Genomic DNA, 122,748 nt, shown 5'->3' with positions numbered 1-122,748 from the left:
TTTCGAGATGTGCACGTCACGCTACGCTGTAGGGTCCGGCGTAGACGCAGAGGACTCTGCGGTGGTACGCCATCGATTTGACGCACAACCATAAAAAGGCCTTAACCATAAAGTCATGACGTGTTTATGACATGTTCATGACATTGTCATGTCACTCTTATGTAGATACCTTCAAGTAAAGTGTAACCTAAAGTTGTTCTATATTTAAGTGTTGCTGGAGTTTTGACCTCTTAATACTTCTTTCCCCTCTCCATGCACCTTAGACTTAGATAAAGTTGTGTCAGAAACCCCCACTCTGCATCTACATTTTCCGAAAACCAAGATGAAAGATTATAAAAGTATTAAATATGTTTAAATTCCAAACTCAATTTGAGACGTCTGGAGGGGAAATGTAAATGAGAACAACCCACATGTGTGCGTCTGTTTCTTTGCCCATTCTGTTGATATTGTTACCATCTGTATAAAACGTTGAATGAAAAAATGTTGGACTGCCACACTAGAATTTATGAGGGATTGACGGTTTGAATCTCAGACCTTTTGAATAAATCAGAACAGAGAAAATGAATGATGTCAGGAATAAAAACATCAGCCTCAGTCTGAGGTGATCCACAGGGTTTTTGTTTTTCTTTGCCAGTTGACCTGGATTTTGCATTTATATCACCACCATGTGTGTATGAATCCTTGCACACAGGCAGCTCCAGGTCACTGGCTTTTATTTTGTAGGGTATTTTAGCCTTTAAAGAGTAATTATTCCACAGAGGCGACATTGTGCTTTCTTGGTCAGTTTCACCACTTCCTCTCCGCCTCTCTCTGAAGTTTTTGATTTGGGACAAATGTATGTCTGCCATAAGCAATTTCTTCCACTCTTGGATATGTTGAAAAGTGTCTCTTCAGGCTACTGTGTATGTGCAGTCTGAGTGTGAGGAACATTTTGCCAAAGCGTTTCAGAAGCTCCCCTTTCAGAGTTCATGACTTTTTGGAAATACCACAATCTTGCCACAGTTTAGTTTACAAAGAGTGCCAGGGCTTCAGTTTGGAAATCCACTGTAATCTCACTTACACTTGTGTAAGTGACTGTTGCATGCAGTCACAGTTGATGTGTTGGCAGGCGGAGGTCCTGTGCTGTAATTTGATTTGCGAGCAGTGCAGACAGTGGCAGCCAGCGCAGGCTTTAGATCAGCACAGGTTTGTGGCCCGGCCCGGCCCGGCCCGGCTAGACATCAAAGGGGATTGAACCGACCTCCCACTGGGAGGCTAATCTGGGATTAGCCTGCTGCGTTCGTGACCTGGGACCACAAGGTAGTGAGAGGGAGGTGGTTGGGGAGATGGGGACAAACATTAAAAAAAGAAAGCTGAATTTTAGCCAAACAAACATTTCTGAAGAGGACATCAGGTTGAGTCTAACCTTCCGTAACCAGGAGGAGCCAAAGGATCTTTATGTCATAGGTCAACAGTTATGTTTACAGTCAGTGGTTCTCAGCTAAATGCATTGTGTGTGTGCCAGTTGAACACCAGATACAAACCAATTTATTAAAACGTTGCTCTATAGCACTGCTGGTGGTCAAAAACTCCACTGTGCATATTTAAGGAGAACTCTGATTGGTGTTTGAGTTTCACACGAGGTATGAATATAGTCAGTCTTCAAAACATCATAGAACACAGTCTGAAATTGAATCAACACCTTTCTGACATTAGGTTTTTCATTAGCATTGTATTTATTGAAGGGCTGTTGTTTTGTATTTTGCTGTGCAGACTTTGCTATTATTGTGTAATGCTTAAACAGTCTATTCATTTGCAGTCAATAGACAAAAAGTCAATCAACTAGAAACATCTATCAACAACATTTTTAACATCTCTTTTATATCATTGTAAATGAATTAATCATCTCTTGACTCTTGGTCAGAACAAGCAATATGAAGACATCAGACTGACACAGAGTAAGTCATTAAAGCTCCCATATTATGCTCATTTTCATAATTGTATTTTAAGGTTGTACCAGAATAGGTTTACATGGTTTAATTTTCAGAAAACACCATATTTTTGTTGAACTGCACAGCTCTCTCTCACTGCTGCAGCTCCTCTTTTCACCTTGGGTTCAGGTCTCTGTTTTAGCTACAGAGTGAGACATCTTTTCTTCTGTACTGTCTTTGATTGCACTGCACAAGCGCAGTAGCTCAGATGTAGATCATGTCAGCTAGCTCCATAGACAGTAAAATAAAGGTTGTTTCTCCAACTTCGTTCATTTACAAAGCAGGATTAGCTGGGAGACTTCTAAATGAGGGCGCACATGTAAGTAGTTCTTTTGTAGATTTTGGTAAACTTGTGTGTTGTAGCAGTGCTTTGCTATTGAGAACGAGGTTGCGGTTAGCCAGCTCGTTTCGGCTAGTGACGTAGAAAGCCGTGCAGATTTTGAACAGCTCACCCGGAGACTGAAGATAGGACACATTCAGAAACCCGTATATCAGTCAAAACAGCATGGATGTTTTTTTTTCCTCCATTTTTGCATGTGTGTGGAAGCACCAGAGACAGAAAATAACACCCTAAATCCCAGAAAAGGTGATTTTTTTTCATAATATGGGCACTTTAATGGACAGTTTAATGAATAATGAAAATAATCACTATTTGCAGCCACATTTGTATTTTTGCAAGGTTACTGTATTGCATTTCGGTATCCAGATGTAGCTTTTATCATGTTCTGTACATGCAGATCAGATTATTACTTGATCAATTATTCTCTAAGAAGGCTCAGTTGCATACAGTAAATATATTGACTTATACATTGCTTATTTCCTGCTTTGTACTCAGGGGTTCAGTTCACTGTGTCATTGCTGCCTTGGTGTTGTCAAAGGTTCTGTGCCAATAGCCTCACACTGGATGTTGTGTACAGTCAGCCCACAGCTTCTGCTAAACACAGGGAAAAGTTAAAACAGGACATCCTGCTCTGTCAGATAATGATACAAACGCTTAGCGTTCTTCTTCTGATACCTTCATGCTTTACACCTGAGTAATATAACTAATATTTAACAGTTCAATAATTTAAAAAACTATGCCCAATTTGAAGAAAATGAACTAAAACCTGCTCTCCTAAAATTCCTGCATATAAAGTGAACCCAGGTATGTACCATCTCATAAAGTTTCCTTAAAAAATGTTTTTGAGAGTAGAATTATCTCTATCTATCTATCTCTATTTTCTTTGTTTGCATGCTGTCATTCTGCAAACAACCTTTTCAAACAAACTTCTTTTGTAAATATTCCCTGAGCAGAGAGAAACTGGCAGCAGCAGCACTCTGTCTGATGCCACTGGGGTTTTGAACTAGAACCAGTTGGACCAATACATCTGCTGGACTGGCCTTCACTTTGCAAACTCAGTATTTACTTACTTAATCACCATTCATGCTGCATGAGATGAGGTACATCCATATGGTTTTAATTTGGTTTATTTGTTTGAGTAAATGTTCCAAAACAGGAGAAACAGATGTGTGAAAAATGTGTATCTTCAAGGTGTCGACTTTTTCATTTCATTTCATTTATTTTTATTTCGAACAAAACAAAAAACACATATAATATATCCATCCATCCATCCATCCATCTTCGTCCGCTTATCCGGTGTCGGGTCGCGGGGGGAGCAGCTCCAGCAGGGGACCCCAAACTTCCCTTTCCCGAGCAACATTAACCAGCTCCGACTGGGGGATCCCGAGGCGTTCCCAGGCCAGGTTGGAGATATAATCCCTCCACCTAGTCCTGGGTCTTCCCCGAGGCCTCCTCCCAGCTGGACGTGCCTGGAACACCTCCCTAGGGAGGCGCCCAGGGGGCATCCTTACCAGATGCCCCAACCACCTCAGCTGGCTCCTTTCGACGCAAAGGAGCAGCGGCTCTACTCCGAGCTCCTCACGGATGAGTGAGCTTCTCACCCTATCTCTAAGGGAGACGCCAGCCACCCTCCTGAGGAAACCCATTTCGGCCGCTTGTACCCTGGATCTCGTTCTTTCGGTCATGACCCAGCCTTCATGACCATAGGTGAGGGTAGGAACCAAAACTGACCGGTAGATCGAGAGCTTTGCCTTCTGGCTCAGCTCTCTTTTCGTCACAACGGTGCGATAGATTGAATGTAATACCGCACCCGCTGCGCCGATTCTCCGACCAATCTCCCGCTCCATTGTCCCCTCACTCGCGAACAAAACCCCAAGGTACTTGAACTCCTTCACTTGGGGTAAGGACTCATTCCCTACCCGGAGAAGGCATTCCATCGGTTTCCTGCTGAGAACCATGGCCTCAGATTTAGAGGTGCTGATCCTCATCCCAACCGCTTCACACTCGGTTGCAAACCGATCCAGTGAGTGCTGAAGGTCGCAGGCCGATGATGCCATCAGGACCACATCATCTGCAAAGAGCAGCAATGAGATCCCCAGCCCACCGAACTGCAACCCCTCCCCACCCCGACTACGCCTCGATATCCTGTCCATAAATATTACAAACAGGATTGGTGACAAAGCGCAGCCCTGGCGGAGGCCAACCCTCACCTGAAACGAGTCCGACTTATAATATAGTATGTCATAAAAATTCATAATATAGTATGTCATTAAAAAGTCATAGTATAGTATGTCAGAAAAAAGTAAAAAAAAGTCATAGCATAGTAAAGTCAAAGTCAAGTTTATTTCATCCATAAAAATGGAAATTACAGTGCTAACACCCGCCTAATACAATACAATAAATACAATGTAATACAATACATAAATACAATACAAAATTTATAAAAATGTACCTTTAAAGTGCTTGTTGTGCTGTCTGATAGCCTGAGGTATAAAAGAGAGAGCATACCGTTTAGTTCGTGTCACGGGAGGCCTTAGCCTACCACTGCGTTCCATAACTCTACCAGTCAGATTATCATAAAGAGGGTGACCCGGTTCCCTCGTTATTTTCTGTGTCATTTTTGCCAGACGATCATCATATACTTGATCCACTGTATTTACAGTTTTTTCCGATTGCTAAACGACAGTGGGCACAACTGGAGTCACATGTGCAAAACTCAAACTACAGTCTGCACTACCAACAGTCACCTGAGCTAAACAGTTCACATCACCTGCAAAACAGGCTCAGTGCAGCCAAACACTATGCACAATCCTCACTGAGATAACACACACTGTCACTCAGAACACACTAAGAGTAAAAACACTAGCATCAAACACCAATACAGAAATTACAAACTTTCTCATCTTTACAGTTTGAACAATTTGAGTGACTTGACACTACTCAATAGTTTATTTAAGGAAAAGATATAGATTGTATAATATACCAATTTTACGTAAGGTAAACAAGAATAATGAAAATCAGCAGTTTTCTTCAATATAGAATTTTATCTCTAGTAATTTATGGAATTACTGGGAAAAAAAACTAAAGGTACATACGTAACAGTAACAAAGAATGGTGTGACTAATTCTGCCTCTCTCCAGCATCATGTGGCAAGTTTTCTTCATCACATTAGATGTCTGCATCATCTCTAAATACTAACAAATGTGGTGTTTCTATTGCTTTCACCTCCATTACTTTCTGAAAAACAGTAAGAATGCAGTTTTACTATTGTAAAGATATAGTGTTTTTCACTTTTTTTTATAGCTGTGTACTAACCTCAGACATCTTACCTGGACATAATGGTATCTTTGCTCTTTTACCTGTTTCTCTCAAACGGTACAGTGCATAATTGTTTCATTCTTAATTGGTGTTTGTATACAAAAAAGGCTTTCTGAGCTTTCTCTATATAAATACCATATATGTTCACTAACTACTCTAAAACAAGACACCTACTTAGGCTTTCAGCTAAAATTGCAATCAGCAGTGTTTGATAGGCACCAGACTGGAATCTATTCTGTTTTGAATGTGTGGTTTACAGTTTTGACAGCAGTGTGTTAGCATTTGAACAAAGTGCTGTAAATCTACAGTGTTGTGCACGTTGTGGTTAAAGTCAGGGGATAAGTGTGTAGAGTTTTGAAAACTGTGTTCAAGCAATGAAAAACGAACTAGAGTTTGGTCCACATGAACTGCTGCTGTGCAGACTGTAGTTAGAGTTTTGCACATGTGACTCCAGTTGTGCCAACTGTCGTTTAGCAATCGAAAAAAACTGTAACTCTCCTACCATTTTTCCAGCTCTTTTAGTCACTCTATCAATCCTGGCCTTCTCGGTTATCCCAGCATTCCCCCCCCCCCAACCCACCACACAGTAGCTCCAAACACTACATATCACTGACATAAAAAACTTTCTCACCACATCTGTATTCACCTTAAAGGACTGCAACTTCCTCATACAGTATACCCGTGGACTTAATTTTTTCATCAGTAAGTCAACATGATCCAACCATGTTAGCCTATCATTAAAAACAATGCCCAAATACTTGTATGTGTTCACTCTTTCTATTACTGACTTATTAGTATGTCATTAAAAAGTCATAGTATAGTATGTCAAAAAAAGTCAGAAAAGTCAAAGTATAGTATGTCACAAAAAAGTCAGAAAAATCATAGTATAGTATGTCATAAAAAAGTCAGAAAAGTCATAGTATAGTACGTCATAAAAAAGTCATAGTATAATATGTCATTAAAATGTCGTTAAAAAGTCACAGTATAGTATGTCATTAAAAAGTCATAGTATAGTATGTCATAAAAAAGTCAGAAAAGTCATAGTATAGTATGTCATAAAAAAGTCATAAAAAGTCATAGTATAGAATGTCAGAAAAAAGTCAGAAAAAGTCATAGTATAGTATGTCAGAAAAAGTCATAGTATAGTATGTCATAAAAAAGTCATAGTATAGTATGTCACAAAAAAGTCAGAAAAGTCATAGTATAGTATGTCATAAAAAAGTCATAGTATAGTATGTCACAAAAAAGTCAGAAAAGTCATAGTATAGTATGTCATAAAAAAGTAATAAAAAGTCATAGTATAGTATGTCATAAAAAAGTCATAGTATAGTATGTCACAAAAAAGTCAGAAAAGTCATAGTATAGTATGTCATAAAAAAGTAATAAAAAGTCATAGTATCGTATGTCATAAAAAGTCATAATATAGTATGTCATAAAAAAGTCATAAAAAGTCATAGTATAGTATGTCAGAAAAAAGTCAGAAAAAGTCATAGTATAGTATGTCAGAAAAAAGTCAGAAAAAGTCATAGTATAGTATGTCAGAAAAAGTCATAGTATAGGTTGTCATAAAAAAGTCATAGTATAGTATGTCACAAAAAAGTCAGAAAAGTCATAGTATAGTATGTCATTAAAATGTCGTTAAAAAGTCACAGTAAGTATGTCATTAAAAAGTCATAGTATAGTATGTCACAAAAAAGTCTGAAAAGTCATAGTATAGTATGTCATAAAAAAGTCATAAAAAGTCATAGTATCGTATGTCATAAAAAGTCATAATATAGTATGTCATAAAAAAGTCATAAAAAGTCATAGTATAGTATGTCAGAAAAAAGTCATAAAAAGTCATAGTATAGTATGTCAGAAAAAAGTCATAAAAAGTCATAGTATAGTATGTCATAAAAAGTCATAGTATAGTATGTCAGAAAAAAGTCATAAAAAGTCATAATATAGTATGTCAGAAAAAAGTTATAGTATGTCATAGAATGTCATTAGAAACCATAGTATAGTCTTTCATAAAAACATCAGAAAAAGTCACAGTATAGTATGTCATAATGATGTCATAAAAAGTCATAGTATAGTTTGTCATAATAATGTCATAAATAGTCATAGTATAGTTTGTCATAATAACGTCATAAAAAGTAATTGTATAGTATGTCATAAAAAAAGTGATGAAGAATCATAGTATAGTATGTCATTAAAAAGTCATAGTATAGTATATCATTAAAAAGTCATAATATAGTATACCATAAAAAATAATAAAAAGTTTCATAGTATAGTATGATATAAGTAGGTCAATAAAAAAACTCATAGTATGTCATAGAAAATTTGAAGAAGAAAGTCTATGACAGCCCCTCTGTTGTAGCTTTGCTGCTGATATGTGTCTCTCTCTTCAGGGCTGCAGAGTCATCAGCAACATGGGACACACCTGGGTCCTGGTGAGCCCCACGCCTACACGACGAAGCAGTATACCATCTTTGCTATGTTTTGTTTTGGTTTTAACAACACCCGTACACATCACATTTTCACTCACAACACTACTGACATTACTACTACAGATTTCTCCCATCCATTTGTTCATTTTGTTTTGACAAATATTTGGTAAATAATAAATTATTGTGCTAGTATACCTGTGTGTCTCCCATTTGTTGGTCCAGCCTAAGAGCTGGGCTGTGTCAAAAAAAGTCATAAAAAGTCAAAGTATAGTATGTCATTAAAAAGTTCTTGTATAGTATGCCATAAAAAGTCATTGTATAGTATACAATAAAAACATAATAAATGTCATTGTATGCCATACAAATATACGTCATAATAAACGTCATAATAAATGTCATTGTTTCAAGTTATTTAATGTTATGTGCACAATAATTATGGAGAAGCAGTCATTGACAATCTTAGATCTTGGGCTTCTTTCAACAATGCTCATTAAATATGTGTAAAAAGAAAATCACAAAAGTAAAAGAAATGGCAATCTAAGATATAAAATAGTAAAAAGTTAATATAACAAAATTACATAATACATATATATTTGTGGTAGGCTGAAGGGATTGGGGTCCCTGATAATCCTGTTGGCCTTCTTCTTACACGGTTGGGTGTAGTGGCCCTGCATGGGAGCTCCATCCTGGTGATGTGCTGAGCAGTTTTAATCCCCCTCCGTAGAGCCTTATGGTTGAGAGAGTGGTGCAACTGCCATACCAGGTGGTGATACTCTCGATGGTGTACCTGGAGCATTATACATCCATGACCTGGAATCCATGTTGAACATCCTCAGCCTGTGAGGAAGAAGAGCAGTTGTTTCGCTGTCTTGATGATGGTGTCTGTGTGGTGAGACCAGCTCAGGTCCTCACAAGAAACAATAAAAGTGTCATACTATAATATGCCATAAAAAGTTATACAAAGTCATAGTATAATATGTCATAAAAATGTCATAGAAATATCATATTATATTATGTCATAAGAAATGTCATGAAAAAGTCATAGTATAGTATGTCATAAAAAGTCTTAAATAAGTCAGTGTATTATGTCATAAAAAGTCATCAAAAAGTCATACTATAGGAAGTTATAAAAAACATAATAAAAAAGTCATAGTATAGTATGTCATAACAATTTCATTTAAAAAGGCATACTATAGTTTGTCATAAAATATCATAAAAAGTCATAGTATAGTATGTCATAACAATTTCATTTAAAAAGGCATACTATAGTTTGTCATAAAATATCATAAAAAGTCATAGTATAGTATTTCATGAAAAGTCATAAAAATATATTATAGTATGTTATAAGAAATGTCACAAAGTCATAAAACGTCATAGTATAGTATGTCTTAAAAAGTCATAAAAAAGTAATAGTATAAAATGTCGTAAAAAAGTCATTGTATAGTATGTAATAAATATGACATAAAAAGTCACAGTATAGTGTCATAAAAATGTCATAAAAAGTAAGTCATAGTATGCCATAAAAAGTCATAAAAAACTCATATTTAATATCATATATATTTTAATCATCCACAATCCATGTCAATACCATTACTTTCAATAGCTTAATTTCATACGCTACTTGGCTAATACGTCAAACCATGTTTCTCTGACAAGCGTCTGTGAGGTTAGGAATAACAACTTGTAAAAGTCTACCGGTTGCATGGAATTACATTCTGTCATCAATGCTAGTGCTGCGACAATTCAGCACTTCAATGTGGAAGTGAGATGGAAAAGATATTTATATGTGTGAACTTTTCTTGTGCGGCCCTCAATCATTTGCTGGCTCCCTAAACTGGCACTCAGTCATCAAAACTTTGAGAACCCCTGCATTAAAATGAACAAAAAGTTAAGTTGCACAAAGTGACGCAAACTGAGCCTGGCAGCTTCTAAATGGCAGATTCCTCACAGCCCTTCAGAGTCCTCTTAGCAACAGACAAAACCAGTCTCCATTCAAATTCTGCACACACTCTCATCTGCTCTTATGGCTCCATCAGACACTCAGATCATCCTTTCACTGGAGTGACTCGAGGACAGAGAGCACTGAGGCACGACATGTTCTCTGTCGTACACGATCAGTGCAGGAGAGCAGGAACTATCAGGGCTTTATGACCTCCAACCGTAATATTAGTAATATTTCACTGTAAAGTCAGTTTGGATAAGTGCTCAGCTGAATTCCTCGAATATTTACCCGGCAAAATATGTATACCTCCACCTGCTTTTTCCACTAATTAAATAACCAGGTGAAACTATATTCTGTAACACTTAAAGGTATCTACATAAGAGTGACATGACACTGTCATGAACACATAACACTGTTATGACACAGTCATGACACATGAACCCTAACCCTAACCATAACCATAACTTGTCATGACAAAAACCGAAGGACACTTACGAAAAGAAGCGTTATGTCATAAACGTTTATGACTTGTTTATAATGTTTATGACACGTTCATGACAGTGTCATGTCACTCTTATGTAGATACCTTCAAGTGTAACCCTATATTCTCCTATTTAATTAATTTGTTAAAATGTCATTAATTAATCTTTCTTTATTTTTACTGGCTTATATTGGTAAGAAGGTAGGAAATATCACAGCTGTTTTTAAGTAATTTGAGACAAGCCAAATAACAAGTTTCACAAGTCAAAATTGCTACTAAAATGTCTTTAAAAAAGGTTGAAATTAAAAAAGGTCTTAATACTGACCATTAGAATGATTTGGCTTTCGAACACTTTCCTTTTCTGCATTGTTGTAATTTTTAGTTTCTTTGATGCATAGTCTTTATAATTACTGTAAATAGTCACGCTGTCTGACACGGTTTTATCTTATTATTGCCCTTTTTTATTATTCCAAGAATTTATCTGGTCAAAACTTATGAAACTAATGATTTTGCTTTTAAGTTATTTTGGAAATCAAATTTTAGAGGTCTCAAGTCTCACCGCAATCAAAGTTCAGGTCAGGCCTTAAATCTTCATTTAGGGGTGTGAGATATGGATTAAATATATTGTATGACTGTAAATCTAATTTTAAATAGCAATATCAATATATGACAGCAAATACGTAGTATAGGATAGCGTTACGGCCTCCATTTAAAGGAACAAACCGAGGCTCAAAAGGGATTGGATGCAACATATTAAAAAGGATGCCAGACACAATGTTAACTTATTAACCAACAAGCTTTATTAAATAAAGAATATTCCCAAAAGTAACAAACAAGGAAAAACAAAAGGGACTGGAGACCCCGGCCAAAAAGAACAAAAGATGAGAAGCTGGACCAACCTCGCAGTGGGCCTTCGCTCCCCGCGTCTCCCCCTAAACTACCTAAAGAGGGTAAACTAATCCTAGAACAAACAAAAAAGACAAATAACTGAGCTACTGGTAACCTCCACCCCAAACTAACATAATAAACTAAAATAATAAATGTACATGGAGGTTGGGAAAACACAAACCTGCTGGTTGTGGATAACAAAAAAAAGATGAGGGTTAAAAAATCCAATATTGCCATTAATAACCAATAATTGATTTCCACCATTGTCAACAGTGGGCTAATACACCCAGAAATATAAATTAGAAAATGTACACACGTATAGTATAAATGGTGTAGCCACACTCAACAACAAGTCGAGGCATGCTGACGTCTTTAAATTTGTCTGTGTCCTGGGTTGCATGTCTGCCCCTCCCTTTCTCACCTAGCTGTACTGTCAAAAATTAAAGGCCAAAAAAGAATCTTTAAAAATAAATGTAACTTGAGTCAAAGGTCTATACAGATCTGATTACAAAAACAGACCATGTAAATATTTCACTCTACACAGCAACAAGAGTACTGCTGTGTTTTTGGCTCCATAGTTGAAATTGAAACTAGAAAGGTCTTGAACATTTTAGCAGTCCATCAAAAAGTTTTCTAGACAATGTTAAACTTCCATATTCCGCACATTGATAGCTGTGTTGTAATTCTGATTGTTAACTTGTGGGTTTTAATCCATAATATACTATATATATATATATATATATATATATATATATATATATATATATATATATATACACACACACACTTTAGCGGACAGTAACAATCTGGCATATCACCCATGAGATGAGTGAAATACAATGTGTGTTTTAAGCAGGGACTTGAACACGTGTGTGTTTGTGTGTGCGTGTGCGTGTTTGCACAATATAAACAAATATGCTCGTTTTTCAGCTAAACAGAGGAAAACAGCCCCAGGCTCAGGAAACAGACACCACTGTGTGTGTTCTGCATTGCTATACTTGTGAGGAAACAGATGTCCTCATAGGCAAATATTAAAAATAAAACGCAAATCATCCAAAGTAAGGGCATTGATGCAGTTTTAACTGTTAAAATTAAAGTTATATTTTGGGAGTAGACAAAGAAAACGCCAGTAATCATGAATATCAGTGCTAATGTGTTCATACTTTATGAATGCGTGTGTGTGTGTGTGTGTGCGTGTGTGTGTGTGTGTGTGTGTGTGTGTGTGTGTAGCAGTCAGTCACAACAGCCTGTTAAAAAGCAGCAGTGTGTTTTATGAGCAGTTGAACTACCTGTTGGATCGGTGTTGGTTTCTGTCGAGCTCGTTGTGCAGACTGTTCCCACAATCACAGTGTTTTCACTCCAGGCTCTTTGGCAGGATCCCTCATCCCCTCTCTCTCTTTCTTCCACCGTCTTCAGTCTCTTCACAGTTCAGGATTTCTTTCCTGTCCTGTAAAATGAGAAACCGAAGCCCCCCTCACTCTCTCGCTCCACTTTTTCAGTCTGATTTTAAGATGTTTTTGTTCCTCTACAGCACAATTTATACAACAAAAACAACAAATATCTAATACTCAACCTACTTTGAACAACTTTATCTGGTTGAGTCGGCCTAAATGAATTCAGTCTTAGAGTAGAACATTTGGTCAAACTACCTCAGACTTTTGTACCCAATTTCCCCTCAACTTTGCCTCTTTTATATTGGCTCATATGAAATACTTTATTTTACATCTCACATCAACTAAAAACTATATACTGGCCTGTTTTCTCTGCTTTGATAGATGTTTGGCAGCTCAAGAAAGAAGTGATGGTTTCTTTGGTTCTGAAGGACTGACCGCGAAATCTTACCCTTGAGATGAACTTTTAAACTCCTTTAACTCCACCTTAGCTGCTTGAAATATCCCTGAATCATATCACAGAGAATACATACTGCATACCTCCACCTGGGCTAAAATATCCTCTGAATTCCCATTTAAACATTTAAGATGTTTGATTTAGTTTTTCTTTTCTTTTTTGTGGCGCTCAGCCACAAGACGACTGATTTCTACTGAAGATGTAGTTCCTCAAAAACAGGTCAAAAATACATCATTTTTTCAATTATCCTATAACAGCGTTACTCAAATGGGAATAAATAGTGCATTTGTTGGGGACTATTTTCAGCAGCAGATTAGTACACATGTAGGGCTGTAGTGAGTACTAGAGCACTAGAAAATGCTTGTCAGCAGGATAAATCCATTGTTACTTTTAATCTCTTCATAGAATTTCTCAACAGTAGGAAAAATACAGAACATCTTTTTGAGGTGTAAAGCTCCAACCGACTGCTGAGATCACATCTTTTTTTTTTATTTACAAAGAGTGATCACAGTGAAAAGGGGACAATGTAATGACATCAGCTGTCATTTGTTTAGCCCATGATGCCATTCAGCTCAGTCGGCTCACATGTCTACCTTCCCCTGCCTCCCTCCCTCCCTCTACTAGTGGAAATGTTCCACGTTTGTCCCCTGGAAGTTCCTGGATGGTGGCAGCTGATTCCGGCAGCATCTATTGTAATCCCTTTGCGTCCTTACATCTTTTATAGTCCCGTTAACGGATAAGCATCCAGCTCCGCTCCCTGCGGACAGACATACATGTAAACAAAACCTGAAAACAAAAGCGCACTGTCCCCCAACAGCCCCTACTCTATCTACACCATTGTATAACTCAGCTTCCTCTGTTTATCTGGACCCCGGACGTACGGTAGCCTCAAAGCACACTCAAAAGTCATTTTAACTTATAATAACAATATCTTTATTTCTGTAAACATGGCGGATATATTGGCAACAACACACAAACACCTTCACATTCCGTACAGTAAGTTAAAATAGCTTCATAGATACAAAAAGGGAGAATGACACATGGTGAGGGGAAGCGTATGAGGAAATAGGGGCAGGGGCAGTTTGTCCAGGAGAAACAAGATCAGCACAGAGCTTCAGGCAGATTCTTCTTCAGTCTCAGTCCAACACTGATCCGAGTTCAGCCGGAAGACCCTCCGCCTGCCTCCACTGTGCGTTACGTAGCTTGAACCATTTCTGGAGGACACAAATAAACAAAAAGGGAGACAAAAATTACAAACACACCCATGGCAGGTGTTAGAAACGGGTGACAGGAGGTTTTTGTTCAGAGACCAACTGAAAACAGGAGAGCGATGAGGTGACTGTTCCGGCTGACAAGATACAGTCATGACATAAATATTCCTGAGAAGTTACACAGGTGGAGTTATTGTATTGTTAGGAATGATATGAACAACTATTTTTAGTTTTTAGTTTTCTTTTTTTCTGTGACCAGAGCACAATCAATACCGAAACCCCAAATATGAAATCTATGATTAAAAGACACTAACTGTAGCAATGTTTGCTTTCTGACTTTCATTACAGTATCGTTCATAATCACATTCCAGTCACATTTCTTGGTACATGTAAGAGTGGTCACTGACTCATGCACACACAGCAGTGACCCTGAGGCTGAAGTTGTATCAGGGAAACCTCAAAAGACAAATGTTTCCATCCAATTATAACAGACCACTCCACCAATAACTGCTCTGCTGAGACTCTGGCCAGATGATGACTGCGCCGAGCGCCTCGACACGCACCCGTGACCTGGCACGTAGCTGTATTGCAGTTTGTGTTGTCAAGGGATACACAACAATGCTGACATCATCACAATACCGGCAAGGGGAATAAGGAGGGATTCGGGACGGCGGCCTTAAGACACGAGAGCCTGGCTGGCTTTGTGAGACGTGCGCGTCTGGCAGGACGGATGGTTTCCAAATTTTGCACTAAAAACACATGAGATTCCCATTTGGAGTCTTCTGGGTTTTCACTTAAGACTAAATCAATTCGATAACTGCTCTCTGAACTTGGCTGTTCATGTGTGTTTTGGGATTTCTTATCCGTGTAGCTCATTTATATGATGCAGGACATCAGTTTGGGGGGAAATGTTACTACAGTTTATCATTACGTATTTCTCAATTAAAGAAGATTCAGTCCATAAAGATTTAGTTTTAAAAAAGGCAATTTTCTCTCCCAGGTTTTGAATGGAATTTATTTTGCACTTTGTTTTGTTTCGGATCCTTTTTAAAAGCGCAAAATGATCTTTGAATGTCTTGTAAAAGCATTAAGCCACTTTACAACAGTAATACGATTTATAATGCTGCTGACACATACAATGGTACTAGTGTCATTTTTTTTTCAAATTGGCTAGCCCTGGGTTACACAACAAAGTCTTTCAAACTTGACTCTACCTTTCTGACTTCAGCACTGAAAAGGAGTTCAAACTTGTAAATGCTGTTAATAGGAAACGGGGTGTGTTTCTTCAGCTAAACCTTCACCAATGAGAGCTTTGTTAACACTCTACAGGGCCCCCCCCTGTGGGTGTGGTGGCTGAAGGAAGAAAAAGAAAAAAAAACTACATCAGCTGAAAATGAAGTCAGGTCTTTTGATGAGGGGCCAGACCTTTACCTCACCCTGGACCAGGCTTCCCCTGTCAGGTTGGCCTGGCACCTCCCACCTTTTGTATACGATGAATGGAAACAGTCACTAACACTGGAAGAGGAATTAGGACGCAGTGCAGTTTCAGTTGATAGCATTTTTCATAGCTGCTCTGCAAACAGAGAAAGCTGCATCATAAACCTCAGTGGATGGAGCCAAATAATGTAACACCACTGCTGTTCTAATGAAGATGGGGCTTGGCAGCAATTGTCGTTAGGCGAATAAATAAGTGGGTATCTTTTTTTATCATGTACTAAATTCCCTATTTGTTTTGCTGAGCTGTAGCAGAGTGATACGTCCTGATAGCTGCATGTAAGGTTTGTTGCCGGAAAGAAAACACAGGCTATACATTTTCACACAACCACCACGATGAAGGTACCCACTCCAACTGCTGAGGCCTCATTAGCTACTTGGCTTCGGCTAACTTTAGAATGAATTTTTGCAAATAGAGGACTGGATTTTACACAGCGTAGTTATTTTAGAGGGGGGCCATTTTACAGAAAGTATGGTTACAAATGAATACAACTACCAGTAACCCTTTCAATGTAAATATATGGGCATGGGAGTATCATATCGAGAAAGATTTTAAATTTTAAATTTTTTGAGATTTGATTATAAAAATCAGACCCCATCCTTTACAGGGGTACTATACACTAACAATGTTAAACACAGATATTAGTTTACTTGTCATGAGAAGTACTCAAATGACATCACACTATTGAACAGTAGGATCCAGGGTTTTTGGAGCTTGATTAATACTTGGGCTTAAAGTGCTCATATTATGCTCATTTTCAGGTTCATAATTGTATTTAGAGGTTATATCAGAATAGGTTTACATGGTTTAATTTTCTAAAAACACCATATTTTTGTTTTACTGCACATTGCTGCAGCTCCTCTTTTCACCCTGTGTTGAGCTCTCCGTTTTAGCTACAGAGGGAGGCATCTCACTTCTGTTCCATCTTTGTTGGGAGTCGCACATGCTCAGTAGCTAGGTAAGGACTACTAGCCAGTCAGAAGCAGAGTATGAGGGCGTGCCACGCTAGCAGCTAGGCGAGCATTATAACGTGTGTTACAAAGTGACGCACGTTCATCACTGAAGTAAAGGCTGGACTACAATAGAGCTGTTTGGAGCAGTTTGTGAACAGTGTTTTCTCTGGTTTTTCAACAACTCAACCTTTTCTTATCACTAAACAACAGTTTTGATGCCTTCCAGTCAGGTTTTCGACCACACCACAGCACTGAGACAGCTCTTGTTAAAGTCTTTAATGACATCCACTTAAACACAGATAGTGGCAAAATTTCAGTCTTAGTATTACTTGATCTCAGCGCTGCATTTGATACGGTAGACCATGACATATTGCTTGACCGATTGGAAAACTGGGTTGGTCTTTCTGGCTCAGTACTAAAGTGGTTTGAATCCTATTTAAAGAATAGGGACTACTTTGTGTCTATAGGTAATTATACATCTGAGCATACAAATATGACGTGCGGAGTTCCCCAAGGCTCAGTTCTGGGGCCTCTTCTGTTCAACATCTACATGCTTCCACTCTCTCAGATTATGGAAAACAACAAAATAAGTTATCATAGTTATGCGGATGACACACAAATACAACAATTAAATATGTGCATTGAACAGATTAATGATTGGATGTGCCAGAACTTTCTTAAATTAAATGAAGAAAAAACGGAGGTGGTTGTTTTTGGAGCAAAAGAGGAACGATTGAAAGTCAGCGCTCAGCTTCAAACGACAATGTTAAAAACAACAGACAAAGCAAGAAATCTTGGTGTAGTCATGGACTCAGACCTAAATTTTAAAAGCCACATTAACATAATTAAAAAATCAGCCTATTATCACCTTAAAAATATATCAAGGGTTAAAGGGCTTATGTCTCAGCAGGATCTGGAAAAACTTGTCCATGCTTTTATCTTCAGTAGACTTGACTACTGTAACGGTGTCTTTACAGGTCTCCCTAAAAAATCAATCAGACAGCTGCAGCTGATTCAAAACGCTGCTGCTCGAGTCCTCACTAAAACCAAGAAAGTGGATCACATCACTCCAGTACTCTCTACACTGGCTTCCAGTGCCTCAAAGAATTGATTTCAAAATACTTTTACTGGTTTATAAATCACTAAACGGTTTAGGGCCAAAATACATTTCTGATCTGTTACTACATTATGACCCACCCAGACCTCTCAGGTCGTCTGGGACGGGTCTACTTGTTGTCCCCAGAGTCAGAACTAAACAGGGGGAAGCAGCGTTCAGTTTTTATGCTCCACATATCTGGAACAAACTCCCAGAAACCTGTAGGTCCACTGCAACTCTCAGTTCTTTTAAATCTAAGCTAAAGACCTATCTTTTTGATGTTGCTTTTCTTTAAATAATCTATTTTATTAACTTTAATTTCTTATACTGCACTGTAACTTTTATTATTATACTGCACTATCAATTTTATTCTTGTCTTTTAATGTTTTTAAGTTGTTTATTATTGTTTTTTAATTGTTTTCTAATTGCTCTTTAATGTTTTATGTAAAGCACTTTGAATTGCCCTGTTGCTGAAATGTGCTATATAAATAAAGCTGCCTTGCGTTGCCTTGGAAGATGGTAAGTCCCTTTGGGGTGGACTTTGGGCTTTTTCACTTTGTAAACCTATAACGTGCACAAAAAGGAAAGGGAAACAGCCAAAAAGCATAATATGAGCACTTTAAAAGTCATGATATCATAACCTCTACTCTGTCTTTTTTTAATTGTTTTTTATCCGTCTCTCATGTTACCCTACCTTATGGAAATGTACTACTAATTCATGAATTGAATGAATATGTATGGGGGTAGGAGACGTTTGCATGTTTCTTTTATAGTTGTATGTACAGCTGGAATCCCTACACAGGATGTGTTTTGTCGCTACTTTAAAGTCTTTCATCTTACACACATCTGACACAGGGGCGATTCTAGGATCAGACCTTTAGGGGGGGCTCAGCCCCTAATGAGAATGTGACACGGATACAGTGCAGTGCAAAAAAACAACAACTTCTAAATCAGTAATTTCATAAGCCGATAATCTCTGAGCTAGCTACTGAACAACAACGTCAACGTTTTTTGACACTACGATGGAACTAAACCTGACACTTCACAAGTCACAGTAATAACGACCTATTTGATGTTCTAACATTTAGCAATTTTAGTTGCTTACGTTTCAGTTTGATTTCTAATCTGCACCTTGAAATTACCAACTTCTTCTCTGGGGACTACGATTAAACTTCACAACCGCACTCCTGCTCTCCCTCTGACAGATTAGAGCAAGACAAACCAACATTCAAAGGCGGGAGTCTGGCACAACCTCCGCCGATTGGTCAACACTACATTTCTGTTAACCCTTTCCTTGACTGGGTTACAGGTGCATAGCATTGGCGACAGCCACACAGGATATTAAACCTGTTTCAAGCTCTTTGAACCTGTAATTGTTTGTCCTCTGTCACTAACAGACAAGCTTGCAAACTCTAACTTGAAGCACTAAAATGTATTATTATAATTTTTAGGGGGGCTAAGATTAAATTTAGGGGGCCTAAGATGAATGAGCCCCCCTAAAAAGGATCTAAAATCGGCAATGATCTGACAGACAGGCTTTAAATCAGTGCAGCTGACTATACCGGCCGCCTAACCGCTTGCGTTTCACTCACTCTTTATGCATATAACTGCAACCCAAAGCATATTTTCAGGCTTCAAGTATTTTCTTCCGACATGTATAACTACAGGGATTTTGCAACGCAGCCGGCATAGACAAGATATAAAAACCTGCATACAAAATACTTCATCTGATGCTGTTGCAGGTTTTCAGTGCCTGTGTAACTGACTTTAGCCCTGAGCAATCTACAGGAACTTGTTTCTGGAGTCAAAGTGGAAAAACAAGTTGCAATCATGAGTCAGACGTACACAAGTTATTGACTGGTGAGATGTGGGCACTGTTAGAGCTAATTATGTAAATAACACACGTTCCATGGCATGTGAGATGTGAACATGTCTGCCAGCTTCTCCTGAACAAACAGGAGCAGATATTTGCCTATGATGTTACGTCAACTCAAATGACATAATTTACATGTAGGGTTTTTCCTCCTAGTGAATACAGCTAAGCAAATAGTCATGTTGTTCCTCTGCCAAAATCCTGAACAGGAATACCAACCGACAATTATTATTCAAAAATGAGACATTCACCATTTACCCTCATTATGGGCGACGACTTGGAGGGCTTTTACAATGATCTATCTATCTATCTATCTATCTATCTATCTATCTATCTATCTATCTATCGGAGGAATGCTACTGGAGGTACCTGCAGAACTCCAGTGCACTTCCAACATGTTGTTATCGGCGCGGTGAAGCTTCACATCTGGCTCATGATGTGACAGTTGCAGAGACTTTACAGTGAGACATTCCTCAGATAGAGGGATGGTGGGAGTGTTCACATGTGGGAGAGGGGTAGTGGAGATTAAATACCTAAGTAACAATGTGATGGTTTATGTAATTGTCAGTTGTTGTGTGTAGTGGCCCATTCCTGCTGGAGTGGATGTTATGTTGATTTGATTAATTGATAGACAGATCATTTTGACATCACATCGGGCTCCAAGATAAATAAAAAAAAGTTTAAATGTCATATAGATGAAACGATTAATTAAAAAAAAAAAAAATCTGCAGTTTAATTGATTATGAAAATATTTGGTAGTTGCAGCCCTAATAAGCTTTGACTTTGGATTCTCCACATCCTACAAGGAAAAACAAAACTGATCAAAATTTAAATATATATTTTCCTCAAAGCCGGACGTGTTTCATGCTTTATGTTTGGAGTCTGAGCATGTTTTGCTGATGAAGATGTGGTTGAAAGCTCTGGAAAAAAAGACAGTGAGCAGACCTTGAGTGAAGAATATTTTGGGTCAAGAGTGTACTTTCACGTGTTTTGTAATCTGTTTGCCAATCAAATCTGTACCTCGCAACTATCACTTATCTTCATCGACTGTTAATCTGCCAATGAATTGATTTGTTTGGTCTACAAAATGTCCATCCCAATGTCCCAAAGCCCAAGGTGATGTATTTACATTTTTTGTCTGTCCAGAACTCAAATCAGTTGCCATCACAAAAGACAAAGAAATGCAAAAAGAAATCCTCCTATTTGAGAAGCTAAAACCAGTAAATATTTAGGGCATTTTCTTTGCTTGAAAGTTTCCATAAACTATTAATTGATGATCAAAATAATTGACTGGTCAATTAATTGAGTTCCTGCTACATATTATGAGCTTAACAAACACTTAACCACATGTGTTTTAAGTTATTTTCTCTCATAGTACATCAAAAGCAGCTGAGATGAAGAAAAAACAAAAGAAACATGTTGACCGACCAAATATGAAAGCAGCAGAAACACGAGCAGCGATAGTGACCACAAAAGAATGAACCCCGAGCTGAAACAGCGGCAGAAAACTCGACTCGGACATGACTTCATCAGGAAAAACAACAATCAATGGAGCGTCGCTGCTGCCTCCTCTGTGGTCAGTGTTACTGTTTACACTCAAATGAGGATTATTTCATCAGACTGTTACATTTGAACAGATATGTTAGCCAGGATCCCACTGAGCACCGTCCACAGACCTGCCCCATTCACTGCTAGTGAGGCAGCTCCAGGTTCAATGTCACAGATGTAAAGGCTTGTTTTGCTTTTAGAAAAAATATGGTGTTTTTTTTTTTAAATTAAACCATGTAAACTTATTATGATATAACCTCTTAATACAATTATGAACCTAAAAATTAGCATAATATGAGCACTTTAAGTAAAACCTCTCAAATTTGTAGAGATGCAAAGTAACAACATACATTAACTAAAGTACTGTAGTTCAGTACAGTCTTGAGGCACTTCACTCAAGTATTTTTTTGGCAACATTACATATGTTCCAGTATATTTCATATTACTCCTCTGCTAGTTACTTTGCAGATTAAAGTCATAAAAGATGATGTATTGCTTTAGATTAAACTACTCATTGGTTATTCATATATAGTTCCACTTCACCGGAATCTGCATTACTGCGCTTACAAAAGGGCACATCAACAATTTAACACACTGACAGGGAATTTGTCATTTTGTATTTTAAGTGTGTTGCTCTACTAAGACAGAGAGTCACTGTCTATGGGAATAAGTGATATTAATAATAATAATTTTATTTATTCATGACACAAATGGAACGTCCATAGTACATTAAAAGCAAATAGGCTACAAGTCCCTAAAAGACTATAAGGGCTACCACAGAGAATGCTTAAATCACCCTAAAAATATAAATGATTCCATAAGAAATCACAAGTAATTGGGCTACAAACTAATCTTACTTTGAAGCATCAGACATGGTATCAGTCTCTATAAAAATATTACAACGGTCTATTGGAGTCTAGGCTGTTCAATGATCTCAATATTTCAATAATAACAATAATATAAATATATATAATAATAATTAAAGAGAGGTGCCAGTTCACCTCCTGGGCACTGCCAAGGTGCCCCCCACCCCCACCCCAACTGCTCGGGCGCCTGTCCCGTAGTCGCAGTGCATGAATAGGACCTGAGCATATGTGTGTATTTCAGGCCTGTGTGTAGTGTGTTCTAACAGCAGAGTAAAACAATTTTTTATTTCCCCCCTGGGGATCAATAAAGTATAAATTATTATAATAAATTAAATGATGCATAGGTTTAGGCTACCATTTGCTCAGGACAACATAATAAATACATTTCAGCATAACACCCTACAGATCTAGACTTTTACAAAAAGGAGGCATTGGAAACACAAGAGAGAAAGAGAGAGAGAGAGAGAGAGAGAGAGAGAGAGAGAGAGAGAGAGAGAGAGAGAGACATGTTATGTTACTCACTTGTGTTTCCTCCTCTGACAGCCCGCACTCCGCAGCGATCAACATGAGCGTCGTCCCGTCCGGATACTTGCTGACTTTTTTGAAACTGTCCTCCAGCACTTTGATCTGTTCCTCCGACAGCTTCATACACTCCATCGCTTTAGAAGTCATATTCGTGTTTTCCCCTTCTGCTCTCCGGTCTTTTATGAAACCGTTTCGAACTTCAGCCCTGGTTGGTTGGGAGCTCCGGAGCGAGATGTGCGCACAGCTGGACGCGCAGAGGAGAAGAGAGGCAGCGCGCTGCGGAGATGGAGAGGCGTAGAGCGGCGGGGGCACTCTGGCAGTTCGGCGGGAGTGTGCGAATGAAGTGGAGGCAGTGTGTGTGTGTGTGTGTGTGTGTGTGTGTGTTGGTGGGTGTGCATGTGTGGAGCTTTTACTACTGTCAACAGAGGCTACGTCATGAGGCCATTCCCACCAGCAGATCCCTCCCATAAAAAAAACACAACTGCCCCAAACGACATTCCTTAAAGGAAAATTATGTGAATATTTGGCCATGGCATCACCACAGCAACAATCAGGAACCAATTAACTTCACTGGCCTGCAATGTTATCACAAGTGAAGTATTGTTACTGGAAACCAGCTACTGATGTACTGTTCAAGAGATATTAAAGGATACTTTAAAATAAATATATTATATTATTATATTACATAACGTATGGTAAAGCAAAACAGTCAAATTAAAGCCAGTATGCGGAAGGTTTCTTCTGTTCTGCCACTGCGGGGAGCCAAAGTTGAAACGTTTCTAAATCCTAGTTGTGTTATAGGCTATTTGTATGTTGCCACTTGGAATTCATGTGAAACTAATTTTAACGAGCTACTGAAGTCATAAACCAATATTTAAAGGAGCAGTTTACCATTTTGGAAAATAGGCCTATAGCTATTTGCTTGCTGAGAGTTAGCCTAAAGATTCTAAGCAAGGGGGAGACAGCTAGTCTCCAAAAATTAAAAAATCTGTCAACGCCTCTAAAGGCTCTGACACACCAACCCGTCGGCCGACCTATGGCAGAAAAGGCAGTCGGACTGACTGCCTCCCGGAGTTGGTCAAAAAAGTGCCTCGGAACACCAAGAGGACGCCAACTTGAGCGTACGTTCTGCGTGTGCACGAGACGTAATACGTCTCCATAACAGCAGGCGGCGCTAATCTGTATTGTCGCCCAAAAATGAAAACCGGCAGCTGGACGAACGCGTCACGTGGGTCTGGCTGCTCCCGGAGAATAATAATGGCGGCTCATTTGGAATACAATCTCATATTTTATGAAGATAGTTCACCGAAACATGTTTCTGAAAACATTTTAAGCGAGAAACAGGCCGGGCAGTTGCTGAATCTGTCTTCATTTCAGATCGACAAAGGTCAGTTTAAAAGATATTCGTCAGATTTGGAGAGGCGTTAGTCAGGCTCATCCCGCTCATCATTTCCGGGTTAACGCTCCACCAATCAGATTGGCCATTGAGTCCTACTACCCGCCTTCCGATTCAACATGTCAAAATGAAGGCCGACGGCTCCTCTGACTGACGACGGCACGGAACACACCGAACAGACTCGAGTGCCTGACCTCGCCAGACTGTCCGACGGACGATAATCGGGTTGGTGCGTCAGGGCCTTAAAAGCTCACTAATCAACACTTTTTACTAAGCTGTGGTCGGACAAGCCCTGTTTGAGCTAACAGTTAATTACAACACGTAAGTCCTTCTAAAACCACAAAATTGCCATTTTTACCTATCTTTTTGTGTACATGTTTAACAACCCAAGATAAGGCGTGTTATTAAGTGAGATTTTGAGATGTTGGTAGGCTGATTTTTTTTACTTTGGACAAAGCCACGCTAGCGGTTTACACCTGCTTCCAGTTTGTATGGTTCCAGTATGGTTCCTATATTACATTTAGAATAATTTCGATTTTTAAATAAGAACAAGGCTACCAGACTAAGACAAGATCAATCTCAATCTTAAATATACTCCTAAAGCAATGAAGAATATTAAGAAATGTACCGTAACGCAAACTAAAAGTTGCCTGAAGACATAAATCATTAAATTATTCAGTTATTAAATACAACAGGCATTGTTTGGGTAAAAAAAGGAATATTACAGTGATTTTTTTCAGCTTAATCTCTCTGTGTATGTTCATAAGTCTTATCCACTCGTTACTGAACATGTTGTCAGTTGTCTGACTCGAGGATACAATGGGAGGCACCTGTTCAAGCATGACTACAAAGATAAGATACTCCTTTTAAATCATAAACCTCCTCACTTGCTCATACACACACAAACACACACACACACACACCCTTGAAATACTTTTCTCCCTAGAATGTCATTATGCAATTTTCACTGTGCTGTGCTGTAATGAGTGGAATATTTACAGGACTGAGGCTCACTTTGATCAGATAAATGCAGACTGTTCTGGTCAGTCTGCCGCAAAGGAAACATCCTGACCAAGCATGATGAATTTCACATGGTAGAAACAGTAAATATGGGCCTGATAATGCTCCTCAACACATACACACAGTTCCTTTTGATGCTATCTTTGGATTTTGATTAGACTGATAATTATGTGGTACTCTCACTGAAAGCTCAACATGAGCGACTGCAAAACTTGCTGGGTGATTTCCTCTTGCCTGGATTTTGGTGGCAAATAATATCTCGCCTACACAAATCTCACCGGTAATACAGACAGCAAGCTAAGGCTAGTCAAATCTATATTTGGCTTTATTTAATCCTTTAATGCAGTCATATTTGCACTATTGTGTAAAATCTACTGTATTTGACATGTAAGCTTGGTCTTTGTGGGTGTTTTGAAGCACGTTTAACATGTTTGAAACGGTTTTGTTTTTCGGGTTTTCTCCTTAAGTTTGATTGAAAATCTTGTTTCAGTGCAGGACTGTTCCTTTTAACAGGTTTGTGGGATTGTTTATTTGTAATGAAAACGTAAATTGAGCCAGTTTCAGGAAATGACCCCAAAATGCAAACATTTATAGGGAGACGGATGTTGCTGGTATCTGATAACCAACAGGTCCTCAGGCATGAAAAGCTGAGAGGAACAAAATAAAGGGTGACACCAAAAAAGAAGAAGGAATCTAAATGAGCATTTTACCACCCTCTGCTCTGTTCGCAGGACACTAGTACTATGTGAACTTTGAAGGACTGCTGGTACTTGGAAAAGCATGCTAATGGATAAGAATATGATTGTAGGCATCAAAAATGTAGTGAATTTTTAATAACATTAATTTAACTCTCTTATTGGTCATATTCAAAACAAACACCCTGGCATGAAAATAATCAGTTACACTTTACTTGAAGGTATCTACATAAGAGTGACATGACACTGTCATGAATGTGTCATAAACATTATAAACAAGTCATAAACGTCTATGACATAACGCTTCTGTCATTAAGTGTCATTCGGTTTTTGTCATGACAAGTTATGATTAGGGTTAGGGTTAGGGTTCCTGTGTCATGACAGAGTCATGTCACTCGTATGTAGATACCTTCAAGTAAAGTGTTACCAAATAATCTCCCTACATTTAAATCCATCAGAGTCTAACAGCGTAATAAATCCCTGAAAACCTTTCCAAAATGATCTAAAAGGGTCTATCAATCATCAATTAAGAGGTTTACGAAATCTCACTTTAAATATATGAAATTTAACTTTTTTAACAAACAGCAGACCAAACAAAATGAACTGTAAGCGTGTGATCGCACCAGTACAAACCGGGGCAAAACATACAACAGTTTATGTATAATTATTACTGGTTTTCTATGTTTGATTTTCAATGGAACAACACAAAATACTAAACGGTTCAGCAGCAAAAACGGTGCCAGATGTCAGACAATCCACAAGCACGTGAACACAGAAATAAATACTGTAGGCAGCTCAGATGATCACCAAAATGAAATCATCTGATGCTTTGGCCAACCGCCAAGTGTCCCAATTTTAGGTATTTGAAGGAGGGACAACTTGTGTAGTCTCACACTAGAGAGACATGTGGAAATTGTTTCTAACACAGAGGATGATTGTTGTCCTTGTCTAGCAACACAGCATATGGTGATTCTGCTGATAACAAGCTGTCAGTTTATGACGGACAGACAAACGTCCCGTACGTACAGCTAACACTGCTACCGATGGTCCAGGTCCCATTCAATGATAAGAAAGGTAAATCCTATCCGATCCAAAGTTCACCCTGAGGGCCTGATGGGAAACGTGACCATATGGGCTCTCATTTGTAAATGATTTCACTGTTTGAACAAGTCGTTAAATGTTGATTTTAGAACCAGTGTGGCTCCCAGTGTGATCAATTCCACCTGTTGCAGGACTACCTGAACGTATCCAAAAGTAATTTAAAATAAAAGGGAAAGACAATAAGACATGAGGGGAATGTGCATGTTTAAAAAGCAAAGGGTGAGAAAAAGTAAAAATATTTTACGTTTTGTCATTTATTAGGTTTTGTATTCTACCTTTTATTTTGGTTTACTATTTTGTTCTGTTTTCCATTGTAATGTTACGTATGGGGTAATCTTTTTTTTGTGTGCCTAATTGTGTAATTACTTACAGACCAAAATATATTTCACATCAAACTGTCAAATTGAATCTTTAAAAATGAATCTTAGAGAGAAACACCATGATAACAGTGAGTGGCTGTGAATCCACCACCAGAGTAAAAATATCACAGGTCATGACCCTTTATTTCCAGCCAGCTGCAGGAAATAGTACAAATCAATTGTGAGCCAATGTTTCTCTGCTCTGATGGTCAGCAGCCTCATTATCGCCTGTACGTTAGAGAAATACATTGGTAACGCTGAAATTAGGCTTCTGCAGATACATTTTCAGGACAGTACAACCACAAGTGGTCTTCTAGCAGAGCATAGGAAACTAAAATCCTCTTCAATAATAATTTTGTCCATTTTGATATTGTCCCGTTTTTTTTTTGTTTTTTTTTTTAAATGTTGATGAATCCAAATTCTTTCACGTTTGTTTTACTGATGCAGTGGTTCGTTTACACTGTCACTGGGGTGGAGCCGATTTCCATTTCCTGAATTCTTTTCAGTTTTCAGTTACATTGTGGTTTGCTTAACACAACACAAGTATTAAAGAAACAACGGTATCTGATCAGATATATCCTGGACAACAATCAGCAAATGTTTAGATGAGGATGTGACTTGCTAGCCGGGCTCCGCCCTCCTACGTACTTATGCTCAATTTTCATTTCCCTTTAGTACTACGTACATCTGGGTTCGCGGTATAGTTTTTCTCCATCCAAATTTTTGGCGGTCCAATCAGCGAACAGAGGGAGTGGCTAAGAACGATGACGTTGAGGCCGTGCGCAAAACCGAATAATAATAATAAATACACTGCCGAATATCCAGAAGTTAAAGCCAGAGAAAGAACAATCTTTGCTGAGTTTTGTTGGTGGCCCTGATGTTGGCCCTCCTCCCCACGGGGTTGGGGAAAGTTTGATTTTCCAGCTCGCTCCGTTAGTGGTGAAGGAGTTGGCTAAGGCTAACGCTATCCAATAGAATAGAAATCATCAGGAAAACAAATAAAACAAAAAATAACATACAACACAAACAGTGATGCAATGAAAATACCACAAAATGTCAAAAATGACTTCACATCACTAGCACAAATGAGTAGAAATGTTCCGATAGCGATCGGTATCGGAAAGTACTGGAGTTTATGCACTGGTCCGAAACCACGTCATTTATCTGAAGAAAATCTACTTTAAAGATGTTTATTTATGTTCTGTTTCTGATATGACTGACTGTCAAACTGAATAATAAAATAAAGTTATATGGCGTTCACTGTTTGTGTTTGTTCATGTTTCACAAAAAGTTTAACCCGAGCCAGGCCGAAAAAACAAAGATAGAAATCCTATCACATCCATACAGGGATAGTAGTATACAGTTGTTAAAACATAATCAAATATTTGACACACTGGTATCGAATCAGTTGCGTATGGGCCGATACGCAAATGCAGGTATTGGAATCGGTATCGGGAAGGAAAAATGGTATCGGACCATCTCTATAAATTAGTGGGAAAATATTTCTAAATCACCTTCCTTCTGAACAAACAGAGTAAGTATATTTCAAACACTGGTACACTGCTGTGGAATAAACTATCCTCAACAACTTTAAAATGCTTTAATGATACTTTATCTGCAGGACAGTTTGCTCTTTGCATCTTCCAGCTACCATATCTTTCTAACACAATCTACTCCTTAGTGACAGTATTCCCAGCGACAGTGAGTAGTCTCAATCCCAAACTGTCCAGATAAGTCGGAAACACTCTGCACTGTTTTTAGAACAGTCCGGTCTTCACTCAGTAACTTGGTCGTAAATAAGAAACACTCTATAGGTTGAGTCCACTTTGTTCTGTATCTTTCTCCACTTTGTCGACACCTTCAGACAGACGTTAGCTGTGTCCCGCATACTGCCATTTGACCGATGAAGGTCTAGTACGGAAACGTTGCCAGCTATTCAATTCATCTTTGCAAGCTAGACAGTGTGCTGGAGTTTCTTTGCAGCTCTATCTGGTTCAAAAGCAGCCCCCTGTTCCCTCAGGATGTGATTTCTGTTGGGAAAATAAAACAGCCCTGAGGTAATCGCACTCGTGACAAAGTCTGAATCACGAGGATCCCGTGTGGCGTTCCTGCAGCGAGACATGAGATCATCTCCTCAGAGTCTGTAGGTGAGACGGATTATTGCGCCAAGCAGGCACATAGTAAAGTGTTGTTTTTACACATAATTACAGGTACACGTGTCAAAAGTCCCGTCACGAACGCTCATCACCGCGGCCCCTGTGATTTCTCAGAGCCAGACTCGCGACTCGGATACAGATGTTCGGTCACCTACACAGCTGTTGACTTCTGAGTCAGAGAACGATGTCATGATATCAGATGGAACTGCATTAGCACATACAATTCTGTATGTCCTGATCTTTTGCACATCCCTCAACATTTTTGCACATCCTGCACTAATCCCCACAGCCTCTTTTTTCTTAATGTTAAATAGTTAAATGTATGCGTTTTTTGTTTCTGTATTCATTGTTAGTTTATTTCATATCGATATTTAAAGCTGTATTCTGATACAATCTACCTCTGGATCTTCCTGCAAGAAAAAAAAAGAAAAAAAAAAGACTTTAAACTGTTTTTAAAAAGTATTGCTGCCAATATAAACTGCCAATATGATAGTTCTAAAATCATTCCATTGCATAATTGTTGGTATTATTATATCAACATAATTCTTTGGGCATTAATAGATGAATATATAGTGATGATAACTAGGTCGATCCAAGGTGATACTGTTACTACTGATACTCGGAATAATTATTCTAATTAAAGCACAATAACAGTTCAGGGCATTGACATTTTTCCATCTGGGTGAGGTTAAAGGTTTAAAGTGCTCATATTATGCTATTTTTAGGTTCATAATTGTATTTAGAGGTTGTAACAGAATAGGTCCATGGAGAATCTGAGATGCACGGTAGTTTACTATTAATACATCTGTGTCCTATGGGAAACGGGGGAAACAGATCTCTGGTCCGTCTCACCAGCCGCGTCCTCCCTCCTCACCATTTAACCCTCGTACTGTAATTCACAGAGACTTGTTTTCATTAACGAGAGGCCGTGAATCAGGACCGACGCATGGACGAGAGAGTTCATTATTGGCCGAGGATCGTGGTCGGCACATGGCCCTTTAAGTCTCACCCGCTCCCTTGTCAAACAAAAACATCTGGGAATAAAGAATCTAATTCACACTGACCTGGGAGATGCGGATACAAGGCTGAATGCTGACAATAGACTGCTAAGAGAAACAGACACGTGCAGTTTGTGTGGTGTTGGAGGGATATCATCATTTTGGGGCACCTGGGTAGCTCACCTATACAGAGGTTTACTCCTCGATGCAGCGGCTGCGGGTTCGACTCCAACCTGCGGCCCTTTGCTGCACGTCGTTTCCCCCTCTCCCCTTTCATGTCTTCAGTTGTCCCATGAATAAAGGCATAAAATGCCCCAAAAATAATCTTAAAAAAATCATCTTCATGGCCGATTGAAGTCTGAACAGATTGGACCAAACCAGGTTTTCAGATTTTAATGTATAAGCTTGTATAACTGACCAGCTTGGAATCTGACCCCAACCCTTCGACTGATGGCCAATTGGCCCTACCACCTGATACTAGGAGTTTTAAACAATCTGGGTCAGGGATCTTCAACAGGGAGTCCAGGGCCCTTAGGGAGTCCTAAGAGTCAGTGCAGGGAATCCAACATATTATTAGCAAACATAAATCCCGACTGCTAACTGGCATGTAGGTAAGGTAGTCACTAAGGTCATCCAAAGATACAGTTCAACCTGAGGATTCACTGTGCCACATGTATGTTTAACATTAAAACATGATTTATAAAATCATGCCAACAATTATTAGGCTATTTTAAAAGCTTAGTATTCTATGCAAAAAAAGGAATGTATTAAGACTTTAGGCCACCCGACATGTTATGTTACGTAGGCCCAGTTTAATATGCAACTTCATTTTGTACAATATATGTAGTAGGGGGTCCCTGCTCCATCTCTCTTTCAGTTAAGGGGTCCTTGGCTTAAAAAATGTTGAAGACCCCTGATCTAGGCTGTAAAACAAGTCATCGGACCACGTCTAAAGTGTTAACAGCGGTTGTGAATGGCCACGCTGCAAGGTGGCGAGAAAAGCCAGCCGTTGTAGAGAAACGGGAGTCGTGCAAATGGGACACATTAGGACAGTGTCCCCTCAAAACACATTCATGCTGTTGCACACTGACACATACAAAATGACAGAAGTAGTTGATCAGGAATAAAAAAGGAGAGTTTGAGAGAGTATAAACCTCTGCCTTACTTTGCCACAACCATACAGCTGGCCAATCAATCGCTGGGTAAAGATTGTAGGATTATCTGTGTTGGAACATTATGAACATCAAAAACTGCGGCTCTTTGGCTCAAACTTTGCTTCAAACGCTAGTCCAACTAATCCAATCTGTTTTCTTTACCCAAACAGGCTTCCAACACCATGTGTGGATATATTTTTAGCATGGTTTTCCCCACCGGGTTGGGAACTTTTAATCGTGGGAGTAGAAGAGCCATGCTGAACCCATATAGTAACATGGATGGAGACAGAGAGATTTCTATCATACATTCTACTCTGTTCTTCTCCGACACTCATATAGGAAGTGCTAAAGATGTTTTTAACAGCCAGAAAGGGAAGCCAAGACTTGACAGCAGGAAATGACTTCCTGAGTCGGTTTGGGGATCCAACCAATACAGAGGAAGCAAGAAGCTTTAAATAAGGGCAGCATAAAGGCCAGGATCTCTTATGTAATTGGGTGGATTTATACGTTCCACGTCAAACCCAGGGGGCCCTCAGTAGGTAACGGACTTCTCTGGGGAAGGGGCTGGAGGCTGTACAAATAACTGAACTTCAAAAACAAAGCAGTTAAACCAGTGGTTTGTCCATTTAGGCAGCACTGAAAAGATGTACTGTACATTCTCAATATTTGAAACATTTGTTCTACTCAAGCTCTGCTTTGGGGATAGTACAGAATGTTGAGAACCATAAAAGATAGAAAAACTATTGTTTGAATCTGCACACAACAAGTAGGCTTGAGATAACATTTAGCAGCATTTAGGAATGCTGGCAGCATTCCCACTCTCTGAAGTCGTTCTGCATGTGTTTCAATTTGAAGATTTGGGCCCGGGGAGGAGAACTCTACTCATCAAAATAAACTCAGCTGGTCTCCTCCTTTTCTTTTCTCCTGACAGCTGAAAAGCTCCATCAGGAGGGCGGAGGTTTCAGCAGAGGGCTGGCGTGTCGCTGTGTCAAGCTGCAGGAAAGCTGAACAAACAACCGTGTTTGTTCATCACAAAGGGGCGCGGTGATAAAGAGACACGACGAGAGCCGAACAGATTAATGATGCTTTGAGAGACAGGTGTTATGAAACGATCGTTTGCGCTCATGGAAACGTTGACTCGTGGAGTTCAAATCATGGTTGAGCCGCAAGTAATGAACTCTATGCAATGACTCTTGAAAAAGGATACGGTTCCCTGTCATCAAGACATCAACATGCAACCAGGCGACAGGATGTCGAATTCCTACTGACCCGATTGTTTTGTTACTTAATGATGACTCTAAATTACACCTGCTTGGGAGACAGAAGAAAATTTGGCTAGCCGGATCAACCGCAACCAAGAAAATGATGGCTCCCCGCCCACTCGCTTTGTATTAAAACAGTGGTTGGTGTATTTTGTAGACATAGTTATGCTTGAGCTCTCTACAGCAAGGATTAACAAAGCCAAGTCATCGTATATAGACCTGTGGAAAAACGCAGCAGCACAGGTATCAGTCCTAATGACCTCAACATTACAAGAACTAGAGGAGAGACGAGGCAAGTTGGGATTTCGGTTTTTGTTTTGTTGAGGGTGGGGGATGGGTGAGGGTTATTGTTCTTGTTCACTTGTGTTTGTCTGTTCTGTAGGTTTAAAAATATAAAACCAATAAAACATGCAACCACATTTGAGTAAACCACCTTTCTGCGTTTTCTACTGTATTAAACCCTGTAGAAGTGAGATTTACACGACGTCCTCATCTGGCCCCAGACTCAAATATTTTCCCTCACTAACTACAAAAAGAAATTCTCTCTCTATTTTGACTGCAGCCCGAGACTATCTGATGTACATCCAGTGCAACAATACCCCATTGTTTGCGTACAGGACGGACACAGAAACTGCTTTTGAGTGAAGCCAAGAGTAGACTCCCATAGCAGTGTATCACTGGCAGACAACCTCAGAGAGCACAAGACCGGAGCTGCGTATGCGTATAACAATCTCGTTTGTATTCTAGATAGGGGAGAAAGGAAGACGTGGAGGGGAGGCAGGGGGCTTATCTTTTGACGGCTGATTCCGATGAAAACTTAACATACTGTATGCAGAAAGTGCCCCACTGCTGCTTTCAACATGGTCAAATGTTCCAACGGCTGGAAAATTAACTTTTTTTTTCTATATAAATAAACCGAAGATAGATTTGTGGCAGAGGTTGAGGTTTTGTTGATTTGACTCTAGTGACATTAATATACAAATTACATGTCACTACGCTACTCTTTAGTCCTGGTTGATACAATACCATAACTTAATGATTCCTGACACGTTTCATGAAAGCTTTGATATTTGCAGCCATTTGTACACTTTGTATAAAAAAAAAAAAAAAAAAAAAGCCTGGAGCCAAATAGCCTTTTTTATGGTACGTAATAAGAAACATACTTTTTTTTTTGCTGTCCTCTGGTAATGTTAACTTATCTAATTGTGGTGCCATATTCAGATAGTTCTTGACAAACGTGTCAAAGGTTCGGTAGTTTCCTTTGGTTAAATGACAATCTGGATTTTATTCCAGAATAGAAAGGTTATTTTAATTTTTGTCTTGATGTGCTTGCAAAAATATTTCGTTTAACAAATAATGAAAACAATCTACCAGTGACACATTACGAGCTGGAGTCAAGGCTGCTTTCAGGACGTCTGGAAGTTGCTGTATACCAACATCACAGTGGTAGTTACAACTGTTTTTTAGGTAAAAGCTCACATCAGACTTTGCACTTAATAAAACAGCTATGCCTGAAAAAGCAAACAAATATTTGCCCTTAAGTCAGCAAAAGACAAAAAGGTACCTAAACCCAAATTTGATGGATATACACTGTAGAGCTCTATTCAGTACACAGCATATTTCAACAGTCACACAATCAACATACAACTGACCTAAGCAAGTTTTAAACATGGAAATATTTCCAACCTTTCCACATGATGTGAAGCACTAAAGATATTACGTATTTAAACCCCAAATTAGATAAGATAAAAAGGACGTTATGGATTTAATCTACTTCTGCTCTCACTGTGGATTTTATAATTTCACTCCATTTAGTTCCTACAGGAATCCTAGCAGAGTAAAGGAGGTAAAATGTACAGCCAGATGGGGAAACTGTGACTAGACTTGATCATGAATGTATCAAAGAAGGCCTGTAGTAAGAAGGAAAGTTGGACCAGAGTTGTGGCTGAGGTGGGTAAAGGGGGGGGGGGGTTTGACACATTGGAAGTGGGTGTGTGAAGGGTTGGACCAGTCAAAACTGGAGTTTAAATGTATCTGGCAGAACAGCACTCACTTGTTTGTTGGGTGAAAAAAGAAAGAGAGACAGAGACTCATTAATGAGTGCTGGATCAACGGGCTGTAGATTTTAACGGTAACGGATTTAAAAGCAAAGAAAAACCTCTGAGCTTGATTTGTTATGGCCTGTGCAAGTCAAATTACTTTCAGATTTGTAAAACATGAAGAGTATGTAAAATACTGCTGCTTTGAAGTGCTTGAAATTACTTTTCCAACGCCCTTTTCCAGCTGGATGTTCTCATACTTTTAGACTTTAACACGTTTTCATGTTTTTCAAAAATGAAAACTAAGAATGTGCAACTTTATGCCTTTTGCCTAGCTGGCACCGAACGCATGACCGGATAAAATATTTGAGGTAAAGGGTGCAGTTTTCCATGAGAACAACAGCAGTCCAGACCAGACCATGTGGGAGCCAGATATGTTTGCAAATGGAGCAGAGACCAGTTCACTGACTGTTTGTGTGTTTACTACACGCGATTAGCTTCAGAGTATTTTACAGCTCCTTCTTAAGCAGCTCGACTCAGTTAAAGAAAACAAACTTCATTCTCAGACAGAGGTCCTCAGCAGACTTCTGAAAACTGCTGTTGAGTTTAAGAAAAAAACACAAACCAAGTGTGGGGGAAAAGCATGGGAAAGATTTTCCAATATATGCATTAACCATACTATAGTGTTTTTCGATGCATACTTTACAGTCTCATGGGTATAACTTATGTTTCAGATATGTTCCCGCCCTTTCAAGAAATAAAACATTGGAAACAAATCCAAAAGAAAAATTTTTGGCATGAAAACAGTCAAATTTAAAGATACTGAATATACATATCTGCAGCTTTAATAAAACATAATTTTATAAATGACTATATTGTTGAGCTGTAGCTCGAGTCTAAAAGATTTGCTGATGGATTGATCCAAGATATAATCTTGCTTCTTAAAATGTTACTTCTTTAATTGGTCTAAAATGTAACCAGAGAAGAGCTGAGCATAGTTTAACACAATGTGCATTTTAAAAAGTGAGGATTAATAGTTGTGCACACTCATTGTTGGAAAATGCACAAAAGATGCAAGTCTCTAGTGTGGGCTGCAGGTAAAAGATGCAACAAATTTCTCATTTGATCTGAAAATAGAGTTAATTTGATGAGAAATACATTTTCCTTCAAAAGTCAAAACTTTTCAAATACATACAGTATAACATTTAGGAAGTCAAAAAAATCTTCCTAGTTGAGGCCTCATGCTGCTGTAAAATGTGTGTAGGAGTCATACGATCTATAGAAATGTAAAATGGCCGCTAACGTAAACGGTTTAAACATGAGAACAATTCGTCAAGGTCCAGAAAAGGCACGATGTCTGAGAACCATGATGTCACATCAACCTGTGACTTAGTTTGTGCATTGAAACTGTTGGGACAGAGTTTTTTTTTTTTAAAACACATGAAAGAGCAGTATAATAGATCCTGGTCATTATGTCTGATGGCACCATCACACGAAACAAGCAAAGTTCGTTTTTTTGTTTTTTATTTAATAAGCTGGTTCATAAATTATCGCACATAAAAGATTCTTTTTCAATAGTTACAAAGTGGATAGCAACTTCAGTTAGCGCCTGAAAAAAAATAAAACAAAGTAAAAGAAGTTTATTGACAGTGGGGGGGGGCTTTTTTTTTTTTTAAATTGATCTAATCAGGAGTTCACACATTGGAGGAGAGAAGGAGGAGCCAAAGGGGGGGTTCAACATCCAACCACTGTCGAAGTATATTCCCGTTACACAGACGGTAGTCGTCTGAGCTCAGACTAGCAGCAAACAAAACAGTGACATGCGTTTCGTATCTCAAAAAAAAGGAATTCTTGATTCTGTTCTCCAGTGTATTCAAAATAGTCTTAAAATAAAACTGAGGGAGGAAGGAGGGGAATAAATTATAAAATAATAATTAAAAAAAAAAAAAAAAAAAAAAAAAACAGCACTAGCTACATGTGAGGCTCACAAAAACAAATCTAACTATAGGCTTGTTTAAATGGCATCTTCTTGGCTCGACTTTCCCCTTCTTATCTCGGGAGGGAGAGGTTTGACGAGAGGGTTAAAACGGGGGGTTGACGGCGGTTAAGAGGCAGCGATGGACTGGAGGTGGAACAAATCCCTGTTCTTCATTTATTTATTTCTCTTTATTTCTTTTCTACAACTAATCGCCCTCCTCCCCTTCTGATGGTCAAATCCCAGCTGACCGATGAGCTTGGAGGGTGGATTTGTTTATTAAGACTCTTGGAGGAACGGGAGGTAACCCACCCCGCTAAAACTAGTCTGAAGGAGTTTAGTTTTCGCTCTACGAGGCCGGAATCCATTCACGCTCCGGTTTGTGGATTCTAGCGGCCAAAGTTTCTCTCTGTATCATGGGAGCCTACTTGGACATTGCCTGGATGTGCAGCAGGAATTCATGGTAGGAAGAAGCCGACTCAGACTGATCCTCCACCAGGTACTGGAAGAAAGCAGCTTTAGCCGAAGTATCGTCCCTGTGGCAGAACAAAGAGGAACAAAGACCAGAGGGTTAGAGGGATAGCAGCAATGAAGTGTTATTATTATTCTATGGATTCCACTGTATGTAAGGCTGGGAATTGTGTGAACATTATACATTGTAGTGCAAACTTCTCAAATGTTAACACAAGAATAACTGGTAAACCTTTTTAAAATGTTGGATTTAAAATGTTAAAGTACCTCGTACTGTTGGAGGAAAACTTCTTGTTTCAGTTATAATGTAACTATGTACTTTTTGTAGATCACCTCAAGAAATCTCATCCAATTTATCACATTTGTCAATTTGACAGAGCAATGCAAACATTCTCAGTCCGTTTGCACCGACATCATCCACCCTCCACAACAACACTGTGGTGTAAACATGTGGTGGAGCGACAATGCAGTGCCACAGAGGAGAGAGAGAGAGAGAGAGAGAGAGAGAGAGAGAGAGAGAGAGAGAGAGAGAGAGAGAGAGAGAGAGAGAAACAATGGGTTCCCTGTGGAAGACTTTACAGCCGCTGTCAATCAATGACCTCACTGCTTACTATGTGTTTACACTGGAAATATATTTTCTGTCAACCTCACACCGAACTCTGCTGGGAGAATGATTCCACTCATTCCAGACATAAAACTGGCCCCACCCTGTTTCTGTGTGCTGCCAGTCAAGTCCTATTGGTGTGAATGGGACACTTCATACACATTTGTCTGTTGGGGGCGTCTTGTCGGTTTGATGGTTAGGACACAAACCATGACATAAACTGTAACTGCAACGTCTCCAGTTCAATTCCAGCCAGGAACCTTTGTTGTATGTCGTCCCCCTCTTTCTCACCACCCCTTGATTAATCTGTTGGCTAGTTTCGATTTAATAGTTTAAAAGAACCATGTCAGAGCTAAAGAGGCCGTCTTTAAGATAGCCGGTTTTGTTTGACAAATAGTCCCAATTATATAAAACAGAAAAGCAGCAAATCCTTTTTTTATTTGAGAAGCTGGAACCACAAAATATTAGATTTTCTTTAGGCCTTTATTTGTATAGGACAGTTTTAGACTTGAAAGGGGAGAGAGAAGGGAAATGACATGCAGCAAAGGGCTTCAGGTCGGAGTCGAACCCACGGCCGCTGCGTCTATATATGGGCGCCTGCTCTACCAGGTGAGCTAACCAGGTGCCCAATCTCGAAGATTTTCATTTAAATAAATGTCTATTTAGTCACTATCAGCGAATGAGGTAATATAATGGTGATTGAGCCTATGGCCCACTGATGAAAGCCCTTGCAGTGCAGTATTACCAACAGGATGTCTTTTTGCAACAATCAAGGGGAAAAAAATACACAAGCGGCGCACAGTTAGTGATGCGTTTTCCATTACCCAGCAGTGATTGGTCCGCCAGTGAGGGTAGCCGGGGCTAACGCAATAGACTTGCTCTTCAACTGCCAAGTGACTGACATCACACAGTGTTTGGATCTCTGGGAAGTGAGATCCACAAACCCAGCTGCAATTACTGCTTATTGCTATAGCTAAAGAGAACCAAACGGAGATCTTTGAGAGTGTTACTTTGATCATTGGTCAATTTCAAAACTACGCTATCTTTAAATGTATTGAATAATATTCAGTGCTAGTTTACAGACTAAAACCATCCTGCCCAAGAAACACCACTACAGGCTGACCACGACCTCGGACCTCAAAATAAGCTGTAATCTCGGTTTTGGACTGGTTAATTTTTTTCATATTTGAGTATCTTGGTATGGTGGCCATTTAGCATTAAACATTTTGGTTTTACATTCATTTTGGGTGGAGTGAAGAACAAAGTAGGCATTGTTTGGCTGCTTCTAGGCTCACACAGAGAACAGCAGAATATCTCTTTGAGTTCTTAATTGTACTCCTCAATTTAAAAAACTGTCACAAATGTGTGCCTTCTGACATTTTTTACCCTCCTAATTATTGGCAGCTGGTAACTTGGTGGATGTGGAAGAGGAAGTGAAACCCATTTGGCTGTTACTGTTATTTTGAGGTCAACTGTCAAAAGGTTTAAAAATTTAAATAAAAGAAGGACCAAAGGAAAAAAAAGAAGAAAAAGCCAGCATCTGGATGTTAGAAGATAGGTGAGTGTCAGTTAAAGTCAGATGGTAATCCAGATGTGAAGCAGTGCTTACTTGACGACGTGTATCATGGAGCTGAACGCTCGGTTGTCCTGCAGCCAGTCGAGAAACGCTCGCACTCTCTTAGACAGAGGAGTCCCCAGCTCAGGAATGTGACTCTGAGAATTATAGAGAGAAACAACATTGTTTTCACTGCTGTGTGTCTCAGATGGGAAAACCGATTATGTAAATTCACTTAAATCATCTCGTCTACACAACATGGTTAACAGAAATATGCCTGTGGTTTTAAAGGTGGGGTTGGTAGGTGGCTCTGGGATGCATCGACCCCTTTCTAGAAAAACACAATAGGCAGCATAAACAAGTGCTGACGGTTGCTTTGTTCTGGATGTCCCCATCACGCCCACAGTGTGGTAATGACAGAGCTTTCTAGCCACACAGTTTGTTAAAATGCATGAGTTGTTTTCTTCTTACAACAAAGAGAACAGCAGTGCTATTTTACTGTGAAGCAAATCTGTGATTCATTTTCAGGGGAAATATGTAAAATGCTGCATTGCATCATTCATGCAGCAACTGGGCGGTGGTGAGTAAAACAATACCACCATTTCCCTAATCACAGTTATTGCCTGTCATTTCCCGACATACAAATGCATCACTGTTTGCCTACTTTTTAAATGATGGACTGCTCATTTTGAAAGGACAGCTGCTTGTATACAGTTACAGTCTTACTGACCATGTTGGTGGGTATTGAAGCGTAGTTGGGGCAGCCCAGAACATCTCGGATGAACAAATCGTGGCAGCATTTGCCGATCCACAGATAAAAGGTCTGCAAAGAGAGAAACAGTCAGTCACAGAGTATCTACTCTTCCTGACACACAGATTATAGTAACACATTCATGACCATGTAAGCAACAATAAAAGTTAAAAAGGCTCAGAAAAACCATCTTAAGGTATTGTTTAAGAGTTGTTAAACACTCAAAAAGTCTTGATTAGTGTACGGATATGTTATAGGATGTATTGCTCACAGTAAAAAGTTGATTGAGAAATTAGTTTTGAAATGAAATCAATAGTTTTAGCACCTAATTTCATTCTTTTTTGACACATTTCTACTACTATTGACCAGGAATAAAACTGCTCATAACGTTATATTTTACACTGATATGCAATGTCTTTAAATGAATGATTCAGTTTCCTCTCAGGGTGGAAAATCACTTACATTAAAGCATGGGACACTAAACTCAACAAAAGCTGGGCTGTAACGCTGTTGTTGCTATTTTAAAAAGGTGCTCTAAGCGTTTTTAGGCTACAACATTTTTTGTCACATACAACAAACATCTCCTCACTATCCACGAGCTGCCTCTCCCCTGAACACACTGTAAAAAAAACGCAGTCTCTGTAGACAGCCCAGGGTCCACAAACAAATTGTACCAACCTGCACCACAAAACATAACAAACCGTGTTCCAGCCAATAACCGACAAAAAGGATTGGAGGGTGGGGGTTGTGGGGTTAGTGTGCAGAACCACGGAAGGGAGGGGACGGGATGAGGAGGAGGGAGGGGCGAGCTAGCCTTGTTTTGTTTGAAAATACTTTGAACGTCAACAAGAAGTGCCGTCACCCAACATCGCTTACAGCACCTTTAAGGCTCATAATGGCACAATAAATATCCACACACACCACTCATCCTTCCTATAGGCCAAAATAACACTGCACTTGTTTTTAATTTACGTGAATTGATTTGAAATGATGTTGACAATTATCTACGCTTTTTGAAGGAAAAAAAGACAACTAGAGAGATTTAGTAAAAACTAGTAAAAATTGAGGAGAAATAAACATGGAGATTCTGTGAAAAACCCTTGAAGAACCACATCCCTGCCCTGGGTTATGAATAAATTACACTGAAAAGCTTACGTTGCCACAGTCCATGAGGAAAGCTCCATCTCTGGTCAGTGTCTCAGCAGACAGGTGGAGCAGATGAGGTTGGGGAATAACTGTGTTGTTCAGATGGAGTGCCCCCTGCAGGTGGGACACAAAAAGGTGCAATGGATAAGAGATGGAGGACACTCAGGGTCCATTTTTTTTTTTTGTTTTAATTTAATTTTAAAGTCACTCAAGTACAGTGAGGGAATCCACACTCACAGCTTCAAAAATCTATAAGTAATATTGTCATTTGAAAATAAATTCCCAATTCATTTAAATAATAAATATACACTTATTATTTATGCAGCCTGATGTCGCCAAACATTTTCAAACAGTTAGTGTTTCACTCCCAAACTTTGAATTAATAAACCAACTAGTCCCTAGGGATGGGAATCACCAGAGGTCTCGCAATACGATATCATCACGATACGATATGGCGATTTTAAACATATAGCAATATTCCGCAATATATTACAATTTATTACCTTTGTAGTGTACCTTTTCTTAATTTCTAATTATGTCCCCAAAAGGAAACTTTGGTAACCTCTGTTTTATCTAAAAAGATAAATCTTCTGTTTGTTCATCTCACTTCAAGTTTATTGCTGCAAAATGGGATTGTCAAGCAGACAAACTGAGCAACACACACATATAATAAAAGATTGATTCTTGGCGTCTGTGTATCGATACAGTATTGACACAGAAAATATCGCGATACTATGCTGTATCGATTTTTTTCCCCCCACCCCTACTAGTCTGTGACTACCCAAATATAACTCAGCTCAGTCTTGTCCGTGTCCTACCTGGTCAGAAATGTTGTCCAGCCGGTACAGGTCAGGATGAACCATTCGCATCAGCTGCTGCAGCGGCTGCGTCTTGAAATCACACATGGCAAAGACCCGCTCGTCCAGCCGCGTGCTGGTGCCTGTCCGCAAAGCTTTCTGTAAAAAAGAAATAGAAATCTTTTTAATGTGTGTGTTAATACTTTATTTCTTCTTTCGGTTATTAATTTACATTTTGCCATTTTTTTTGTTTTCAAGCCTCGACATTCACCTCATACTTGGGACCCGCCCTGGTACAACAGTTTTCTATCAGTTTCTGGTACTGCAGGTTCTAACTGTCAAACAAAATGGAGTTCAAATCTCGTTTACTGCTGATTTTCAGCCACTGGAGGATTCAAACATCTGCTAATGTTTTGATTAGATTTATTAAGCACTTAGAAATACTAACTGAATATCATTATACTGTAATAAAGGTGGATTAAGCAGTGACAGTAAACAGTTAATTCGAAATGGTTACTCATCTGTAATTTGACATCCATCAGGAAACAGGGATTTAAATGTTTATGGTGTAAACTGATGTGGTCAGACCCATAGGGGTATTTGTCTCAGATGACGCAAAGACTGTGAGAGTGTCTGAATGTGGACATACCCTGGATGTGTGAATGAACAAGTCCTGGGTGGATGAATACAGTTATTGAACATATAGGGAGTCTGTAGGACTGTAAACTCAGCTTTTACTATGCGATTGTGTGTGTGTGTGTGTGTATATATAAATATAAAGGAGGGGTAGTGATTATGTAAAAGCAGTTGATATTTTGGAATGTGTAACTGATGTAAAGGTGGATTACTGGGTGTTAGTATGGAATGTGTGTTTCAGACAGTTATTTTATGTGTGGCTCTGTCGGTGTTTTTAGTCGTATGTGTCATGACGAGTGTATGTGCTGATGCCTGTCTGGCAGCCACACCTGTTTGAGCAGAGAGAGGATGTAAACGGGGAAGAGGCACAAGGCAGCAGGAAAGACGAGGCCGGACTGCTGCAGGTTCGACACGTTGCTCTTGTAGGCGCTCGCCAGATCCACCACCGCATTCGTCAGGGCATCCCGAGCATCTGTTAGGCTGGACGTTATCGACCGGTCGATAGCTGAAACGTGGAAAAAGATTAGATGGAGACGTGTCTTACAGCAAACAGTATGACATGTTAGTACATTTCTCAAAAGGCTGTGAAATGCCTGCAACTCATGAGGAGGACAAAGAGTTTAATGGTTTTACAAATTTAGACTACAATGACATTAAACCATTGCTTTCTATTGCAAGGAGAAGTTTTCTACTTTCTACTTACTTTTCTACTGATTCTCCATAATTTCCATTTTTCCCCTGTTGTGTTTATTTACAATGTGGACAAAAAAGTTAAAAGCAATGTATTTAAGAAAACTCGGACAGCTGGTGGCTCATGCAGCAGACTCACCCATGTCGGCTAGCAGACAAGTGATGGCCTGAACATCAGCTCCGGCATACACATCACTCAGTTGGTTGACCACCGGCAGACACAGAGTATGGACCCGGATTCGCCTTTTTCCTACGGTATAGGACGGATAAATAATCAGAGACAGTAATACTAGTTGCATATAGCATCATCAACAAAACCACAAGCTCCTACTGTTGGCTGCTGGAGCAGGTGAGGTTTATACTCACAAAGTATTGTGTAGCAGTATGTGTGTGCGAGTTTGTGTACCTTTACTAGAGGTGTAGAGCAGAGCAGCCTGGAAGCAGGCCAGAGAAGAGTCGGCCAGTGAGTCGTCAATAGACATCTGGACAGCGAAGGCAGAATCCGGGTTGACATTGGCCAGGGACAGCAGGTCGGTGGAGCGCACAAAGAAGTTACCGTGGAACGTATGGATGGATAAACCTGAGGACAATCAGAGGATGAGGGAAGAGACAAAAACTAAAAAACAAAACAAAGTAAAGAAGACAAGCTGTAATGGAAAAATATACCACACGTTCAGTCGTTAAGGAGGCAAAATGTCTGACTCCGGTGACCCCTTTACCTTTAGTGCATCGTATTCTCATGACCGCCTCAAAGCCGATCTTCCTGGTGAGGTAGCGGTCCAGATCCTTCTGGAACTTCTCCAGTTGCGCCGGGTTGTGGATGTAATGGAAGGAGGGGTAGTAAAAGATGCTGCCCGCTGAATACTTAGAGATACATGCTGAAGAACAGGAAGAAGGAGAGAAGTATTTAATTATAATTCAAGTAGCAGAAATAAAATAAAATCCCCTATACATTGAAACATGTAAACATGTCCGTATACCATGGTATACGACATGTTTCAATGTTTTGGAGTATCCAGTGCTCGCTTTGTGTAGGCTTTTAAAAAGGTAGCTTTGAAAAGTTTCTAGCTTTCTCCCCTTGAGGACAGCAGGGGATACAACAGATACCAGTCCTCTATTTGAACCCATGGTCATTGCTGTGAATAAAAACTGACTGCAGCTGCCGTCCTGTGTGAAGGACAAAGCTACCAACTTCTCAGATCCACCTTTGAAGCCCAAAGTCATCGTTTGACACTCAAATGATAGATTTGTGACAAAATTTGTGTCCTAGTAAACCAGTTAGGGTTAGCAGATAGACAAACACCCCTAGTCCCATGGGCCTTTTGTGGCTGTGACACAGACATTGAATTGAAATGTTGGGTGTTCTTACCTAGTGAAGCAAGGTCAGCGTACTGGGAGCTGAGCAGGAAAAGATCGACCCCAATTTGTTGCCCTGAGCAGTCCAGTGCGAGTTTCTTATAGAAGTCTGTGGCTGGGGCAAGGTGCTGAACTCCCTGAAAAGATATAGACTGATTACAAAAAGAAATCCTCTTGTTCTGTGTTCTGCTCTGTAAAAGGAAGAAATCGCCACCAACAGCTTTAGGGAGTTCCAGGGAGTTTTTTCCTCAAAGTCTCCTGTGCTATTAGATAATTTTTATTTCGATTAAAGTGGCCACTAAATGATGAATGATATGGAAAGGATGCAGACTGGGTTAAGAGTATATTTTCTTTCATTTCCATGGTTTTTTTTCCTTCCTGAAAGTGCAGAAGTTAACAAAAGTCACTTTCCCTGAGAAAGAAAGCACATCTCTTCTTGCTGTAACTTGTTGGCAGTTTATTCAGCTCAAACACAAAACACAGATGAAGATCAATAAATCACAGTCCTGGGATGGCAAAAACACAGACTTCAGCTCAGCATCCTCCATGAGTGCTCTCTCTCTGAACTGAAACGTGAGATCCAATTATGACGTGGCTGGTAATAAAAGTGAGTTGTGGCAGGAATATAAACATAACCGCACTGACAATACCAAAAAATTAAGTATAAATCCACACAGCAGGGGGTGTGGAAGAGGCATTCTCTTGCTATATTTCATCGGTCATATGGTTTGTTTTAGGCCTCATAAATCACAGAGTACGCAGCACCACCGCTTACTATTTGAAAAATGAAGATGGCTGGTGTAAAAAAAAAAAACATGCTAAATAGCAGTAACCACAGAAACTCAAACTTTAAATCACCAGTACATCAAAATAAAAAGAAAGACTTAATTGTCAGGATGTGCTCACAAAACCTTAAAATGCTCCTCATTGGTACCTTAGTGCTCGAGCGCTGGTTGGGGTCTTCCCTTGACTTCAGCGAACCGGCACCAAGCGTCGGCAGCTGCGTCTGAAACACTGTGACGCGGCCCCCGGTGGGAGACATGAGCTTGAAAGCTGCTTGTAATGCCGGGCCGAGGGCGCTGTGGGTCTCCTTGGTCTGGCTGAACATGCCCGGCAGTGACGTCAGAAGGTCCTTCACCAGCTGGAGGAGGGAAGGGAAGGAGGAAGAAATACAATTGAGAGAGAGAGAGAGAGAGAGAGAGGGATTGAGGAAATAATGAGAAAATAATGAGAGAACGGGAAGAAAGAGTGTGATTGTAGCTATTTATGTTAAAAACAAAAGAGTGTACCTCCTTGCTTTCCTTCAGGTTCACCATTAGACTGTCATGAGATGGTATGAAGATGTCTGAAAAAAAAAAAAAAAAAAACAGACATCTGGATTACAGCAGAAACATTTATGGCAATTTGTCGTAAGACCAGCAGAATCACAGTGGTGCGAATTCGATTTTTTTTTTTAAACATTATTTGATGAAGATGTGGAAAGTGTCTTGTGCTAAAATTAAAGACATTATTAAAACATTAAAGAAATCTTTAGGTGAAGGATAAAAATCATTAAAATGTATAACTCACCATTTATGTAAACTAGTCAGCAACACAATGAAAATCTATGTTAGTCATCCTTTTTCTTCATACGCTGAGATAATAGGGCTGGTCCGAATACCATTTTTTGAGCTTTGAAGCTTCGGTAGTAATGAGCATCGAATAATCGAAGCTTCGGAGAGAGGGGGCTGAACATATTATTATCTCTAATAAAGGCAGGAATCTCTATGTGTCTGTCTGGTCTTTTTTGTTGTATTTTCATTATTTTGAGAACCTTTCCATCCAAACGACTTCACAAGGGAGTGCAGTGTCATATTTGGTGCAATATAGACAGGCCAGACGCGTTCAGAATTAAACTTTTAACCTCTCAAGGATCACCGTCTCGTCAACGGGACACTTTGTGACTGGGGCGTCGCTGTAACCTCGATAAAACTTCCACTCATGAGCATTTTTATAACTTTAAAGCATTAAATCTTTAAAATATACAACCATGTACACAACTGTTACAAAGTAACAGAAAATAAAACAATTTAGCCGTAATCTGCGCAGCCGAGAGTGCATGCATACCTGTTGTCGTTGTCCTTTCAGCAACAAAGTGATATTTTGACCAAAACTTGATTTTCATAAATCCCCAAGAGTCCAAGCAAATGTAATATCCAAGCTTTATATTCCAAAACGATCTCTTCGCCTCACAATGTTGAAAAACGGAAAAACGCGAAACAAACGTTTTCCATTTCTGCACTTGTTATCGCCGCTAGCTTCTCTGCCCAGGTTGCTAAATGCTCGAAGTGGGCGCCATCGTCTACAGACAGTATCTTCTTCTTCTTCTTTGTAGTTTATTGGCGGTTGGCAAACCAACTTAAATGTGCATTACCGCCATCAACTGGACTGCAGTGTGAACGAGAGATAAATGCAGAAAATAAATAAACCAAAATAAAATAAAAATAAAAAAAACGAATATTCGAATGTTAAATTTTCAATTTGAATACCAACCCACCAAACGAATATTCGAATATTCGGGTCCAGCCCTGTGAGATAACTTGCTCAACTGTTGGTGAGCACGTTCTAAATGATAAGGCTGTTTCCAATATGTAAATAAAATATAATTGGAAATGGATATGGTTACATATCTCAGTGATAAAATCAAAATTACTTTTTTTTTAAAAATGAAATCAAAGAATGAAAAGACTTTCATACCGAGGTAAAGATCAACTAAAAAAAATGTGCAGGACTGAAATGTCTCTTTTCACACTTACATTTTTTCTACCAATGTGAAATCTTTGTGCATCTGAGGAGCTTTCCAACCTCTTGACTACTTAACTCGTCCTCTACACCTTGTTAATTCCTTGATAAGTTTGGTAAGCTAAGGTCCTCTATTTTGGACACTAATTTCCACCAACTGTTAGTGGTTAAAAAACGAAGAGTATGCAAACTAAAGCCTGATTTCAGCGAGAAGATGTACCATCTATGTCCGATACCACCAGCATCTGTGGCTGGGACAGTCCCTCCTGGAGGTTGTAGAAGTGGATGGTGTTGTCGAAGGTGAGGAAGCCCACTCTGGTGCGTGTATCCCCAGGCAACCTGAAGCACATAACAGTATTGTCAGTATGGGTTTAGATGGAAAACCCCAACAAAACTGTTCCCGAGAATTGTCTGTGACAGCCATTCATAACCATCTGCTTATTTTCAAGAAATCATACAAATAAATACGAAAACAAAAGTTAGAGAAGGTTAACAATTCTAATTTCTTGTGCTTTACTGCAATCGTTAACAAAACAAACAAACTCCTAAAGCAGCCACATTAAAATGTTTAATGTATGGATTATCAACAACACACACTTATCCAGGTTGTCCATAAGTGATTCACAGAAGAACTTAAGGTAGCCCGATTCCACAGCATTGTGAGACACATCGAGAACAAACAGGTAGGCCGCTGGCTGAGGGGGCCGCAGCTGAACACACAAGAGATAAGACACACATGATTAGTGGGGATGGATGTGAAAATAGATGTATTGTTGCATGTCTAATTTGAAGTCCGTAAGATGTAAGAGTTCGTTTTTATTCCAGTTAAGTATCACTCTCTTTTCCTGCTTCTCTTTTAAAATAAAGTTCTGGGCGCCTGGTTAGCTCACCTGGTAGAGCGGGCGCCCATATATAGAGGTTTACTCCTTGACGCAGCGGCCGCGGGTTCGACTCCGACCTGCGGCCCTTTGCTGCATGTAATTCCCCTGCTCTCTCCCCTTTCAAGTCTAAGCTGTACTATTAAAATAAAATGCCTAAAAAATTATCTTAAAAAAAATAATTAAAGATCATACAGTAGATGTTATAACACTGAGACAAACACTGCCCTCTAGTGGGCAAACAATCCCACTACATGAAAATTCACAACACAAGAACAGTCAAAAGTTTCAGGACAGAAGAGACAGCTTACCATGTAGTCTGAGGAGGCAATGAACTCCACAGTGGCGTTTTGGACCTCTGGTCTCTTATGGGGCTCGCCATACGACCTGGTGACTGGATTGTACATAAACTCATCTGGAACTGAATAAGAAAATAAAAAAAAAGAAGTAGGTATGACATGTGCAAAACTATGTGGGACACAAAATTATGAAGGTATAGAATAATTATAGGACTGGGCACAAAAATGCATTCATACCATCATTGACCCGATAACAGAGGTTGCACTTCCACCTGCGCTGGTCCAGGAAGGTAATAAACGGATTGATGTAGGTGCGACAGGAGCGACAGCGCACTATTGTGTTCGACGTGATGACCGGTAACTGCTGCAGAGGGAGGAAGAAGAAAAAAAATAAAAAAGAGGGAGAGAGAAAAATGGAGTAAATACCGAGGGAAAGTACAAATGTGACTTGGGAGCTGAACATTTTACAATTTGTGCTTCTTTTCAAGTTTAGTGGTGACCTTTAGCAGAACATTCCTCCACTCATGCCTCGGCAGACAACTGAAGAGAAGCTTTGTTTCGGTTTCTTGGGGGATGTGGTTGAACGGATCTTTGGATCTTTGGATCATTGGTCTTTGTATGCTGTCTCTGAGGTTTCTATGAATGTTCTCAAGGACTTCTCATGCTGATGTGTAGCAGGGTCACCTCAGAGTCTTCTACATTTTTCCTTAGAATATAGACCATTTATTCTTCAGCATACCCCGGCAGCTACACTCTAATTGTTACACAAATTTCCCCAAGAAATAACTAACTTTGTTGTCCAGCACAGATGATGAAGTGGTAGTAAACCAAGCACATTTGTTTAGGAACTAAAGCAGAGCATATTCATAGCCATTTTTGGGGGGCATTTTAGCCTTTAACAGACAGGACAGCTGTAGACAGGAAAGGGGGGAGAGAGAGGGGGAAGACATGCAGCAAATAGCCACAGGTCAGACGCGAACCCTGAGCCGCCGTGTCAAGGACTGGGCCACTGCATATGGGCGCCCGCTCTACCAGGTGAGCTACCCCTATTTTTGTTTTTCCTAAATAATCAGTGGTGCCCGGATTTAGAGGTGAATGGTGGAGAGGAGAACAAATGTCTGTTTTTTTTATAATGCAAACACAAATTTTCCCAAGCACAGAATTGTGCAGTGTAAAATTGGCAAGTGGTGTAGTGTGAAACCTGCATCCATGGCGTTACAGTCATCATCTACTGTGCTATGAATGCAGTAGCACTGGAGCAGCGCTTTCACAGTCCATTGGAGACTATGGATGTATTTGGCTTGGTTTCAAGGTTGTGAATCTTTTTTTTTTACTGCATGAATATAAATAAAAGGCAAAATCATATTTTATTCAGGGAGTCCCTAGTAAATGGACTTAAAATATACTTGACCTTATTACAACATTTTCCAGCCCCTGTAGCTCCCCTGAGTGAACACAGTTTCCAGCCACAACTATTTGGCTGGTGTTAACTTCCTACTTGTTTCTCACGTGACATCAGTGCATCTCTGTTCTCCGTCACTTCATACCTTCTGACACCACATTTAGAACACCTCTATAAATACACTCACATATCGTCCTGCACCTCATCATCATCCTTCTCCTCCTCCTGCCTGTCCTGCTGTCACTGCAGCTACTCGTCTCAAAGTACTGTCTACAACAGACGGTTCACTATGCTATTAGTGGACAAAGACTACCAAGTTTTCCATTATATATGTCATGTTTTCTTTCCCCAGTCTTCAGTTAGTGAAATTGAATTTTTATAAGTTTCTATTGCAGTATGTCGGGCCAGTTCTGACATCAAAGTAATGACTGCTGTCACCAAAGTTTGTAATAATACCCTGAGCCTTCGTATAATAATGTAAATGTTTGTTTTGTTTCAAGATTTGGCAACTTACTCAAAATCCTCAAATAGCCCCATTAGCCATACCTTAAAAGGTCACATTTTATGCAATATGCACTATTTTTCATGGCTTTTCAACATCAATGTGACCACAATAATATTTGAGAAAAGACCATCCTCTCCATCCCCTCCCACGCAATACCTAGTTAATCAACCTCAGTGACCACCATTGTTATAGAAAGATTACAGATTTGCTTGGGACATGAGACAAAAAATGGCTTGTGTCTGGATATTCCAGTGTATATTAGGGGGGTTAGCATCAGATCATACCTGTAAGTCCCTAAAGGGGTGGAGGAGGAGGCCCAGAGGTAGCCTGGCTTTGTTGAGTAAAGCCTGGTTCTGGGGGATGCTGGTCAGGGTACACCTGAATGTCCTGATATACAGAGACAAACGAGGAGAGAGAACGCGTATTAGATAACACAAATTACACAATGACAGAGTGAGAGATTTACAGAAATAGTAATGATACCTCCAAATAAATAAACAAATATGAACTATGAGCAAAATAGTAAGCATTTATTTTACAGATTATTTTATTTTTGAACTCGGGCCGCTGCAAAGTCCTCATCCTACATGGGGCGCACGCTCTTACTGGGTGAGCTAGAGCAGTGGTTCCCAACCTTTTTTCCTTGGCGCCCCCCCTACTCATGTCTAAGAAAAGCTGAGCCCCCCCGAAACCAAAGTTGAGGTAACTCTCCAGATAGAGCCTTACTTTCTTTTTTGATACAGAGGAGTTATCAGCACGGTTAAGATTCTCTTCCATGTTTCATTTATAAAATAGTGATGCCGTGGCGGCAGGAAAAACGAGGATACAACAAAATACTTTTGTATACATTATATATTGTAGTGTATTATCACAATTTGTTTAACATGTGCAAATATATATTTTTTTTTCCTCAACCTCAAACCAGATAAAGACTTGCGCCCCCCCTGTGATCTTTGCCGCCCCCCCTGGGGGTGCCCGGACCCCAGGTTGGGAACCACTGAGCTAGAGGTCGCTCCAGTAAGCAATTTTAAACAACAACTGTTTAACCCAATAGTTAAACCCCCGTTCACTTTACTTACTGTGGACTACAGTTGACCTTCTTGAGGTCGGGGCTGAGGTTGGGTTCGGGGGCTTCAAGGGGCCTGGGGGGCAGCAGGCTCCTCTCCAGCAGCAGGTTGATCGGACTCAGGGCCTCCACCTCCAGCTCTGGCACCCCACTCAGCCCCCCAAGGGCCGCAGACAGCTGGGACAGGTTCGGGAATGGCTGCAGAGGAGGGAGAGAGACATAACACTTTTTTTTTTGTTTTTTTTTAAATGAATCAGAACTGGTGTGTCAATATGACCATCTGGTGAATATACAGTAAGTCCAATATTTATTCACAGCAAGAATCACATAGAAGTAGTACATAGCTTCAAATAGGCCAAACCACAAGTGCCACATGTAAGTCAACTTTAGTCTTTCCCACAAAGTGTCTGATTGGTTCTATTGTTTCTCCAACTGAAGAAACAACAGGATCAACAGCCGACCTCTAAATCACTTAATAAAGTTTAGGATGTGGTTGAAAATTCTGAGATCTGGAACCAGGCTGCTGAAAATGCTTTTCACTTGCAAATCAGAAATAACCACAATCAACAATAAGATAAGACAATAAAATCAAAAACCCTTAGCTAAGTTCTGGCCTCACCTGGGAGTACTGCTGGTAGCTTGACTGGCCATATGGGTCACGGGAGGGGGAAGACTCAGTGTGGGAGGCCGGTCCCTGGGGATAGTCTGGCTGCATGCTGGGGTAACCATAGCTTCCATAGGGCGCGGCCTGGTTGGTCATATCGTTGGAGGGCGGCATAGAATCTGGACACAAGAGTTCAGCATTCAACCTGATTATGACAGTGCGAAGGTCAGTGTAGCTGCATTTTGGAATAATGGTATTTATGTGGGAAATGTGTGAGTGTCCCATTTGCATCCCAGGCTTTTACATAAATCGTAAAGTGCATCTCATTATGCTTTCACTGCAGAAATGTATCACCCTCCACATACCTCTTCTACTTGTTGAAATTGCTCCAACATGATTTATTTTAAAAGATGAAAGATACTTGGTTATTTGGCTACATATAATTATTTTGTTATGTTTTGCTGTCCCTATTTTCCATCAACCTGTTAATTTTTACTTCTGTTTGAGTGCATCTATGAAAATGGCCACACTAAAATGCAACATGATACATTTTCTCTTAATGAATTAATAAAACTTAATTCAATTCTTAGCATATAGAGTTATATAAAAGGAGTATCTTTTGGGAAATGCTGCTCATCATTTACCCTTTTGATACATGGCTGCTTGTAGTGTTACCAAGTGTAATGGCAGTGTAATCTACTGTTGGGGGTCACTGTTACTCTCTATAAGAGCAGCAACTTCATGAAATTACAAAGAAGACCCTGGTAAGCAGTTTTGGAACTTGGTATATTAGTGTGTAAGCCTGTTTAGATGAACAGTATGTTTGTGATCAAAACATACCTGGATAGCTGCCCCCTTCCAGGGAATCATAGCTGTTGGGCACCGGAGAGGCACTGCCAGTAGTGGAGGAGGAAGTGTCGCCACCTGAGAGAGGCACAGACAAAGGGTGAAACACAAAGAATTAAAAACTGAAATAAAAAACAAAGACTGGTTGAGAGGACTGAAGTATGATATAGTTCAACAGGGACCCACAGGGATAGCAAAATAAAAAGTTCACAACAAAGAATATTAAAATAAAACAAAAGCAAAGAAAAGTTAAAAAAGCAGAGCAAAACAGGGAGGGCCTGAGCGACTCAAAGACAACTGTAAATTACGTCAATTAGAATGAAGGAAAAAGGGTTACGATAACAAATAATGAAAAAAGGAGAGGAAAAGAAAACAGGGGAAACAGGGAATGAAAAGAAGCTTTTTTTGTCTGGCCATGAAGAGTGCTGTGTTTGGACTCCCCCAGGCCTCAGAAAACATGATGAAAAGATGCATTAAGTCTTGAACAAGCATTCATACAGGCCTCTGAAAACAGAATACATGGAGGAAGCGGAGAAAAATATGGGAGGATAGAAACATGAGAATAGCAAAAGATTACAAAGATGGCTACGGAAATGCAGTAATTATCTCTCTCTCTCTCTCTACAACGCTCTTATTTGCCATTTTAAATTAACTTTGTAGCAACTCAGGCCTAGTCCACACATACACAGGTATTTTTTATAAAGTTTTTCCTCCTTCGATAAAAAAATGAATTAAAAAAATAAATAAATAAAAAAATAAAAGAAAATAAATCTCATCCACACAGGCAAGGTTTTAAAAAAAAAAATAAAAATAAAATAAAACTGTCCACATGAAAGCGTAAATACATGCTATCAAGTGCTGTCAAGAGCATGCCAAAACAACAGGTGGCAATATATCCCTAAACATAACTGCTTATTTACATTGCATTATGGTCTATTGCACCCACTGTTTTTCCTCTCATGTCCAATAATGAACAGGTTTTCCAGAAGGATTACAAGAGCAGAATATTGCAATGAACCCATTAATCCATGTGGGCCAAAAGGAGGGCTCAGCCACAGCCAACAGACCTCTGGCAGAGAGCTCATTGGATGGGACAGGATCCAATTATCGCCAACTAAATTGGACAGCAGACAACTGGATTATCTTCTCTGGAGGAGGAGGACACCAACACAGCTTAGCCTTTTTCCTTCTCCAAGATTCTTTTCCTCTTCTTCTCCTTTCAGCTCATAGGTTAAAGGGTTAAGTAGCCAAGGGTTATAAGAGTAAAATAAATCTGTTCATTGTAGTGTTGCTTTGCAGCAGACAGTGTTTTCCATTTCCCTTTTCCTTCTAACCCTCAACTGCTGTCTTAATATTTTGCTTGATTTATAACTTTGCTTGCCCCCAGGCGGTTGCCACCTCCGGTTACCGATAATTAAAGCTCCTTTCATACTGTGGCCAACAGAGTCTCCTTTCTAATCTGTTTCTCACAAACACGAGTGATCTGATTATCAAGAATCAGTGTGAACAGGGAAAAAAAAGCTGCATAGTCTCTAAGACCCTGTTTAAACCTGGTTTTAAAAAGCGTTGTGGGCGAACGGATCACAAGTGGACAACGCTAAGTACAAGTGTACACGACCACCAAATGCTAATGCCTCTCCCGACAAGGACGTAACCGGAAAATATGTCATCAATGCAGGACATGGTGACAGCGCGCCAACGCTCTTTAACTTGGATGGAAGATGTCTTGAATTCTGCTGAACAGACCCATCCGCTACATGACTGGCAAGATTGTGGACGTAGTAATAACTGTGCCTTTTGACCTTCTAGCTAAAGTGACGTAGGCATCAACAAAATCCGAACCCAATTGGTCAGCTGGAGACGCATGATAGACACAGTTGTGAACTGCGATATGTCTCGGCCATATGTGTTACATGTGCTTGAACAATCACTGCCATGACAACAGGTGCATCTTATGTCATTCACTTAAAACAACTCATTATTTCGGCACGAGTGGCAGGGTGACTCAGCAGGTTTGAATAAGAGGACACAAGAAGACAAAGAAAGCAAAACACTGCATGTGACTTCAATGAGACGGCTCTACCTATTCTAAAACTATTATTCATTTGATCCATTTGCTGACTCCAGCTTATCTAATGTGAGGACTTTTCTTTGTTATATATAATCGTAAACTGAATCTCTTAGAGTTCAGTTGGTTAGTTTGTCGCACAAAACAAGCAACTTAAAAAATGTTGACACACTTTAACAGGCATTTTTCAATATTCTGTTTAAATATATTTGCCCTAAAGTAATCTGTATAGAAAATATGTTCTTATTAATATCACAATTTTAATTCAGATATTATCATGGCATCCAGAAATGAACATATTACGTATTTTGTTGCAGCAGACAACCTGTAGGAGACCTGGTATAATTGGAGAGATAACGAGGGGAGAAGCTGAAAGCAAAAACAAGCTTCTCTTTTCATTAAGAGGTGTAAAAGAGTGCTAGCTGTGCCCGTGCTCTCTCTCATGGGGAGCAGGCAAGTCAGCTAACATGTACACAGAGACCCTGCACCTGCTGGCAGGGGAGTGGCTATATTTGAAAACTTGTTAACCTCTGGCTGATGACACAGCTCCTGAGGGATAGTCATCAGCAGAACCACCGAGTGCTACAGAACACACATAGTATGAGAGTGTACAGCACAGTATTATGTGGTCCAGATACTTAAGTCAAATACGTTAATTTTTCCACACAGAATACTTAATTATCTCTCTAAATCCCATAAAATAATTAAGTTCCGCCGTATTGATTGTAAACATACTAATGCAATTGTAATGTAATTTTAAAGCAATGAAACGTCGACATATAACATTAAACATTTTCTTCTACTACTTTTGGGCTGCCTGTCTTTATTTTCATGACTTGTTTGACCCTGTATTCTTTATTTATTCAGGGGAGTTTATCTTTTTTGTTTTAAACTGAGTAATTAGTCGGTTATGTCAGAAAATTGAGAAAAATGCTCATCACAATTTTCCAGAACCTTCAATTTACTAACTAAAAGTCCAAACCCCAAAGATGTTACATTTGCAATATGAAAGCCAAGAAAAGCAGCAAATCCTCACATTTTAGAAGCTATGACTCAACGTTTATTCTCGATAAATAGCTTAAAACTATTAATTATTTATTATAATTGTTGTCAATTAAATTCCTGTTGATCGGCTATTTGTTTCACCTTAGAACAATTAAGTTTCAAAACACTTCTAATTTAAATCTAATGCCAACTCAATTCCATGAGGTCCACTACTACCTGAGTTCTAGAGCTGTACAACGAGCAGAAGTAAGCACACAACTTATTCATTTACCTTTACCATCAGCAACCACAGTTGGACAACTCCTTCTACTGCATGACATTTAAGACAAGCAGGAACTAAAGATAATAAAATTTAAAGATAAACCGAAATGCTAACCCACTTACCTCTCACCTTTCTGAGAGACAACATTTCATGTCAGTTTTCTGTGATGGAGCAACAGAGCAGGGTACACACAGACTTTAAAGAGGATTCTGTGTCAGTACTGATGACTGTCAGGGGGAAAGATGGTAATTACTGGGTGAACTTTGGAAGGCTGATGAGGAGGCAGCAGGAATAAGAGGGGAGGGAAATATCTGATTAGCCTATTAGCAAGGGGAAGGTATGGATGATGAGCTGCAAATTGATTAAAACGTGTTGGTACGTAGAGCAGAAGCGACACAGAAGAGGAGAGCAGTAGCGGTTAAAAGGTGACGTTGCATGGGTAGGGGATGGAAAAGCCCCACTGGTAAAAATGATGGGTACAATAAGGAGGTACAAAAGGTTTACGGACATGGGGATGCTTAGGACAGAGCCGGATGAGTTCACGGGGATGGAGAAAGTGGTAATGAATGGGTTGAGGCGAGATAAAAGCTAAAGCAGACCTGCTTCCTCATCCTCCTCCTCATCATCATCATCATCCTCATCCTCAGAGCTGCATGATGAGGGGGCCGCGGCTGGGCCTGAGGTGGTGGCAGAGGCAGAGCTAGCTCCACTATTAGCAACATATCCATACTGCATGCCTGTTGGAAGGGGGGAGTGGGAAAGGTACATGAGAAAAACTTTCAAGACTGAGGAAGGGCGATGGAGATCAGGCAGTAAACTTCATTCCATGTGGTGCTGCAAAGGCAATTAACTAACTTCTACCAATCACTGTTCAAAGTAGCTGGTGTTTTCCCCATTTTGTCAGACAAAGACTACCGGTGAGACCAATACTGATGATCTTTGCTTTCATGCATACGAATTATAGACCCCCCCCCACCCCAAAAAAGTTGAAATGGGCAAAGACATTTAAAATTTTCTGCCGATGCGAGAAGGAGGAACTTGTTTTTTTAAAAACAGGGTTGCTTAGCGTGCCACTCAACATTAACTCTATATCCAAGTCTACATGAAACTAGTAACATTTCAGAATCAACTTAAACCTTATATGTAGACAGTAACAATTAAGTGTAAAGTAGGCATCTAATCTCTTTTAGTGTGTCAAACTGATTGGAGCACTTGCAGATGTGTTAATGCACGTGGGTCTTTATTTCCCCCAAAGTTGTTTTCACAGGCAAATGTTACTCCCAGTCTGTGGATCGCCCAACAAGCTCCACTGAACTTTTTTTTCCCCCATAGCACACATTTTACTGTCCACAGAGTGAAAAATATGATGAAAGGTTATGGTTATTGCAGCTTTTAAACCTCTTAAGATGTAATTTCTTTCTTTGTAGTGAAACTATGCAAAGCTTCAAAGTCAATTTGTATTTGCAACCCCCATTATGATTAAATGCAGGTGCAGCTGGTGCAAGAATCCTTTGGTCTTAACCTGCTAAGCTGACAGTGGAAAGAATCACAGGTCACACAGCAGCTGGCTGGTATGTTCCAAACTGAAACCCTCATATTTGTATAATACTCACACCTGCCCGTCTGAAAATGTGTGTATGGGTGTGTGTGTGTGGAAATTAGGGCTGCACAATAAACAAGTTTTTTATCGTCATCAGCATATCAACTTGCACAATAAAATGTTTCAAACTTTTAATGGTGTCTTTTGTGTCATGTTTAATTTGTTTAATGTGTTTTTTGTATCTAAACAGGCTAAGTGTTTGCATTTTAGCTGTATAAAAAGCATCAGAAAGGCAGAACATTGTACATTTCAACATCTGTTTATCGCAAGTTATATCCTTATCGCGATATTTCATATTTCGCATATTTTCCCTCACATCATACAGCCCTACAGGAAATGTACCACGTAACCTGCCGCACACACAAAGTGCAGCTGTGAACATGTGAAACATCCATGTACACACACCTGCAATCTACATACAGTAGGATTTTAAACATTCCAACTATAAATCTAAACGTATGCTCTTGGAAGACTTTGCACCAGAAAATACAAAAACCAGGCACCGGAGCACAGCAAAACCAAGAGCTGTGTTTTTTTACACACCTAAGTTAAGCAGCAGTTTAGAAAAAGTTAGAGAGTTTTCACTTTTCACACAAATTCCAACCAAAATACAAATTAAAGTACACCTTCTGAAACTAATGCACTGGGGTGGTGTTTCTTCTGCAAGAAGTGAAACAAAAAACAGGAAACTGTTTTGTGTTGACAACAATAAAAAGGGTTTTTGGCCTCAACAATTTGACCAAATTCACAAAAGATAACTTTAAGCTATTTAAAGTAAACATCTGCAACTCAAGTTTGTCAACTTCCAACTTTGTACATACATTTTTGAGGCACATTGGTAACGTTTCTTATAGGGCTGTGTATTGGCAAGAATCTGGCGATACAATACGTATCACGATATATGGGTCACAATTCAATATATTGCAATATATTTCGATACTGTGCGTGAGGCAATATATATATATATATAACCTAACCTTTTCGTCTTTGTGTTATATATATATATATACACATACATACATACATACATACATACATATATATATACATATACAAGCTGCCATTCATCAGTATCAGCAGCATTGAAGTGCAGTATCATTTTTGTGCATCCTGAGTCACAAAACATAACCTAAAATTTAAAATCATGTTGTTACCTTGGTGGTGGCCCGGCGAGGAATGGACTGAAGTGGAGGGGGTTCCTGAAGGCGGTCGGTCTGCGCCACCACTGCTGTGAATGACCCCACCGTAGGAGTCATAGCTCAGAGAAGCCCGATGGCTCTGGTCATAGTGTTCATTGACTGTGATTTGGCCGGCAGCAAAGAAAAACAAAAAACACAAAGACGAAAAGGTTAGGAAATTTCAAACAGGAGAATGGAGGTCTGCATAACCAAAGATCTAATGTCTGAATGAAGACTGACACAAGAACTTTAGCATAAAAGCAGTCACCGCCATCAGTCAAATATTCATTAAATATTAACTTCTGGCTGCTGGCAGTCTTCTCAAATCTACAACTAATTTTAGGATTAGGGTTCAGTAAATCATTTTCACACTTATACAGTATTATCTGATACAAATGTGGATTTTTAGCACAAATGCAAGTGCAAAACACGTTATGCCTTTTAGCCATGCCTACTCAAGGTAAGTGAGAAAAAGTAAAATACTGACACTTTTGTTCTGTAGCTAATTTTAAAGCCATATTAAGCATTCTACGGATACCAATACTTCTTTTTAAACCTGTTAATGACCAATACAACTAGTATGCACAAGACCAAATGCATATATAGTACTCTGGACTAAAACTATAGTTTTAAAAAGGAACACGCCGACTAATTGGGAATTTAGCTTATTCACCGTAACCCCCAGAGTAAGACAAGTCGATACATACCCTTCTCATCTCCGTGCGTGCTGTAACGCTATCTGACGGTTCCAGCATTAGCTTAGCCTAGCACAGATCCTGCAGGTAACTGGTTCCAACTAGCCTACTGCTCCGAATTGTGACAAAAGTGACAAAATAACACCAACATGTTCCTATTTACATGTTGTGATTTGTATAGTCACAGCGTGTACAAAAAACAATGTAACATGAGACACCGCCGTCTTCTGACAGTAAACAAACCGGGAACTATATTCTCAGACAGACTTGCTGCGAGCATATCACTCCGCCCAAGTACTATATTCTTCCGCCTGAGAATATAGTTCCCGGTTTGTTTACAGTTAGAAAACGGCTGTGTCTCACGCTTCGTTGTTTTTTTGTACACGCTAACGCCACTCTATAAATCACAACATGTAAATAGGAACATGTTGGCGTTATTTTGTCACTTATTCGGAGCAGTAGGATTGCTGGAACCATTCACCTGCATGTTCTGTGCTGGCCTGATGCCGCTGGAGCAGTCAGACAGCCTTACAGCACGCACGGAGATGAGAAGGGTATGTATCGACTTGTCTAACTCTGGGGGTTACGGTGAATAAGCTAAATTCCCAATAAGTCGGCGTGTTCCTTTAAGGAATATCTCTTTCCTGCCTGCAGCTGATCAGCCCCAGGCTAAATTAACCATTCACACACACCTGTGCTTCCTTGACCATTAACTGTCGGTGCCAGCTGACTAGGAGGAGCCACACTGTACCCAGGCTGCACTGCTGTTGTGGAGGCAGGCCAAGAGGGGTTGTACTGATGTAGGGGTGCACCCATCTGGGAGGGCATGACTCCATGCTTAGAGGTGCTCTGGGAGGAACTCAGGGTGCCGTACTGGCTACTTCCTGGGGCAGATGGGTACGAAACAATTGGGTAGATGGGAGCTCCAGGGCCGCCAGATGGTGCAGGCACCAAACTGGGCTGCTGCTGCTGCTGCTGAGAGTGCTGTGCTGGGGGAGTGGGGTATGACTGCTGTCCATAGTAGGATCCTGGAGCGGCATATGGTGGGTGATGCTGCTGCTGGAATGGCTGTTGGTTGTAGTGGGCATTCGATGGTGGTGGTGGTGGTGCTGAAGAGGGGAGAGTGGCATACGGCTGAGAAGGAGGAGCAGAACTTGAGGGAGCACTGTATGGGGAGGGTGCTACATGATGCTGAGAGAGGTGGTGCTGCTGCGGCTTCTGCTGTTGTTGCTGATGATGGATGCTCTGGTAGTAGTTAGCAATGTGGGCACTGTTCGTTATGGGTGCTTTGTTAGGAACATGAGTAGAGTGGGCAGGGATGGTGGGGCAGTTCTGTTGTTGAGGTGGTGCTCCATAGCAGCCTGTAGGTGGATGCATGGATTGGTATGTCTGTGTTGGACCTGAGAAGAGGGAGGGGGTGGTCAAGCGCACGTACAATTATCTTAGTGTCAAAAAAAATTACGTTCTACCACCAAAGCTCACAAATAAAGTACCGAACAGATGTTATCATTAGCTGCAAACAACAAGCTTCATCAGCAGCTGTTTGTTCAGCAGTGAGGGGTAATACCCGGTTTGCTTTCTGAATATGCATCCCTGACAGCACAGCCATCAATACAGACTAAATTATTTCAGTGCAAATTTAGTCGACTGGTTGTTTATCAGAGCTTCAATACAAAGGCGAAATTAGAAATCAATGGTCGGTCACAGCGTTATTTTATTGCTAACATTTATAATATCGTTGTATCTTAACTTAAAAGCTAATGTTAGCCGCTAGCTAGCTATCTCTTTGGGGTTTGAGGTTAACGTTAGCTCTTAAGTTAGCTAATGCTAGCAGCTGACTAGCTTTACCTAAAACCATCAGTTTTTGCAGAGTTAACACGTCACCTTAATGTATAGTTAATGGTACTGTTTTGAATAATACAAGAGAAAAATTGTGCAAAAAATAAAAAAGCGCCTGACAAACATAACATCCCATAGGGTTAGCATGCTAACGCTGGCAAGCTGGCTAACCGCATCACCCGGCCTGCATTACCATTCTGGTAGGGGGGCGCAGCTCCGCCGTTTGGCGTTGAGTTCTGGCTGTAGCTGACGTAGCTGTTCTGGTTCGTGAACCCCGGCGCAGACATCGCTCGGTCCTCCCGTCCTTATGCCCACAGATTCACGGCTGGGTAAATACACATGAGCAGCGCTGTCCCAAAGCCTGGCTTCACCCCAGAGATGCGGCAAAGAGATTGCTGCTGGTCAGTGAAGACCCGAGCAGCCTGGCCAGGTCTTCTCGGCTCGGCTGAGAGCTGAAGCTTCCAGAGTCGGGATGTTGAGGGGCTTAACTGACTCCTGGCTGCGGTCCTTCCACTCCCTCTTGTGGATGTTCTATATCTACAGTTTATTGAAAATACTTGGATTGTTGACGTTACAATATATCTATTTAAACCAATTTATAGTATAGTTATAGTACCATTGTGAACTTGTGCACACCCAGATTGTTTTTGCACACCCTGCACAAAACCGTACCTTAGATATATTGTACATACTTGTTAGTGTCTTTTAAATATTACATAAACATACGTATTGTAATATTTCTATTCTATATTACTGTTCTTAACTGTTGCAGTACTTTGCTCTATTGTTTATTCCATTTTTATACAAGTTTATTGTAGGCTATGCACCAAACACGCCAACTGATTATAGTATGACTCAACAAGTAGCAATATTACCTTGACTCTTTATTTCTGCACATACGTACAGTATTTGCAAAGATAATTGCACAAATAGTGTAGAAGGCCTAAGGTATTGTAAAGTATAGATTGTATGCAGCTTTTGAATTTCCTTTCTTTTGTTTTATTTCACTGTAAACCGTTTTTTTATAGCTTTCTTACCTCCATTACCTGTTTCCTATGCTTACTCTGTTATATGGTAATTTCCCCCTTTATAAATCAATATGTCTAGTTTCAGATGAAACATCATTGTACTACACCAAGTATTCTATATTAATAACAGAAAAACTGTAATACTTTATATAAAAAATTATGCTAAAATCCGTCATGGGGAGACCTGCTGAAATCAAGACTTACCAATACACTTATCATTACACGTGGCCTGCTTTATGCATGGTTTCATATTGACACGTGTTATACTCAAATACGTTGAGGTGAATTCTTTCAAAAATGTGTCATCCCGAGTAAGGCACACAGATGTGTTTAAGCGAAACCTGCGGTCTCAGTAACATGCTTTAACCAGAGATTACATGGTTTAGAGAGCACAAGATAACTACTATAAATTCTGTGTTTTTGGTATTTTTATATCTATGCTTTTTTTGCAGCATAACTTTAAATTACTTCAATTTTAAATTGAATAAGAAACCATGCAATTTCAGACACACACACACTCACACACAGTTATTATCTCCTGAAACAGAGTGATGAGCTATCCCAGTTTCATGAATAAAATGTTCATGTAATAAAAATCTTATATCAAATTCATGGATGTCTTTAGAATAAAACTTCTTAGAAACAGTAAATCTGACTTAATATCCCACATTCATATTTAAAAAAAAATCATGACTTTAAAATACAGTGGGCACCTTCCACTAATTCTAGTTGTACATTGTGGTCGACCCCTGACAGGCAGGATTTTTCACGTGGCTGCAAGCACTAATGTCCAATCGTTAGCACTCTGTCGCTACACATCCCGAGGGATTCTGGGACGTCCTTCAGTGCACTCGCATTCCTCTTTGTGATGTGGAACAGTGGGGGACGCCTCGCTCTGAGCTTGTCCTTTGGTTTGGCAGGTGGGGCAGCAGGCGGTGCATGCGTCCTTTCTGCAGCCGGGACAGGACAGAACCAGCTGACGGCACAGCTTGGTGGAACAGAGTTTGTACTGGTCCCAGGGACAGCCGCAGTACCTGCAGTCTGAACAGACACAGATTGACTTAAATTTGACATAACTTTAAACACAAAGACTAACATTAGATAACAACTAAATGTTTGTGTTTCTAAATGGTTTCTGATGCTGTGCTGTTGACAATTTCAATTATATTATTCGTTATGGCCTTTGTGCGCAAACTAACCTGAGATGATGTCATTGTTGGAGGAGATGGCGTAGCGTTCATCAAACACAAAAAGTTTCCCTCGATAGAAACCCTCTGGGAATCGCTCCAGATACTTGTGGATTCCCCCCTTCAGCTGGTAAACCTCTTTACACACATCCTACAGGTTGACAGACAATTCCAATGTAGAATGCCAATCTTGTAAACAATCTGTCTCTGGTCCTTACAAATACAATTAAAACATTAGGTCACATTTTCCTTAAAGGTGCAGTAGGTAAGACTTATAAAACTAACTTTCTGTCATATTTGCTGAAACTGACCCTATGTTCCAGTAGAACTACATGAAGCAGTTAATTTAAAAAAAAAAAATCCAGCTCCTCTGGCACCACCTACAGCCTGTAGTGCGATTTCCAAAAATCCACCGCTCCCTGTTCAGATGCACCAATCAGGGCCGGGGGGGGTGTCTAACTGCGTGTCAATCACTGCTCATGCATTCATTCTCCCTTGTGGGGGGAGGGGCTTAGGAGACCATTTGGGCTTTAGCAGAAAGGGGGAAGGTACTGAGAAGTTGTCAATGTTCAAATTTTTGGGCTAAGTCCTGGATCTTCGCAATCCTACCTAACGCACCTTTAACTATTTGCTTAAAGTAACAGTTGATCCAAGTACACAAGTAGACAACGACTAAACCGATCCCCCCCTCCCCTGTGGAAAATCAGCCGCGTGAAAAATGGGAGTTACTGCATGACAAGCCAGTTCCATAAGCTGCTTCACATTTAAAAAGAGTCCCAGTGGTATTCTTTAGTTCACATCAAACATAAGTCAACTTACTTTGGAGCGGAGGTAGGCAGAGCCGCGCTCACAGCGGATCCCTCCTGTGCAGTACATCAAGACCTTCTTGTCTCTGAACAGTTCAAGGTTTTGGTCGACGTAGTCGGGGAAGTAGCTGAACTTACGGATGCTCGGGGCCAGACACTGAGTAAACTGCCCCTGAAGGAATGAAATGAATCACAGTTTAGAATGACAACCTGGCTTTTTTTCCTGTTTAATTATAATAAAACCCATTCTTACTGGGATGACAAAGGTCAGTGTCAGCAAAAAAACAACTGAATGTCATAGGAATTCAGCATTTAAATTAACAGTCCATCAAAAAATGCTAGCATTTTCTATTTAGTACAAAGTTAGTGAAAAATACACTTCAATACCAGTGGTACCTTAGGGGTCTGGCGTTCTCACTGTAAAAAGTTAAATACGGTATTTGTTTAAGGCAACTGGTGGAGATATGGCACAAATGAACAAAGGATCAGATGTACAATCAATATAGCATGTAGAACCTGTGCAAGTCAATGTTTTTAAGGGGGAATTGATATATTACTTACAATTTTACTCTCATAAAAATTGCGGCAGTCCAGGAGGACGGTGTCATTGCATAAGTCCCCTTTAGCCAACAGAGCCTGTACTTCTTTATGAAACTCCTCTGGTTCTAAATGAACCCCTGAGAGGTGAGACAGGTGTGTAACTCACATGACAACCACAACGTCAGCCGTTTGAGAACAGAACTTCATACAGAAAATATGAGCATAATAAAACTTTGTGATATTAATAGCAAACCACATTCCAGGCAGTAACAACATAAAAACACCTGAACAATTCTACCAATGTATGTACTGTTTATGAAGAATACAACAAACTGAAAATAATAGAGTTATAGGCATTAATATAGTATATTATAGGCAATGTTAATAGTGGTAGGATTTTTTTTTTTTTTTACTATAAACATTAGTATTGTTGTTGTTAACACAAACTATACCTGCCAGTTGGTAGGAAACAACATCAGGGTCCATTCCCATTGGGACGATTTCCTTATAGACCCCGACCCTCAGGTCTTTAAAACACCCTGCGCTGCCATCACTTGTCTACACACACACACACACACACACACACACACACTTCGTTTCAATAAAGTAAGTATCTTACATACAATGGCTGCTAGTAATAATAAATGTTTTATGTTCAATGTCATATGATTATGTAATGTAATGTTAATTATTCCTCTGAAAACATAGACTTAAAAACGTATGTTATGACCACCCAGTGGAACACAAAACAGAGTTTATATTCATGCAGAGTGCCGTGTAGAAAAGGTATAACTAATGAACAAAAAGCATTTCTGTGTATTCTATCATCCAACATTTTTTATTTTTTTTACCCGAGTCTGACCTTAAAGTCCTCCTTGTCCATCTCGAAGAGAGGGTGTGAACACATTGCGTCGATGTAAACATCAGTGGCCATATTGGTGCCGCCAACTGTTCCATTGATGCCTTCAGTCGCCACCCTCACCTGAAGAAGATGATCATGATGTATTTTATTTTATTTATTTTAAGGGGACAGTTGCATTTATTTAAATGTTCTTTTCTTCTTACAATTATAAAAAACATGTTTCTTTATCTTGTTCCCAATGATAACAAGTTGTAGTCTCCCAGCTGGAGGCAGGATAAGAGAATGTATTTACCTTGCCAGTTAAGTGGAGCTTCTCACACAAAGCTTTCTGCCAAGCACAGATGACATGTGGATCCTCCACTTGACAGTAGCGATAATAGAGGAGAACCTTGCCTGGTCCACTGAAAAGAAGAATTACATTAATTACATTCAGTATCTATTTAATAAAATCTGAAATTATAATCAATATTTTTTATAAATTACATGTGTTAATACAATTCTAAGATGATTTTCTTTTCTAAACAGACAACTGAAACCAGGCAGGAGAATCCAAATGTGACCAGTACTTTTGAAGTTGCTCCTCAGAGATGTGACTAATTTTAGGTATCCATGCAGAAATGTCCACCGGCTCGGCCTCACGCTCATCCGTCTGCTGTGTTTCAGGTTCTTCTTCCAACTGGCTTAACAAATGCTCATATGCGGCATGTGTGAGCTGCTGTATTTCAGTACCATGAGTCCAGGCCACATGTTTGTGAATGGCAGAGTGTTCTTCAAAAGTCTGGCCACAGCAGCACCAAGATGTGCTTTCTCCTTCCTGACCGCCCTCCCTCTTGGACGCCACAAAGGCAGCAAATGACTGTCGAGAAGAAAATGTGTGAAGTGCTTTTAATGTAACACAGTCAAATCCTTTTTTTTTTTTAAATAAAAACTGTATTAAGAAATGTGTTTTAACAGTAGAAATAGCCCAACCTTGTCCGTACGCTCTGGTAGACAACTATGTTGTGTGACTAATATGCGTTTCTAAATGACGTCAAATATATTTTCAGCATAATAATAAATCAATGTATTCCAGCTATCCGACATACATGTTACAATAAGCATCTATATCGGCCCAGCTGATTTATCGGTCGGGATTTTGTGTACAATTTAATTAAATATCGTTATATTGTTTTTATGTCCCGTTATATATGTTTTATTTAACCCGTTTAGCATAATGTAGAGATTATAAAATGATAATTTTTAGAAGATTTGCATTACAGTGACTTGCTATTATTGATAATTATAATGCATATTAAATTTGCTCAAAAATTTTGATTTATTCCTCAAACCTCTCTTATGTTACTGTAGCTACAAGGGCTGGGCGATATGGAGAAAATCAAATATCACAATATTTTTTACCAAATACCTCGATATTGTGGTGTTGACTATTGGTGCTTTCACAAAATATTTACACAATGAGATTTTTGAGAAATAATCATCAGTAATGTGGATATAATGACTAAGTGGGTAAAGGCAAATAATAGAACAGTTACAACAGTCTGGTAAGTTCAGAAAATGACATCACGTTACTGTAAGGCAACCTTTAAAACCAGGAAAAGACACCACTTATGCCATATTACGATATCCAAAATCTAAGACGATATCTAGTCTCATATCACAATATTGATGTAATATCGATATATTGCCCAGCTCCTGAGCTAGGCTACCTGAACACACACTGAAACGTGTGGACTCAGCTGTGTTCACTCATCTGGTAGTAACGTCACAAGCGGTAAATAAATAATCAGACGGATGTTCCTGTACCTTCCTCCTGCAGAGGCTGTAGCACCTTCTTTGTGAGGCAGAAAGTTGTTTCTCCTGTTTCAGTCCATTACATGTCGAAGTTTCAAGTTCCCAGTTCATGAACTCTAAACAAGGGGCATCATCCGCTGCCATGTTTCAAAGATCTATTATCAACCTTAGCTAGGAAACAGTCTAGCTAAGTTATAAGAAGATACTTCCGCTTTGTCGCCAGGATATTCAATGTTGACCTAATCTTGGCAAACATTAAATATAAAGTATTAAACATGCCAATACATTTAACATAGCTACCTAACTGTCACCAAACGTGCAGCAGAAAAACAGGCACTGAACATCGGACGAAAAAGGAAAGTACACCTTCCTGTTGGCAAAAAAAAATAAATCCTAGGATGGCGATGGCATGACCCGCCCTTCTCTCCCTCTGATTGGCTATCACTCGCTGCATGCTCTGGTGGGTTGACTAGGTTTAGGCAAGAGTAGTGGGGTTGGTTAACGTTAGGGTAAGATTGGCATAGTAAACCAATCAGAGGTGAAGTCAGGCAGAGTTGGGCGGGACATGCCTTCGCCATCCTATAGGGGGAAAAAAATACTCGTTTCCGGTTGGCCCTGATGTGCCTCACTTGAATCTGACCGCTTTTATTTTTCTGCACTACTCTAGCAGCGGCCCGGCTGAATGATCTAGAAGCTTGTTTAGCCGACTTATTATTTTGTTTCATAATCATTTCTCGTTGAATTACCTACATTTTAACGAAGGAGTGAAAGATGTCCAGGAGACGACACAGCGACAGCGAAAATGAGGGTTAGTGGACGTTACCTTTAGCTAATTCAGACGGTTAGGCTAACGAGTGTCGGCTAGCTAACGTTGGCGTGTTTCTGTTAACGTTAATCTTTTGCTTGGTGCAATCACGCTGATGCTGATTGTTAATTTATTCACAAGGCCAGGTTTTAGTCTTGCCATCGTTAACGTTAGCCAAAAAGTGCAGAACACTTAATATTTGTTTTCGCAATCGTGGCTTGAAAGCGACAAGATGGAACAAACTGTAACGTTAACGTTAGACGTTACCGCTAGCTAACGTTACTGTGCTAGCTAGCTGCATTTAACCAGTGTAACGTTAATGTGGGGGCGGCAACCAATACAGATACCTTAGTGAGAGTATTTTTTCAATAAAATGTACTGATGCTATGTTTTGTCCTCTATAAGGTTATCTGCGATTCACGCACGTCGGGCTAATTAAAAGTGTAGCTACATATTATAATTATAGTATAATCAAACATTTCCCGTTATGTAGCTTAATAGCGTTTTCTGATTAATAATGCAGGGTCAGCAGATAACCCTGATGACCTATTGTCTCGGCTTTTATTATGTAAATTTGGTGAAGTGCCCCTCTAAGGAGAGCCTAGTTAAAAATCAAAATTTAAAACTGGGCTGTATGTGCTAATTTGTTTTTAGGGTGGATTTCCCCATCAAGGCTGCACTTGAGTTATTCCCTCAGCTAATGTTTCTTATTCCACTCAATCTGTGCTTATGTTTTATTTATTTTTTACTCTTCCAGGAGGTCAGGCACATAAAAGGAGGAGAACGTCTGAGCCCATTGAAATTGAAGACCGCCTGGAGTCACTGATATGTCGTGTAGGGGAGAAGGTAAAAGGACAACTTTGGCAATGTAGTTCTTGCTCAGTCTATTGAGTCCTGCATCAACCATGTTCTTCTCTGTCTCACTCTGATCCAAATGGTACACTGCTTTAGCCTGGTTGACACCAGACCCTTCTCAATTGTAACTGAGAGTGGGTCTGGGCAAGCTTCATTCACAGCCCGTTTCCAAAGGGGCGTCACCAACGGATGCCACGCAATTGGATAGTCCTTCAACCAATCAGACCAACGATCCGGGTGACGTAGCAGCGGCATCAACGGGTTGCTGCGCTTCGGTGGCCGTCGTGTTGAATGTAAACAAAAAGCTGCTCGGCGTCGCTGCGCTATCGTCATCGTGCACAGCCCACCTCAACGGTTGTGATTGGTGCCTCGATTTGGAAAAATTGGAAATGGGCTTGAATGGGCTCTTGGCCAGACTGACTTGCAGAGCAAATCTCAAATTTGCCGGGAGTTCGTCAGGGTTTTTCCGAGGCTAACGCTGCTTTACTTCTAAAAGCAATCACCAGAACTTTTTGATACGGTAGTTCCGCGAAAACCAACTCAATTGCTTCCTTTTTCTTCACAGAGTACATCATCCCTGGAGAGCAACTTGGAGGGCCTCGCAGGCGTGTTGGAGGCTGACCTTCCAAACTACAAAAACAAAATCCTGCGCATTTTATGTGCTGTGTAAGTTCCTACCTGTTCTCGCCCTTTTACTGTTTGAATGATCACTGTTTTGCGTGGTGGTGTTTCAAGGAGTTGTCTTTTGTTGACAGTGCTCGCCTCCTACCTGAGAAGCTGACCGTGTACACGACTTTAGTTGGCCTCTTGAACGCCAGGAACTACAACTTTGGGGGCGAGTTTGTGGAGGCCATGATCAGACAACTCAAGGAGACACTGAAAAACAACTTGTACAATGAAGCTGTTTACTTGGTAATGTGACTTTTCATAAGCACCTAAAATGATGCTTACGTTGTCGTCTTTTTTTTTTTTTTTTTTAACATCATGTCTTCTTTTTGTAGGTGCGTTTTCTGTCTGACTTGGTTAACTGCCACGTGATTGCTGCTCCTTCAATGGTGGCTATGTTTGAAAACTTTGTCAGTGTTACTCAGGAGGAAGATGTACCACAGGTAGGTAGAAATGGGTGAAGTGGAATCAGCATGCCATTATGTTGACTACACTTAAGTTATAAAGGAATCAACAAACTTAACTTAATTTAATTAATTGTAAATCCAGTCATGGCACTGAAGGATAGGGGTGGTGATAGGTGTTTTTAAGCTATTTTTCTCACACAAACATGTTTAAAACTAGATTGTCACTACCAAGTTATGCATTAATAGTTAAACTCTTTAGATTTAGAGTTTAATGCAAAGACAGTCCTTGCCTTAAACACCAGCTTACTTTAGAGGTGGGTAAACATGCTCAACACATTATTATTATTATTATTATTATTATTATTATTATTATGGGAATCACCATGCTTTTCAGCATGTTTTGGCTACCATCCTGGTTTTTGTTGAGGTTGAAAATGAGAAATGTGTGATTTTTGTAAGTGGCCTTGTGTGTTTTTTCCTCAGGTTCGGTCGGACTGGTTTGTGTACGTGGTGCTGTCCTGTCTGCCCTGGGTCGGTAAGGAGCTTTACGAGAAGAAGGACGTTGAAATGGACCGACTCCTCAGCCAGATCGAAGGCTACCTCAAGTAAGATGTCTCCTTGCTTTCTTGCTCATTAGTCTCAGCTCTTGTCTGTGTCTTTTTGTTTTTTTGCTGAAACTCTTGTTATTTGTCAAATCATGTTATTTGTTCGATCAGTCCGCTCCTTCTTAATGTAACACCTGTCTTCTATTTTTAGGCGGCGAGTAAAGACACATGTCCCCATGCTGCAGGTGTGGACAGCAGAGAAGCCCCACCCACAAGAGGAGGTGAGAGACCTATGGAAGTAGGGCTGGGCGATATGGACCAAAAGTCATATCCCGATATATTTTGGCTGAATATCGATATACGATATATATCCCGATATTGTTTTTCCGCAAAGTGAGAGCAGTTCAGTCAAAGTCAAAGCCAAATATGACATGTCACAAGTAGTTTCATAGAAACCGGCTATTTCGGTTAACAGTTGCAAAATCAAATGAATAAATAATAAACAGATTATATATATCTATACAAAATATCTTCACACTTAGATTTTTGATAAATAATCATCAGTAATTTGGATATAATGACTAAGTGGGTAAAGGCAAATAATAGAACAGTTACAACAGTCTGATAAGTTCAGAAAATGACAATTTCACTGTAATGCAGCCTTTAAAACCAAGAAAAGACACTTATGGTCATATCACGATATTACGATATCCAAAATATAAGACGATATCTAGTCTCATATCACGATATCGATATAATATCGATATATCGCCCAGCCCTATATGGAAGCACTACAAGTCTCCTTTTCGTTGTTAAGAAAGATGTGAAGCACATTCTCATGACATTGTTGAAGTGAAGTCCTAAGATCACTTCAGTTTCAGCCATTATCTCTAAATATTGAGTCTTTTTCGGTACGATTCTTTCCGCTGGTCTCTTTTGGTAATCCACCTGAATGGCCTGTTAAAAGTTGACCCCCCCCCCCTTCTCTCTGTGTCCCTCCCTCAGTACCTGGACTGCCTTTGGGCCCAGATTCAGAAGCTAAAGAAAGACCGCTGGCAGGAGCGCCACATCCTTCGTCCATACATCGCCTTTGACAGCGTGCTCTGTGAGGCCCTGCAACACAACCTGCCCCCCTTCACTCCACCGGGCCACATGCCCGACGCCCAGTACCCCATGCCCCGGGTCGTATTCCGTATGTTCGACTACACCGATGCCCCGGAGGTATTCCACCTCTTGGCTATGAAAAACACACATGCCAATATGTTACAGATTTCTGTTGAATTAGGTGTATGATGTACATGAATGATGAATAGGAAAGCGTGTCCAAACTTTTGACTGGTTCTGTATAATCTCAATAAGCTCAATATAAGATAATTAAATGCATTTTAGGCATCTTAAAATTTTGTTTTTTGTAATTCTTTAAAAAAGATGTGAGTTTAATGGGACACATTTGAGTTTTTCATTTTCTGTTGTGCCTAAAAACGTCTGTCCTCTTTATCCTCAGGGTCCCGTCATGCCCGGCAGTCATTCTGTGGAGAGATTTGTCATAGAAGAAAACCTGCACTGTATCATCAAGACTCACTGGAGAGAGAGGAAAACATGGTGGGTAACACCTTCACCATGTTTCAATTTTGTCAGGTCTGAATGTGCAACACCAACTCCAATGTTTTAATGCTTCTGATTTATTTATTTATTTTTTTTAACTTTTAGTGCTGCCCAGTTACTAAGCTATCCAGGGAAAAATAAGATCCCACTCAACTATCACATCGTGGAGGTACGCTGTTTTTTATTTAAATTTTTTTACAAGCTACATGCTGAGAAAACAATGAAAGGCTGGTTCAAACTATTTGTTTCTTTTTTTCAGGTGATCTTTGGAGAACTTTTCCAGCTGCCGTCTCCCCCTCACATCGACGTCATGTACACCACGCTGCTTATTGAACTGTGCAAACTGCAGCCCGGATCATTGCCACAAGTTGTATCCTTGATTGTTTGCATCGCTGCGCTTTATGTTAAAACAATTTTCCGACAACCCCTGTAACCTCTGAACTCTACGCGTGAGGCTACACGGTTGTCACGTTGGTGTGTCTCAAGCTGCCGCAGATAAATCACATCGTTTCCCCCAGTGTATTGCAAGCCAGTGGCCCAGGCCTAAGTTGCCCCCCACCCCATTTTTGCAAAAATGCCAATTTAAAAATATGTCATGCATAATTCCTAAAATAACTATACTATAATAATGAATGAATTAAGTGATGTATTCTAAACATTTGAAATGTAGCATTTAAATGTTTTTGTTTAAAAAAGGTTGTTGTACCTCCTTTATATAGAATTTTTTTTTTTCTACCAAAAATGTTTTGCGCTGGTCAGGGGGTAGTGTGCTTAAAAAAGCAATTCAAAGGGGTACACTATTGAAAAAAGTTTGAGAAACACTGCACTAAACATATCTCTGAACAGATATTCTCTCTGAACAATTTATCATTAAGACAATTGTTTCTGATTATATAATGACAACCGTGTTAAATTTAGGATTTTCAAAGCACTCAGCAGTTGTTGAACAGAAAGAACTCCTATTTCTCCACTTTAAAAGAGACCTTTCCTTAACACCTGCCTGTTAGCTGGCCCAAGCCACAGAGATGCTGTACATGAGACTGGACACCATGAACACCAGCTGTGTAGACAGGTAATTCAACTGCACATTTCCTTTCACTGGATGGGTGAAAATTGTAACTGAAGTAGTTCCTGTCTTTTGATTTAACACCGTCCTATCGTCTCTTTCCATTTCCTTTATATTTGTAGACTAATCAACTGGTTTTCTCATCACTTGAGCAACTTCCAGTTTCGATGGAGCTGGGATGACTGGTGAGTGATCCTGTGACGGGACAGAGAGAGCTTTTATAGCGCCCGTTTATTGTTTTACACTCTTGACAGTATGATCGTGTGTCTTCTATAATAATAAAGGTCTGACTGCTTGGCCATGGATCTAGAGAAGCCCAAGCCCAAGTTTGTCAAAGAGGTTTTGGAGAAGAGTATGAGGTATTTTTGCATGTTTTCTACAAGTTGAAATGCTTTCAAATGTGAATGTTCCTTCTCATTAACTTGAAGTGAATTTATAAAAAAGGGTTTTTTTGTAATTAGTGGAGCTAGAGAACCTTTCCCGCTTTGAATTGTCCATTACATTAATGTAATGTAATGCCACTCCGATTGTATGTAATGTAATGGACCATTCCGCTTCCAACCTGTAGGGGGACCAAAGCAGGAAAAGTTCTCTAGTGTTGCCCCATTTGTCTCGGATGATGCGCACCGCAACATTACATCTAATGCCGGTTACTGCGTTGCGCAACTCTGAACCTCCTGCTGGCTGCTGCGTGGCGCAGCATTTGGTATTCGTCATACCCCATCTGTTTTTGAGAATCTTTTGAAAAATGTGTTTGTATGTTAGTGCTAAGGGAGCATGTTTTAATAAAACCTGTGATTCTTCCCTTGACAATGTATTTTATTTCATGCTACAGAGGCTTACATATTAAGATTTTGGTAGACGTTGACAATTCTTAATATTTTTTCAGAAAACCTTCAGGAGATAAGGATATTTATCCCAGAATAACATAGGTTTTTATAGGCGTTTTTAGCAGGCGTTTTAGGAGTAAATGGGTTAATGCATTTCCCCTCTGAAGAAGTTAAAAACCACTTTATTATCTGTCATTAATTCTTAAAAATGTTTTAGTTGATCCTTTAATTTGGAAAGTGTCTCCTTGAACTAAAGTTGTCCATTTGCTCTTTGTCCCTGTAGACTTTCATACCATCAGCGGATAGTGGACATTGTCCCTCCAACCTTCTCAGCACTCATCCCAGCCGAACCCATCTTTACTTACAAATACGAAGACGAGAGCGCTTGTAAGAACACTTAAAATATATATATTTTTTACTCAACAGCAGGCCCAAACGGAATCTGCTGATTTTTTTCCAAGTTGTCAGCGGTGATCCAAAATGAAAATCTGATGGACTGTGCTTCTGCTTGTGGTGAAGATGTTAACATTGAGTTCAATTTAAAAAGAAAATCTGCGGAATTCTGCGTCCTCATATTCTGTCTGGCCCTACAAACAGTAGTCTATATCCACAACGTTTTGCTGCCGGAAAATCCGTCGGCTGTCACTCTTTTCGGCAGGATGTCCGTTTCCTTCCTCTTTCTTTGTGTTGGCGTTCTAACCTCCGGTGGATTTCTGAGGACTAACAGCAATGCTCCTCAGATCTCTGCAGGGTAAATCCAGACAGCTAGCTAGACTATCTGTCCAATCTGAGTTTTCTGTTGCACGACTAAAACAACTTTTGAATGTACACGTTTCACCAAAACAAGTTCCTCCCAGAGGCTATTTTGCAGAGGCACCGGGGCTCCGTCCAGCGCTTAGCGACGCCCATGATGATTGTGATTGGTTTAAAGAAATGCCAATAAACCAGAGCACGTTTTTCTCCCATCACGGAATGCTATGTGGACTAGCCAGACCCTCCTCCGCAGCGCTGTGGAGGAAGGTCTGGCAATTCGAGACTATGCAGACAGTAATATAATCTGCTAAACCCTGCCCAGGAGAGAACTTCCCAGCATTCAATCTTATTTAAAGTATTTTAGTTTTCCTCTTGTCAGCCTTGAATGGTTCCAAAGATCGGTCTGTAACTAGCATATCAGTTTAGACCTGAATACCTGACCGACTGTCTCTCCTGCGTCACAGCTTCGTTACCCGGTTACCCAGCATCCGTCACTGTTGGAAACGCCATTAAGAACCGAGCATCCAACGAAGAGATCCTAACCATCCTCAAAGAAGTGCCCAACCCCAACCAAGAAGATGATGATGGTTAGTTTCTTATTTTATTTTTGCGTTATTGTAATTTTTCATTTACGGTAGTTTTCATATTTCTTTCTGTGCAAAAATGAGCCTTTTGCAATTCCTTTTATTCTTTCTCTCCTTCCAGATGAGGGCGAGAGCTTCAACCCCCTGAAGGTGGACGTGTTCCTGCAGACTCTGCTCCATCTGGCAGCCAAGTCCTTCAGCCACTCCTTCAGTGCCCTCGGCAAGTAAGTCTGCCCACTGTGAAAACGAACCACATTTTACTTTGTCTTCATACCTTTTTTAGTTTCACCAGTTTTCAAATGTGTCCCTCCCACAGAGGAAACCCACTGTGGAGCTAATGGACATAACATAAATATGATGATGAATCATTTTATTTCAGTTAAATCCAGGACTTAGCCAAAGAATTTGAACATCAAATCAAAACTTCTCAGTCCCTCCCCCTTTTCCGCTAAAGCCCAAACTGTCTCCTAAGCCCCTCCCCCCACAAGGGCGAATGAATGCGTGTGCATGAGCATTGATTGACACACAGACACACAGAAAGTTAGTTTTATAAGGCTTACCTGCTGCACCTTTTAACATGCATGAAAGAAACAGGAACATGCATCTGATCTCTCCAGGTTCCATGAAATCCTGAAGGCCCTGACGGAGAGCGACGAGGGGAAGCTGCACATCCTCAAGGTGGTTTATGACGTGTGGAGAAATCACCCGCAGGTACAAACAACAAGACGTTTTCTTCTTTTTAAATTAAGAGTGGAAAAAGTTCAAACCTGAAAAACGATAGAGAGTTACAATGTGTTTTGTATCAGGGTTGCACGATATTGACAAAATGTGATATTGCGATTAGGGCTGCACAATATATTGATAAAAAAATCAATGATTTAATTTCATCGTTTCAAACCTCATCGCAACATCAACAGGCGCAAAAACCATATCGCAAAAGGCTGCGACATATCGAGAAAGACACTCAGAGATATTTTGTGTTAGTTGAAAGAAAATATCAGTAAAAGCTGCACTTTAAAATGTTCTTTTTTAGCGGTGCCTTTTATATTTAATTCAATGTTCATTTTGTTCAATAAAAGAATGTTGGAAATGATTTCCTCTCATTTGTTATAAATTCAATAAGCCATTTGTTGTATTTTAGCAGAACACTGAAAGCTGCAGAACTGATTACACTTTAATATCTGTTTATTTATCGCAAGTAATATCGTCATCGTAATATTCATTATGGCAGATGGCATAATTTTCTCATATTGTGCAGCCCTAATTGCGATATTGATTATGAATATTGCAATATTAATTTTGATATTTTTAAACATATGTAAAATTATAAAAGTTATGGGAAAACGCATCAATATAGATTCATAACAAATGCAACAAAAGGTTTACTTCAACTGACGGTCACATTGGACTGGTCCAACATGAATAAATAAATAAGGACCATGTCTACAGAACAGGACATGTTCTACTGGTTGGACAGTATGACATATAGAAATAAAGAGAACAGGACATGTTCTACTGGTTGGACAGTATGAAATATAGAAATAAAGAGAACAGGACATGTTCTACTGGTTGGACAGTATGAAATATAGAAATAAAGAGAACAGGACATGTTCTACTGGTTGGACAGTATGAAATATAGAAATAAAGAGAACAGGACATGTTCTACTGGTTGGACAGTATGAAATACACTGAAATACACTTACACTGTTACTCTGTCGAAATATTCACACCTGTGGTACGCTCCATAGGATTTGTCACGTAGTGGACCCGTGCGCTGACGTGCACTAACATGTGCAAGTGGCACGGTAACTGGCCAATGAAACATGACCTTTACAGCGTTTCAAGCGGGCTGTACATCAAACACAACTAAGCCCCACAGCCAACGGACGGGACGCAGCGCTCCACAAAAATGTATACATCGTGTGGAGTTGCCCGCTCGGTTAACCTATCGTGTGCTCTTGGCTGCGTTACAGATGATCGCGGTGTTGGTGGACAAAATGATTCGGACGCAGATCGTGGACTGCGCTGCTGTGGCCAACTGGCTCTTCTCTCAGGACATGGCTCATGAGTTCACCAGGTGGGACAGGACACGGGGAGGGAAAGGAAGTTTTGCCAACAATGTTTTTTCTTCTTTTTCTCTCTGCCTGCCTCTGTAAAACTAAAAACTAAAATAAAACGTTGTTATCCTCCTGTAGACTTTTCATCTGGGAGATTCTTCACTCAACCATCCGGAAGATGGACAAACACGTCCAGAAGATCCAGCAGGAGTTGGAGGAGGCCAAGGACAAACTGGAGAAACAGCAGCATAAGAGGGTAACTTCATCCATCACGTTATGTCTGTCCTGGTCGCGTCACGCTTACATTAACGAGTGAGAATGAGCATTAAATGATTTAGGTCGGTTTAGTTTATTTTGAACAATGTTAAAAATAAGAACATGAATACCAAAACCAACAAAAACAGAATACACAGCAAACCTATCTTTCAAGATGAATGTAAATGATTCAAATGAGGATTCTCTTGTTCAAAATTGAGTAGGAAGAAGTAAAAAAAAAAAAGAAAAACCTTTTGTGGTCCTACCGCCTTTTTCTACTTTTGAAATTGTATACAAACAATTAAATTCTTATTTATAAATGTATACATACACAAACATGCATATACACATACTTACACGCGCATATACACATGCGTACACCAGCTTAAGGTTTAAAGTAGGAAGGGTGTAATGTTTGTGTGTGCGTTTGTTCCCCAGCAGAAGGACAGCGGGGACGACGAGGACATGGACAAGAACAGCGAGGACGAGGAGGGCCAGTTGGAGGAGCAGATCGAGAGGCTACAGGAGAAGGTGGAGTCGGCTCAGAGCGAACAGAAGAACCTCTTCCTCGTCATCTTCCAGGTACCGAAGGGCCGCCGGGGAACCCGGAGATCTTTAGACGTTACGGGCCCTGTTTTAGCGATCTAAGTGCGTGGCGCGGGATGGTTTAGGCCGTGTACGAATCCACTTTTGCTAGTTTGACGGCAGAAAAAAGGGTCCGTGCGCCGGGTGCATGATTCCAAAGGGTTGTACTTAGTGTCTTCATTAATTCATAGGTGTGTTTTGGGCGTAAGGTGCAATCAACCAATCAGAGATCATCTCCCATTCCCTTTAAAAGCCAAGTGCGTTTGGACCATGGCGCATTGCTGTTATGATGGAGGATTTGTAATCTTTTTTTGTGTGTGTGTGTAACAAGCATAGTGTGCGCACACTGTGCTCGAGCCTAGGAGCATTTTACTAATGCGCTTTTTTCAAATAACAATGAAATGCTGCGTTATTGACTTCAGACCAGGTTTTTGTTGGTCAATGGCACGATCGCTTCCCGCTGCCTCAAGATAGCAATATGCCCAGAATGCACCTGAACACACCTCCCTGTAAGAGAGCTGGATGGTGTTAAATTAGCAAAGACACTTGCGCCTCTCTGCGCCGGGTGCTAGATAGGGCCCTACATGTCATTTAGCCGACCTGTCTATCCGAAGCAACTTACAGTTTCTATACAGTATATATATTAGAGGTCTCGCTCAGGGACACATTGTTGATGTATCGCAGTGGAAATCAAACCCAGAAACCCCCACGCCAAAGGCACGTGTCATACCCACTGCGCCGTCACATAGAAGTTTTCGGCTCCATTTCACAGAGCAGTCGAGCAAATGTTGCTGGTGAAGAACAGACATCCCTTAATTGTTACAAAGCAACTTCGACTCATCCGGTGTAGGCTGTGGTGGTTCTGAGTAGAGCTGGGCAATATATCCATATTATATATCGATATTGTGATATGTAACTAGATATCGTCTTAGATTTTGGATATTGTAATATGGCATGTAGTGTTGTCTTTTCCTGGTTTTAAAGGCTGCATTACAGTAAAGTGATGTCATTTTCTGAACTTACCAGACTGTTGTAACTGTTCTATTATTTGCCTTTACACACTTAGTCATTGTATCCACATTACTGATGATTATTCATCACAACCCTCATTGTGTAAATATTTTGGGAAAGCAATAATTGTCAACCCTACAGTATCTTTGGCCTTTTCCCTATGGCCCAGCCCTAGTTCTGATTAGATCCCACACGTGAATATGCACAACAGGATCAAAGAAAGCGGCTAGAAACGCACAACAATCTGCATTTTCTTTTGCTGTTTTTCTAGTAATTCTGTACATTTCTTTGGATGGAAACGTGACTATAGACGAGCAGGAAGTTATCGGAGTCAAACTATATAACTCAGGCTGATGACATGGACACATTGTTCCGTATACAGTCCCCTGATTGGTGCAGCTTTAACATAAGTTTTTGTGCGCTTGTTTTAAATGTTTTTTTTCCCGCCCACAGCGCTTCATCATGTTGCTGACGGAGCATCTGGTTCGCTGTGAGACGGGCAGCATCGACATCACCACGCCCTGGTACAAGAACTGTGTCGGACGGCTGCAGCAGGTGTTTCTCATGGTAAAACATTATATACACACACACACACACACACACACAGGGGGTGAATCTTCACTGGTCTCACGATTCAATTTGATTTGTGATTATCCTGTCGAATGTCTTGAATCGATTAGATATCATGATGCGTCACCTGTTCAATATTATATTTATTGCTGCACGTGGTTTTCATCAACAAATTCAAGCTGTCAGATATATCTGAACTCATAGATAGATAGATAATTCAATTTTATTGTATCTGCTCTTAAAAAAAAGATACTTCCTGAATGTAGCAGAGTCTGAACACCGCAGACAAAGGGCAAAAAACTAAAAAAAAATCCACAAGTAACATCAGTAGGCAATAATCGATTATGGTCTGTCACTGCATCGATGCAGAATCGTCCGGCCCCAGTCTATATCCTCGATGTTCCACTTAAGGAGTTTTCTGTTGCACGACTTAAACAGCCTTTGAACGTGCACACGTTCCACCAAAACAAGCTCCTTCCAAACTCCCATCCCGGAATGCCGCGTGGACTCGCCAGACCCTCCTCCGCAGCGCTGTGGAGGAAGGTCTGGCAAAGCGAGACTACAACGCCCCTAACACACACAGACTGCACTAACACAGTGTGTTCGTCCTTTCTCTGGATGACGTGATGTCTCTCCTTGTTCCACAGCACCATGTTACCATCCAGCAGTACATGGGAACCCTGGAGAACCTGCTGTTCACCGCCGAGCTCGACCACCACATCCTGGCCGTGTACCAGCAGTTCTGTGCCCTCCAGCTCTGAGACGCACACACACACGTAATTGGACGGAATGTGTACTTGTGTTCACACAGTACCTGTGCTAAACCTCCACATTAGAAACTACTAGCTCTTGCATCAAGAATCCCCTCATTACAGTTTTGTTTTAATTTGACATCTGTTTTGTGTTTGGTACCAGACATGTTAGTTTTGTGCGACCTCAACTGAGGATGTCTTTCAAAAGTAAGTTTTCAAAAGATTTTGACAAATCCTCTTGTCACTAATTTTCTGTAGTGTTCCATTTTATTTGTTTTTTTTAAATTTTTGCTTGATTTTTAATTCTGTTTCATTTTTACATCCTGCTCGTATTCTTATGAATGGGTCTTTTTAAAAATGTCTGAGTCCAGACGGAGCTGGAGAAGTGGTCGTAGGAGACTGGGTTTCAGGTCGGCTCCGATTTGATTCTGATCGATCGGGAGAGCGCTCTACTTTTTATATTTGTGTTATGTGGAACTTGGAAAGGATTAAAACTCTGCAGTCTTTATCCGCCTGCTTGTTTGTGTCATGTCATTTTCTTCACCTCAGCCGCTGACTGCCACTCAATGTTAAACATGGCATCCAAATGGGTCAATCCCATCTTAACATACAGAATCAGCACTGAATTAATTCCCTTTATTGCACAAATCCCACAACCGTAGAAGTAATTTTACAAATAAAAGCCATTAAAAAGTAGTTAAATGGTGTTATGACAGTTGTTATAGCCACGACACAATGATAGTCACACTTCAATTAACCCAGAATGTGATTCAAGGTACAATTGTATTAAGTTTGGTTAATCTGCTCATTAATACAGCTAACTAACCAGATCCTGAGATCCATACATTTAGCTTTCAGAAAACCTGACTAGTGTGTCAAGTTTTTATACACTGTATTAAGAGTCAGTAAACCGTACCTTTTTCTAGTGGTTTTAGTAAAAATGTGCTGCTGATGATGTGACAATACATGGAGTTATTCTGAACAGTTCCAGGTGGAGTCTGGCAGCAGAAACTGATCCAAAACGTTAACAGTCAACATCAGGTTTGGTTGTCAGTCCCTGAGAGTCCAACAGAAACCAGTTTTTCTCTGCACAGTGGCCGAAAATAGACCCGATCGCAATGCAGCTTCAAGTGTTAGGAGTAGTTCATATGTTCGGTGACTGCTGGAAGAAATCCTGGGAACAGCAACAAAACACTGAAGCGTTCAGGAAACGTAGTTAAACCGTATCTCTAAGAAAAGATCTACGCGTACATTTTTCCAGAGCAGGTTCTGTATTGAGCTGCAACTCGTTTTGGTTAGACCACATTTTCTCCCCTATTACTACAATCATTGTTAAAAAGTGACCTTGTCTCAAGGCAACGTGAGAAACCAAATATCATCTCATACACATGATCAGTACAGGAATGTTTTTACTTCCATTCAGAGAGTTTTTTTTCCCAACTCACTGGGATTTTTAGAATGTGGCGACAAAACTATTTACCCAACTTCCACCCTACAAACTACGTTTACGTGTAAAAAAAAAAAATTATAAAACCTATCAATGCAATCTGCTGAGTTTATTGACGCAGATATAATATTCTGTGGTTTTACTTTAACTGTCAGTAGCAAAAGAATTAATGTAGAATCTGTACAAGTTTGGCCCCAATGTCATACAAAAGAATCAATGGTTGGATGTCTTGATAAAATAACTATGAATCTGAGGTTACCAAAACCATAAACCTTTCTTCTTTGTTTCATACCAAAGAGAAACTGTCTGAGTGGTCGCTCATAACTCCCGGTGTGTGTGTGTGTGTCTCTCTCTCTCTCTCTCTCTCTCTCTCTCTCCTCCCAAGCCCCTCAGCATGTTGCCTTCTCCACACTCGGAATGCTTTCAGAGACTGTCGAGACGCTGGTCTTTTTGGTCCCGTAAGTGGCCTGTTCTTCGGCCAGCAGGCGTCTGTATGGTGTGTGGAAGAAGATCACGAAGCAGCAGGTGAAGAAACTTAGCAGTCCTGCCATCACAAGCATCGGCACTGAGGGCGAGAAATGTCCAGATTAAGGTACAACTTTAAGGTACTCAACGTGCCTAATAGCCTACGTTTGATAGTAAAGTTAATGTCCTGGAGGATGTGTGGTGGCCTGTATAAAGCATCTTGTACACAGAGTAACTCCATTAGTGAGATGTAATGTAAGCTGTCAAATGTAAAGAAAAAGCTTTCTTTTTAAAACCACTGCTACATTTGTTCAACTTCTTCTGTCAAACCCACTCGCAATAAACATGTTATGTGGCTATCAATGATTGATCAAAGTGCATGAAAAACACTTGGGTGACTGACTATGGGGGGAAATCTAAATAAAATATGAAAGAATGCATATAGTGTATGGTCTGAGATTATGTCATAAATATGTGAACTTTGCCACATCACAAAAGTTCTTGTTTTATTTTTATGTTTGCATTGAATAGATAAGGCTGGAAATTCACACAAGTGGAAGGAGTTTCTGCTCCCTGCCTGTAGAAGCACTAATGTGCAAGTTCCACCTACATATTTACATATAATACATATTTTGTACTTTAATACCCAGAAATCTTCAAGTTGAGGTCAGTGGGAGTGTGGCGCTCTGAATCAAAACAAATCAAAAAGACTTGGCGCGTCGGGTTTGATTCCCACCAAGGTTGCCGCCTTTTTTTTTGTTTTTAGATGCTCCTGGCGGTGTAACATTTTATGACCTACCCTTCCAGCTCAGGACTTCACCCCCGCAGGTCGACAGAGGAGAGTCTGCGAGCCGTTTGGTTAAAGCCTGAAGGAGGAGAATGTAGAGAACACACTGAACCTGTCTGGTAGGATCACAAGGAAACAAGTCAGGATTAATATGAACGCGTATGTAAATCAAATCCAGGAACTAATCACGTTTATTTTTCTTTTAAAATAGATATCAAAAAGACAGGTGGAAATTGGTTTTACTTCAAACTGCTGTCAATGATTTTCCTTGAGCAGAAACACAGACGTGGGGATAACATCCGGGTAGAAATGTCTTTAAAGTCCACATTATTTTCTATTATAATACCAATCTGCCATACTATATACTGTGTGTATGTTTTGCTCAGACAGTAGTACCCCGATACGAAGACGAGTCCGGCTGATGTGGCTTCTCCAACGGGATATGAACACTCCACAGACAGCTCCATGGCCACCGGGTAAATAGAGAAACCGAAAAAGCCCAAAAGAGAGCAGACGGCAGCCACGGCGGCTTTCTGATGCGGCAACAGAGACACCTGAGAGGAGGAGAGCAGCTCTGAATATCACAGTATCAACAGGCCAAAATATAAATTATGAAATCAAATGTTGCATTCATCTTTCCTACAAATCTTTCGTGATCCTTTGCTATTTAACAACGTCCACCTCAATGTTAAGATATACATAATATAATAGATGAATGTCCTTTTCATATAGTGAACAAGTGTTGCCATTCGGCTGCTCAGTATTAATTAATTAATCCAGTTTTACTCGAGTTCATTAAAGGTCCCATGACATGGTGCTCTTTGGATGCTTTTATATAGACCTTGGTGGTCCCCTAATACTGTATCTGAAGTCTCTTTTATATAGACCTTAGTGGTCCCCTAATACTGTATCTGAAGTCTCTTTTATATAGACCTTAGTGGTCCCCTAATACTGTATCTGAAGTCTCTTTTATATAGACCTTAGTGGTCCCCTAATACTGTATCTGAAGTCTCTTTTATATAGACCTTAGTGGTCCCCTAATACTGTATCTGAAGTCTCTTTTATATAGACCTTAGTGGTCCCCTAATACTGTATCTGAAGTCTCTTTTATATAGACCTTAGTGGTCCCCTAATACTGTATCTGAAGTCTCTTTTAGGTGGAGGGTGGGGGTGTGGCCTTGACCAACTGCCACTTTGCTCGTTTGAAAGCCATGATGTCTCTCTCTCATGGGTGGGCCAAATTCTCTGGGCGGGCAAAGCAGAGAAAGGAGAGGTAACCTAAACTAACCTTGCTCCTTATGACCTCATAAGGAGAAGATTCCAGATCGGCCCATCTGAGCTTTAATTTTCTCAAAGGCAGAGAAGGATACCCAGGGCTCGGTTTACACCTATCGCCATTTCTAGCCACTGGGGGACCATAGGCAGGCTGGGGGAACGCATATTAATGTTAAAAAACCTCATAAAGTGACATTTTCATGCCATGGGACCTTAAAATATTTCCATTTGCTACTTTAAACAGTCTGATAGCGCTTTGTTTTCAAGGTATGTTTGAAATACCGAAGAAAACTTAAGAAGAAGCTAAAATAGGGCCCACTGTTTTTTACGGTCTTATGGTTTCTTCTTTGGTCGTTCTTTTTTAATATGCTTTTTTTGTTTCCTTATTGTACTCACTAGATCACTTTAAGGAAGACAATAGTGTTTCCCTGATTACTGTACATGGAAAGAATGACAACAAAGATCTCCCTTCAACATTGAACCTTGACGATGCGTTGGGATATTTCTATATCCGTTTAGATTATTTTCCTTTAACTTGATAAAGTGGCTTTATTTATAAAGTGCTTCCTCTCTACTGTTTATATACATCCAGGGCTTCTGGAAAGAGAAAAAAACTAACTTTATGTTGTGTGTGTCCTCTGGGTAACCTGGCATGGTGATTTTATTTATACTGAACTTAACAGAACTGCTGCATTCGCATCACAATAAAGAATAGTAACTGTCGAAACACATTGACGAACATCAAACATTGTGACTGTTGGCATTCCCTTTGTTTGTTCAACCTTCAAAGTCTGTCAAACATTGTAGACGCGCACTTATATCGTCTTCAAAAAAAGAAATCTACCTGTGAAATCTAACTGAACGTTTGCTGTGAATGTAGAGGTTTGTGTATTATTAATGTTTATTTCTGTACATGTAGAGTTACCAAAAGGTAAGATGTTAAGGGCATGTTCTGAAAGCAATGTGACAGTTCTAAGTTACTTTAAACTGCAACAACCTTATTAACAAAAAAACGACCTTTTTAAACAACTGTTCAGAGTAAATTAACTAATAACCGTCTCAAACTCTCTCACATCTTGCCAGTGCCTTCTCTCCTGCCCACTCTCCTTTAAATAAACTAGAAATACAAGATGTGGAGCTTCAAACTATTCCCGTCTGTTGTTCTCACCAATGAGAAGGCGATGCATGAAAGAGCAGTGAAGCTCATGTTGATCTTTATGGCCTCCGTGAACTTCTTGGTCTTGTCGACGTAGAGACCGAGAACAGCGGCACCCACGATGCCAAACACGATGAAGAGAGCGCCACAAACGCCAGCAAAGTCCTGCAGCAATGAGAGTCAGTCACAGGTTTATCATTAAAGTCTGCATCCAGTATGTAAAATAATTTAAGGGTTTGTTTTCTTTCCTTTTGTTCCATCAGTTACTTAAAGGGTAACTACTGTTTTGTTCAACCTGGACCCTATTTTCCTATGTTTTTGTGTCTAAGTGACTGATTGGAACAACAGTCTTTGACATTGGTCCAGTTTTAAGCGAGATCGCTGCAGTCGGCAGCGGAGAAGCAAGCTACAATCTAAGTTAATAGGACAATATCCAGCTTGTATTTACCTTCACAAAAGTGCTTGTTTTGCCACTGACCGGCTCAGATTAATATTCTAAGTGTCTGACAACATTATGGAAACAATCTCTGCAGAGATAGACTTATTTAAAACCTCAGACTTTTTATTTCAACCAAAACTAGAGTTGTGATGGTTGGAAAAGTGGAAAGACGACCCAAGACGGCTTTTCATAGTTTTATTTTGTTTCTGTCGACTTTGATTGAATTATATTTTACGATGCTAAAATGACTGTTTATTTACATGGTGTCTGGTGGGTTTAACAAGATTTCGCAGATGTTTTGATGTTTAAAAAAGGATCTTACTCTTTAACAGAAAGGACAACCTCCTTAGAAATCTTTTCCATAATGGTTTCAGACAGTTAGAATATTAATCTGAGCCCATCAGTGGCCAAACGAGCACTTTTGTGAAGGTAAATACAAACTGGACAATTGCCCTATTAATTTACATTGTAGCTTGTTTGGCTGCTGCCGACTGCAGCGATCTCGCTTAATACTGGACCAATGTCAAAGATTATTGTTCCCATCAGTCACTTTGACACCAAAACATAGGGAAATAGGTTGAAAAAAACAGTAGTTACCATTTAAGATCCAGTTTGCACTCTCAATACCTATAGTACATACTTGTGCATTTTTAAAGCAAATAACCAATTTATTTATTGCTCAATAGTCTTTCTTCCCAATTTTCCCCACTTACACAGTTTACTGGCACACAATTCATTACTGTGTAATGGGTTTAGACTGTAAATCCACTAACATTTATTATCAAATATGATGTCTGGTGTTGCTTTTATTGCTCAATTGATACCAATTGCCCAATTAATACCAAATTGTTCCTCATGGAAATCAATATGGTGTCTTACATTGGTGTATCCTTGCACACACAGGATCTGTTGCAGCAGCGTGGAGAAGCAGGTGAAAACAGCGACACCCGAACCGAAGCACAGCAGCAGGATGAGGTAGGCTTTGTTCCTCAGTAACTAGAGGAAAGGGACACAAGGATTTGTAACAGAAACCTTACGGGAAAATAAGGTCACCACAGCAACAGCATTCAACCAGGGAAACCGAATATCAGCACGCACAGAGAACATACAATTGGCAAGAAAGCTTAAAATAAAGTGTTAATTTATGTAAATCTATTTGGTCTGTAAAAAGTGATGGATGTTTCCAGATGGTTTGGGTAATCATTTTACCGTTCACCTTCACTTAGTTTGTTTAAAACCTGACTATCTGGCCATGCTTGATTCTTGTCCCCGTAGAACATATTTTTGGCGATGTTGCCAGATCTTAGCAATTAACTTGTTCAATGTTATTAAAATCTGCCTGGCGCAGACTCAAGTTTGGTTCTGAGTTGGTTACCTTCCCATGTCCTCACCAGTTTGATCCCCTGTATGAACGGCTCCGAGCCGGAGGACTCGGCACTTGCTGACGGTGGCGTGGGGGGGGAGCTGCTCCGTATCCCCACCGTTGCTAGGAAACAGATGAAGCATGCCGGGGCCGCGTAGGCAATCAGCTAGGAGGAGGGATGAGACACACATAATGTGATGATAAATGGATGTTAGCACCAGAATTCAAAGACAATCATTAGCAGGTGAGGTGCCACAGAGCCTGGCAGTTTTCTGTGTTACCAGCTGCAATCCCACAATGCCCTCTGGGAATCCTCCGATTCTAGGCCAACTGGTGTATTTTTTTCCCTTTTCTTTTTGACAGTTTGGCCTTTACTGGGAAGTTCACAGTAGACAGTGACAGGAAACATGGGACACCTCATTTCAATAGAATAGGAAGATTTGGATAAAAGCGTTACCTAAATGACATGTAATAGGCATTCATATCTAGACATCTAAACTCAACATTTTGTTATGCATTCATAACGACTTTCCGTATTCACACAAATTGCTAATAAATGCTTGAGCAGTAGTTCACGTTGGTCAATGGATTTCTCATTAAAGCTACAACAATTGATTTTTGACCATAGAAACATGGCCCTAACATTTTTTTTTCAAATAGTAGAGCTGTTTTGGGTGACTTGTTAGCAAACAGTTGCATTTATTCGGAGTGGTGTTTGTCTCCATGAATGGAAGTCCAAAATCCCTTCTCCTTCTAGCTCTGGTTTGGTGCCCAATAGTCTCGCTAGTCTTGCCAGAACTTCCTCCACAGTGCTGCATAGAAGGGTCTGGCTAGTCCACACAGCATTCTGGGATGGGAGAAAAACATGCTCTGGTTTATTGGCATTTGATTAAAACAATCAGAATCGTCTTGGGCGGCGCTAAGCTTCGCAAAGAGCCGCGGGAAGGAACTTGTTTTTGTGAACGTGCGTACGTTCAAAAGTTGTTTTCGTCGTGCAAGAGAAAACTCAAGATTGGACAATACATGCATCCGGCGGAATTTCGTGCGGCACCTGGAAGTGGAACATCAAGGATATAGACTAGGTCTTCAACAACTCCCCAGGAAAGAAATCTGACTCTAATCTGCTAAATGATACACTTTCTTCACCAGCTACCTGCTAACCTTAAAAAATACCGATACTGTGGCCGGTTAGCTCGGTTGGTGGAGCGGGCGCACATATGCAGAGGTTTGTTCCTCGATGCAGAAGGTCAGGGTTCGAATCCGACCTGTGGCGGTTTTCCTGCATGTCTTCCCCCCTTTCATATCTCAGCTTTCCTATCCGATAAAGGCAGAAATGCCAAAAAACAAATAAAAATAAAAACAAATACTGATATTCAATAATAATAATAATAATAATAATAATAATAATAATAGTTTGTTGGTCTGCTGGTTTAATATGCATCTAACTGACAGAGTAGGCAACCGTTGCTCATTAACCACTTCTCCCACCTTTTCTTAAAAGATGAAAAGTGGTGCGTGATATAACTGGTGACTATCAATTCCCCACACAGGGCAGGAAATGCTTTTGTCCATTTTACACAGGTGCACACCAATTCCACAATTCATAAGCCAACCTTTTGAGGCCACAATCCTATGGTTCAACTGGCCTTTAATGATGGCAATGTTCAGCCAGCTTCTAAACAGCATCATAACAGTACAACTGAAACCTGACCAGACTCCTCATCAGTGGATTTGAAGACTTTTTCTTAGTTCAGCTCACCAGGGTTGGGATCTGTGTAGATGTTCGAACTATCAGGGGAGAGATGATGTTAGCGAGCAGGAGTCCCAGCGGATTGGCTGAGGAGGGAAAAGAGAAGTGTAATTAAAAGGTTATTCTGGTTGTTAAGAATCAACACTGTTCCCTGTTTCAGTCGTCCTAGACCTTTTAAGTTTCCGGGACGACATGGAATATATGAAAACGGTATCTTCAAGAAATAGCTCATATTACTCATATCTTTAAAGAATAACAATTACTACTAAAATACATTGTATTACACTGGTTATTTCTCTTTGGACAAATCTTTCAGTTTGCTGACATGCAGAAATCTAAGTGCTTCCCCGCACTTTACAGCACGTGCTGAAACTAAATCAGTTCCTACTTTTTTTTTGTTACACAGCACCAAATCTGGGCCAACATGTTATGAGGCCCTAACACTAATGGAAAATATTATTTAACATGTAAAACTGAATATCTGTAATGATAAATAGTAAATCACTCACACATGGAGGCGATCATGTTAGCTGTGGCACGCTGGTGGTCAGGGAACCAGAGAGCAGCCAGCTTGGTGGGGGTGAAAATGATGAGGGGCTGAGCGATGGCACCAAGGGTCTGACCCACCATCACTGCAGCGTACGGGATTGTATACTGGTCTTCCTCAGATTTCCCAAAGAAGCGCACCAGGCCTCCGAACATGTTCAGCCAGGCTCCCAGAATCAGCTGCAAAGTCAACATGGCAAAAGGTCAACATGTGCGGTTTCGGATTTAAGAAGTAATCTACACTCTATCCCCCCGTCTTGGGTACTAACAGCTTAGGTTTCCGCACTTCTCAGGGTTCGTTTTTTTTCTGTTGATGAGGTTGACGTTTGTGTAGCTGGTGCTCTTGTCTGTTTTAGTTTGGTCACTGTTGATGTCGCTCCTCATGTTTTCTACGGTTATTCATCTGTTTACTCCAAACTAAATATGCAACTGCTTCATCCTTTCCCAAGAAAGAGCTCCTAGACTTAATGTGTTCACAAAAAATGGAAACTTGTGTTATATCAATCTGCAAATGAGAACAGGCAGAGCAACGTGACATCATGACGTTGTGTAAACATGCACGCCATTTTCTAAAGCCAAGTGGCGTACTATCTGTACGCATTTTGAGCTATCCGCGTCCGTCTCCGCCGTAAGTCATCCGCGTGTATGTCTACGCTTCTACGCCGGGTGTAATTCTACCGTATACAGCACGTTGCATTTGGAGCTATCTGCGTGGATGTCTACACCGTATTGACAATGAGGACATACGTCATGGAAGGTTGCTGTCACGTGACGATTTGGGAGGCGTCTGAGCCCGCCCGCCATTTTGGGATCCTACGCTATCGGTTGCCAGGTTTAACAGTGTAAGAGCGACACCGAGACGGAGCAGGAAAGACGGCTCGAAGAATTAGCATCGTGGCGAATGGGTTGGGTTTAAGAAAAGAAGACCGGGACGGTTGGGTTTAGGAAACGTGACACGCAGGACACGATCCCCGTCTCCTGGGTGAAAGTCCTGTGTTGTTTGACCCAACCTACCTACGTGGATTTTTGGACTTTCATACTACTCGCTACGGCTGAATTGACATGCAATCGCAAGGTAATGGAAGTCAATGGAGGCCAAATGGCGTTGGTAAACACGCTCAAAAGCGATTATGCGTCTTGATAACACGCCAATAATGGCATATGAATTGGCGTGTCATACATACGCCACTTCATGAGATCAGTCTGGGCAGAGAAACAATTACTTCTATTAAATTGTCACAGGTTTACAGTATTACACCAAACCGATTCTATACCCAGATCTTAGAAAAATGTATCCATCATTTATCACATTTTTTGCAGTTATTATTTTGTAGATGTATGTACTGTATCTTGTTATAATCATTTCAAGTTTGAATGTCATTTTGTGATTTTTTGTGTGCATTTACAATGCTCAAACAATAAACTGTATGGCCACCACCATGCAGACACTGTGTCCAACTCTATTTACACCATTTCCATTAAGATCTTCTTCTTAAGGCCCTGGACTGTTTCTTTCCTCCACACTTCTAAAATTTGTGTTGCGGTCATAAAAAAAAACAAAAAAAAACTAACCACAGATCCCAAAGTTTGCATTGGCTTCTACTGAAATCTACGTGGATCTACGTGTAAACACACAAAACAAAAAGAAACCGAAGAGTATCAACTCATTTCCTGTGATACGCTGGTCCATTATAGTCTATCAAGCTAAATGGCTGTAGTCTACGGTGCAAATTACACAAGAGCCCCTGGTGATGCCTCAGTTTTCAGAGTGAGGCGCGTACCGTGATCCGTAGCCCGAGGGTGTCCAGCATCCATGTTGTCCCAAAGCTGAGCGGTATGGCCACCACCATGTAAACCAGTGACAACCAGTTGATTTCCTCCAGGGTGACGTTCAGAAATTTGGCAGACTCGTCTGCTACTGGTGCAAAGGTCAGCCATATCTGGGAAGACACATGAAGAGATCGGTTCAAAAATGAGGTCTGTAATTTGAGGATTGGATCTACGGCTGGGCGATACGGGGAAAATTGGATAGCATGATATTCTTTACTAAATCCATCCATGTTGATATTGTGACGCTATTGTTGGGTTGACTATTGGTGCTTTCCCAAAATATTAACACACAGAGATTTGTGATGAATAATCATCAGTAATGTGGATATAATGACTAAGTGGGTAGCCAGAACAGTCTGTGAAAAGTACATCACTTCACTGTAATGCAGCCTTTAAAACCAAGAAAAGACAACACTTATGTCATGTTACGATATCTCAAATCTAAGACGATATCTAGTCTCATATATCAATATCGATAGATTGTCCAGCCCTAATTGGATCAGTTCTTAAAGACAGATATAAGATACACATTTTCTATGACAATTACATTATTTGGGTGGGTGCCTTTGCGTATGAAGTACTTTCAAACTGCTTTTACATCCTCAGCATTCTGCAGAAAGCTTAATCTAGGAGGCCCAAATTATATGAATTAAGAATAAGTTTTCCTTTTGGGGCTGAATATTTTACAGACACAACCATAACAGAAATAATGTTTCAATATAGCACCTAAACATTACAATAGACAAACAAAAAAATTAAATATCTCAAAAGGATTAAAAAAAAAAAAAAAAAAAACTGACGACAAAGTCGCAGCGTAGCTACTGGTCACATCGGTCTGTGCTGGTCAGTAAAATCTTCAAATTTGGAATACCAGTACATGGTATCTCTTTAATAAATCCTTGATAAGAGTGGCGTTTCACTGAAACCAAACCAGGCAGGATATAAGCCTGAATACCCTTTTGTAAATCTGCTGTGAGTTGACCCCAGTCAGCATTTCAAAATAAATGTTGACTCCGTACCCAAAAAAAGAAAAAAAAAAAAAGAAGGTACAACTGGATGCTTATTTTAGCAGGATGCCAACACTGAACTTTCTGTTTTTGCTTTTTAGTGGTTTCAGTTTATTTGGGCCACACACATTTATTTATTTCAGCAGCAAATCCATGAAATGAGTGTACAACAGACATTTTATTTTCATATTGCTAATTACATTGTTTTTAAAGTATGCTGTAGATAATAGATGAAAGGATGTCTACAGTCTTTTAGTCTTTCATACTTGTTTTCATGTTCAGTAATTTTAAGATTAAGTAATTTATGTTAATTATATGTGATATAAGAACTGATCACACACACTGGTTATGCAATGTATAAGGTCATATGGTTTGATCTATGGATCTCTCTTTAATTCGCAACTGTCAATAGAACATATTTACCCCAGTTTTTTGTTTTGTTTTATCTTCTTAGTGGTCAATCACCAGTTGCATTTTAGTGATCAGAGGTAGTCATGGACACAAAGAGGAAATGGCAAGACTTGCTCAGCTCATGTGAGAAAGAAATGGTTTCTATGATTCACCCCGGCTCGTTCTGCTCTGATATGACACCAGTTAACATGCATGTCGTTCTGCCGATGGAGATACAACAGGACATGTTCACGCTACTGGAAGAACTGGGTGAAAGGGACAATACTGCCATTAAAGCTGAAGAGGTAAAAAAATAAAATAAAATAAATAATAAGTCCATACTTTATACTACGATTTCACTACATGTTAGAGGGAATTGTTGTACTTTTCACTACAAATACCAGATCCAGAACAAAACGGACTAAAAAACTACTTTTTTCTTCAGGCAGTTAAATGCACAAACACTCCCCCTCTCCATTTCCTCCCTCTATAAGATGAATGTGCAATAAACCCATAATAATAATAATAATAATAATAATAATAATAAACCTCATTTTTTGTAAGTGCAATAACCTTGTATACTGCATGTTAATAGTGCCACCTTATCATGTTTATTTATCTTGATTTGTATAGTTCAGTACTCAAATTGTGCCATTTTATATTGTTGTTTGTTATTATTATATTTGACTATTTAAATTTGGCTATTTTATATTTCTGTCTGTTACTTATACTGTCAGACTAAAGAGCTGCTAAACTGTGTTTTGTTGCTGTGAAACAATAACAATTTGATTCTATTTTAAACTACAATTATTGGCTACTTTTCAGATCAACATAAATAAAACAGTATGTATCAGTTTATAAAATATGCATTGTTGTAGATTAAACTACCCAGCACTTTAAGTTGTTAACCTTGACAACATCATACTGCTGCTTATACGTTAATAAAACAGTATTCATATTTCAATAGCACTCTTCTGAATTGGGACATTTTGACATTGGGACTTCTACTTTTGATACGTTAGGTATATTTTGCTGTGTAAACTGTAGATTTTAAATGCAGGGATATGTATTTTTTACACCGTGGCATTGTAAAAGATCAATGTTAATACCTCTTCCACCACTGGGGTTTTGTTCAGAATTTAAATGAATGTAGAGAGGATCGGAGTGTAAATTGGTTAAATGTAAAACGGTCTTCACAGCAACACATCTGAAAAAACACAACACAATAATGACATCCTTGTTATTAGAAATAGATACAGAGTTTGCATTTGTCTGCAGAAAAGTTACAAATTTTACTTTAACACTTTCAAAACATTTTGGGATATTGGATGTCCTTCCTGTCTGCTTGCTGTAGTAACCTTATCTCCTAAATGTCATGTAAACAAAAAGTCTGGTTTCTGTTACTGGGTGAGGAGAAACCAGTATTACAGCTACATTTCTGCAGGAGCAACTTGAGTTCTTGGTTATGTACTGGCATAATTTGGTGTTTAACTTCCTTTAACTGGTGTGCTTCGGCGCATATGCATGACAAAAAGGCCTAGAACTATGCAGAGTTAACATAAGCTAGTTATCTGATTTGAACACACAATGCCAGTCCTGTCCCATACAGGGTGAAATGCTTGGAATTTCACATTTTCACACATTCCTCCTTTTCTTATTCTAGAGATCTGTTCTGTTTAAAGAGAAAAGAGTTTACTGTCAAAAAGATCAGGTTGTCTGACTGTCCGGCGATGCTTTTAGTCTCGCTTTGCCAGACCTTCCTCCACAGTGCTGCGGAGGAGGGTCTGGCGGGTCCACACAGCATTCTGGCATGGGAGAAAAACGTGCTCTGGTTTATTGGCATTTATTTAAACCAATCACAATCATCATGGGTGGCGCTAAGCGACGGACGGAGCAACGGTGCCTCTGCATAATCGCCTCGGGAAGGAACTTGTTTTGGTGGAACATGTGTACGTTCAAAGGTTGTTTTAGTCGTGCAACAGAAAACTCAGATTGGACAGATAGTCTAGCTAGCTGTCTGGATTGACCCTGCAGTAGGGCTGCTCGATTATGGAAAAAAATATAAATCACGATTATTTTGGTCAATATTGAAATCACGATAATTTAACACAATCAATCGTTGACTTCTGGAAACAAGTTGCAATTATTGAACTTAAGAAACTGGAAAAAGTTGAATAAATCAACAGTAAAAAAACACAACTGTGAAATTTGCCTCAATACCTTTCCTATTTAAACTTTATTTTTTCATTCAGAACACAAGAGAAAATAAGAGTTTACTTGCAAAACGTAATGAGCTAATTAATAGTTTTTCTCAATTATTCTGTTTTCGTGATCATTGGGAGCCTAACTCTTAATCACGATTAAATTTCGATTAATTGCACAGCCCTACCCTGCAGAGACCTGAGGAGCAGTTAACCATAGTCCTCATAAGACCGGAGTTTAAAATTCCAACACAAAGAAAGCAGAAGGTAACGAACATCCGGCCGAAAAGAGGGACATCGAACGGAATTTCCTGCGGCACCGGAGCAATCCCGGTAGCGCATCCCACTATGGCCATGCCAAGACCCGCCCTTCAATAGCATTCACACACTACAATTGGCCAGGCGTCCATGCTTACATGTACAGGTCCTATCCCCTGACCAATCCCCTAACCCTAAACTTAACGAGGTGAAATACCTTAGTAACCCCAACCAATCGAGCTGCTTCGTAGGGCGGGTCTTGGCGTGGCCATAGTGGGATTCGTAATTTTGCATCCCGGAAGTGGAACGTCGTGGATATAGACTATGTGATGCTTCAAAGCCCTCTGGTGGTCTGTTTATGACAAAACTTGGATGCATCTTGGCTTAACTTAACAATATTGTTTCATTATGACACCACCATGTCTCTGGTTTCCACTAGTCGAGTTTCATATTGTATTGAAACCACAATGCTTTATGCAGATGCAGACACCTAAAAAGAAATCCAGTATCAGCAGTCGGGCTTTATTATACAGTATATATTAACATAATCCATTGAAAAAGGACAAGATTCACATTCAAACCCAGTGCAAGTGCAAGATAATGAGGATTATGTTGGTTTGATTTGTGGTTATTATTTTTAAAATGATCGGATTATTATTTTCATTACAGTGGTATTAAGTCATGATAATAAATGATGATAGATAAATAAATTATAAAAGAAAAGTCTATGACTTTAATGTGGTAAAAACAAATAAACTTTCTTTGTATTTAAGAAAATAAAAATGAAGCCAAACTTCCACAAACTCAGTGCTTTCGATTCACAATTTGTTTGGTACTCAAAACGTACTGATGTTCAATACCTTTTTATTTTATTTAAATTTCATTCAAATACAACAGGCCTTTCTACATGATGCTTCCTGTGGTAAGACACTAACATGCAATGTTAGTATGATACTGTAAAAAAAAATCCTACCCTGTCTGTCTATCTGGCTCATCAGCTGTTATTTGCATCCCATTTTACATCCTGAATGACTCTCTGCCAGCTGAGCATCTTTTGTGAGTGGGAACACCAGCCCCGAGACCCATGGGAGCTGGAAATAGGCGAGGGAGGGCTCAGTTAGCATTACTGAGATTGGCACACTTGCCTCCAGGCACACTCTGCTTTTCAATGACAATATCCCTGGGGAATAATATCAAGTTCTACCAAACATAGGGAGGCATCACATGTCATCTACCCACACTGTTCACAACCACACCTGCCATTTAACTTGAGAAAAGAATCCCAGATATCTGAGAAAAGGACAACAAGCTGTCTATTTCCTCATGTTTAACCCTTGTGTTTTCCTCGGGTCAAATTTGACCCGTTTTCAAAGTTTTTATATCTGAAATATGGCTTTCTTTGAACCAAAATGTCCAAATATAACATGGATGCATGGATCTATGTTGTATGGATCTTTGCACGTAAAATTAAGGATTACTTTTATTGAATTTTGGGTGTTTTATTCAATTTCATAAACATGTTTAAATGGTTTTAAAACAGTATCGTGACCAAACTTTGACATAAACCAGCCTGTGATTCACTTAACATCCTTTGATCTTAACTATTAGTCAAAATAATTCATAATTTCTGTTTTTTCAACTCCAAAATTAGGTATAATGTCATATAAATTAGGTTTAAGGACCATGAATTTAAAAATAAAACGTTTTAAAAAGTGTCAAAAGCATAAAAAAGGGAAGACAACACAACACAACGGTTAAGGGTAAAATCTGGTAACATGTTTATGTATGAAAGAGATATCTTGTTGTTTTTTTGGCAGAAACGGTCTTCCATACTATAGCTACACTTTTAGTGTTAAAAAAAAGGACAAGTTTTTCAAAAGTATCTTTTGATTCGTGGTCTTTTCGAACCATAAAGAAAAACATTTTTTTAATGGGAGATTGGTGTATTAATTCCTTTTATTAAAACTGATAATTTTAGGAGGCAAGCAAATGTTACTGCATATCGACCCAACTTGGTATCGGTCATTAAAATTAAATGACTCGTACTTTATTGGAAACACTAGCTGCATTTGGTTATAAACCGACAGGTAACGTTAACGTTAACCACAATGTTTCGCTAACTCACCGTTGCGTTGGAGCAGTTTAACAGACACAGCACCAGCAGAACAAACCACCTCCTCTTGTAAACTTTAAAAGACAAAAGTTTCTTCAGTTCTTGGTTTGGTGTCTTCGGAACATCAGAGGAAACCGTCTGAACTTCGGAAGAAGATTCGGCACCATCCTCCATTATGTATTGACGGTGTTGACAAGTTAACCTGTTAAACTGGGTAAGGTTAGCTAGCTAGTAGCTTTAGCTAATACTGCAAGCAAGTTACACATTTCCAAGGCATTGTAAAATTTATGTTGGCGGTCACTGGTCGGTAAAATCACGAGTGACCACTTAGGAAGAAGTCGACAAAACACCGCTTCATGTTTCATTAGCGCCGCCGGGAGCAGTGTACCGGTAGTTGTAGCTAGTTGTACTGTACCAAAGATGTTCTATGAACAAGATGATGAACCACTCTGTCGTTAAAACAACGGCCCGGGACATCCACGTTTATAGTTGTCTACAACAACTGTAACAGTCGAGCCCCCCTATTTTTGATTTCAGGGACCTTATATCTCACATACAACTACAAAATATCAAGGATGACAAAATAAAGACAGACATTCTTTGAAAGTCATTGCTTTGAGAGAGTACGGATACAGGACTTATATGGAGAGAGGACTTAGAGAGAGAGAGAGAGAGAGAGAGAGAGAGAGAGAGAGAGACCTACTTTATTCATCCCGAGGGAAATTTAGGCATCCAGTAACTTAGACAACCAAAATACAACAAACACACATACACACATACAGTATATTTCACATACATAAAAATCACTCACATAAGAAAGAGTTAACAATTTGTGAAGTGATTACAAAGGTCTGGTATGGACTGACAAAGGTCTGGTATGGACTGAATAAATTATTGGCAGAGGTGGAAGAATTATTCAGATGTTAGTAGAATAATTTTTTATTATTATTCGTCACACACAATCGTACTGTAGCCTATAATGTATATATGCATACATACAGCGCCCTGGTAGACACTTGGGGTTCAGTATTTTGTTCAAGGACACTTTGACATGTGGCTGGAAGAGCCTGGAATCAAACCGCCAATCTTGGGATTGAAGTTGAAAAAGTACAAACATATTTGCATTAAAATATACTAAAAGTACCAAAAGCAAAAGTAGGCTATAGTCATTGTGTCCATTCTTAGAATCATATTTGTCATATTTATGGGTTGTTGATGCATTCATGTGTTTATCACATTAGTGTTGGTCGGAAAGGTGAGCTAATTTTAATTATTTTATATAGGCCTATGGCTACCCAGTGATCTATACAGGTTTATCTACAGTCTGATTTTTTTTATTTGCTGATCATTTTGTATTATTGATTTAATTTGCAAAGTAACTAGTAACTAAATGTATTAATTTAGTGGTGTAGAAGTACAAAGTAGCAGAAAATGGAAAGACTAAAGTATAAGTGAAAATGTGCAATAGGCTATAACACTGACCTATAATAGGCCTAGAGGTCAAACCTGCAAAGGTGATTGCCTGTTGTTGCTTTATGTGTTTTTATATCAAACTAAGAGCTGCAATGTATTAAGACAAAGTAAAATAGTAAATTAAAACAAGTATTAAATCATTATCCCAAAAGTGAGTAGTGGTGGCTCAGGGGTCATAAATCACTGCCAGTTACAATCATACACTGTTATTTTGACAAATGACACCTGCAATCTGAACTCTAATGTTTAATAGCCTATACATTTGTGCATATGCTTTCCCATTTATTATCTTAAATCTAGATATTTATTCATTCTGCTATGTGGTTTTGATAATCTGAGTGGTTAGTAATGTCTTTAACTATTTTAGGCTATATAAACAAACTTCTACTTCTTATATCAGATGAGCCTTAACGGGACAAAATATTTGGGTTTTTGCATTTCATTAGGAGTAGGAGTCCTTGTTTGTTGTCCCCCTACTGTGTAACTGACTAACAGGAATAGAGTGAGAGGTCTTCACTTCAACTTCTTTGAGTGCACAGAGCAGAGCATGACAACACACTCCTCCCACAACACACACAAAAGAGTGACAGAAACTACACACGATCCTTCATCAATACCCCATCATGAAAAAGTGAAAACAGGATTTTAGAATTTTTCTATTTTATTAGAGAGAAACAACTGAAATATCACATTGACATACACTACCGGTCAAAAGTTTTAGAACACCCCAATGTTTCCAGGTTTTTATTGAAATTCATGCAGTTCAATGTCTTATTGTACTCTGAAATGAAAGAATAGAACAAATGAACAATTTAAGTTAAAAAAGAAATCATGGAATCAATTTATAAACCAAAATGTATTCTACATTTTTGACTCATCAAAGTAGCCCCCTTTGGCAGATATAGCAGCTGATCACACTCGTGGCATTCTTTCTACAATGGAAATCAAATATTCTTCAGAAAGTTCTTCCCAACTCTGTTGCAGAAGTTCCCATGAATGTGTGGCACTTTTAGGTTGCTTTGCTTTCACTTTTCTGTCCAGTTCATCCCAAACCAGCTCAATGGGGTTTAAGTCTGGTGACTGTGCAAGCCACTCCATGTTTTTAAGCTTACCATCTTGTTATTTTTTCCTAAGGTAGTTCTGGCATAGCTTGGACTTATGTTTTGGGTCATTATCTTGCTGTAGGATGAACCCCTGACCAACTAGGCGCATACCAGACGGTACTGCATGGCACTGCAAAATGCTGTGGTAGCCGTTTTGGTTCAGGGTGCCTTTCACTCTGTACAAATCACCGACCATGGATCCAGCAAAACAACCCCAGACCATCACGCTTCCTCCTCCATGTTTGACAGTTGATGTCACACACTGAAGAACCATCCTTTCGCCTACTCAACGGCGTACAAAAATCCTGCGTGATGAACTGAAGATTTCAAATTTAGATTTATCAGTCCAGAGCACCTTCTTCCAGTCTTCAGTAGTCCATTGACGATGTTTCTTGGCCCAGGCAAGCCTCTTTTTCTTATTCTGACGTCTTAGCAATGGCTTTCTTGCTGCAACTCGACCTATCAAACCTGCAGCTCGAAGTCTTCTCTTTACAGTAAGTTGAAACTGAGACTTGCTCATTACGACCACTATTAAGCTGTGCTTGAAGCCGTTGTCCTGTGAGCCGCCTATCACGCAAGCTGTTGACTCTCAGAAACGTGTCTTCTGATTGTGTTGTGGCTTTGGGTCTGCCAGACCTCTTCCTGTCAGAGTTTACCCCAGTTTCTAAGTGCCTTTTGATGGTGAAGAATACTGTACTCACTGACAACTTGACTTTCTTCTCAATTTCTCTGTAGGAAAGACCAACATTCTCAAGTGTTATGATGGTCTGTCTCTCTTCCATTGCTAATTGCCTTTTTCCCACCATTTTTATGGCAACACAATACTTTCTGCAGTACAATACTGTTCAAATAATGCTCACGAGGGTACGGTACCACAGTGTGTTCCAACAATACTTTTATACAAACAGAGGGGGTTGTAAGTAATCCAGACAAGTTGGAACAACTGTGGGAATTGGTAGCACCAACTTTCAAAGCTTGATCAACCTCCATTGCTGCAGAACAGCTTTAAGTTGTTAACCCATTTATTGTTCCCTGAAAAAAGCCTTTTTGTAAAATTCTGAAATGTACATTATTTTTCAGTTTTGGGTAACCTTACTTTTTTTTTTAACCTCAGGCAGTTCACCACTTACCTTTGTACCATTTCAAGCTAATCATTGGACTTGAACTGCTAAAATTTCAATAAAAAACAAAAACAATTGGGGTGTTCTAAAACTTTTGACCGGTAGTGTAAGTATTAAGAGCCTTTAACTGAGTAGTTGAAACACCTTTGGCAGTGATTACAGCCTCCAGCCTTCTTGGCTGTGATGCTACAAGCGTTGCACTCTTCTGCCATCAGTCTCTGCAGATCCTCTCAAGCTCAATCAGGTTGGATGGGAACGTTGGTGGACAGATATTTTCAGGTCTCTCCAGAGCTGTTTGATCGGGTTCAAGTGTGGCTTGGTTGGGTCACTCAAAGACATTTACAAAGTTGTCCCTAAGCCAGTCGTGTGCTGTTTTAGCTGTGTGTTTTGGATCATCGTTCTGTTGGAAGGTGAACCTTCGTCCGAGTCTCAGGTTTTCATTAAGGACATATGTGCACCTTGCTTCGTTTAGCTCTCCATAAACCCCGACCAGCCCCCTAGTCCCTGCTGCTGAAGAACACCCCACATGGTTTTGATCAGATCAGAGAATCTTGTTCACAGTCTGAGAGTCATAGATGTTTTGTTGTCGTTTGCAAACTCAAAGCAGGTTTTTGTGTGTATTTATGCTCTAGGAAGAGTCATGGTTGTTCCAAATTTCTTTCATTTAAGAATTAGGGAGGCCACTGTGTATTTGTGAACCCTAAAATGCAGCATCATTTTTTTTTTTTTTTTTTTTGTAACCCAGATCTGTGCCTCAACACAATCCTATCTCTATGCTCACTCCTCTAATATACATTCAGCTGTGAGACCTTATATACAGACAAGTGTGTGCCCTACCAAATTTTAGTAGTAAATTTAATTTACACCAATCAAGGTGTCCAAACATCTCAAAGATGATAAAGAGAAATGGGAGGCAGGCACCTGAGCTAAGCTTCTGAAAACTTATGTCAATGTGATAATTCAGATTTATTTCCCTTTTAATACATTTGCAAATATTTCTAAAACTATTTGGGCTTTGTCATGATGTGGTATTTTGAGTGTAGATTGATGAGGGTAAGGTAAGGCAAGCCAATGTATTTATATGGCACAATTCAGACATACATAAGCATTAATATACAAAGCAAACAAAACAGAAAAATATGACATGTCATAAGACAGTAGATTAAAAAGACTTTAGAAGCATTGAAGTGTAGAAATTAAAAATTGTAAATGACCTGAGGAAAAGCAATATCAGACAGAAAAGTTTTAAGCCTTGATTTAAAAGAACACAGGCATGGGGCAAATCTCAAGTGTTCTGAAAGTTTTTTCCGGATCTGCAACTGAAAGAATGTTTGGTTCTGACCCTGGGGACGGTGAGCAAGCAGCGTATCAGACGGATTTTGGCCGCAAACCATTCAGTGCTTTGTAAGTTAATAACAATATTTTAAAATCAATTCTTTGGTTCATTGGATGCCAGTGCAAAGCTCTGAGAACAGGGCTGATGTATTCCAATTTCTTGAATTTAGCGAGGACTCGGGAAGCAGCGTTTAAAATGCGCTGCAGTTGTCTTAATGATTCTTCTCAAAAAGTTTCCTTTTCTTCGCAGAAAAGGGCCGCAGGTCGGACTCGAACCCGGGCTGCTGCAAAGGACTCAGCATACATGGGGCGCACGAAAGTCCAGAAATGCACCAAGTTAGTGCTTTAAGATGAGCACCGACATTGATTGTTCATTTTTGGCACCAAAAATAATTGTTTCAGTTTTATCCCTATTTAAAGATTCTGGAACATCCAATCACGTTTCAATTCAATTTGTTTAATACACTTTTTCAGTGACTGGATTAGTTCATAATCATCTGGGTTTATTGTTATGTAAATCTGTGTATCATCTGCATAATTATGGTAGGATATATTATTGTTTTATTTTTTTTAAGATGTGAGCCCATGGGAGCATATAGATGTTGAAGAAAGCTGGACCAAGAATGGAGCCCTGTGGAACTCCTGTCATTGCTGTTTGTTTAGATTTGCATGAACGTCCTGACACAAAACAGTCTCTAGCCTGCAGACAGGATTTAAAGCAGTTAAGGGCTGTGCCAGTGCGTCCGACCCAGTTTTCCAGTCTGTCCAGCAGTATCTGGAAAATTTAATTTTAGCATAAGGCAGCAACATCACAAAATGTGGAGGAAAGTGAAGGGTCTGAATACTTTCTGCATGCACTGTAACTTGACAGCAAGCTTTTTCAAATGCATAGGTTGACCCCTGAGTTCTGTTTGGAAAAAGCAGTTAAAACATGCTGTTAATCATATACTTTATATTTTACACTCAAGTTATAGGGTAAGGGACTCGTTATCACTCAAAGGGTTAATATATCCTCCTTTAAGATTTTTTATAAACAAGTTCCCAAACAGCTTATCTGATATTGTTACCAGAGGGAAATATCTTGAGAGGAAGTCTTACATTAAGCTGTGATCTCTAATGTGTTGCAGCAATGACACGCCCCCCTTTGGAGGCCTTTTATTGGCTGATTTACACCAGCTCTTGGAATTGACTCAGACTTGATTAAATTAATCTATCCGCACAGCTGTGGAAGGTTTAAATTGAGTTACTGTACATCCTGCACAAAGAATAAAAAGATGCTGTATTATGGTGAAGAGCTACATCTAGTGAAGAAGAACAAAAACATGGCTGCAGCGTGGGGCTGCGTGATGGTCAGCAGATGTTGGCTTGTGGTTGTGCTAAAAACAGAAATTCTGGCAACTGCGGCTACTTTTTGTTTCAACATAATAATTTCCAGTTGGGAGCGTGCAGTGTGCCATATTTCATGACAATAATTCCACCACAGTCCCACCCACGCTCTTACCCTAACTATAACCACGCCAAATACTTACCTAACCCCAACCATCCCCAATCTTAACCCCACCATAGAAATTTTCTATTTAATACCTAGACGTAACCATCACAAGGCTTATATTCAAACATAATCAGTTTAATTTATTAGACAATTATAGCATTTCTGGTAATAAACTTGGTGGGAGCCATTATTTTTGCATCAACAACAGAAAGAAGTTTGTACTGACAGCTTCTTCCATTGAGTGTAGAAAGCTTTTGAAAGCATGAAAGGTTAGTTTGTAGGGAAGTTTAAAGTTGTATGATTTGAAATCAACTTTCAACAAGGTAATATTTCCTACTTGATATTGAGTTGGATTATAGCAATTTATGTTAAACTGCAATTCCACTGATCATACTTTTAGCTCTTTTCTACATTGTACTGCAACTGCTGCACAACAATTTCCCTCGGGATAAATAAAGTTCTATCTTATGTTATCCTTAAATTTCCATGTCTTGTTATCTCTGTGTAACAAGTGACAAAGGCAAATTAAAACACATCAGCACAATAGGCTGAAACTAATAAAGAATAAAAACCACTGCTGTGAAGAATTATCTGTTGCACCTAATAATGAGTTTAAAGAACATTATCTACAGTTGAGGGACATTGTAACAGCAATGTCTGACAATTCAATGACATCTAACACAGCCTTCTTCAACTTTTAATGTAGATTTTCTAAAGTTAATTTTGTCTCTCACATCCCCTATTCCATTAAGGCCCCCATCATTACCATTTCCCCCACACCTGTTCTGCAGTTACTGTACCTGGCTTTCCCTGCCCACCTTATAGGTTTGTCGGAGTGGCATTTGTTGACTCAATGGTGTTTTAAGCCCCCAACGCATCACTGCCTGGAAGACGACTTTGGGGGCTTAAAACATCAAACACCCATTTGTTGATATAGTTACCAGATGATGAATCCTAATGATGATCCCCTGATGTGTCTTCCAGTGCCACCAGCATTTTTGTCACATAGATGCGCCTGCGTTTTTTTATTAATAGGGCAGCCTATATGGCACTGTATCACATTTTCTCCACTAGAAGTGCACTCTAGAAGGAACTTCATCACATTTTTTTTGTAAGGGCACGCTAGACCTTTTTTTTTCAAACTTGAGTCCACCAGTACTGATACCCTTGCACTTTCATGTGTTGCACAGGGATTTATTTGCACTTTCCTACATATAAACTTATTTTTCAGAATCAGAATCAGAAAGGGCTTTATTGCCAAGTACGTTTTTTTACACATACAAGGAATTTGTCTTGGTGTTGTTGGTGCATGTCACATTCTCTAGATGTAAGAAGGATAAGAAGAATATAAACAATATAACTATACACACAGTATGTATTAATAAAGATGGAAAATAAAATGTAAAATAAAATAAGTAAAAAGGAACGGTACAGCAGAGTAGGTACAGTGGCATGAGGAGCCAGAGGTGGAGTGTGGGGAGAGTCAGGGTGGGTTCCGGGCCTTGTTGATAAGGCTAGTGGCGGAGGTGAAAAAACTGGTCCTGATGGACCTCAGCTTCCTGCCAGAGGGCAGCGACTCAAAGTTCATTGTATTTCACTGTTAGGTTCCTATTCCTTTTTATTGTGTACAGAACATATTTGACATATGGTTGAATTAAGTTCTGACTTCTTTAAAATCTTATCTTAGTTGACAAAAGTCCTACCAGAAAGTCCTTTGGCATTTAACTGCTCTGGAGCTTTTGATCGTCTCAAATCTTGTAAGTGTTCACATTTCCATTTTTCTGAACACTTTAAAGACTCGGTGTTGGCTTTAAAAATTGAGAATAAAAGTTCATTCTTGACTGTGGAAATGGACTTTAAACAAAAAGATCTAATTCTCTTACCATTACCACTTTTTGGGATTGTTCACTACCAGCATCTCATCTGTGTATTATAATAAAGTCACAATATTATCTCTTTTAATATATATTTTTTTTCTGTGTAATTCCAATAAAAATCTGTCCTTTCCTCATGCCGTTTTTATTAATGTTGTAGGCCTATTTGTTTAGACAGAAGGACTAATAGGTTTATTACAGCTAGCCTATATTTTATTTGTGTTGACTTTATGTCCCACACACAATGAAAACAACCATCGAGTCAGGCTATTTCCTTAAAATGAATAATGAATGACACACTCAGCGGATCAATTTTAAGAATTAGTTGCACTCATGCGCCCCCCTCCTCCCCCTCCACCTCCGGCTGTGCTCTGCGCATGCGCCTCACTGCTCCAGGAGTGCTGTTTCGGCCTGTTCCGCGGCCGCTCGGTCATTTTCGCCTCTTTGTTGTACTGATAGTGGATTTAACTCGGATTCAACCCAATATCCAGCGGACCGTGCTGCTCCCAAACAGGTTAGTTCGTCTAACTAGACTTGTTCTCTTCATGTTCCGTCCCCGGTGGGTCTATCGCCGGTTTACGGTCCCGGTTTGTGCCCCCTCCTCATTTTTTGCATGTCTCTTTCCGCTTGGTGCTACGGGGCATGCTATACGTGTTGTTGTATGTGTCTATGTGGTGGTGTATGGCGGCGCCGGGCCCTGCAGTTGCACACCGGGGATGGGGTTTTTAAGGGGAAACGTGCATTGTAAAGGCGGCTTTAAGGCTAGCCTGGTTGCACGCTGTTAGCCGGCCGGAGAAGAAGCTCTGGCAGCCGCCTCACTGCCTGTCTCGTCATGTTTAAATGCTGTTGTTTCTCTCAGCCAAACACCAATTCTTCTTTCCCATTCAGCCGGAATGTTCTTGAAAAAAAAACTAACCATGGTCCACCATTGGGCTAACCTCTTCCTCCTGCCGTCCAAAGTTCAGTATGTTTGTTTGTGTGTGTGTGTGGGGGTGTGTGTGGAGGATCTACATGAGGTTTAGATTAAATCAAGACAGAAAGTTGGTCCATTTTTTCTTCTTCAGGGTGGATGTCGCCCCTCGCCAGACTGCTGCTGCAGCGAGGAGCCCTGTGTGACATTGTGGGGGGGTGGAAAGGCATGCAGATAGCAGCCAACAAGTCTGTGCAGTTTTTTGGGGGCGAGATGAAGCTAAAATATCTCCCCTTCACTCAGAGAGTGACACAGGACCAGGAGCAGGCTTTAGATTCTGGGGTTTTCATAACTTTTTTTCTTCTTCTCTGCAGCACAGGAAGCATGGTAGGGGGTGATTAGCAGGTCAAACGATGTAGGTGTCTAAACTGGGCTAAATGTGGTCGTCTGTATATAAGCACCGTCTCAGCCACTGTATACATCCGTGACTTATCAAGTCATGTGTGTCTGTAATTGAGTCCTTTTTAATGTCCCCCTTCACTTTGACACCAGATGGCTGTTTTCACATTCATCTGCTGGAGAAGGAAACTTTATCTCTACTCACATTAGATTGAGTTTGAATGTAGGAGCAGGATTTCGTGACTTCCAAACATTGCAGTGTGATGTATATGGCCTCCAGTGTACACACACACACACACACACACACGCGAAAATGGGCATTTTAATTAGGTAGGAGACATCTTGTTTCCAGTAGTTCAACTTTTGAAATGAAAAGGCTTTGCATATTCATAGATTCTGGATATTTCAATGAGGGGAAAGGATTAAGTGTAATTTTATGAATTTTTAAAGAGTAAACTCCGCTGTCTTTTGGGGCAAACCACATGTCAGACACAAATTAGTTTTCAAAGCAGAGTGTTTCTCTTTTTAATAACACGTTTGGACCTTTTCCATAGGGATGTTGGGATCTTAATTTTCTTTAAACATGACACATTTTTCTTTCTTTATAAATACAAAACTAATTTCTTGAAAATCCATGTTGAAATAGTCTTTCAGCACTTTTTTTCACTTCGTTAAAGAAAGCAAGGTTCGTAGGACAGAAATGTCTTTATAAGACATTTGCAGTGTTCATTTCAATGTGTAGTTAAGACTTTCTTCACCTTTTTAAATATAGTCACTGGAATGCTTTTGAAACCTGTCTGACATGTAACCCTGATGTCTAAAATCTTAGCGTAGAGACGCCTAGATACCTTTTTGATCTGCAGATCATCAAATTGATGCTTGTGTGCGCTGTAAACCACAGACTTTCATGCTGAGCAGAGCTTTGGTGCAGGGAAACCTAAGAGTGTTAAATATCTCAGTGTTGAGTTCAAACTAGGGCAGTGTCTGTATGTTGACATTAAAGTTGCCCCAGGCTTCATTGTGCATGTTGGCAGCTTCAAACGGGAGTGGAAGGTAACTGAAAAAATATGAACCTCCAGAACCTGACTAACAGGGTGGTTGTTTTAAAGCGCTTGACTCACATTTTTACCGGGTAATTATTACATTTGTGAAGTGTTTTCTCTGCTTTTGCGAGCTTCAGTAGCCTCAAAATTCTGTAACATGCTGCATCTTAAGTGCCCCCAGCGTCCTCGCAACATGGCATTGTGACTTTGCGTAAACATACACGCCACTTTCCTAAATCCAAATGGCGTGATATCTGTACTCGTTTTGAGCTATCCACGTGTATGGCTACGCTGTATACAGCAGATGTAAACATGTGTTATCGCGAGAACGTGCCGTACTATGGCGAGAACAACGTCACACGCGTGTAAAAAAAGAACATTGGGAAAGGCTTTAGTAACTCAAAAACACAATGTGACCAACGTCACACACTTGGGAAAACAAAAACAAAAAAAATTGAAAAACGGCAGACACGATCCTGGCTCTCCTGGCTGAAAGTCCTGTGTTTTACCCCTCCACGGACTTAAGTCCTTTCATACTACTCGCTACGGCGAAAATTCACACGTAATGTAGGTCAATGGCGGCCGAACGGCGTTGATAAACACGCTAAAAAGCGATTATGCGTCTTGATAACACGCCAAAACGGCATACGAATTGGCGTGTCATACATACGCCACCTTCTGAGATCAGACTGGTCCTGGTGTTTTTAACAGCCGAGCTGCTGTCTGATGCTTTAATACCGTCGGTAAGTTCAGCCTCTTGTGGACGTTTTTTTTTTTTTCACTCTTTTTTTTTATTTTTATTTTTTTTATTTGATTTCCATCCTTTTTGGAAAAGTATACCAGCTTAATTCCAGAATCTTAATCTATGTAGCATCAATCAGAAGTGAAAGGATGCTCTTCTCTGCCACAGCCACCCTTTTCTAATGGAAGCCGGGGAAGTTAAACAGTTGCATTTTTACATAACCCACCACGCCATGTCACCTTTTGTAAACCTCATCTTGCTGGGCTCCTTTCAGAGCCCACTGAAGGACCTCCCTGACCTGAATGATGGTTTTTGGCCAGCTGAATGTTACTTGGCTCGTGCTCAAGAGATACCATATGATATGGCTCTTACATAAGACAGTGCGTACCGGCCAAGCATGTCAGGTTTCTGCTTACTTTGCAGGGAAACCCCAAATGACCCTGGACAGCTGACCTCTGACCTGAAATTGAAGAGCATCTCATGAGTTTTTTTTAAAATGCTATGGCAGGATTTTTAATGCATAATGACTGCGAATTAAGCAAAAGGGCATTTATTTTGACCCATTACCCCAACAAATGCATCCACGCTCTATTTAAACAATGTTATGGTCCCATGAGATACTCAGACTCGGCACTACAGGGCAGGCGAGCGGGATGTGGCCTCTTTAGGACGAGGACTGCTTGATAATGAAAAAAGAGTGATTTAGCCCAAACTCCAGAAGGCGCAGTTGTCTTTTTCTTGTGACAAGAAATAATCTCAGGCAGCTTCCTAAACAAGAGCTACTGAGCAACCGTGGAGAATCCCTCACTTGCAAATGAAGCAGCAGTTTGGAGAAGCTGTTTAAATCCTCAGTCTCACTTTCTCCTCAACACAGTTTCTTAAAACATTTGATAAGAACTGAGAAATGAAATGATTTCTGTGGAAAAAGTAAATTGGATTACAGTTGCAGTATTCAGCAACATTGTGAAGCCAAAAGGGCATTTGGACCAGACAGTCCAGTGTCCTTTATATTCAGTTGGATTCATTGATGAGGAAAGTTGATTATCTACACTCGATACGACCAAACATGAAATATCCGCGGGGACGGCAATGTGACACAAACGCGTCCTGGGCGACTGTGCACGGTGGGTGTGACCGCCGAGCCACGCACTTCCAATATGTCGTAACAACGTGGAATGATTGGCTACAAGAGAGAAGAAATTCGTCCTTTGAGCCGCGCGGACCTAGCCTGACAAGCCAGACCCACATCAAGATGTTGGGTCTGGGAACTCACCGTTGGCAGGGCTCAATCCGAGGGGCGGGATAAACGGTTGTCTTTCAAATTCTCTCTGCATGTAATAGGATAGTGCTACAACCAGGCAGAGCAACGAAGAAGGTAGCGAAGCTAGTTGATAGATTAAACTTTTGCCGTATCCGGTCGGCAACACTCCGAACACATCTTCAGGGCTGGACATTAACTTTTTGAGGCACTTGTCCTTCGGACAAGTACATTTACGTTTCACTTGGCCATGCATAAAAGTCACTTGTCCAAGTAAAGATTCATCATTTTATAAAAAAAATTGTGTTTTGCTAATGCAGAATTTGAACAAACCATTGAAAGCATCCAAACACTATCAACATTAATACAATTCTGTTGAAACAGTAGAAACAAACGTGCCCCAACAATAGATTTCCCCTTCAACAAGAAAAAAGGATCTCCAGACTCCATAATACAAAGTAATATGTTGCACACCGGTGTGCAGAAGTTAATATATTGAGATTCTAATTCAATATTTTAAAGTTTGTCATTACTTTCAGATTCCTAGTCAATATTCTAAGTTACTTAGTTAATATATTGAGATACTAAGTCGATACTTTGAGATATTGAGTTAATATATTGAGATACTAAGTCAATATTTTGAGATAAGTAAATATATTGAGATACTGAACAATATAGTGAGATATTAAGTTAATATTGAGATACTAAGTCAATATTTTGAGATAAATTAATATATTGACATACTAAGCCAATATATTGAGATTCTAAGTCAATATTTGACATTTTCTCATTACTTTGAGATTCTTAGTTTATATTCTGAGATACTAAATCAATATTTTGACCAGAGGTAGTGGTGACTTGAACTTCTACTATATCTAAAATAATTTTGTAGACATAACAATGGAATTTGCCACTAAATGTTGGTGTTAACTTTTTTTTTAATACAATTTCACAAATTTCTACCCGGCAGAGGCTGATTTATGAATTTCAAGTGAACGCAACATCTGTGTTTTTCCGACAACAGCAGCGGCACACTGTCATATGTTCCTCTCCAGTGAAATACAGACACTTTTACACAGTTTAGCTTTCAGCATTTTAACTGTACTCCAGCTGCTAGCTAACAATAGGCTAACGTTACTTGCTGTTGAGTGTAGTGTTAACTAGCGTAACATGCGGCGATGTTTAGGTTGCCTCTAACGTCTGTTTTCGGAGCATCCGAGAGAAGCGCAGGCATTTCATTGGCACCGCGTTGCAATTCGGTCCGGTAGATAACGGTCGTTAAGGCACCGGTGCCGTGTTAGCACCGGGTCTCTCCTTTTCTGTCAACGATGTGACGAGGAGGTAACGTTAAGGCGGAGTTAGCAAGCTAACGTTAGCTAACTAACACCGGCAGGTTCGCCGTGCTTTCATGCTGCATCGCTTCCAGAGAACGAGCTGAACAGTGGGCTGGTTCTAACGTTAGCGGTCCGCTGACCGGGATTGCGGGGAAAGAAATTATCGTTTCAAATCGGTAACATAGACGTAATGAGTGGCACGTCACGTGAACTAAAATGGCATTTTAGTTTGTTTGAGTTTTAACTTAGTAAAACTAAGTAAATTTCTCTTCCACTTGCCCTACAAAAAATCCACTTGTCCCGGACAAGCGGACAAGCCTTAATGTCGAGCCCTGCATCTTCCTTTTTTAAGAATGATTTCTGTGCCTTTCTTCAAAGAAAAGCTTAACTCCAAGATTTCCAGAAGGCCGCTGTTCCCAGCAGCAGCAGCCATAAGCCCGCCCACCGACTCTATACACGATGCGATTGGCCTGACCAAAATTTGGTTTTTCCAGCTCGCAAGTCAACGGAGAGTGCCTAGACTGACCCTGGCTGCAAAATAAATTTGCTGCCGCTAGGGTGCATCTAGATTTCTAGGCTAGCTCGGACCGCAATCGGTATGAAAAACCAGACGGTTTGCGGCGAACATGCGCGCCTTCCGCAGCGCTCCGAACGCAAGAAGCATGTAACAGCTTTAAGCCTGCGTTCATGCTGCCTGTGTCGGCCGTCTGACGGTGTGGCGGAAATGCAGTTTTTCCCATTCATTTTGAATGGAGGTAATGCGTTCAGGCTGTGCTGCCGGGGGGGCGGCGTGGAACGCAACGGCCTGCAGCGATAAGTTCAGACTTACTCAACTTTTGGAGAAACACAACCCGACGTCACGCTAGTCATGTAACCAAAAATCAGTTACTTGAGGTACCCATGAGTAGAGCTGGGCAATATATCGATATTATATTGATGTGATATGGGACTAGACATCATCTTGGATTTTGGATATCGTAATATGGCATAAGTGTTGTCTTTTCCTGGTTTTAAAGGCTGCGTTACAGTAAAGTGATGTCATTTTCTGAACTTACCAGTTGTAATTATGTAACTGTTACTGTTAAATATGTAACTGTTCTATTATTTGCGTTTACTCACTTAGTCATTATATCCACATTACTGATGATTATTCATCAAAAATCTCATTGTGTAAATATTTTGTGAAAGCACCAATAGTCAACACTACAATATCGTTGCAGTATCGATATTGAGGTATTTGGTCAAAAATATTGTGATATTTGATTTTCTCCGTATCGCCCAGCCTTACCCATGAGGCGATGAAACCTGCTGGTAAAGTCCAGTTTTAGTGAAACCTCCCAGGGGTTTAAAAGGCTTATCAGATATTGAAAAACTTCACAGTGGTTTATGATACTACTTTACAACTCTGTAAAGTTAACTTATCACAGCAACAATCATTTGATCCTTTATCTTGACAATTGTATGAACAGTAGAATTGCGTTGTTGTTGTTGTGTGGTTTGTTAGTAGATGTCACTGCATTACAGCAAAGAATTGAGCCAAGTTTAACTTCTTCACCAGACAACCCTCCTTTTGTCTTTTTATTTATTTTTTTACCCGAAGCCCTCTGCTTAGTGACTGATGCTGTGTCAACACAGAGGTCTTATTGAAATGAACGAGGGTGCTGCCTTTCAGTCCTGCAGCCTGTTGTCGGTCTGAAGATGGCCTTAAGGCCCGGTCACACCACCACTGACATCAGCAAAATCAATTCATTTAGAATTGAGAGATGTACTTTTCAAATTGATATGAATCTTTTACAACAAGTTAAACTTTGACATGCAAATGTGAGCATTTGACAAGTTGCAAGCATCTAGACTAGTTCATAGCGCTGACCTTTTTGAGGGAATGGACACCCGGAGCGTCCAAAATGACTAACCAGCTGCCAGTTGGCAAGCCTGCTATTTCAGAGTGCTTTCCTCCACTTTTTAATAACCCTTTTATTGAAAGGATGTATAATCCTGAGGACAAAATGCCAGTGGAAATAAATGGCATAGTAAACAGAAGGGGGGGGGGGTGGTACTGACTGGCTAGCGTGTTAGCAGTTAGCTCACAAGCTACAGTAGTTTTTCTAACCAGCCATGCAAGAACTAACACACAAGATTCACTCGGAGTGGTTTCTGTGACACAAGAAATTCTCATGTTTTTAAAAATACAAAAACGGCCTAAACACTAAAGGTGTTGAAATCAAATAATTGATACATCGAATCGTGGACATGGACGACGCTGCATCGATAATCGGCCGGGCTCATAATCGATTATTTCTGTTTACAATGTAATGTAGGCCTAACAACATTTCTGTTTACATATTCTGTTATGTTTTGCACATTCAAGAAGTGCCATGTGCTCAGCGCTGTAGTTTTATGTATCCAATTTATTTAGTATTAGAGCATTGCAGAATGTTTTGTTTTTGAAGCTTGAAAAGCTATGAATTAAGTATCCTACATGGCTTTAATAATAAAATTTATTTGATGCATCGAGATATCGAATTGAATCGCTGACATGATATTCGTAATCAAAGCGGGAGATCAGTGAAGAGTCACACCTCTACTAAATACGCAGAGCTACCTGTAGCTTGACGTCAGTTAAGTAGGCAGTTCTTAATGTGGCCCAGGACACATTTGCGTATACATTGCTAAAAACAAAGTCATGGCCGTATGCGACCCAAACCACCTTTCGGATGTGGTCTGAGCAATCTCATTGCGTCCTCGATGCGTCTTGGATGCGCTCACACCTATACTTAGAGCTGTTAAGTTGTGATCGTATCAACTTGTTATTATCAGGCCAAGAAGCAGAATTCAGAGAATGCGACATCTTTTCATTCTCTTCTCTTGTCTCCTGTATTTAGATCAGGGAACAATGTCCCTCTTAACTGGAGAGGAGACTTTATCAGCCAAGGGATACTATCTGAAGCAGCATTAAGACCACAGGTTAAGAAAACCCTCTGAATCCAATAGTGATGATGCATTTTCCTGAGTTACTGTTCAGACTAGAGGACATAGAAATCCCACACTGAGGAAAATGGTAGTAAAAATTTTCAAATTAGACTTTGTGTGATGAAAAATTGTCCTGTGTAGCCAGAGCAAATATAATTTTTAAGAAGGCGCGTTAAGACACACAAGAGGACACAATAATACACATTAATCAGTGCAGATTAATATCCTTGGGTCAGACGGAGCCACGCCGTCTGTTGAGACTCTCCAGATAAGATTCACGGCCTTGCTTGTGCTTTCACAAATCGGATCTGTTTCATGTCAACATCTTGAGTAGCCGGTTGTCAACAGGTTGTGTGAATTCAAATGGTTTGACTTGCCTTTATGCTGACATTAAAACACCAGCTGACAGACGCTTAGACAGATTAAGGAGGAGAAAACGGAAGGCTGCTCTGGAAGGGTTTCTCTTTGGGCTTTTTAGGTGATGTAACCTTCCCCCTGGCTGCTATATTGTATATGTGGTATTCAAAATTGTGACTCGTCAAGCTCAACACTACAGGTTACACATGTTGAATTTTCTGTACTGGTCTTTACTAGGGCTGCACAATTAATTGGAATTGTATCGTAATCGCAATATGGGACTAGTGCAAAATCCAAATCGCGCGGGGGGGGCGCGGGCGCGCATTATTTGTTAATGGCAAAATATGTGTCAAACCATTCTGAATGAAGTATTGCGGTGCTGCAGAGATGCCCCTGCCTACAAATCGTGTCCTAAAGACAAAAAAAATTCAAAAAATCTTTATTTGGTACAGATCTTTTTGCAAAAATCACACTATAATCATTTTCATTTCTTTCAAGGTTAATAATTTTCAATGAAAATGAGAATAATGATCCAAAAACGATCATTCCCTCCAATATTGTGAATCATATCGCAATCAGTCAGTCAAAATAATCGCAATTAGATATTTTCCTCGTATCGTGCAGCCCTAGTTTTGACTGGTGCCTGATCGTGATTGAGTTTGACTTGAAAAATTGGCTTAGTAGCTAAAAGCACCAAACACCCAGCTGTTTGTTCAGGATAGCCCTCGCACGTTGTGGAGTAGTTGCAGTGTTTCCCCTAGTGTTTTGCAAGCCTGGTGGCCCACCAGGCCTAAGTTGCCCCCACCCCCCCACCAGGCCTATGCAACAGGGAATTATTTGTTAATGTATTTTTAAGAATTTTTTTAAACTACAGGTACAGTAAGACAGCTTGGATGAAAATTTACAGTCGTAATTTCAAATCTCCTTAATCTCTTAATGTATGGAATCTCGCAACTCTGTCCATGATTCTGTTATTAAAGAAACTATTGTGCACTACATTCATGCTGCATCAGTCTGTGACTAAGCAACTTTTCTGGGGGAATCCCTGAGTTAGTAGAGCCAAAGCCTAAATGAAGTAGGAAGTTGCTGAATGCATTAATCACTTTTACAACATTACGTTTTATATTATATATATTGTCATATTTATCCTACTTCTTATAGGCCACTTCTCTTTTATCTAGCCACTATTTCTCCCACAGCTTATTCGGCACCAGCTCTCAGTGCCGGGAAATTTGTGATCTAACTGCTAAGCATGTAAAGCAGGAAATTGCCAAAGCTTAAATTATATCCCTTCCTTTGCTGTAGATAATATTGTGGCCACTGGTCACACAAGTTTAACAAATAAAAAAAACAAAACTTGAATCTGATTGCTGAGTGTTTTTTTTTCTTCTTTTTTTTTAACAGTAATTACTAGAGTCTCGCTGCCCACTCAGTTTTCAGTTGAATAATTCACAGGAAACTCAACAAATGATTGGTGTTGTGTTGTTGACAAAATAGTGCTTGGCTTCTTCTCACTGGCATGAAATAAGATTGAGAAATAGGTATATGATTTATTAAACTGAATTTAAGATTGAAGATTTGTTAGGAGGTTGTCAGTTCATCAGCACGCTAACGCCATTGTATGGCAACAGTCACACAATTTCACCTGGCAGTCTTCTGGACCGAGGCCCTCTTGAAAGGACCAAACGGACAATAAAACGGGTCAGCTTTCATTTAGTGGTCTGTCAGCTGTTTGAAAAACCCCGGTCAAGGGTCAGCGAAGGTCTGTGTTTGCACTTACTTCCCCGGAAAGTCTGTTACAGAGCGACACACAAGTGACAGCACTATTTAGCATCTCTGTCGGTTTAACGAGCCCAGAAAGCCTTTGTAAATGAACGTCGGTGGGCCAAATGAGGAATTAATTACTTGCTTGCCTTGTACTTCAGAGCAGCTTGTACAGTAAATGGGTAATAACTGTCATCTCTGGGTCTGTGAGCGACGCGCCCTGTCTTTGCGTGCGGCCTGGAGCCCCCGGTTTGTGGTCAAATCTGGAAAAAGCAAGACGGCACTAGACGGCTGTGAGCCTGTTAACCAGCAAACCCACGTAATGGCTCATTGCATCCTCCGGGTTGCAGCAAGTCTTTTCTCCACCGCAGATTGAATGGTGCATTTGAATACGTTTACTCTGAGAAATGGAAATGACAAATTATTGCCATTTGTTCAGTCTAAAAAAAATAAATAAATAAAATATATATATATATATATATATATATATATATATATATATATATATATATATATATATATATATATATATATATAAACAAACACAGGTTGACAGATAGCTGTTGAAGGGGGTGTATCTGTTAACATCTTTACACAATGTCCATCCTCTAACAACAGCACTTATTCAGAGGAAGGGGTTGGTGTTGAAAGTTGACTAATAGATTACTTGATCAATCAGAGATGTCCCTCTGCAAGTCATTTATCAAGGAAAGAATAAACATCTGCTCCTTTTCTCCCCCTTCTTTGAGAATTCTTTATCAATCTTTCTCCCTCCCTTTTGTAAAATGTATTTTTTTTTATCAAATATGGGCTACCTAAGTAATAATTATAATTCAATATACTGTAAATTCCTTTTGAGTTGTGATTATTTTGCTAAATATTTCTTTCTATCTACCTTGCTGACACAACCACTAAGCTTTATGCAAATTATTGCGTAATGATGTCACAGATATGCAAATGAGCATATGGCGTCAGCAAGCTACTTTTAGCGACTTTTGGAGCTAGTGCTAGCAACTTTCTTTGGAAAAGAGTTGGCAACACTGGTGGGCAGTGTGTTTTTAGATGAACAGTGTGCTGCTTCCCTCCGCCGAGCCGAGTTCTGCCGAGATCCATCGGACGATGCCAAATGTGTCACGGAGGTCCACTGAGCCGCCTTGCTCCAATCTCCGTGCGCTGGCGCCACGGAGGGCAACCGCACATCGTTCATCTAAACACACTGCCCACACAAAGATGACACAGACCTGGGTTGAAATCGGCAAAGTATGTTTTTAGTGGGGAAAAAAGAAGCAATTTGAAGAATTGTTTTTTTTTATATACTGTTTTCTGACATTTTATTGGTTCACCAAAAATATGATAAGCAGATTAATCAATGGGGAAATCAAATGGGTTTCCCTACGCCCTACTTTCCCTCCCTCATTTAAAGTAATGTGGGTCCTGGCTGAGCTGATCTCACTGTAAAGGGTGGTGGTGTCCCGGACCACCTTCCCCCTCTCCCTGGCCCTCAGGGTCTCTGGTGTTGTTATCATGGAGGTCAGTAGGCCAAGAGCTTCAGAAGAGGACTACTGTGACCTGACGACTTCTCTCTTAACCGTGTGTGTTTTGCATCAGTGACCGGTGTAAGCTAGGAGAAGGGTCTGTCTGGTCTGTTTCGATACCTCAGTTTCGATACCGAGCCGATACCAGTATCGGTATCGGCTCCAATACTGCCTAAAACGCTGGTATCTGTTTCGGGAAGTACTGGAGTTTATGCAGCAATCCGTTACCACGTAATAAAGCCCTAAAGAAAATCTACGTTAAAGTAGTTATTACTAGTTATATGTTATTTTTCCGTTACAATTGACTGTCAAACTGGATAGTAAAAGAATGTTCTGTGGCATTCATTGTTTGTGTTTGTTCATGTTTCACAAAGAGTTTAACCTGAGCCAGACCGACAACAAAGATAGAAATCATATCACATCCATACAGGGATAGTAGTATACAGCTGTTAAAACATAATGAAATATATGACACACTGGTATCGGATCGGTACTCGGTATCGGCTGATACGCAATTTCAGGTATCGGAATCGGTATCGGGAAGCAAAAAATGGTATTGCACCATCTCTAAGAGAAACCACCGTTGTGGCTGCTTGTCTAAGAGGAAGTGTAACGGCAACAGCACCGCGACCACTTTTGGCTCGCCATTAATATCACCTCGCCATTTATATCACATTGCAGCAAACGCTGTCTGCGTGAAGTTTTAAAAAACTGTAACCACACTTGAAGCCAACCGTGACTCTCTGTGACTTCAACAAAACTGCAGACAGTTTACTCCGTGTGTCTGTGTGTGTCTGTGTGTCTCGGTCGGCGCTCCGCTCTGTGTCAATATGCAGAGAGGACGGATAAGCTTACGCGCTCAGACGCTTTTGGAACCGAAATTTGGCACCGAAAGAGAATTTTTCGATACTCATAGGATTGGAATATTTTTTTCGATACCATAAAGGTATCAACGTTCGGCACCCAGCCCTATCCATGATACATGTCAATATGTAATTAACCATCAATATTACAGTATAAGGACTAGTAATGATCTGTATGTTCATAAACGTTAGCCTATTGCATCTTTCAGTTAATGAAAGCTTTTTACAATTACTTGTTTGAGCACCCGCTATATTTTTCTCTGGTGCACAGAAAGTGAGGTTTCTTTTTTGTGTGTTGCCAGTTTATTTTATTGGGGAAGTGTGCAAGCACGAGTTGATGAGTAAAAGCCATCATGTCTGAGAATATAGAAAGAGTTCCAGTTGTAATATACCGAGTTATTCCAGTTATTTTGTACGTTCTACTAATTGGTCAGCCATTAGGCCATTAGCAATTAGGCTGTAATTTGGATCCGCTGAGTCCGACTTGAAAAGAAGTTTAATGGATTGCTTTCAATTTACTTTAGAGATGAAACGATCAGTCAGTGAGTTGGTCAGTTGATTAACAGCCGATTAATTATAATTTTTTTTGATAGTCAATAAATCGAAACCGTTGTGCTGGAAACTAAAATTCACATTTGCTGCTTTTTGTTATCATATAGCCGGTAAAACAAGTCATTTGAAGAAGCCACTTTTAAAATTATAATCAGCATTTTTCAGTTTTCTGGCAATTTTAAAGAAAAAACGGATTAATCAAGTAAATAATCAGGACATATGTTGATGGTGAGAGTAATCAATAGTTGTAGCCCTATTTTACTTTATTTTGTGTATTATTACTGCATAGTTGTAATTTCACATTCTTACCATGGGCTGTCTTCAGATCCTTCCTTGCTGCAGTAAAATAAGTGGTGCAAGGGAAGTGAAGGGCAGCATCTTCTTTACAACAGGAAGTAAAGGTCTTAAGGGAAATGAGGCCTTAATTTGAAAAACCGTAAAAAATACTGCATGTGAAGCCTGTGGCTTAAAAGGCCAAAAGTTAATGATTCAAGCTTTTTACTGTAATACTTTTATTGTGAATTCCTTCTCTGGCTGAGAAAAGCAAGGCAGGAAAGACGACAATAACCCTCTACTGGCTACTGTTCATGTGACTTTAAGCAAAGTACAAAACCCCCAGTCGCACCAGCTGGAGCTGCTAAGTTGCAAGTTGTAGGTGATTTTAGTTATACTGGGTGTAACTAAGAATATTAAAGGGATACGCCACCGTTTGTTGAAATAGGGCTTATCACGGTCTCCCCTAGCTGTAGATAGGTGGGCCAACGCATTTTTTGTCATCCTATGTTGCCGGTTAGCATGTTGTGAGTAAAAGTGAGCAAACAAAAGACAAAAAAACAACCTAATTACTTGCACTGAGACAAAAAAATGCATTGGCCCACCTATCTACAGCCAGGGTAGACCGTGATAAGCCCTATTTCAACAAACTGTGGCGTATTCCTTTAAGCAGGGCAATTTTGAAAGAATAGACCTGCTCAGCGGCAAACCCTCCCTGGGTAAATAAAGGTTTAAAATACAGTGTATCACCAAGGCATTGGCTGGATAAAGTAGCAGGTGGTGGACTCGCTGCACGCTGTCAGCGCTGAGTTCATTAAAGAAGAGACATTTCTGACAGGGACAGTTTTTGACAGGCTGGTTAAGACACTGAAGTGACACATGGTCGGTAATTAGAAAACGTAAGCCTTCAACATTTGAAACTGTCACTTTACCCAGAGGGGAGTGTGTAGGGGGAAAAAATGTCTATCACAATTTTTTTAATTTTCACAATAAAATCACAGCCTTAAGCGAGAAGAGTCTTTACATTGTGTGCATTCACTTTTACTAGAGGTGTGAATCTTCACTGATCTCCCGATTCGATTACGATTATCATGTCTTCGATTTGATATCACGATGCGTCAAATAAATGTTTCTATTAAAGCCACGTAGGATATTTAATTCATAGCTTTTCAAGCTTCAAAAACAAAATTCTTCATACATTCTGCAGTGCTCTAATACTAAATAAATTGGATACATAAAACTACAGTACTGAGCACATGGCACTTCCTGAATGTGCAAAACATAACAGAATATGTAAACAGAAATGTTGTTAGGCATACATTAAATTGTAAACAGAAATAATCGATTATGGCCCAGACGATTATCGATGCAGCATCGTCCATGTCCACGATTCGATGCATTGATTATTTGATTCATTTCAACACCTCTAGTTTTTACACTGTAAATTAATACAATTGAAAATTTCTGAAAAAATATTTTGGATTACCATTGCATCTGTTACGATGCAGTCATATCTTACTTGCTGCTAGTTGAATGGCTTAATCTATGACATTTCATGATAATATTCAGCATTAAGTCACAAAGTTATGGCCTTTGAAACAATATCTAGATTACCCGTTATTAGGTACAAGCCAATCCTTTGTTTTTTTACCTCCACACGACAAATGCTTTTTTTTTTTTTTTTTTTTTTTTTTAAAGTCCTAATCATGCTTTTATAGGCTACAGATTATTTTGAGCGTGGCAGGAGGGGAAGAGCACTGCACCCCAGGACACTATCACAGAAAGAGAAAA

The 122,748-nt window shown here is 39.9% G+C and overlaps 6 protein-coding genes across 10 annotated transcripts in view; 2 read left to right on the top strand and 4 right to left on the bottom strand.

The window, feature by feature from the left end:
* Positions 1 to 14,125: 14,125 nt before the first annotated feature.
* hopx (HOP homeobox) lies at positions 14,126 to 23,169 on the bottom strand. Its single transcript, XM_028589645.1, has 2 exons — positions 22,781 to 23,169; positions 14,126 to 14,430 (listed from the first exon to the last, which is right to left on the bottom strand). Exons 1-2 carry the CDS (start codon positions 22,928 to 22,930, stop codon positions 14,353 to 14,355), a joined length of 228 nt encoding a protein of 75 aa, XP_028445446.1. The 5' UTR covers positions 22,931 to 23,169; the 3' UTR covers positions 14,126 to 14,352.
* A 13,526-nt stretch (positions 23,170 to 36,695) lies between these two features.
* On the bottom strand, positions 36,696 to 62,501 carry sec24b (SEC24 homolog B, COPII coat complex component). 2 transcript variants are annotated; one of them, XM_028588994.1, is made up of 24 exons: positions 62,166 to 62,501; positions 60,826 to 61,533; positions 59,415 to 59,558; positions 57,260 to 57,397; positions 53,320 to 53,403; positions 52,495 to 52,658; positions 51,889 to 52,073; positions 51,094 to 51,196; positions 49,140 to 49,266; positions 48,915 to 49,024; positions 48,323 to 48,435; positions 47,946 to 48,064; positions 46,234 to 46,289; positions 45,879 to 46,085; positions 44,958 to 45,081; positions 44,308 to 44,466; positions 43,995 to 44,168; positions 43,728 to 43,838; positions 43,228 to 43,403; positions 42,284 to 42,421; positions 41,475 to 41,579; positions 40,299 to 40,391; positions 39,623 to 39,726; positions 36,696 to 37,474 (listed from the first exon to the last, which is right to left on the bottom strand). In XM_028588994.1, the coding sequence occupies exons 1-24, from the start codon at positions 62,257 to 62,259 to the stop codon at positions 37,363 to 37,365; spliced, it is 3,648 nt and encodes a 1,215-aa protein (XP_028444795.1). In that variant the 5' UTR covers positions 62,260 to 62,501; the 3' UTR covers positions 36,696 to 37,362. The 2 variants fall into 2 exon arrangements, with proteins under 2 accessions (XP_028444795.1, XP_028444796.1); XM_028588995.1 differs by lacking the exon at positions 57,260 to 57,397.
* A 342-nt stretch (positions 62,502 to 62,843) lies between these two features.
* Positions 62,844 to 68,529, bottom strand: tstd2 (thiosulfate sulfurtransferase like domain containing 2). The gene is made up of 9 exons (XM_028589522.1): positions 68,199 to 68,529; positions 66,962 to 67,251; positions 66,688 to 66,796; positions 66,396 to 66,515; positions 65,986 to 66,091; positions 65,555 to 65,670; positions 65,007 to 65,165; positions 64,200 to 64,338; positions 62,844 to 64,041 (listed from the first exon to the last, which is right to left on the bottom strand). The coding sequence occupies exons 1-9, from the start codon at positions 68,328 to 68,330 to the stop codon at positions 63,812 to 63,814; spliced, it is 1,401 nt and encodes a 466-aa protein (XP_028445323.1). The 5' UTR covers positions 68,331 to 68,529; the 3' UTR covers positions 62,844 to 63,811.
* Positions 68,530 to 68,692: 163 nt separating this feature from the next.
* On the top strand, positions 68,693 to 82,044 carry ncbp1 (nuclear cap binding protein subunit 1). 2 transcript variants are annotated; one of them, XM_028589369.1, is made up of 23 exons: positions 68,693 to 68,994; positions 69,749 to 69,837; positions 70,412 to 70,512; positions 70,602 to 70,758; positions 70,848 to 70,955; positions 71,403 to 71,524; positions 71,676 to 71,745; positions 72,470 to 72,685; positions 72,969 to 73,066; positions 73,175 to 73,238; positions 73,329 to 73,439; positions 74,077 to 74,141; positions 74,258 to 74,320; positions 74,420 to 74,494; positions 75,249 to 75,352; positions 76,183 to 76,305; positions 76,424 to 76,526; positions 76,920 to 77,013; positions 78,276 to 78,379; positions 78,498 to 78,615; positions 79,056 to 79,196; positions 80,664 to 80,777; positions 81,428 to 82,044. In XM_028589369.1, exons 1-23 carry the CDS (start codon positions 68,958 to 68,960, stop codon positions 81,539 to 81,541), a joined length of 2,391 nt encoding a protein of 796 aa, XP_028445170.1. In that variant the 5' UTR covers positions 68,693 to 68,957; the 3' UTR covers positions 81,542 to 82,044. The 2 variants fall into 2 exon arrangements, with proteins under 2 accessions (XP_028445170.1, XP_028445169.1); XM_028589368.1 differs by having other exon boundaries at positions 68,696 to 68,994; positions 79,053 to 79,196.
* Positions 82,045 to 82,152: 108 nt separating this feature from the next.
* Positions 82,153 to 98,980, bottom strand: slc49a3 (solute carrier family 49 member 3). Of its 2 annotated transcripts, none has more exons than XM_028589370.1 (10): positions 98,572 to 98,980; positions 92,542 to 92,700; positions 90,724 to 90,940; positions 90,224 to 90,300; positions 88,493 to 88,630; positions 87,981 to 88,097; positions 86,675 to 86,827; positions 84,628 to 84,785; positions 84,244 to 84,347; positions 82,153 to 83,544 (listed from the first exon to the last, which is right to left on the bottom strand). In XM_028589370.1, exons 1-10 carry the CDS (start codon positions 98,731 to 98,733, stop codon positions 83,369 to 83,371), a joined length of 1,461 nt encoding a protein of 486 aa, XP_028445171.1. In that variant the 5' UTR covers positions 98,734 to 98,980; the 3' UTR covers positions 82,153 to 83,368. The 2 variants fall into 2 exon arrangements, 1 of the variants encoding a protein (XP_028445171.1); XR_003693545.1 differs by having other exon boundaries at positions 83,521 to 83,544; positions 84,244 to 84,310.
* Positions 98,981 to 107,346: 8,366 nt separating this feature from the next.
* The window catches only part of pcgf3 (polycomb group ring finger 3), a 65,404-nt gene continuing 50,002 nt past the window's right edge, over positions 107,347 to 122,748 (top strand). For both annotated transcript variants that reach the window (XM_028589939.1, XM_028589942.1), the window contains exon 1: positions 107,347 to 107,471. The gene's annotated coding sequence lies outside the window, so the exon portion shown is untranslated. The remainder of the gene's footprint in view (positions 107,472 to 122,748) is intronic.

This window comes from Perca flavescens, chromosome 10 (assembly GCF_004354835.1).
Source record: "Perca flavescens isolate YP-PL-M2 chromosome 10, PFLA_1.0, whole genome shotgun sequence".
Classification (NCBI taxonomy): domain Eukaryota; kingdom Metazoa; phylum Chordata; class Actinopteri; order Perciformes; family Percidae; genus Perca; species Perca flavescens.
Note: the sequence above shows the minus strand (reverse complement) of the source record. Positions and strands in the feature narration are given on the sequence as shown.

Bases quoted from the DNA above. Each gene is read 5' to 3' on its own strand.
- ncbp1 (XM_028589368.1), top strand. From the start codon at position 68,958: ATGTCCAGGAGACGACACAGCGACAGCGAAAATGAGG. The intron at 70,759-70,847 runs GTAATGTGACTT...TTCTTTTTGTAG, and splicing joins ACAATGAAGCTGTTTACTTG to GTGCGTTTTCTGTCTGACTT. The intron at 77,014-78,275 runs GTACAAACAACA...GCTGCGTTACAG, and splicing joins TGTGGAGAAATCACCCGCAG to ATGATCGCGGTGTTGGTGGA.
- tstd2 (XM_028589522.1), bottom strand. From the start codon at position 68,330: ATGGCAGCGGATGATGCCCCTTGTTTAGAGTTCATGAACTGGGAACTT. The intron at 66,092-66,395 runs GTCAGACTCGGG...GTGTGTGTGTAG, and splicing joins TGGACAAGGAGGACTTTAAG to ACAAGTGATGGCAGCGCAGG. The intron at 65,671-65,985 runs GTATAGTTTGTG...CTCACCTCTCAG, and splicing joins TGTTTCCTACCAACTGGCAG to GGGTTCATTTAGAACCAGAG.
- slc49a3 (XM_028589370.1), bottom strand. From the start codon at position 98,733: ATGGAGGATGGTGCCGAATCTTCTTCCGAAGTTCAGACGGTTTCCTCT. The intron at 88,098-88,492 runs GTGAGGACATGG...CCTTTCCTCTAG, and splicing joins TCATACAGGGGATCAAACTG to TTACTGAGGAACAAAGCCTA. The intron at 84,348-84,627 runs GTACTACTGTCT...TGATCCTACCAG, and splicing joins GGACTCGTCTTCGTATCGGG to ACAGGTTCAGTGTGTTCTCT.
- sec24b (XM_028588994.1), bottom strand. From the start codon at position 62,259: ATGTCTGCGCCGGGGTTCACGAACCAGAACAGCTACGTCAGCTACAGC. The intron at 45,082-45,878 runs GTACCAATGAGG...ATATCTTTTCAG, and splicing joins ACCAGCGCTCGAGCACTAAG to GGAGTTCAGCACCTTGCCCC. The intron at 39,727-40,298 runs GTCAGTAAGACT...TATAATTCTCAG, and splicing joins CTTCAATACCCACCAACATG to AGTCACATTCCTGAGCTGGG.
- hopx (XM_028589645.1), bottom strand. From the start codon at position 22,930: ATGACTTCTAAAGCGATGGAGTGTATGAAGCTGTCGGAGGAACAGATC. The intron at 14,431-22,780 runs GTGAGTAACATA...TGTGTCCTCCAG, and splicing joins TGTCAGAGGAGGAAACACAA to AAATGGTTCAAGCTACGTAA.